This window comes from Salmo salar, chromosome 13 (genome assembly GCF_965601325.2).
Source record: "Salmo salar chromosome 13, fSalSal1, whole genome shotgun sequence".
In the NCBI taxonomy this organism is placed as follows: domain Eukaryota; kingdom Metazoa; phylum Chordata; class Actinopteri; order Salmoniformes; family Salmonidae; genus Salmo; species Salmo salar.
In genome coordinates, this window is record NC_138303.1 from 34,030,203 (window position 1) to 34,157,500 (window position 127,298).

The 127,298-nt window shown below is 43.5% G+C and overlaps 3 protein-coding genes across 8 annotated transcripts; 1 reads left to right on the forward strand and 2 right to left on the reverse strand.

Annotated features, from left to right (window-relative positions):
- Nucleotides 1–42,671: 42,671 nt before the first annotated feature.
- LOC106566893 (E3 ubiquitin/ISG15 ligase TRIM25) lies at nt 42,672–44,901 on the reverse strand. The gene has a single exon (XM_014135448.3). It carries the CDS (start codon nt 44,801–44,803, stop codon nt 43,178–43,180), a length of 1,626 nt encoding a protein of 541 aa, XP_013990923.1. The 5' UTR covers nt 44,804–44,901; the 3' UTR covers nt 42,672–43,177.
- A 5,374-nt stretch (nt 44,902–50,275) lies between these two features.
- LOC106566894 (twist-related protein 2) lies at nt 50,276–54,439 on the forward strand. The gene is made up of 2 exons (XM_014135449.3): nt 50,276–51,305; nt 53,660–54,439. Exon 1 carries the CDS (start codon nt 50,608–50,610, stop codon nt 51,187–51,189), a length of 582 nt encoding a protein of 193 aa, XP_013990924.1. The 5' UTR covers nt 50,276–50,607; the 3' UTR covers nt 51,190–51,305; nt 53,660–54,439.
- Nucleotides 54,440–54,580: 141 nt separating this feature from the next.
- Nucleotides 54,581–121,383, reverse strand: LOC106566895 (histone deacetylase 7). 6 transcript variants are annotated; one of them, XM_014135453.3, is made up of 27 exons: nt 121,276–121,383; nt 121,029–121,129; nt 107,609–107,677; nt 80,568–80,749; nt 80,199–80,286; nt 77,422–77,542; nt 76,380–76,480; nt 75,716–75,838; nt 75,442–75,551; nt 73,607–73,708; nt 73,264–73,408; nt 72,721–72,920; nt 72,313–72,513; nt 70,707–70,917; nt 70,310–70,443; nt 69,921–70,041; nt 69,277–69,326; nt 68,171–68,278; nt 67,998–68,053; nt 67,364–67,451; nt 66,928–67,047; nt 66,597–66,694; nt 65,163–65,281; nt 63,013–63,146; nt 61,533–61,614; nt 59,656–59,794; nt 54,581–59,351 (listed from the first exon to the last, which is right to left on the reverse strand). In XM_014135453.3, the coding sequence occupies exons 2-27, from the start codon at nt 121,045–121,047 to the stop codon at nt 59,309–59,311; spliced, it is 2,964 nt and encodes a 987-aa protein (XP_013990928.1). In that variant the 5' UTR covers nt 121,048–121,129; nt 121,276–121,383; the 3' UTR covers nt 54,581–59,308. The 6 variants fall into 6 exon arrangements, with proteins under 6 accessions (XP_013990928.1, XP_013990926.1, XP_013990927.1 ...); XM_014135451.3 differs by having other exon boundaries at nt 73,264–73,435; XM_014135452.3 differs by having other exon boundaries at nt 75,427–75,551.
- Nucleotides 121,384–127,298: the final 5,915 nt, after the last annotated feature.

Here is a 127,298-nt window from a genome sequence, read left to right on the forward strand (position 1 = left end):
TTGCCGAAAAGGAGATTCCCGGTCGGAATATTATCGCTTTTTTACGAGATAAATTGCATAAAAATGGATTTTAAACAGCGGTTGACATGCTTCGAAGTACGGTAATGGAATATTTAGAATTTTTTTGTCACGAATTGCGCCATGCGCACGACCCTGATTTACCATTTCGGATAGTTTCTGGAACGCACGAACAAAACGCCGCTATTCGGATATAACGATGGATTATTTGGGACCAAACCAACATTTGTTATTGAAGTAGCAGTCCTGGGAGTGCATTCTGACGAAGACAACAAAAGGTAATCAAACTTTTGTAATAGTAAATCTGATTTTGGTGAAGGCTAAACTTGCCGGGTGTCTAAATAGCTAGCCCGTGATGGCTGGGCTATGTACTTAGAATATTGCAAAATGTGCTTTCACCAAAAAGCTATTTTAAAATCGGACATATCGAGTGCATAGAGGAGTTCTGTATCTATAATTCTTAAAATAATTGTTATGCTTTTTGTGAACATTTATCGTGAGTAATTTAGTAAATTGTTAGTAAATTCCGCGGAAGTTTGCGGGGGGTATGCTAGTTCTGAACGTCACATGCTAATGTAAAAAGCTTTTTTTTTATATAAATATGAACTTGATTGAACAAAACATGCATGTATTGTATAACATAATGTCCTAGGTGTGTCATCTGATGAAGATCATCAAAGGTTAGTGCTGCATTTAGCTGTCTTCTGGGTTTTTGTGACATTATATGCTACCTTGAAAAATGGGTGTCTGATTATTTCTGGCTGGGTAGTCTGCTGACATAATCTAATGTTTTGCTTTCGCTGTAAAGCCTTTTTGAAATCGGACAGTGTGGTTAGATAAAGGAGAGTCTTGTCTTTAAAATGCTGTGAAATAGTCATATGTTTGAAAAATTGAAGTTTTTGTATTTTTGAGGAATTTGTAATTCGCGCCACGCCTATCATTGGATATTGGAGCAGGTGTTCCGCTAGCGGAACGTCTAAATGTAATTAACAGAGCAATGATTTACTTTAAAGTGCATTCACCCTATTGCTTTCACCTATCCAGTTGTTTCAGATCTAGGAGTGAGTGGTTAGGGATTTTTCTGGACAGGGTCTAACTATACTGGTCCAAGAAGCAAATGCACTAGAGATATCCCTTATTGGGTTTGAGGCCAAAAAGAAGCAGGAAGAGGCGCTGTGCGCTCTTCTCCTTCGGAGGTCCTTTAATGATGCCGGGGGGGACACCTTCCGGAAGGCCGACAGGCGGAATTCCGCCGGCTAAGTTAGCTGCCCCAGGACTGGTCCCAGCACCAGGTTGGACTGGCCTAGTTCCCAGGCACAATGCCAGTATGCCCGGCACAAGCGCTGCCAACCAGGTGCGAGATGGTCCTGCCATGGCACAGGGAAGGAGACAGCCCCTGCGTACCTAACTCGGGGATGGGGGGGTGGCATGGGATCGGGTCTTTCCTTGTCAGCCGCCCTAAACACCCGTGGTTACAACAGTACCCCCAACCCAGAGTGGACCGGGCTTCAGGCAAACGTTTGCACCAAAACACATTGTTTCAACCCCACTGTTTTTGGATTTCAAGAGTGTTGTGAATTTCACGTGAGTTCAGTAAAACATGCCCCTCCTCCTCATTTAGACACAAGGTTGCCAATAGTGGTGGAGATAAAAAAAAGTGAAAAAATAACTCCACGAGGGGTGCACATGCGCAGTGTTGATCTGGTTAATGCGAACAGTAATGTCTGGGTACAGGCTACAATTCGTTGTATACCCCACACGTTTTTGCGGCGTCATCACATCGACTGTTCCCCTGGCCTCAGCCCCAGTATTAAGGGATGAAATATCCTCCCTGCTCCAGAAACAGGCAACACGAGTGGTGCCTCTGGCTTCTATGATAGTATTCATTCCCCTGGGACTATTATTGATGCGGCCGTTCCAGCGCTGGGTGCTAGCAACGTGCCTGGATGCATCTCGCCACCTAAGCCGGTCGAATCAGGTGTCCCTGATATGCCTTCGAGCACTTCCCCAGTGGAGGGATCCCTGGCTGCTGTCACAAGGGGTTGTCATGGGCCAGGTGTTGTCCCGCAAGGTGGTAATGACAGACATGTCCCCGAATGGTGGGGTGCACTGTGCGAGGGTTACTCAATATGTGGAGTATTGAACTCCTGACGGTGTACTTAGCTCTCAGGCGCCTTCTCCCATGTTTGTCGGGCCAGCATGTGCTGTTCAGATCCGACAACATCACGAAGGTGGCATACAGACGGGGAAACTCGGCCTCTCCCCCTCGTCACCTTAGCTCGCTCCCTGTTGCTGTGAGTGAGTGCGCATTTGCTCTCACTTCGGGCAGTGCATGTTCCCAGTTGCCTCAACTCGGGTGCGGATCTGCTATCCTCTTCCTCAGAAGTGGAGATTACACCCCTGGGTGGTTGCCCAGAAATGGGAGCGGTTCGGCAGGGCCGATGTAGATCTTTTCACATTGCGAAGTGTCATCTATTTTTCTCGATTAGGGAACCCGAGTTCTCCATTGGGAACGGATGCTCTGGCGCACCAGTGGCCTCGGACCCTCCTTTACGCATTTCCGCCAGTGGTTGTGATTCAGCCCACGTTGGAGAGTGTGCGCCGGGAGGGCTTATCATTCATTCTTGTAGCTCTCCTTGGCCCATGCAGCCTCGGTTCGCAGAGATTGTTCGCTTCCTAGGCGGGAACCTGTGGCAACTCCCGTTGCGCAGGGACCTGTTGTCCCAGGCGCATGGACAGGTTTGGCATGAGGCCAGAAATTTGGTTCCTATGGGCCTGGCCCCTGAGAGGGCCAATCTGATGGCTAGGGTTTTACCTCCAAATGTTATTGCTACCATTCAGTCTGCAAGGGCGCCCTCCACGAGAGGGCTGTATGCCTATACGTGGCAAGCTTTATGAGCCAAGATAAAGGAATTGTTCCTTTTCCGTGCTCTGTGAGGGAAATCCTTATGTTCCTACCGGAGCATTTCGAGCAGGGATACGCATTCTCCACGTTAAAAGTTTACATATCTCAGCATGTCATGTGGGAATTGAAGGAGCCTCACCGGGGGCTCACCCCCTGGTGGTGCCCTAAACTATTGCGTCCACATGGAACTTGGTGCTGGTTTTGGAGGCATTGTGTGCGGGCCCGTTTGAGCCTCTGGAGTCGATCCTCACCTACAAAACCTCCCTGCTCATGGCTTTGGCCTTGGCTAAACATGTTGGGGAACTCCACGCATTATCCGTAAACCCTCCCTGTACTCAATTCGCTCTGGGCGACTTTAAGATGACCTAATGTCCAAATGCGGCCTTCGCCCCGAAAGTCAAGGCTATGTCCTACAGGTTTTTAAGCTTTTGAGCTATTTCCCTTTTCACTTCCTCCCTTTTCTTCTGAAGAGCAACAGAGGTTACATGCCCTGTGTCCAGTGTGAGATTTATGCATGTATATTGAACAGACCAGGGATATCCAGCTTTTTGACCAGCTTTTTATCTGTTTTGCTAATCCAGTTCGCTGCAGGGCGCTCTCTAAGCAGCGTTTCTCCCACTGGATAGTTGAAGCCATCTCCCTGGCATATAGCAGCAAGGGGCGAGGGTTACCTAGCGGTGTACGCGCCCACTCCACCAAGGGTGTGGCAGAATCTTAGGCGTTGTTTAAATGGTTGACTATAGGAGATATTTGTTCTGTGGCGAGTTGGGCATCACCACACATTTTGTGAGGTTATATCACTTGGATTTCACAGCTGCCAGTGTAGTCCACAGTGTGCTTACTGCTGGGACAGGGGAAAGTCACTAGGCAGCACGCCATGTCTGCAATACCCAGACTGCTGCATCAGGTGGGGTCAAGTCTGGGTGTTCTGCCATGGGCAGTTTCATTTAGTATCTGTTGGGGTTGGTTTGGCGTGTGATTATATTTCCCCATAGTATGTTGTACTGAAGTTGACTGACTGAAAGGGAACATAACGTTATGACTATTACTACTGTTCCCTGAAGGAGGGAAACGAGGTACAAAACCTGTTTGTCTCTGCCCTGCCCGTTCCTGGGCTCGGTGAAGTCCTGTATTAAATTGAAGGAATAAATCCGAGCCTCAACCACATCACCTGTGGAAGGCAAGGCTTCCAGTGAGGCTCGGATTTCATTGGCCTTGTCAGGCGTGATTGTAGATCCTTCAACCGAAATCGAGAGTGAGACTCTCCATAGTATGTTTCTTCAGTGAACAGTAGTTATAGTCATAACGTTACATTTACAGGAAGGGGCTCAGAACACACCCCTGGGGGTGCCAGTGTTGGTGATGACCAGTGGGGATGTTTTGCCTTCCAATCTGATGGCCAAGGGGTCTGTGGTTGAGGAAACGGTGGATCCATTTAATGAGACGTGAATAGCCGTGAAGGTTGGTGGGTTTTTCCACCATTCTGTGCTTTTGTATGGTGTTAAATGCTGAGCTGAAGTACACGAAAAGGATCCTGGCTTAGTTCCCTGGGGCCTCCAGATGTTCAAGGAGTATGTGCAGCAGACAGGCCAAAGCATCATATGCACCCCTTTTTGTTTAATAAGCAAATTGATGGCGACAACACAGTGCTTCCGTCAATGAAGCAATATAACAAGACGTGCAGAGAAAATTACAGAGGCGCCAGAGTTTGCATGTCTTCTAAAGGGTACATACAGGTTGGTGAGGGCCATTTGCCGCCCAATGCCAATAGATCCTTCCCTTCATTTCAAAAGGACCCTATTCCAAATCAACCAGTCCATTTGACAATGATAACAGAATGCATGAGGAAACCATTTATTTTTCCTGTGTGTGAATGATAAGGAGGGGGAGAGAGAGAGAGAGAGAGAACACACATTTTCTTCTCCCTCTCTGAAAAATGTTATCGCAAATCTTGGAGAATGGCCCTGACTCCATTAGCCAATAGCTCAAACACTGCAAGGTAAGCCCATTCCATTTAATGTCTCCCCTTCACGTGTTGGAACGCCGATGTGGTGAATCAAGGCACAGTACTGTAGGCCTGCTGAACAAAGACACGTCACTTAATGACCTCTCGTATGAAGCAGATGGACTTCCTCTCACCACCTCAGGGAGATAATATGCTTAATTAGCTTTGTCGTTCACTGCCATCTGAGCACTTCACTACCCCGTACTAGAGTTCCTCAGAGTAACTATTAAAAAGGCTATTTAATCTGGGAAAACAGTCAGGCCCGGACCAGTCAGTCTGTGGCCAAGAGTGACAAGGTATTTGTCATCATAAAGGTAGTAAGAGTGGTGTATCCTATTCAGCCAACATTGCTTCCACTTACATGAAATCCTTCCATTGTCCATTTCCCTAACTGTTGCTGTGGCCCTAAGGGAGACATGCGTTGCCCTTTCAAGTTGAATCTCTCCCTGCCAGCAGCACAAGACAAACAGCATGCTAACTCCCAAGGAGCCTTCCTACTGGCCTTACAGGACTGCCTCTGCTCTACTTTGCTTGGCCTGGGATATTAAAAATCCTCTCCATCGGCGCCTGGCACGGCCGCTGCTTAGCCCTGCGCATCACAACTTTTATGTATTGGAAATGTCAGGGACACGCAGGGAAAAGGATGGGAAATTAAAGATCTTAAAACCCAGAAAAACAGCTTTTTCCCCTCTAAGGGCAATGTGTTTCTGGTCCCTACGATAATAAAGTGAAAGTAGGGGACTACTCTACTGCATTTGTGATGCGAGAAAGCTCAACAACAGATGGGCTAAATTTCCCCCACCACATTCAGTGAAGAGACTCAAAGAGAATGTTCACGCTTTAACGCCTGGCTTCCCCATTAGTTGATAACGTTCTGTGTTTTTAAGAGCTTGGTTGTCCTATGGTTATTTTGCAGACAACCTCCCCACAACGTTCTAAGAAAGGTGCAGGATAGTTGCTTGGATTTAGAACATTCTCAGCACATTTAAGGAACTTGATAAAAAACATAATTTTCTTGGCATTTTATTACTTTAACAGACGTTTCCGAAAAGTTCAAACATGGTTAAATTTAAATAATGTTTTTTGTAATGTTCTAGGAATGTTCTTGAGCTGGTTTGACATTGGGAATGTTCTCAAATAGTTCAGAGAACATTAACCTTTTACACTTGTATCCGGGTTGTAAATGGCAGATTTGGACACTGATGAGCTATAAATTGGAACGCAGTGGCTGTACAGTAACATGCTATACATGACCTCAGGGTCTCCGCATCACAGCACTGTATTGGTTTTGACTGACAGACTTTCTGAACTTGAGCACAGCACGTAAAAATTCACAGCGGACCACACATCTGAATTCCATCCTATGCACACCAAAATTACAATCTGCTTCTCTGAATTGCCTTGTGGAGATCGTATTTATAACTTAGGTAGTCATGTTGACAGTAGAACAAGCCTTCAAATGATGCCCACCTGACCCAGATTATGGTTTATAATGGACAGTTTTTGGATTATGTGAACAATAGTAATTGTGTGAGAATGCAGGGCTGTGTTCCAAACAAAACAACCTCAAGTGTGCTTACTCTAGTTCCTCAACAGCACAGCTAGGAGAGCTCAAAAAAGGACCATATATACTAAACAAAAATATAAAAGCAACATGTAAAGTGTTGGTCCCATGTTTCATGAGCTGAAATAAAATATCCCAGAAATGTTCCATACACACAAAAAACGTTAGTGCGATTTTTCTTCTTTGTCAAGATAATCCATCCACCTGACAGGTATGGCATATCAAGGAGCTGATTAAACAGCATGATCATTACACAGGTGCACCTTGTGCTGTTGACACTCTAAAATGTGCAGTTTTGTCACAAGATGTCTGAAGTCTTGAGTGAGCGTGCATTTGGCATGCTGACGGCAGGAATGTCCACCAGAAATGTTGCCAGAGAATTGAATGTTAATTTCTCTACCATAAACCGACGTCATTTTAGAGAATTTGGCAGTATGTCTAACCGGCCTCACAACCGCAGACCACGTGTAACCACACGAGCCCATGACCTCCACATCCGGCTTCTTCACCTGCGGGATCGTTGGAGACCAGCCACCCGGACAGCTGAGGAAACTGTGGGTTTGCACAACCAATGAATATCTGCATAAACTGTCAGAAACCGTCTCAGGGAAGCTCATCTGCATGCTCATCGTTCTCGCTAGGATCTTGACCTGACTGCAGTTCGGCATCGTAACTGAATTCAGAGGGCAAATGCTCACCTTCGATGGAGAAGTGTGCTCTTCACAGATGAATCCCGGTTTCAACTGTACCGGGCAGATGGCAGACAGCGTGTATGGGGTTGTGTGGGCAAGCGCTTTGCTGATGTCAACATTGTGACCAGAGTGCCCCATGGTGACGGTGGGGTTATGGTATGTGCAGGCATAAGCTACAGACAATGAATACAATTGCTTTTTATCGATGGCAATTTCAATGCACAGAGACACCATAATGAGATCTTGAGGCTCATTGTCATGCCATTCATCTGCCGCCATCACCTCATGTGGGCTCTCGAGTAGCACAGCGGTCTAAGGCACTGCTTCTCAGTGCTAGAGGCGTCACTACAGACCCTGGTTCAATTCCTGGCTGTAGCAGAACCGGCTGTGATTGGGAGTCCCATAGTGTGGCGCACAATTTACAGCGTAGTGTTGGTATAGGGTTTGGCTTGTGTAGGCTGTCATTGTAAATAAGAATTTGTTCTTAACTGATTTGCATTAAATTAAGGTTAAATTTAAAAAAATGGTTCAGCATGATAATGCACAGCCACATGTTGCAAGGATCTGTACACAATTCCTGGAAGCTGAAAATGTCCTAGTTCTTCCATGGCCTGCATACTCAACAGACATGACACCCATTGAGCATGTTTGGGATGCTCTTGATCAACGTGTACGACAGCATGTTCCAGCTCCCGCCAATATCCAGGAACTTCGTACAGCCATTGAAAAGGAGTGGGACAACATTCCACAGGCCACAATCAACAGCCTGATTAACTCTAAGTGAAGGAGATGTTTTGTGCTGCATGAGACAAATGGTGGTCACACCAGATACTGACTGGTTTTCTGATCCATGCCCCTACCTTTTATTTAAGGTATCTGTGACCAAAAGATGCATATCTGTATTCCCATTCATGTGAAATCCATAGATTAGGGCCTAATGAATTTAATTAGCTGATTTCCTTATATGAACTGTAACTAAGTAAAATGTTTGAAATTGTTGCATGTTGCATTTATATTTATGTTCAATGTAATTATAGACTTCTTTGAGTCATAAATGTGCATTAAAATTACTTAGGAACTGTGCATACTTTGGAGTGTGGAAAATATCCTTTTTCGTCTTACAGGAATGACATACATATGAGAAAGCTGAAGTGTCTACTTATCTATTGATATAAATATATCCCCTGTCTGATTCGCAATGTGTCCACTAGATAGCAGTAGGAGATCACATGATGTCTCTTGGCCACTTGAAACCAGTTGGGTCTGGTTTGGGTAGTGAGTCACTGTGCCAAAATGGCAGAATGTTTTTTCCAAGTCTGACATCTTAAAATGACCCTAGCATTCAGGACCTAGTTTCCCAGAGCCTTCGTCGTGTTAACTTGTTATGGATAGGGGGCAGTATTTTCACTGCCGGATAAAAAACGTACCCGATTTAATCTGATTATTACTCCTGCCCAGAAACTAGAATATGCATATAATTATTAGCTTTGGAGAGAAAACACTCCAAAGTTTCTAAAACTGTTTGAATGGTGTCTGTGAGTATAACAGAACTCATTTGGCAGGCCAAAACCTGAGAAGATTCCTTACAGGAAGTGCCCTCTCTGACCATTTCTTGGCCTTCTACACTCTCTTTATTGAAAACTGAGGATCTCTGCTGTAACGTGACACTTCCTACGGCTCCCATAGGCTCTCAGAAGGCGGCAGAACGGTGAATGATGACTTTGCAGGCCATGGCTGAAAAACAGTAGCGCATTTGGATAGTGGTCGATCAGAGAACAATGAGACTGGGGGCGCGTGCACGAGAAGACTCCATGTTTTTATTTTCAGTCTTTGAACGAAAACAACGACTCCTGGTCGGAATATTATCGCTTTTTTACGAGAAAAATCTCATAAAAATTTATTTTAAACAGCGTTTGACATGCTTCGAAGTACGGTAATGGAATATTTTGAAATTGGTTTTTGATATAAATATGAACTTGATTGAACAAAACATGCATGTATTGTATAACATAATGTCCTAGGAGTGTCATCTGATGAAGATCATCAAAGGTTAGTGCTGCATTTAGCTGTGGTTTTGTTTTTTGTGACATTATATGCTAGCTTGAAAAATGGGTGTGTGATTATTTCTGGCTGGGTACTCTCCTGACATAATCTAATGTTTTGTTTCGCTGTAAAGCCTTTTTGAAATCGGACAGTGTTGTTAGATAAAGGAGAGTCTTGTCTTTAAAATGGTGTAAAAAAGTCATATGTTTGAAAAATGGAAGTTTTCTGATTTTCGAGGACTTTGTATTTCGCGCCACGCACATCATTGGATATTGGAGCAGGTGTTACGCTAACGGAACGTCTAGATGTAAGAGGTTTTAAGATCATCGTTGGTAATGTGGCTCTTAAAAACCCATCACACACCTACAATAGTTACAAATAAGTGAACGATAAAATGATGTTACTGCTGGCAACATCTTATGACATTGCCAGCAGTAAGATTTCAATTTCCCCCAAAAACATGGCTATAGCTTTCAAATGATGTCTCTTCCTATTTTCAGACAAAACAAATGTGGGAGAGTACCCCCCAAACTCACCAGAACCGGTATCGGGTCCCAAATAACCACTCAGAGTCTAACACAGGGATGGGCTATAACAAATCTGAACTCATGAGGGGCCGCAGGTGCTCGCGGGTCTGCGTACCCACATCCATACAGTGGTGGAAAAAGTACCCAATTGTCATACTTGAGTAAAAGTATAGATACATTAATAGAAAGTTACTCAAGTAAAAGTACTACTAGTTCAGTAAAATTATTTGGTTTTAAATATACTTAAGTATCAAAAGTAAATGTAATTGCTAAAATATACTTAAGTATCAAAGTACAAATCATTTAAAATTCCTTATATTAAGCAAAGCAGACGGCACCATTTTCTGGTTTCTAAAATGTATGGATAGCCAGGGTCACACTCCAACATTATTTACAAAAGATGCATTTGTGTTTAGTGAGTCTGCCAGACCAGAGGCAGTAGGGATGATCACGTGTTCTCTTGCTAAGTTTGTGAATTTGACAATCTGTCCTGCTAAGCATAAAAAATATAACTAGTACATTTGGTTGTCAGGGAAAATGTTTGGAGTAAAAAGTGCAATATTTTCTTTAGGAATGTAGTGAAGTAAATGTAGTCAAAAATATAAATAGTAAAGTACCCAAAAAATGTAGGTAGTACTTCTAAGTATTTTTACACAACTGCATCCATACCCCCCACAACCACATTGCAAGCAAAACATTTTAGTGACCCACCTCTTGACAGTGGAGATACAAAGTGTTTTTTATTTTTTCAATTCTACACGTTTTGCCATGGGGTGTAGAGAAAACATTGCTGTTACATATGGCGGAGCAGGTGAACCCAAGTGCAGACTCAGACGAGGAGTCAAGGACAAGGTAACTAAGGTATGTTTTGAAAAGCGGGGGGGAGATGGGGTGCAGGCCAGGGGAAGCTCGGGCGGGTAGCAGGGAACCAGGAACTGAGGCTGAGGCAAGGGGAGTAGGGGCAAGGTAAGCAGGTCCGGAGCGGAATCCAAGGAAGCAGTAGAGCGGGGGTCCAGGACAGAGGAGCAGGACTGACGAGATGAGGGACTGGAGACAGGAACTAGAGTCAGAGCGGACGGAACTGTAGCGGAGAGAAAAATCAGCGTCAGGCTAGGGAAAACAGAGGCTATGATCTGGCAGCGTGGATGTGGCAAACATGAGGATTTGTAGAGGTCTTGATTATGGAACAGGTTGAGGCTGGTGAACTGGCAGGAGACTACGGCAGGCTTGGTATTCCTAGAACCGGGCGATAAGTGAGTGTGAAATTGAATCTACCAAAGAACAAGGCCCACCTGGCTTGCTGGGAATTCAGACGTTTGGCGGTCTGGATGTAGGACAAGTTTTTGTGGTCCGTCCACACGATGAAGGGGAGTACAGAGCCCTCCAGCCAGTGAAGCCATTCCTCAAGAGTCAGCTTAATGCCCGGAGTTCCCGGTTACCAATGTCAACATTTTTCTCTGCAGGTGAGAGCTTACGGGAAAAGAATGCACATGGGTGGAGCTTCTGATCAGAGGGGGAACATTGAGACAGAACAGCACCTACCCCGGTGTTGGAGGCATCCACCTCCACGATGAACTGGAGTTCTAGGTCTGACTGAGTGAGGACCGGAGCGGAAGTGAAGCGGCGCTTGAGTTCTCAGAACGCTGCCTCTGCCTCAGGGGTCCAGTGGAACGGAGTGGAGGTGAGAGGTGCTGCCAGACGGCTGTAGTTACGGATGAAACGTCTGTAAAAATGTGAAAACCCCAGGAAATGCTGTAGCTGCTTCAGGTTAGAGGGTGCAGGCTACTCTGACTGCCATGACCTTGGCAGGGTCCATACGTTACTGTCCCTGTGCAATAATATAACCCAGGAAAGACAGAGGCAGCATGAAACTCACCTTTCTCAGCTTTAACAAAAAGCGTGTTCTCCCACAGCCGTTGGAGAATGTGTTGCTGGTGAGCCTCAGAGTCCTTAGAAAAAATCTGAATGTCATCCAAATAGACAAAAATGAAGCATCCAATCACATCCCTCAGCACATCATTGACTGGGTTCTGGAAATCAGCAGGGGTGTTAGTAAGACCAAAAGGCATGACAAAATACTGTGTCCAAGAGATGTGTTGAACGCCATTTTCCCCTCATCCCCCTCTGATGCGGACAAGGTGGTAGGCATTCCGTAGGTTGAGTTTGGTAAACACCGTGGCACCATGGAGGGGGCAAATGTCACACCCTGGGCATAGAGAGGGTTTTGTTCTCTATTTTGGTTAGGCCAGGGTGTGACTAGGGTGGGCATTCTATGTGCCCTTTTCTATGTTTTGTGTATTTCTTTGTTTTGGCCGGGTATGGTTCTTAGTCAAGGACAGCTGTCTATCGTTGTCTCTGATTGGGAACCATACTTAGGTAGCCTTTTCCCACAGGGTTTTTGTGGGTAGTTAATTTCTGTTTAGTGTTTTGCACCTTACGGAACTGTTTCGGTTCTTCTCTTTGTTATTTTTGTTTTAGTGTTCAGTTTATTAAATAAAGCATGAACACTTACCACGTTGCGTTTTGGTCCGATGATTCCTCCTCTTCAGACGACGAAGACTGTTACAGCAAAAGCAGAACTGATGAGTGGCAAGTGATAATTGTTCTTCACAGTAATATGATTCAGCCCACGGAAGTCTATACACGGCCTCAGTGACCCATCCTTTTATTTACAAAGAAGAAACCAGCACCTACTGGAGAGGAAGAAGGCCTGATATGTCTTGCAGCCAGGGAATCCTGGATGTACCTTTCCATAGCCTCGTGTTCAGGGCGAGAGAGGTTATGCAACTGGCTACAGGGGAGAGGAGCTCCAGGCTGGAGGTCAATGGCACTGTCATACGACCGATGAGGCGGCAGCGACAGGGTGTGGGGCTTGCTGAACACAGGAGCTAGATTGTGATACTCGGGAGGAATTGATGACAGGTCCGGAGGTTCTGGAATGGGGCACAGACAAGGCAGGGGCAAGGGCAGACTGAAGACAATTAGAGTGACAAAATGAACTCCACCTTTCCGGCGGTCCAGTTGATCTGTGGGTTGTGCAGCTTTAACCATGGATGGCCAAGAACCAGGGGAGAGTGATGGCAGTCGATTATGTGGAAACTGATCCTTTCCTGGTGGTTTCCAGAGAGACACAGGATGACAGGGACGGTTCTCTCACAGACACAGGCGAGGAGCTGTCCGTTGAGAGAGTTGGCATCGAGGGGTGAATTGAGTGGAACAGTGTCCAGGCCCAACTGGGTAACGACACCACGGTCCAGGAAACTCTCATCAGCGCCCGAGTCGATGAGGGCAGTCAGAGGAAAAGCCTGGCTCTGCCACACAAGGGTGCCATCAAGCAGGGGTCTGGGGGGAGATGGGCAGGCAATTTGGCTCAACAGTATATGCCCCACTACTGTCGAGCCACCTCTTTTGCTGGACACAGGGAACAAGTGGAGACAAGTGACCAACCTGACCACAGTATAGGCAGCTCCTAGTGCTGATTCTCTGCTGCCTCTCCTCTGGAGAGAGACGGGCCAGGCCGAGCTGCATGGGTTCAGGTTCTGGAAGAGACTTGGGAAGGAAGGCAGTCGGGGAAGGAGAACAAGGCAAGGAAGCATATGTTGTTATGGGGCATGCAACCTTTCCTACCCTCTCCCTCCGATGCTCACGAAGACGGTTGTCGATGCGGATGGGAAGAGAGATGAGCTCATCATGTCCATCAGGCTCATCCCTGGACACCAACTCATCCTTGATTGTCTCAGTGAGAGCATTCTGAATGCTCCCTGAAGGACCTCCTCATTCCAGCCTCTCTCAGTGGCGAGGGTGTGAAACTTGATCGCCATTTCAGCGACACTCCTGCCCCCCTTGACAGAGGGACAGGAGTCGTTTAGCGGCCTCCATGCTGCAGACAGGGTGGTCGAAGACTCTCTTCATCTCCTCCGTGAAGCTGGAGTAGGAAGAGAAGATGGGGGACTGTTTCTGCTCCACAGAGGCAGCCAATCAGGAAGGAAATCTTGGCCTGTTCGCTAGCATAAAAGTAGGGCTGTTGTTCGAATACTAGTGAACATGGTACCAAAAAAGCTCTGCAAGCTCCGAGGTTGCCATCGTAGCGTTCGGGAACCGGAACAAACGGCTCATGGGGCGGAGGAGAAGGACTAGGGGCTGGTTGCGAGCTCTGGGCAAAGGTTCCGCCCTGCAGTTCAGAAAGGCTCAGTGAAAACTCCTTGACGTGCTCCAGAAGGGTTTTCAGGGCTTGGTCATGTTGCTCGAGCAGGGCGCCTCGGCCGGTGAGGGTTTGGTGGAGAGGATCTAAGTCTGCTGGGGTCATATCTATGGCCAGATCGTACTGTTACGTGGGGCGGGGCAGGTGAACCCAAGTGCAGACTAAGACAAGGAGACAGGGACAAAGTAACTAAGGTATTTATTGAAAAGCAGGGGGGAGATGGGGTGCAGGCCAGGAGAACCTTGGGCGGGTAGCAAGGAACCAGGAACTGAGGCTGAGGCTGGGGCAACGGGAGTAGGGGCAGGGTAAGCAGGTCCGGAGTGGAATCCAAGGAAGCAATAAAGCGGGGGCCCAGGGCAGGGAAGCAGGACTGACGAGACGTGGGACTGGAGACAGGGACCAGAGTCAGAGCGGACAGAACTGTAGCGGAGAGAAAATCAGCATCAGGCTAGGGAAAACAGGATAACAATCTCTATGCAGGAACAAACAGATTGAAATGCAGACTGACTGAGCAGAGGCTATGATCTGGCAGCTTGGAAGTGGCAGGGCTTGCTTGATTATGGATCAAGTTGCAGCTGGTGGGGATCTGCTCTGCCTCCAGCACAACCTGTCTCCACTCACACAGTCAAATACACCCACACACAGAGAGAGAGGAAGAGAGCACTGGGGGAGTGGCGGCAGGTTAGGGAGACACAGGATGAGAAGTAGAGGGCGTGGCAGGAGCAGATGTAACAGTTTCAATGTTAAAGCAAGTTTTCTGCAATTCTACACATTTTGCCATGGGGCGGAGAGGAAAATGAGCTGTTTACAGTTAATGTCCTGCAATTCTATAGATTTTGCCACAGGGTGGATAGAAATGTTTGCAGTTTTTAATATATCTGAATGACTAACAACATTTATGGGGGCCCCCCTGGCCGGTAATTCAACCATGGTAACAAGTTTATATAGCTGGCCTAGAAAACATTAGCTGACATGGGTTAATTGACTGACATAACAAGAGAAAAACATCTGACGCACAACCAAATCGCACCTTGTGTATTCTACTATTTTAACTCGCAACAGTAAGTTGAGACCCAGACTGAATTAAGATTACATTTTTGGGGACATTAATGTGGCCCACGAGCCGCCAGCTGTTCATCCCTGGGCTAAGAGGTTAATGACCTCCCATATGAAGTACAGTGGCTTGTGAAAGTATTCACCCCCTTGGAATTTTTACTATTTTGTTGCCTTACATTAAAATAGATTTTTTGGGGGTTTGTATCATTTCATTTACACAACATGCCTACCACTTTGATGATGTAAAATATTTTTCATTGTGAAACAAACAAGCAATAACCTGTTGGGGCTCGGGGGCAGTATTGAGACATTTTGAAAAAAATATGTGCCCATTTTTAACTTTCTCCTACACCAACTCAAAAGCTAGGATATGCATATTATTAACACATTCGGATAGAAAACACTCTGAATTTTCTAAAACAGTTTGAATGGTGTCTGTAAGTATAACAAAACTCATATTGCAGGCAAAAACCTGTGAAAAATAGATCAAAAAAAATGTGAATTTTGTGACTGTACTATTTAGTGTCATTGTTTTATAGATACCATAGTGAGAAAGGATTCATTTCGCAACACCTACGGCTTCCACTAGATGTCAACGATCTTTATAAAGTTGTTTGAAGCGTCTATGATAAACAGAGAGCAAATTAGAATCCAAGGAAGTTGACATGTCATCACTTCATTTTTTTGCGCCTGCGCATAAATCTGAGAAACGTGAGTTTGTCATCATTTTTTATCTAGACATAGGATAGGTTGTGTGAAAATATTACTGATGTTTAACGTTAAAAATGGACCAAAAGATTAATGCTAAACAACATTTGACATGTTTGAACGAACATAAATAGATTATTTACTAGGTTTTTTTAGCTTTTCGGTGTGATTTTACCAGCCCCCCAACCACGTTTTGTGGGAGCATAATGAACGCTAAGTACTTGGTGTTATTTGGACATAAATCATGAACTTTGTCAAAAGAAACCACATTTGTTCCGGACCTGGAATGCCTTCCGGACCTGGGATCCTGCCTTCTGATGGAGATAATCAAAGGTAACGGGGTATTTACAATGTTATTATCGATTTTAGATGATGCTAACTGTATAGCATAGCCTGTTGTTCTTAGCATAGCACCCCGTTTATTGCAAAATGTGATTTCCCAGTAAAGTTATTTTGAGATCTGGCCATTCGGTAGCAATTACGAGATGATAATATATTATTCTTTGAATGACAATATTATAATTTACCAATGTTTTCGAATAGTAATTTTGTTATGTTCACCGGAAGCATTTCTGAGAAGAAAAAAATCTGAATTTCACGCTACTGTAAAATGCTGTTTTTGGATATAAATATGAACTTGATGGAACAAAAAATGCATGTATTGTATAACATAATGTCCTAGGAGTGTCATCTGATGGAGATTGACAAAAGTTAGTGCATAATTCAAGCTGGTTTCTGCTTTTGGTGACGCCTGACCTTGAATTGAAAATGGATGTTTGTACTTTTGTGGCTATGTACTGTCCTAACATAATCTAACTTTATGCTTTTGCCGTAAAGCCTCTTTGAAAATCGAACAATGTGGTTAGATTAAGGAGATGTTTATCATTTAAATTGTGTATAATAGTTGATTGTTTGAGAAATTGAAATTATTAGATTTTTGATGTTTTGAATTTCCAGCCTTGTTAGCAATCCCGACTCGGGTTCATTGCTAACCTGTAGCCCCAACAGGATAAGACAAAGAAACTGAAAACTTGAGCGTGCATAACTATTCACCCCTCCAAAGTCAATACTTTGTAGAGCCACCTTTTGCAGCAATTACAGCTGCAAGTCTCTTGGGGTATGTCTCTATAAACTTGGCACATCTAGCCACTGGGATTTGTGCCCATTCTTCAAGGCAAAACTGCTCTAGCTCCTTCAAGTTGGATGGGCTCCGCTTGTATACAGCAATCTTTAAGTCATACCACAGATTCTCAATTGGATTGAGGTCTGGGCTTTGACTAGGCCATTCCAAGACATTTAAATGTTTCCCCTTAAACCACTCGAGTGTTGCTTTAGCAGTATGCTTAGGGTTATTGTCCTGCTGGAAGATGAACCTCCGTCCCAGTCTCAAATCTCTGGAAGACTGAAACAGGTTTCCCTCAAGAATTTCCCTGTATTTAACGCCATCCATCATTCCTTCAATTCTGACCAGTTTCCCATTCCCTGCCGATGAAAAACATCCCCACAGCATGATGCTGCCAGCACCATGCTTCACTGTGGGGATGGTGTTCTCGGGGTGATGAGAGGTGTTGGGTTTGCGCCAGGCATTTTCCTTGATGGCCAAAAAGCAACATTTTAGTCTCATCTGACCAGAGTACCTTCTTCCATATGTTTGGAGAGTCTCCCACATGTCTTTTGGCAAACACCAAACGTGTTTGCTTATTTTTTTCACAGGCTAGGGTCTATTTTTCTCCACTTCCTGTCTGACTGACGTGCCCAAAGTAAATTGCCTGTTACTCAGGCCCAGAAGCCAGGATATGCATATAATCGGTACCATTGGATAGAAAACACGTTGAAGTTTGTAGAAATGTTAAAATAATGTATGAGACTTTAACACAATTGATATGGTAGGAGAAAATCCAAAGAAAAACCAACCAGAATTTTTTGGGGAGAGAGAGCCCATGCTCTTCCAATGGAACGTATAGGGTCATGTCCAAATCCAGCTCCCAGATTGCAATTCATATGGTTTCCACCAGATGTCAACAGTCCTTGTTCAAGGTTTCAGACTTGTTTCTTCCCAAACAAGGAATAATTTTGAGTTTTGGTACTGGGAATCAGAGTTGGAAATCAGTCTGTGCGCGCGCGACGATGAGGAGGCGCACCTGCTAATTTTGCTTTTCTATTGAACATACTTCTTTCTGTATTAAATATTAAAGTTTAATTACATTTTAAGGTACCTGAGGATTAAATAGAAATGTATTTTGACTCGTTTTAACAAAGTTTAGTGGTAGCTTTTTGGATTCTTTTGTGGATTCTGATGTTGCAGACTCTGGGGCCTTTCAGAACAGGTGTGTATATATACTGAGATCATGTGACAGATCATGTGACACTTTGTGACAGATTGCACACAGGTGGACTTTATTGAACTAATTATGTGACTTCAGAAGGTAATTGGTTGCACCAGATCTTACTTCAGGGCTTCATAGCAAAGGGGGTGAATACATATGCATGCACCACTTTTCCGTTTAAAATTTTATGTAACAAGTAATTTTTTTCATTTCAATTCACCAATTTAGACTATTTTGTGTATGTCCATTACATGAAATCCAAATAAAAATCCACTTAAATTTCAGGTTGAAATACAACAAAATAGCAAAAATGCCAAGGGGGATGAATACTTTTGCAAGGCATACACGTGTTTAGCAGATGTTATTGCGGGTGTAGCGAAATGCTTGTGTTTCTAGCTCCAGCAGTGCAGTAATATCTAACAAGTAAAATCAAAAAATGTCACAACAATGCACACAATCTTAAGTAAAGGAATGGAATTTAGAATACATAAATATTTGGATGAGCAATGTCAGAGCGGCATAGACTAAGATACAGTAGAATAGAATAAAATACAGTATATAAACTCATCAAAAAAAGAAACGTCGTCTCACTGTCAACTGCGTTTATTTTCTGCAAACTTAAGATATGGAAATATTTGTATGAACACAATACGATTCAACAACTGATATATAAACTGAACAAGTTCCACAGACATGTGACTAACAGCAATGGAATAATGTGTCCCTGAACAAAGGGGGGGTCAAAAGTAACAGATCAGCAGGGACACTGGGCATCTTTCTTTTGGTGTTTTTCAGAGTCAGTAGAATGGCCTCTTTAGTGTCCTAAGTTTTCAGAACTGTGACCTTAATTGCCTACCGTCTGTAAGCTGTTAGTGTCTTAACGACCGTTCCACAGGGGCATGTTCATTAATTGTTAATGGTTCATTGAACAAGCATGGGAAACAGTGTTTAAACCCTTTACAATGAAGATCTGTGAAGTTATTTGGAGTTTTACGAATTATCTTTGAAAGACACGGTCCTGAAAAAGGGACGTTTCGTTTTTGCTGAGTTTACATATGAGATGAGTAATGCAAAATGTGTAAACATTATTAAAGTGACTAGTGTTCCATTGTTAAAGTGGCCAGTGATTTCAAGCAGTAGCTTCTTATGTGCTAGTGATGGCTATTTAACAGTCTGATGGCCTTGAGATAGAAGCTGTTTTTCAGTCTCTCGGTCCCAGCTTGAATGCACCTGTACTAACCTCGCCTTCTGGATGATAGCGGGGTGAACAGGCAGTGGCTCGGGTGGTTCTTGTCCTTGATGAACTTTTTGGCCTTCCTGTGACATCGGGTGCTGTAGGTGTCCTGGAGGGCAGGTAGTTTGCCCCCGGTGATGCGTTGGGCAAACCGCACCACCCTCTGGAGAGCCCTGCGGTTGCAGGCGGTACAGTTGCCGTACCAGGCGGTGATACAGCCCGACAGGATGCTCTCAGAGTTTGTGAGGGTTTTAGGTGTCAAGCCAAATGTCTTCAGTCTCCTGAAGTTAAAGAGGCACTGTTACGCCGTCTTCACCACACTGTCTGTGTGGGTGGACCAAGCTTTCCACCTTCTCCACTGCGGTCCCGTCAATGTGGATATGGGGCGTGCTCCGTCTGCTGTTTCCTGAAGTCCATGATCAGCTCCTTTGTTTTGTTGACATTGGGGGAGAGGTTATTTTCCTGGCACCACACTCCCATGACCCTCAACTCCTACCTGTAGGCTGTCTCGTCATTGTTGGTAATCAGGCCTTTCTACTGTTGTGTCGTCTGCAAACTTGATGATTGAGTTGAAGGCGTGCGTGGCCATGCCGTCATGGGTGAACAGGGAGTACAGGAGGGGGCTGTGCACGCACCCTTGTGGGGGATCAGAGAAGTGGAGGTGTTGTTTCCTACTTTCACCCTCTGGGGGAGACCCGTCAGGTAGTCCAGGACCCAGTTGCAAAAGGCGGGGTTCAAATCCAGGGCTTCAAGCTTAATGATGAGCTTGGAGGGTACTATGGTGTTGAATGCTGAGCTATAGTCAATGAACAGCATTCTTACATAGGTATTCCTCTTGTCCAGATGGGATAGGGCAGTGTGCGGTGCGATAGCGATTGCATTGTCTGTGGATCTATTGGGGCAGTAAGCAAATTGAAGTGGGTCTAGGGTGTCAGGTAAGGTGGAGGTGATATAATCCTTGACTAGTCTCTCAAAGCACTTCATGATGACAGAAGTGAGTGCTATTACGGGGCGCTAGTCATTTAGTTCAGTTACCTTTGCTTTCTTGGGTACAGGAACAATGGTCGACATCTTGAAGCATGTGGGGACAGCAGACTGGGATAGGGAGAGATTGAATATGTCCGTAAACACTCCAGCCAGCTGGTCTGCACATGCTCTGAGGACGCGGCTAGGGATGCTGTCTGGGCTGTCTCGGCCGGCAGCCTTGCGAGGGTTAACACGTTTCAATGTCTTACTCACGTCGGAGGAGAGCCCACAGTCCTTGGTAGCAGGCCGCGTCGGTGTCACTGTGTTATCCTCAAAGCAGGCGAATAAGGTGTTTAGCTTGTCTGGAAGCAAGACGTCGGTTCCCTTTCGTAGTCCGTGATTGTCTGTAGACCCTGCCACATACATCTTGTGTCTGAGCCATTTAATTGTGACTCCACTTTGTCTCTATACTGACGTTTTGCCTGTTTGATTGCCTTACAGAGGGAACAACTATACTATTTGTATTCTGCCATATTCCCAGTCACCTTGCCATGGTTAAATGCGGTGGTTCACGCTTTCAGTTTTGTGCAAATGCTGCCATCTATGAAGGAGATAATATGCTTAATTAGCTTTGTCGTTCACTGCCATCTGAGCACTTCACTACCCCGTACTAGAGCTCCTCAGAGTCACTATTAAAAAGGCTATTTAATCTGGGAAAACAGTCAGGCCCGGACCAGTCAGTCTGTGGCCAAGAGTGACAAGGTATTTGTCATCATAAAGGTAGTAAGAGTGGTGTATCCTATTCAGCCAACATTGCTTCCACTTACATTAAATCCTTCCTGTGCTGTGTCTGTTTTCCTAACTTTTGCCGTGGCTCTATGGGAGGAATGTGTTGCCCTATCAAATTCCTGACACAGTTCACAAGTCGCATCTCATCCTGCCAGCAGCGCAAGACAAATAGCATGCTAACTCCCCAGGAGCTTCCCTACTGGCCCTACAGGACAGGACTGCCTCTGTTCTGCTCTTCTTTGGATATTAAAGGTCCTCTTTGCCGGCGCCTGGCCAGGCCACTACTGCTTAGCGCTGCGCACCACAAATTTTATGTCTTCGAAATGTCAGGGACACGCAGGGAAAATTATGGGAAATTAAAGGTCTTAAAAGCCAGAAAAACACATATTTTTCCCTCTCTAACAGCAAATTGTTCCTGGTCACCACCATAATAAAGTGAAAAGATGAGACTACTGGGTGCATTTGTGATTCGATGAAGGCTCATCACAACAGATGGACAAAATTACACCCAAGAGAAAATAGAAAAATATGCACATCCAACTAAGCACATTCATTGAAAAGGCTCACAGAGAATGTTCACGTTTTAACGCCTGACTTTATAATTAAGTCAAGAAACAATCCCCATTTATATATATTTTCATACTTTCATTGATTTATGTTTCGGAAGAATTGTGAGCATTAAGTCAGTGTCAGTGGTGTGTAGCATAGCATTACAGTGTGTGTGTGTGTGAAGATAATAGTCTCATACCCTCTGCTCCAGATGTATCAACTGCTCCTTGAAAAAAGTGTCCAGTGCTATCATCTCTGCCTCCTTCTTCTCCAACTGTTTAGCCTGAAAGAGAGGAAAACCAGAGATTGGAACCGGTTCAGGGAACAGAACCGAACCAAAAGCTTGAAAATAACAATATTTTTGGAGAACATAATCAGAACCCGGGAAAGAAAGTGATCTATACTGTTCTGGAACAGAACCGTAATTTGGAAAGCATGGGAACCGGTTAGTAACGTTATTTTACGTTACAGTCATATTTTCCCAGTCCCACAAAAAACACAAAGCGACTATGCAAAGCTCTCACTCTGTCACTCAGAAACGTATTCCAATGTCTGTCTGCCAGGTGAAAATCTTTGCCAGTGTGTGTCTGTGTGTGTAGACCCCTCCCCCTCCAAAACATAGTCTACTGTAGCTGACGTTACAAGCATGATTCAGAAATTAGGGAGAGATCTTTAATTAGAAAAGAATGGATATATTTTTCAATGATAGTTAAGGATACTATAGTCACATGTATCATGTTTTGCATTGGATTTATTAACTACAAAAATATTAGATGTGTTTTAATTGTAATTTTGGTGCTGCTCTGCACACAGAAGCTTGTTAGGCCAACGCTCTGAAGTTCAAAGACATTCGAAGTTCCTTTATAGAAGCTGCTTCTCTGTAGGTATAATTCTGTGGGCCTAATTAAGATAATGCTTGTCATAACAACAAGATGTCCATAGCTTCAAGCCAAGCCTCCTCCTCCACGCGCTCTCGCTCTCAATACCCACAAAATTCAGTTGCATCTCGAGCCCTACACTTGTCTGTCCAATGCATGTGAAACCTTGCTCCATAGCAAACTGCTATATCCTCGCTGGTGAAGTACTTTAATCAAACTAGATTTGATTTCAGAGGTTTCAAAAAGAACAGAAAGGAACGATATAAACCATGTCTTTTGGGGGTTATATAAACCATTACTTTTTGGGGGTTGGAACTGGTTCATAACATTATTTTGCTGGTCGGAAGAGTGGAATGAAAAAAAAAAAGAATGGTTCTGTTCAGAGCTAAAAGTTTGGAAGATGATTTAGGTTCACACACACACACACACACACACACACACACACACACACACACACACACACACACACACACATACATAGCGGTCAGCGATGGATAAGGGTAGTCAGACTACTCTGTACAAGGCTGCAGTCAGACTGCAAAAATAGGACATTAAAACAATGGTGGAGTCCCAAAACAAGTAAAGAGAGAAGGCAAAGCATTGAAAATGACAATGATTATGATGATGAGGGTATCATTCAGGAACACATCAAAACCTCCATAACAACAAACACAAACACGACAAACATACAAACTGACATGCATGCTGGAGTACTCCTCGTCCTCGTCCATGACACTGTGCCCCTGGTCCTTTCTCTCTGGCTGTGTGCTGTCGCGTGTCCACCCCTGTAGGTCTACTGTGTTGTGGCCTGTAATAACTGTAGCCTGCCATATACCATAGAGACACTAGTGTCTGTGAGAGAGGGAGAGGAGGTAGAGAGGTAGAGTAGGATGAGGAAGAAGAAGAGAGTAGTGTTCGTCATTAGGAGCGTTAGCTTACTAGTGAGTGAAGAGATTAAGAGCTGAGTTTAGAGGTGGGACAAAGAGCAACAGACGTCACTGAGGACAGCTGGTGTCCCCAAACTGTCTGGAGACAACTGAGGAGACGGCCATGGAGGATGGGCACAGGCTGCCGAGACACACAGAAAGATAACACAGCATGGATTGCACTTAAAGACACACAACAAACACACAGACACACACAAACACTCTCTCTCGAACCCCGTTGGCTGTGCTCAATGTGCATGGCGGACGCTGGCGGTAATGCGAGGGCTTCCTACAGCACTGAGCCGAGAGAGTGTCACATGTAACAGCCAGACAATAGAACGCAACAAAGCGCAACCCCAAATTACACCCAGGCGAAAATTACCCCCTTTTCCTCCAGTCTCCCGTGTCTCTCACACAGAAAATAACCTCCATCAGTACGCAGATCGTATGTAATTTTCTAGCTGGATAGCTATGTACCGCGGCGGCAGAGTGGACTGACTGCATGCACACATTCAGTCTTAATGCAGGGAAACAACAGCACTGTAGTTGGAGCAGACAGAACCGGGAGGAAAAGACAGGGATATTAACAGAACATCAAGCTGTGATTACCCAGGCATCCACATCTTCAACACGCTAGTAAGGTCAGAGATTGAGAGAGTGAGGGAAGGGAAGAGAGAGAGAGAGAGAGAGGCAGATGGAGAGACTGAGTGAGAGGATGGGGGGCGGGTGGTGAGCGAAAAAGGAAGCAAAGAAAAGGAAAAGAGAGCAGCTCTGTTGATCATTGAGAGGCAGAGCGGGTAAAGGAGGGGGTTATTGAGAGGCAGAGCCGGTAAAGGAGGGGGTTATTGAGAGGCAGAGCGGGTAAAGGAGGGGGTTATTGAGAGGCAGAGCGGGTAAAGGAGGGGGTTATTGAGAGGCAGAGCGGGTAAAGGAGGGGGTTATTGAGAGGCAGAGCCGGTAAAGGAGGGGGTTATTGAGAGGCAGAGCCGGTAAAGGAGGGGGTTATTGAGAGGCAGAGCGGGTAAAGGAGGGGGTTATTGAGAGGTAGAGCAGGTAAAGGAGGGGGTTATTGAGAGGCAGAGCCGGTAAAGGAGGGGGTTATTGAGAGGCAGAGCCGGTAAAGGAGGGGGTTATTGAGAGGCAGAGCGGGTAAAGGAGGGTGTTATTGAGAGGCAGAGCGGGTAAAGGAGGGGTTATTGAGAGGCAGAGCGGGTAAAGGAGGGGGCTATTGAGAGGCAGAGCCGATTAAGGAGATGGTTATTGAGAGGCAGAGCCGGTAAAAGAGGGGGTTATTGAGAGGCAGAGCAGGTAAAGGAGGAATTATTGAGAGGCAGAGTGGGTAAAGGAGGGGGTTATTGAGAGACAGAGCGGGCAAAGGAGGGGGTTATTGAGAGGCAGAGCGGGTAAAGGAGGGGGTTATTGAGAGGCAGAGCGGGTAAAGGAGGGGGTTATTGAGAGGCAGAGCCGGTAAATGAGGGGGTTATTGAGAGGCAGAGCCGGTAAAGGTTGGGGGTTATTGAGAGGCAGAGTGGGTAAAGGAGGGTGTTATTGAGAGGCAGAGCAGGTAAAGGAGGGGATATTGAGAGGCAGAGTGGGTAAAGGAGGGGGTCATTGAGAGGCAGAGCGCGTAAAGGAGGGGGTTATTGATAGGCAGAGTGGGTAAAGGAGGGGGATATTGAGAGGTAGAGCGGGTAAAGGAGGGGGTCATTGAGAGGCAGAGTGGGTAATGGAGGAGGCATTGAGAGGCAGAGCAGGTAATGGAGGGGGTCATTGAGAGGCAGGGCCGATAAAGGAGGGGGTCAAGCGAGAAGCAGAGAGATGATTCGTCATCATTATAAAGGTCGCTTATTGGTCAATTTAAAAAACACAGAACTGGTGTGTAAAATAGGCTGCAGGATGGGAGGGGTGGTAATTTGATTTCATAAAGAGTGCTGCTGGTGTGAAAAAGCTAAAGTTTGGCTGAGAATGCCTCAGAGCTGCATGGAAGCTAGACAGTACAGAGAGCCAAGGAGAGGATGGTTTCCACTGTCTGAGATAGAGGCTGTGGGCTAGGGTCACAGAAGTCAACCAGGGGCCAAAGTTTATAGAGCTTTCAGTGTACTGTTCTTCAAACAGGGTTCCTAATCAAGCCAGCACGTGCTTAGAAACACAATGCATTTACCTAGCTTGTGTCATTGCTAAGTGCTTAACCTGCCCTTTCCTGTGTGTGACGGTCTGTGACACGATTTAAAGACCCCTCAAGTCTCCAGTCGGCAGTAGGTGTGTCTGTTTCATTATAGCTTCTCCTCTCCCCTCCAGACTCACAGCCAATCAGCCAGCCAGCCCAGCAGTAAAGATGACCGCAGCTCCAGTCTAAATTACAGGCATTACAATCACAGTAGAATCGCCTTCAGGACTGGGCGACAGCAGAGCTGAGGAACGCACTGCTCCACCAGAGGAGAGGGGCATTAGCTCTGAAACACTGCTGCTGTGTTACACTCTTACTGTCTGCAAGTCTTATTCACGCCTTAGTCATGTTGTCGAGTAAGATCTACTCCTAGCCTACATATCTAGCCATGCACATGTCACACTATATAATATATTATACAGTAATTAGTCACAATGTGATGGGTTTTAGTGCACAATCTCAATGGGTAGTTACAGCAAGTTGCTAAGGAACAGCATCTTCTCTATAGCTTACTCACAAACATACAATCTGACAGCCTTACACCTGGACACGCAGACACACCATCACTAATATTAATGAGTGAAACCCTGAACGAGCCAATGGACCAGCAGCACTGTGGTAGTGCTATAACGCTGGACTTACAGTGGGGGAAAAAAGTATTTGATCCCCTGCTGATTTTGTACGTTTGCCCACTGACAAAGAAAGGATCAGTCTATAATTTTAATGGTAGGTTTATTTGAACAGTGAGAGACAGAATAACAACAAAAATATCCAGAAAAACGAATGTCAAAAATGTTATGAAATTATTTGCATTTTAATGAGGGAAATAAGTATTTGACCCCCTCTCAATCAGAAAGATTTCTGGCTCCCAGGTGTCTTTTATACAGGTAATGAGCTGAGATTAGGAGCACACCCTTAATAAAGGGAGTGCTCCTAACCGCAGCTTGTTACCTGTAAAAAAGACACCTGTCCACAGAAGCAATCAATCAATCAGATTCCAAACTCTCCACCATGGCCAAGACCAAAGAGCTCTCCAAGGATGTCAGGGACAAGGTTGTAGGCTACAAGACCATCGCCAAGCAGCTTGATGAGAAGGTGACAACATTTGGTGCGATTATTCGCAAATGGAAGAAACACAAAAGAACTGTCAATATCCCTCGGCCTGGGGCTCCATGCAAGATCTCACCTCGTGGAGTTGCAATGATCATGAGAATGGTGAGGAATCAGCCCAGAACTACACGGGAGGATCTTGTCAATGATCTCAAGGCAGCTGGGACCATAGTCACCAAGAAAACAATTGGTAACACACTACGCCGGGAAGGACTGAAATCCTGCAGTGCCCGCAAGGTCCCCCTGCTCAAGAATACATATACATGCCCGTCTGAAGTTTGCCAATGAACATCTGAATGACTCAGAGGACAACTGGTGAAAGTGTTGTGGTCAGATGAGACCAAAATGGAGCTCTTTGACATCAACTCAACTCGCCGTGTTTGGAGGAGGAGGAATGCTGCCTATGACACCAAGAACACCATCTCCACCGTCAAACATGGAGGTGGAAACATTATGCTTTGGGGGTGTTTTTCTGCTAAGGGGACAGGACAACTTCACCGCATCAAAGGGACGATGGACAGGGCCATGTACCGTCAAATCTTGGATGAGAACCTCCTTCCCTCAGCCAGGGCATTGAAAATGGGTCGTGGATGGGTCTTCCAGCATGACAATGACCCAAAACACACGGCCAAGGCAACAAAGGAGTGGCTCAAGAAGAAGCACATTAAGGTCCTGGAGTGGCCTAGCCAGTCTCCAGACCTTAATCCCATAGAAAATCTGTGGAGGGAGCTGAAGGTTTGAGTTGCCAAACGTCAGCCTCGAAACCTTAATGACTTGGAGAAGATCTGCAAAGAGGAGTGGGACAAAATCCCTCCTGAGATGTGTGCAAACCTGGTGGCCAACTACAAGAAACGTCTGACCTCTGTGATTGCCAACAAAGGTTTTCCCACCAAGTACTAAGTCATGCTTTGCAGAGGGGTCAAATACTTATTTCCCTCATTAAAATGCAAATCATTTTATAAGATTTTTGACATGCGTTTTTATGGATTTTGTTGTTGTTATTCTGTCTCTCACTGTTCAAATAAACCTACTATTAAAATTATAGACTGATTATTTCTTTGTCAGTGGGCAAACGTACAAAATCAGCAGGGGATCAAATACTTTTTCCTCACTGTAATCCCCTTTTCTCCCTGACCACACACAGACCTTGTCATTTTTTTTCTTCATCCTCTTTAATTCGCCGCAGAGACAAAGGCAATCTGATGGGTTCTCTCCTTCACTGCAGAGCCTCCTCTGGGGATCTGGAGCCGGCAGATAATACTCAGCCAAGCATGAATTACAGAGATAAGTCTTGAAATGAGGCTTGCTGGGCGTTGGTTTTCTCATAAATAAGGCCGTCCACGCCTCGTTATCTGTTGGGCTGCAACTCAGTAAACAGGCCGGATGGGATGGATGCAGGGAAACAGGCCGGCCCAGGCACGCTGAGAGACAGACTGATTCTAGAACCATGTGGTGGTACTGAAACTGAAGACCAGACCTAATGAATGAGAGGAAAATGATGAGGAACACAAAGCAGAACTAGGCTTACACAGAACCTAAAGAACCAGACAGACAACCTGTTATCAATGGTGAGATGAGAGATATAGGCTAGCTTTACTCAAATCAATTATGCACAATGCAAATACAATACTATGTATATGAATCATGTGGCTATTGAACACAGACCGAGCTAGAATAGAGACACTTGTTGTTGTAACAGACTACTGAATCAGAGCATTGTGACAGCTGAATTCCTCATTGCCCTCATCTAGTTTACATGCAGTATCTCAGCATCACAGTGCAGTACAGTTATTATAACACATGAAAATAGCGCCACTCACTCTAACTCATAAACACACACAACCCCCTGCGCTGTCTTCCCGTGCTGAGTTTCCATCCGATAGCAGCAGTCTCAGCCCTGCTTGGGTTCCCTCCCTCTGCTCCTCTGTTTATTTACTCTGATGTATTTATTTAATACATAGCTCCCAGCTATGCAATAAATTAGCAGTTAATAATCAAACTGATTACCCAGAGTGGGAACTGTCTGGGGAGAAGGAGAATATGGGCCACTGGCTTTCCTCTCCTCTCATCTCTTCTACCATTAATAACTCTACAGCACTGATCCTTGGTGGAAAACCCCTCCAGTTCTTCTTATTCAAGGGGAGCCCAGCTGTCCTGGCAGCAAGGATGTGAAATAACAAGGAGCAAAGGAGAGGGGCACTCATACACACATATTTCAAACTCATATTAACACGCACACATACAAAATATAGGCCTAGACTCATATACTGTATGTAAACAAATCAAAAACACCCACAAATGATTTCAAATACCTTTCACATCCTCCAATAAGATGATGTCTCATTATGCATCTTTCAGACCACGGTTATCAGTCAAATCCATTATTACTGACTGAACAAAACACAGACAGTATGGCCAATAGCGTTGGGCGGTATCCATATGTTCATACTGTCATACCGTTTCTGTACCATACCTGGGTATACGGTATTACCGGAAATACACACAAGTGGCTCTATGTAACTGTTTTTACAAAAATTGACGCACAAAACAATTTAAGCAACAGGGATCTTGATGTCTCTGCTGTAACCAAGAAGCTTGATCTTGACATTTACCCACTTAGCTAGCAAGTTAGCAAACCAAATGTATAGCTGGAGCCCAGAGCTGGATATCAGTTATTTGACACATCTTTGATGTCTTAAAGTTATACTTAACTTATAGTTAGTTATAAGCAGTGGCGTAGCACACACCCCCGGAAGGCGGGGGTGCCCCCAACCCAAAACATTTTTCTCCCGAACCACCCCAGTATACAGTATTAACTGTATATCGCCAAGGCTACTGGCCACAGTCTGGTCACATGTTAAACTAAACAGACACACAGATACATAATCACACACAGTGATCTGTCTGTACTCTTTGTTTTAGATCACCTGATGCAGCTTTATCCAACTGACTAATTCTCTTTCACTCCACGAGTTCCTCCTGCACATCTCTGAGGGGAGAGCACTGAGCAGCGGATGGGTTGCTTGCCGTGGTGCGCCTGTTCAGAGTGTGAGGGATAAAATCTCTCTCTTCCCTCCACCTGCTGTTACGTCTGCAATTACTGGCATTCTGGTCTGCTTGTGAGAGGCAGCTAGCGGAGCCTTAATAGCTTTACATGCAGAAAGATGTCAGCTCTGAGATTACAATTACCGATAGAGCTGGGTTATCTGTGCAAGCCCTGTTTACTCTACTGTTCACTCTCTCCGCACAGCCCCGATTACTGCTGCTTCTACTATCTCTCTGATAAACCAGAGAGAGAAAGAGAGAGATGGAGAGGGGGAGAGAGGGAGAGGGAGAGAGAGAGAGATGGAGAGGGGGAGAGAGAGGGAGAGAGAGCGGGAGAGAGAAAATTAGATAGAGAAAGAGTACAGTACCAGACAAGAGTGCAAAGGGTAGGTATTAATTGAATCACCCTACAACACAAAGCAAAAAAATACAAATATACTATCTAACTTTGAAGTTCTGTAGCATCCATACTGAGCAGTCCATCAGAAAGTAGTTTGTGAATGAACAGAATTGTAGTGATTGTGCTTCAGAGGGCTGCATGGGATAGCCCTCAATACAGAGCATCTGAAGACATGATAACGTGGCTCTGTCTGACATCTCAGAGAAGAACCCAGGGCTACCCAATATTTCACACGTGACTGGTCAGGACAACGAAAGGACAGCCAAAAGTGTCACCTGGGACTTTTTCCAGTGGACGTCCCCTCATTCTGGTCTGATCAATTTCATATTAACCCTCAAGCTGCACATTGTTAAACTATTGCATCACAGAAGACAGCTAACTCTTCACTGCTCTGCTCCTCTCAGCCGTTTGCTTCAATCATTAACAAGGGTTTTATATGAAAGCGAGCAAAAAAGCGTAAACACTAACAATATAGCTGGATTTGTATGCATCTGAGCCACAGTAATGAAGCATGCTGCCATATGCCTAAGTAGAGTGGATCTTTCTAGAAGGGCTGAGCACACAGCTGTTGCAATTTCGAGGAAACCCAATAAAGGGATGTAGTCTGAGTGTGTAAGACGCTAGTTTTAGAGACAATTGGCTCCACATTGAGGAAATGTGAGTAATGTAAACGGAAACGTAAGAATTTCCAATCAAACTAAACATCTGTTGGATCACACAGCAGCTTGCCACTTTAAATCCCCTATCCATCTTCACTAGAGGAGAGCTTACTATGATCACAGTAGTGCAGTGTACCACTCTACCATTCATATTCTAATGGAGGTAAATGGCTTAGGCTGCTGCGGACTGAAATCCTTATGAAAATGTGAGCGATTAGGGCCTATTAGATTATCTGGGGTGATATCATAACATTTGTCTCTAGCTTTCCTAGGAGAGGGAAATTACACACTTACAGTACAGTAGGGTAGGTAGAGGAGTAGCCTACTGTAGGTCTTCATGCAGCACAAAGATGGACCCAGAGCTGGGATACAGAAGACTTCTACTGCCATCCAGTGTTGAGATGAGGAAGTGTCTTAAGGACATCTTGGCTGGCTGGGATAAGGAGCACTGCCTGAAGTTAACCTTGTCATACATTGACAAAATCAGCAGGTTAACTAGATGCTAATGTCGTGGTAACAAAGTTCACAGCCACTAAAATGACATTAATCTGAAAACATAAAAGAAATGCATCTGATACACTGAACCTGAATCTAGCCAAAAATGATTTGCTGTAAGAGAGGGGTAAGATATAGAGCCATACAAATACAGAGTGTTTACATGTGTTTTCATGTTGTATTTACTGAGGCTTCACTGTGATTAATGGAGTGAGTCACAATGTGCAAACAGCCCTGAGAAACCATAGATGACATTTGGTGTGAAACAGTATCAGAGGTGAAGCTGGGCGGCTGCTAATGAAATGAGCTTTTTAATTGTACAGAGCAGGGAGGGGGTATGCTAATGTGACTTATCACCTATTTCTGCCGACATACTGCAAAAGGGCATTAATACATTTTAAAATACAAAATCCCTTCAGCCCTTTTTCTTCCCTCTTTCTCTCTGAAATTAATCTTCTGAAGAATTAACAAGGACTATTCATAGGGCACAGAGCAGCAAGGGCCTTGGCAGGAGGAGAGAGGGATGAGGAGATGAAGAGGAGGAGGAGGTGGCGTCCAGCGGTTTAGTTGGATGAAGACAAAAGGCTGGAGCAAGGGGATGAAATAAAAGGAGGGACCTGACGCGCCGCTTCACATCCTCTAGTGATTTGGCTTTAAGTGACCCCGGCTGTCGCACGGCGCCAACCCCGAGAAAGACAAGAGAAACGCTTTTATCACCTTCCCTCTGCTAATAACATTGCTATTCTCTTACCCCGTTTGACAAAGGTCACAGGAGGGGCTGGACAATGAGCGTAATAGTGCGCTAATGAATTGACTTGATGCAGAGAGAGACCTTTGGAGAAATACCAGGGTTTGTCAGAGATAGTGAATCACTGAGACACAGGAGGGAAGGTATTGGTTAGACCAGCTGGTCCATGGTCAAATACTGAATCATCACTAACACCAACAATAGTCAACCCAGGAAATTAGCCTAGTAGTCAAATGATGCTTCATTACTTCCTTATCCTAATCATTGATTTTATGTGTACAGGCCCTTTAATCAGTAGCAGTTAGGGATGCAGAGTGGTGTGGTTATGGGTTGCCAGAACTCCAGTTTATGCTGCTCACTGACTGGATCTCTATGGAGCTGAGGCCATTCACAGTGACACTCAAGCCCATGCAGGGCCTAGGAAAGCAGGGCAGGGCTCCAGTTAATCCTGGATGAATACCCAACCACAGCATAGTGTCAAACCATAAAACCGGAATCTGAAGCTTAGCTTCCATCCCCTCAGTGACGTCTAGGGCGAGCCTACATCAACATCTCTACGGTAAAGCAAACTAAAAAGACCATTGGTACCGTATTCAATTAGGACACTCCATGCAAATAATGGCCCCTTTCACATTTGAGAAGGGTGATGGAGGATGGTCTACTAATACAGCTGCAGATCAACCAAGGTTAAGGGTCGACATGGTTACAATCACTGACATTAGTGTCCTGACTAATCAGGAGGCAGGGAGGGGAAGGCCTTGAGGGAGATGGGGGGGGGACTGCAATTACCAGTTACCCCTCCTCTCACATCAGAGGCCCGGGCTCCGGCGGCTCATTGAGCATTCCCCACACGCTTCCTCTCCACAGAATTTCTATTAGTGTCCGGCGTGTGTCTGAGCGAAGATAAGAGCCTCCACAACACGTCTCTTTGCAGGCTTACTGAAAGGGGCTACGTGTAAAACACACGCTCCCCTCCTATCTAAAGCCCCAAGAAACTCTCTGGGTTCAATTTACCGCTCACACACAAGATAACGCAGCCCTGTGGGTGATGAGTGAGGGAGGGGAGGGGTTAGGGGAGAAATACAATCCATCAAGAATTGGTAGAGAGGTGTGTGTGTGGGGGGGGGGGGGGGGTTATTATTATGATGAAAATTATTAGTCCAATCAAAAACTAGCAATTTGAGCTCTGGGTCGTTCCACGAAAAGAGTGCCTCTTACATCCTTTTGATATTTTAAGTAGAAATTGTGCACCAATATTGCATTTTAAAAGCCAGTTATATTAAATGAAGTGCCCTTAAGAGAGAATTCAATAAATCTGGCTTGCTAAAGTGCCAAAATGCACTCTGTGACATCAAGGAAGATCTAAAGCCACTTTATTATTTATGTGATTTGTGAATCAATAACGCCTGTCCCTCATTTTAAGGACAACCCTGCAGTGTTGAGGAAGCTACTCTGAAAATATAGTTTACCAAGCTAACAATTACTTCACACTGGAAAAAGTTAAGCTGCAAGATTCATAAAGGATAGTGCTTGTGTCACTGCTAAAATGATAACGCATATTGTAAACTTTTCTATTAGTAGTATTTCCCAAGGATCTCAAAAAAGCCCGGGTGGTTCCACTCCACAAGAAGAGCAGTAAAACAAATGTAGGAAACTACAGGCCTGTGTCAATCCTAAGCACCTTATCCAAAGTTGTTGAGATATTGGTTTTTAATCAACTTGAGGGATGCCTTCTTGAGCACAAACTTCTTTATGAACTACAATCTGGCTTTAGAGCAGCTCATTCCACTGATACTTGCCTTATCCACATTTTTGACCACAGTAAGCAGGGAAGTGAGAAGGGGAACTATACAGGTATGGTCATGTTAGACTTGCAGAACGCTTTTGACACTGTGGACCATGATATTCTCCTGATGAAACTGAAATGCACGGGTCTAAATGATGTAGCAGGGAATTGGTTTAGGTCTTATCTGACCAACAGAACACAAGTATGTAATGTTGGTGATGTTCTGTCAGAGGCAAAATAAATATCCCGTGGAGTACCGCAGGGATCCATTTTAGGGCCTCTCTTATTTCTTATATATGTTAATGATATGCCAGATACAGTAAAGTGCTAACTCTTGCTTTATGCTGAGGATTCAGCCATACTGGTATCAGGGAAGGATAAAGTTTACATAGAGGAGACCCTGAGTAAAGAATTGAATTTTGTTGGAGATTGGTTGTCTGACAACAAATTGTCACTACATTTGGGAAAAACGTAATTGATTTTGTTTGGAACAAAATGTAGATTGCTTAGTGCTGTCAAGATAACGGTAAACTGTGCAGGCAAGGAGATTGAATCTAAAATAAGTCTATCTTATCTTGGTGTGTCCCTAGATCAATCCGTTTCTGGAGACCTGATTGCTGCTAAAATTCTTTCTAAAATGGCAAACAAATAGAATTTTTGTAACACTAGATATTTTAACATTAAAGTTAAGAAACTGCTTGTCTCAACATTTATTCAGTGTCATTTTGATTATGCCTGCTCTGCTTAGTATAGTGGGCTATCAAAAAAGCTGAAAAAGAGAATGCAGGTCATGCAAAATAATGTTATCAGGTATGTACTGAATGTCCCCCCTAGGACCCACATAGGGGTACAGGAGTTCTGGGAGGTGGGCTTGTTGCCTTTGGAGTCCAGAGTGGACCAACTTAAACAATCATATGTTTCACATCTTAAATGATTCTGTCCCAGGTTACATGAAAAACCACATTGATATGGTCTATAACCAACACAGTCACAATACCAGAGCTAGTGCTGTCTTGTAAAATCCCAAGTAGGTAACAGTACTGCGAGGAGTACGTTTTTCCATATAGGCATTTGCCTATGGAATAGCCTTCCATTGGAGATCAAGCAAATAAAAATGTAAAATAGCTTTAAAAAGCAGGCAAAGTTTTTCATTTGGACAAGGTTGTCTAAGTAAGAGAAACCACTCCACTGCCCCTTGTGCCCCCTACTGCTGGTCAGGTGTATTTATTTGAAGGATCAGTATGATGTGCAATTACTAGGTTGTTTTAATGTGAAATGAATATGGTTGATATTTAAGGTTAGGGCAAAGTGCAGTGAATAGTGCCACTTTTTAGGATGTCAATAAAAATGAATGTATTTATGGTTGTTTGTAATTTTGTCTTGTCTTTTAATCATTATGTGTTATTGTTTTTACCATCGAGGACCACTTTGGAAATAAGAGTTTTAATTAATACTTTCAAGTGATATCCTCTGGGTCCACATTGTGCATTTTGTTGTATATGTCTGTTGCCCAAAATAAATTCAATAAAAAAAGCTATACAAATATAGTTTATTTAGCTAAAGTTACTTTGAAAAAGTAGTTCACTACATCCAAACTACTTTGTGAAAAATGTGCAGTAGTGGAAAAAGTACCCAATTGTCATACTTGAGTAAAAGTAAAGATCCCTTCATAGAAAATGAATCAAGTAAAAGTGAAAGTCACCCAGTAAAATACTACTTGAGTAAAAGTCAAAGTTTTTGGTTTAAAATATACTTTAGTATCAAAAGTAAATGTAATTGCTCAAATATACTTAAGTACAAAAGTAAAAATAAAAGTATAAATTAAAATTCTTAATATTAAGCAAACCAGACCGCACCATTTTCTTGTTTTTTTTATTTACTGTACGTATAACCAGGGGCACACTCCAACACTCAGACGTCATTTACAAATAAAGCATGTTTGTTTTGTGAGTCTGCCAGATCATAGGCAGTAGGGATGACCAGGGAAGTTCTCTTGATAAGTGCGTGAATTTGACAATTGTCCTGCTCAGTATTCAAAATGTAACGACTAATTTTGGGTGTCAGGGAAAATGAATGGAGTAAAAAGTACATAATTTTCTTTAGGAATGTAGTGAAGTAAAAGTTGTCAAAAATATAAATAGTAAAGTAAAACTACATAAGTAGAACTTTAAAGTATTTTTACCTAAGTACTTTACACCACTGAAAATGTGCATACGTAAATCTGAAATGTCATAGACCACAAATTGCTAGACAGATCACTTTATGGGTCAAATGGTAACAGCAGTGCTTGACTTGGGCAGGAGCTCACCAGAGCTGAGTACCGGCACCTCAAATGTTCTACTGCTTGAGCTCCTGTTCCTCTTTTAGAATACTATCTAAAAAATATTGTGGAGCTCCTACCCCTAAATACTGTATAAACAGTACTGGCACCCAAAAAGAGTACCGGCAACTATTTTAGTCCAAGTCAAACACTGGTTAACCGAATGTGTAATTTAGCCTATTAAACACAAAAAATATGTTTAAAGTGAAAATTAAGCGGGTCTGATGCTGAAAAATAACGAACATGATTGCCTACTTCAATTATATTTTATATTTTATAAAAAGTAGTGTGTAGTTCCAGTAGTTAGCTAGACCACTACATGGCAAGAAAGTAATTAACTACTGAAAACTCTACCTAGATTTGACTTTTGTTCAACTGCCATCATGGGGTGGATATCATCCTGATAACATGGTCTTTAACCCATTAGATATTAATAAAGCAAACTATAAATATAACGATTGTGTTGATCCAGATATACATTTCCTGAAATTTACCAGCAATAAGTATATTACTTGTGATGACTATAATGTTAAGCAATTTAACAACCTGTATAGTAGTTTAACTCATTTCAAGACAAGCTTATTTTCTACCTTCCACTTAAACGGTCGCAGTCTTCCTAAAAATCATGACCAACTTGTTCATTATCTGTCTTCTCTCAGTCATGAATTTTCCATTGTTGCCCTTTCAGAAACATGGTTGACTGAAGAGACAACCATGCTTTATGACATGTCTCCTTACAATACTGTTCACCACTGTAGAACATCCAGAGTGGGAGGAGGAGTATCCATTTTTGTTCATAAACATTTTTGATTATTTGTAATAGAGGACCTCACAGTTACACCTGATAACATTGATGTTGAATCTCTTTTCATAGAAATTCCATCCTGTAAATTTTTGGGTGGTAAAAAAAGGGGTAATTGTATGCATCTATCGGCCACCCAATTCTGACATTGGTAGTTTCATTGATATCCTTGCATCAACCTTGGATTTAATGAATAATGAAGATAAAATGAGTTTTCTATTGTGTGATTACAACATCAATTTATTTAAAAGTGAGAACCACTCAATGACATCTGACTTTTTGAATACTTTATCCTCCAGCTATCTGTATCCCCTCATCTATAAGTAGACAAGAGTGACCAGTTCATCTGACACCCTTATTGATCATATTTCTACCAATTCTTTGAATAATGTGGCTAACACAGGTTTGCGTTATATTGACATTTCTGATCACTTTCCAATTTTCCAGTTCTCTTTGGCAGCTGGAAATGAACAGATGGGAATGATTAGTAGCATTAAACATAGAATATTTAACAAAAGTAATTGTGAGAGCTTGTTTATAATCAGGCCGATGCGGATTCTGCTTACCAGACTTTTCTCACATCTTTCAACTGTGTATTTCACCACTGCTTTCCCTTAGTTAAACCACAGCAGAAGGGTTCTGGAAATCTTGGTTTACAACCGGACTCAAAAAATCCTCAGTTTTAAAAAAAAGTTGTATAAAAAGTGTATCACAAATCCCTTTCCCTTGATTTCTGCAAAATACAAATTGTATAACAAGACATTTACTCACCTACTTTGGATATCTAAAAATGTATATTTTAACAACAAATTCCAAGGATCCTTAAATAATATAAAGTCAACTTGGAAAATCATCAATCAACTGTTGAATAAGAAAAAGGCATCTACAGCTATTCCATCTCAATATATTGTTGGAAATAAGACCTACTGTAAAGTGATCCTGATGTTATTTCATGTGAATTTAATAACTTTTTTGTGAGTGTGGGTTCCACTTTGTCAAAGAAAACTTAGAACACTGATGGAAATCCCTTTGATTACATTAAGGGACATTTCCCTTCTCTGCTTCAGTTTGATCCTCCTGATGTAATGGATGTGATGGAGGTAATCGGTAATTTAAAGATATCAGCAGCAGGTCATGATGAGAAAGGTGCCTCTTTGGTGAAATCAGTGTCTTCCTCGATTACTGAGCCTCTAACGTATATATATCTTCACCAAATCTATGCAAACTAGTATTGTTCCTAAAGATTAGAACATTTCCAAAGTTATCCCCCTCTATAAATCTGGGAATCCAAGATCTTTTACAAATTATTGCCCAATATCTGTACCATGTTTTTCTAAAATCCTAGAAAAGTTAGTGTATAAGAGAATGTTGAAACATTTAAATCAACACTGTATTCTTTATGAGCACCAATATGGTTTTCGTAAAAACTACTCCATAGATATGTCTCTTTTGGAACTTGTGGATAAAATCCTTAAAGCCCTTAACAACAATGAATACGCTCTTGGCATCTTTTTAGATTTATCCAAAGCTTTTGACACGGTTGATCATGGAATAGTACTTTCTAAATTGCATTATTACGGTTTTCATGATTATACATATAATTGGTTATTTAGTTATGTTTATGATAGAGAACAATGTGTTTATGCAAATGGCTATGCATCTACCAGGACGAAGATATCCTGTGGTGTGTCAGGGTTGTATGATTGGACCTGTGTTATTCCAAATCTATATCAATGACCTTGCTGCTGTGTCTCCTACCGTACTTCCCATTCTCTTTACTGATGATACCAATTAGATTTTATCACACAAGAATTTTGATTCACTAATTAATGAAGCCAACTCAGTTATGGCTAAATTCTCTGAATGGTTCCAGATAAACAAATTATCTTAAAATGTTAAAAAAATCTAACTTTATTGTATTCATTCATCCCACTAAGATCATATTCATTTTGTCTGCAGCAAAGTTATGAAATCTGTTGGTATCATCAGAAAGATTAGTGGTTTGGTTCATCAGGCTTGAGTCCTAACTCTATACTATAGCATAATTTACCCAAATCTCATTTACTGAAATATTCTCTGGGCCAGTACATAGGCCTCCTACCTACATAAATTACTCATCATACAAAATACATTTGAAAGGCTAGCCACCTCCTCTAATTACCTGGCTCCATCTGCACCTTTGTTTTTATAAACTCAATATCTTGTCTATTCACTACATTAATGTACGCCAATTATGCACTGTCATCTACAAATACTCATACCTCCCAGACAGTTTACCTAAACCCTTCAATGGATTGTTCATTCTGAACTCCATCTATATAACACAAGACTGCAATAACCTTCACCCTCCCCACTGCCGCACCTCACATAGTCAATTCTCAGATACAGAGGTACCATGCTCTGGAATTCTTATCTTCGCCTCATCATCCTTCAATAACTTCAAGCGAAGACTGGGGTTCAAATTGATGAACCAAACTACCCAATAATCTCCTCCATAATCAAACATGTTTTTTCTTGTTTACTGAGTATATATTATGTACAATTAATAAATTATAATTAATGTGCTTTTTTAAAATTGATTGAACAACCTTTTTTTTGTACTTATATTTGTGGTGTGGTTTTCATAAGCCCTTATGGGCTTCTAACCTCACCTGCACACTGTTTTTACCAGGTTTTTTAGCTGTACTGTTTTGTCTTTCACTTATATTCTTTGGCGCGAATAAATAAAAAATATAACCAATAAAACCAATCTACTGCAAAATGTAGTTAAATGACTTGTTGAAATACATGTAGTTCACTACTCCCCAACACCGCAACCCTGTTACATGAACTGAACTCTTGTTTAATATGGTGAAACTATTCCTTTTTATTTATTTATTTTTATTATTTTTTTACATTGAACATCTAATAGTCAAATCACAGTGCAAAAGCAGGTGAGCTGGTTCTAGTCTTTCTAGTATTTTAGTCAAAAGAATGCATTCCAGCCACAATCTAGTATTTCAAGATTGGAATATGGATCAACCTATAGTATGTACTGGAACAATATCCACTGTCACACCCCACAGCAATGCATTTGGGTGTAAACTGTGCTAGTCCAAACATTCCTCAAGGGGGCAGCAAATACAAATTTTTGTCACTAGAGGGTACTGTGTACAACGTTTTGGCCATGAGGTTGATCAGTAGGAAAGAAAGTCAAAGAAATGAAAGCTTATCAGCGATGCTGAGGTTTGATAAAGTTTTCCCTGGAAAAATACAGATAAGGATTCCTTAGTTTCAATGTTAGAGAATTTGTCCCATATGCATTACAGTGTTTTAAATGCCAAAGAATGGGACAGGTAGCTGCTCAGTGTAAAGGAAAGAAAATATGTGTCAAATGTGGAGGGGAACATGATTATTGTGAATGTGTAAGCAATGTGAAGGTTAAGTGCTGTAATTGTGGGGGAAAGCACAGTACCGCATTTGGTGGATGCCAGGTGCAGACAGAGGTTCAGAGAGAGAAGAGAAAGACAGAAAAATAAGTAGAGAGGTGGAGAGACAGAGAGATAGAGAAAGACGTAGAGAGAAAAAGGATCAGTCATGATGTATCATATGCAGAGACTGTAAAACAGATTGGTAGAACTACAGTGTGGACTGATGGAGCCTACATGGATGTTACTGTAGTAAGTGGATCTACTGTACTTTTGGGGGTCATACATGTGGGCTGTCAAAGGACACTTTGATCATGAATAAAGTTGACTTCATAGCTTTTATTGGTAAGGTTATCAATCCGATTGGAGTTGTGGAAAGCAGAAATGCCAGTTTGAAGTTTATTGTGGAGACGGCAAAATAGACATTGGAGGTAACAGATGTTACTGTTGAAATGGTTGTTGACATGGGGTGGCGTGTTTCAGCATGGTATAAACAAAGTTGAATGGTTTATGGGTGGTTGGGGAGTATTTTTAGGGGAGGGTGAGGTATAAGTTAATAGGGATTTATTTGTTTATTTTAATTTTTAATGGTAGTACAGAATTGGACAGATCATAATTGATTGTACATGCCAGCACAGTAGGTGCGGCGTGCACCTGAAACTTTTGTGTGCAGAACGCCATGATATCAAAGAAGAAGAAGAAGAACGGCTGGAAAAGCAGGTTGGTCGGGAAGAGAGAAGCAATGTCATAATCGCGTGTCATCAACTGCTCCATCATAAGGAAAAATGTCTGCTTTGCTTTTCGGGAAATCATTAGTGAGGATGTGGAAATTTAGTCAACCATAGAATAAAAACAATCATATTTTATTGTGGTAGGTTCTCTACATTGTAGCCGCATTAGCACAATCAATCAACTGTCCCTTTACTAAGAGATTATTTTTTGCTTGCATTAAGTCATGTATTAAAGTTAGTGTGAGAAATGTTTTTTAAAACCAGTTTGTCAAGGTCCATCTATTGTTCTTGAAGAGGCACCAGTCTGCTTAGCTATCTTTCCCCTCCTTGCCACTCCTTGTCATGTTAAAGAACCTTCCCATATGACACAGAGTACAAGGACTGGAATGTTATCTAAATAGACAGTAGCTAGGCGGCAGGTAGCCTAGTGGTTAGAGCGTTGGGCCAGTAGATCGAATCCCCGAGTAAAAATCTGTCATTCTGCCCCTGAACAAGGCAGTTAACCCACTGTTATAGGCCGTCATTGTAAATAAGAATTTGTTCTTAACTGACTTGCCTTGTTAAATGAAAAAAAATAGGCTACTATGGGAGCACAGCTTTTGAAACAACTGTCAAACTATTTAGACAATCCTATCAGCCAATCAGGGCTGTGTATGTAAATATCTTCAAATGTGTTTCCTAACACCCACATGATGAGACTGACCATTTCAAAAGCCAAAGGAGGCTCAGAGACACACATTATTTTCATTAAATAAGCACACACTGGGATTTATTTGACATACAGTGATGATTTGAAAAAATAATGGGGGCTTTAAAAAACAGGTACACAAATATAATCTGCTTAAATAGAAAGTGCATCAACAATAATTCAAACACAATACCACTACATCAATAAACATGTATTTAGTGATGGAGAATACCATTTGCATAGTTTTAGAGCTTTTGCCAAAAATGATCTTTGGTGTCTGGTTACAACAGAACATTGCCTTAAACTAAAATGAACTGTGGACCTGTCACGACTTCCGCCGAGGTCGGTTCCTCTCCTTGTTCGGGCGGCGTTCGGCGGTCGACGTCACCGGTCTTCTAGCCATCGCCGATCCACCTTTCATTTTCCATTGGTTTTGTCTTTATTTTCTACACACCTGGTTTTCATTCTCCAATTCCATGTTCATGTATTTAACCCTCTGTTTCCCCCATGTTTGTTGTGTGTGATTATTTCTATGTTCAGTTCGGTTCATGATGGCTGGTTTTTCCACGGGTGCTGTGTTCACTCGTGCGTTATGTTTACCGTTTATTGTTGGTCAAGTGTATTGTTACCTTGTGCCTTTATTTTGAGTAAAGTATGTTGCTCACTCATTCTGCTCTCCTGCGCCTGACTTCCTGCACCAGCTACACCCACCTTCTGACAGAACCTACATCCTGTTGCTCATTTTTATTTATACAGGTTAAATCTTTCATAGCATTAGCTCCTGATAGTAGGTTGTTGGACCAATGCACAAGTTTGTGTGCATGTAGGATGCAAAGACATGGAATTTTGACAACAGACAAATGACTGCATATCAGATTTAGCAATACAAGCCTTGAATCAAAGACAAAAATTCAGCAAAGCACAATAGCAGTATAACTGTTTATTCTGTACATTATGATTCCAAAGTGGACTGATTTTCTAATAAAATTACAACGCACACATTTCTTGTCATGTTGTCAACAACTGTCAAATTTGAAAATAAAGTAGCTGATATTCACATGTACTATGGCACATTATTTTTGCACTATATCAGCTCTAAAAAAACTCAATAACATAACACCACATAGATCTGGCTATTTACTAAATTTACCCATGCAACAAATTCAATCAGAACATTCCTTTCATTGTGAATAACAAGATACATCTATACTGACGATGTCTAATGATGTACTGTGGAGCAACTAAAGGACTAGCATGGACAACATTTTTGAATATTCATAGATATATTCAAACAGAGATTTAGATTGACCTATTTTACCCATATATTTATCCGTAATAATCATAATAACAAATAAGGTATTTCTTTGGTTAGTCAGTAGCAAAGGCATTTCAAGCCCAGGTGGACATACTAAGGGGGAGGCTGAGGGAGGGTTACACTCCACTCTGTAGCGTGATCCAGGACTGTGCTCTGGTGGAGTGGATGCTGAACGCAGGGTACACAGGCTCTCTGAACACAGCTCTGAACGTGTGCAGATGTTCCCGACAGTCCTTGGTGCTGTGGAAGATCAGTGTTCCCCCCTCATAGTCCAGAGCCACCTCCACCCTCAGCGGCTGATTGGCCATCTCCGCCAGCGCCACGTTTGAGGAGGCATGGCATGCCGTCAGCTTCTTGTTCTTCCACTGCAAACGCCAGGAGACCTGGTTATGCCCCAGCCGGCTGTGGTCACCCCTCCTGGGCATGCTCTTGTAGCACAAGCCCACTGACCACATGCTCTGGTCGCCCATCTCCACCACCCAGATGTGCTCCCCGCTGGTGATGCTCTGGGAGCACAGGACCTGGGGCGCAGTACTGAACCTCTCTGGGTTATCAGCGTAGGCCTGCTTGGTACCGCTGTACTTGACTGTCCGCAGGTCGTTGGAGAGCAGCAGGCTGGTGTGGGCCGTGCTGAGGTTAAAGGTCAGCTCCAGAGGGTTTAACAGGACGTGGAGAGACTGGAGGAGCCGAGCCATCTCTGCCCTGAAGTCCTCCATCCTCAGGCTGGCCTGGAGCCGCTTGGGGTTCAGAGGGACCTTGCTGGGCACTCTGGCCACGGTGCCCGTCACGACCTCCCTGAGCTGGGGCTCAATTAGCAGGAACCTGTTGATGAACAGACACTTCTCTGTCTCTGTGAGGACCTCAGTGGTGCGCTGGTGGGCCTCCATCAGCTGCTGCTGCTGTTCTTCTAGAAGCCCGAGGCCATTCTGCCAGCTCTCCCTACGATGGCTTCTCTCCTTTTCCAGCAGCAGGCTCATCCTGTCCTTGTACCTGCTCACCAGGCCGGCCATGCTGTCCATCAAAGCCACAGACTTGGACAGCAGCTTGTCTCCCACAGCCTCAGAGGTGCTCTGGTCCTCAGCAGCCCTCTGTAGCAGGGTCTCGGTCAGCTGCAGCCTGGTGGCCACCGCCTTGCTCTGAATCTCCAGGACCCGCCTCATTTCCTCCTCGGCTGCCTCGAACGCCAGGACATCATGATTCTGGTGGGTGCCCTCAATGAAGCAGTTGGCGCAGAGAGAGGTCATGTCGCTGGCGCAGTAGTACTCCAGCAGGCGTCCGTGGATGGCACAACCTCTCTGGCCCAGCTGAGTCTGGGGCTCTACCAAGTCATGGCTCCTGAAGGACTCCCTCTCAGAGTGGTGCTGCAGGTGCCTGGCACACAGGGACGCCTCACACTTTAGGCAGGTCTTAATGGCCAGTGTCTCTATGTCCAGGCAGTGGTCACAGCGCACCTTCAGCGGCTCTCTCTTCAGGTGGTCCGCTGGCGCAACGGCCCTGTAGCCTTCTATGATGCCGCAGAGCTTGAAGTTCCTTTGCAGGGTCTCTGTACCGCCGTACTCTTCTCTGCACTCAGGGCATTGAGGCGAGCTCTTCTCTCCACCGCTGACATCTGTAGCCTTCTGAATGCAGGCCAAGCAGTAGTTATGGCCACAGGGCAGATACACGGGATCCGTGTAGAGCTGCAGGCAGATAGGGCAGCTGAGCTCATGTTCTAACAGCTCCTTTGGTTTAGACAGAGACATGGTCCTTCCTTATTCAGTTTAATTCTCCACACTGGACTCACAACACACTGAAGAGACAGAGGGAATGAGAGCAAGTCAAGGAAGTAACATTTGACATTTGCTGGCAAAGCAAAGTTGAAATGTGTGCTGAGCAACATTCCGAGAGGTGATTGTCCCCAAGATTTCTGCCATAGGGGCAGTCCTTGACAGTAAGCTGCCTGTACACATCGTTATTAAAATATGTTAACCAAAAGTCTTAAAAAAAATATAACTCAGTCACAATGATTGAAACCGCTCTGTCACATTGAGGAAACTGCAAGGTGAGATGGGGCAAGTCAGTATTGTACATACTGTGTAAACACGTGTCCCATCATACTGTGTTTACTGTAAACACCTCACTCTAAATGTCTCCCAGCTCTTGGAAAAATGGGTGTTTTGTTTTATGTTTGTACAGAAGTTACAAGGTTTAATTGAGGTCGATAAGAAGAGGTCTCTATTTTTTGTTTATTTATTTAGCACGCTAAAAATAAGCTAACAGAAAATTCAGTGCAGGGTTTAAGACTAAACAGGGGAAGGAAAAAAAGGTCAAAAAGCCCAGCAAGTTCAAGTTTGTTTATTTGTCATATACACATGACATACAGGGGCTTGTCAGTTGGCCCTCCTGGTGGCCCTCCTGGTGGTCATGAAAAATGACATACATCATTACAAAAAACATATGGCCTAGATAACAAACAACAAACAGACTGATGAAACAAATTAAACATTAGGCCTATCTTTTTTAGTATATTCATATCATGGAATTGTGCATGTTTCTGCACAAAATAACAAAAGTAAACAATAAACAGACTAGTTTTCATGCATTGAATCTTGAATGTTGACAGTATGTCAGGGAGAGAATAAAAAATACATTCCAGGCCACTATCCATCCACCCATCCACTACTTATCCACTGTTAGAGGGACTTTGGCGTCCTCTGCTGGATGTCTGGACCAAACTCCTGGTAATAAGCTGGGCTTTGAAGTGGCACCACAGGTACCAAACTCCTGGTAATAAGCCAGGCTTTGAAGTGGCACCACAGGTACCAAACTCCTGGTAATAAGCTGGGCTTTGAAGTGGCACCACAGGTACCAAACTCCTGGTAATAAGCCGGGCTTTGAAGTGGCACCACAGGTACCAAACTCCTGGTAATAACCTGGGATTTGAAGTGGCACCACAGGTACCAAACTCCTGGTAATAAGCCGGGCTTTGAAGTGGCACCACAGGTACCAAACTCCTGGTAATAAGCCGGGCTTTGAAGTGGCACCACAGGTACCAAACTCCTGGTAATAAGCCGGGCTTTGAAGTGGCACCACAGGTACCAAACTCCTGGTAATAAGCCGGGCTTTGAAGTGGCACCACAGGTACCAAACTCCTGGTAATAAGCCGGGCTTTGAAGTGGCACCACAGGTACCAAACTCCTGGTAATAAGCCGGGCTTTGAAGTGGCACCACAGGTACCAAACTCCTGGTAATAAGCCGGGCTTTGAAGTGGCACCACAGGTACCAAACTCCTGGTAATAAGCCGGGCTTTGAAGTGGCACCACAGGTACCAAACTCCTGGTAATAAGCTGGGCTTTGAAGTGGCACCACTTTCTTTATTCATTTCATTGCACCCTTTTCTCCAAAATGAGAGAAAGAGAGAGAGAGAGAGAGAGAGAGAGAGAGAGAGAGAGAGAGAGAGAGAAATTTGTCGGAAATCCTTGGAAAGAATCAGTAATGCCTGCATATTTTTTGGGTTTATAAACTTTATCCCTAAAAGTGGATTCTAAAGCCCCCATCTTGGAACAGTAAAGTAACAGATGTTATTTCTGACATTAAAAGGGATTTTACAAAAGCCAACTTCAAGTTCCTCAAATGTGGAACATATCCCACAGCTATTCAAGCAACGTCAATTATAAAGAACACACCACTTTTATTCCTACTACCTGTACATACTGATACTGTACATACTGTTTTCTATACAGTAGTTTACTTAACACAGTACTACCTTTTAGGCCTATTTCTATCAAACATCTATCTACATTTCCTAAGGTATCACGAGAAAGCAGCCAAACTTTTAGATATGTTAAGGAGACAATGAGATTTCAGTAGTTCAGAAACACAGACAATATAGCTTATTTACTGCAACTGTCTGTTATCCAAGCCATGCCCATTCCTGCTCTAACCATAACATTAGTGGATACCCCTCTGACCCTGACCTGTGTCCAAATCTATATCACCTCTACCCCTGCTGCACCCGCTCAGCATACCCAAACTTTAGACGTGCAGCCCCCTTCCCCCTCAAAGCCTGCCCACAGGAAGTGTCTCTTTACTGGAGGAAATGGAGGCCAGATGTGGGGGTGTCCCACAGCTTTGGGCAGTGGGGTGAACAGTGCCTGTGTGACAGGAGGGAGGGCATAGTGTCCCTGTTGGAATTTGTGCAATTCATCACTTTGTTAGCTTCTATTGTTTGGGATTGGTTCGAGTGTTATTTAAAAGTATCTGGCATGTGGAAAACAAACAATAATTGAACGTGCAATAGAGTTTTGCTTCAAGGCTGCCAACGTTTCACACGCAAAATATTGCAAGAATAATTGAAATCTCCCTATGTTGAGTCATATCTTACTCACCACCTTCCACAATATATATTAAATAGGGAATCTGACTGCAAAATGAGTTCTCAGGAATTGAGATATCAAAGCAGTGTGTTTGCAGTCATCATTACATCTTAGTGGGTTACACTTTGGAGATCTCTGCTTTATGACAGCTCATTTCTTTTGTTGAATTAGATGTAGACTGAGGTCACAGCTAAAGTATTAGACATTCCTGTGGATGTCAGCCATGCTATGATATAGACATGTTCCCTCACACACAACAGTTTCACGGTGTCCTACTCTGATACGCTAGCTGTGAGCCGCTTCAGTCCATTTCTAAGTAGATTTAGCACAACTGGTGGGTTCAGAACTATTTCCAGTCAAGTTGTCTTTTCCAGCATTTTTGGTTTTGATGGTCACAGTTTTGATGTCTTTTCATTGTTTGGTGTGTTGACCACTGCAAAGAAAAGAGAGAGAGAGAGTAAAAAAGAGAAAATAGTGGCCGAAACATTATGTCACATCCCTGACGAGGAAATGAAATGTGCAACATCAATCAGGCAGAGTAGAGATCAAAGAGCGCCCCACACTCCATCTGGTTCTGTTTGGAGAGACTTTTCTCTCCCTGCCTCTCTCCTTCATTCGTTCCCTTTTTCCTTCTCTGAGCGTGGGTCCTTCTTGTTTTTCCTGTCAGGCATTCCTCCATGTTACAGAGACAATGACATAGTGACACGCGAGAGGACGATATCTGCCTGTTCTTAAACACCTCTCCTTTTATATCTGAACTGAAGATGATTCACTGTTGCTCTGATTGAATAAAGGTATCAGGTATAGTCATGCCCTGTCATCACATCTATATATCAAATGATGAAGTAATGTTTGTGTTACTGGGATGTTGGTGTATATATGCATGTCTGTCTATGCATGTGGTGCATGTGTGTGTGTGTGTGTGCGTGTGTGCGTGTGTGTGTGTAAGGGCATATATGTGTGCGTGTGCATATGTGCGAGGGTGTGTATATAACCTCATCATGGGATAATATATTTTGCCGTCTCTCTCAGTGGAAATATTTAGGCTAAGTCCTCGTTTGAGCGTGCAGTTCAAACAGAAGAAGGCAGAGATTTCTTCCCTTTTCCAGACGTCGGCTATCTCCGGGGGGAGGGGGGGGGGGGGGGGGGCTTCCATACAACACAGGCCATTGTGAGCATGCTTGGCCCCTCTCTAGAAATGTGCTGTGTATATGTGTGTTTATATCAACCCTGATATCAATTTTCCATTATTCCATTAGCTCTGAGATATTTATTTTTACGGTGAGGGTGTTCAATGGGATTGTAATTTATAAATAGTTTGATCATTCACAGGCGTCGTGATGACTCCGGAAAGGACACACAAGCTGATTTGTTTAAAGAGCTATATTTAAAATTGACCTTTACATTCCTGAATGTTATACACAACATAATGAATGCATTCTGCCTCCTAACAACGCACCCAATTGTCCAGATGCTGTGCATCTACACCCTTTGAAGGTAATGTTGTTTGTTATACTAGGCTTATACATTGACCAGTGTTGGGTATACATTCAGGAGGTCAATTTCCTGACGACACCAATGGAATTATTTAAAATCCACAGCCTTTACCGCCCATCTGGGCTGGACAGTGGAAGTCTGACATGTTAATGATATATTTATAGGTAAGACAGTAGTAAGTGACTTTTGTTTGTTTATTGTAAGTACCTTGACAAGAAGTCTCTTTCTGCAGAATTCCACATTTCTTCAGAGAACAACCCAAACCTCATACTAAATGCATTCAATTGATTTAATGTCCAAACATTGCATCTGTAGTGCGACACAATTCAATATTCCTGATGTATATTAAGTGCACTTTTAAGTTGGAGGGCGTTCATTGAACTGTTTTGGACTGATGCATGTTCGAATCTAATCTCTGAAAGTCAAACAATAGATTTTGTTCTTTGTTGTGGATGTCTGCCATATTTGAGAACCTACTGATGGTGGTAGAACTGAAGGCTGTGTTCTTGTTCTGGCACAGTGGATGAAACAAAGGTTCCCAGAGGCACGCCTTGGATTCAGAACCTCTCATTCTATCCTTTGCTTGAGCTAATTTTGCTATTAGACTTCACTGCTACTCTGGTATGCCAGTTTCCCCTTTAGCCTACTGCTCAGAACACTGCGCCAAGACTCCAGTAAAATAAAACCAATCTGAAAACACTGTCTCTGATGCTTGTTCTGATTTACGAAACGAATGAAACTGTGGAACTGAATCCAGTGAAACTGTGCATTTGTTGTATATTTCATCCAGGGTATGGGCAGATGATTCGGTTATGTAGGCTACAGATGAAAGATAACAATAACCTAGTACCATAGTATCTATCCACCTAAAACTACTGAAACTGCAGAGTCTTTAATTATTCGAAGAAAACTGGGCACACTGATGAGGAGTTATAGTATATCATGTAAGCAGAATATTGTCTTGATTTCAAACGGTAAAGGGAAGCACTTTTGAAGCCTCTCTCTTTTGACTTTCAAGTATTTCCTACGTTCCAAAATCCAAAAGAATTGATGATGGTGTTGAGTTGTGGAGACTTTAGAAGGGAAAACGGTGTGGGGGAGGGGAACGACTTGTTTTGAAAGAAATCTGGAACCTATAAACTTGGACAACTTCTACGAGGAAAAAAAACGCCAGAATATCCCCATCTGATTGGTCAACCCACGTGCCTTTGTCTCCGCCTCATCCCTTTACCCTTACCAATCACCAAACGCATTCTCTTCCTGTTATGCTTGGCCTGGCTGTGCCTTAGAACCCAGCTGAGCCAATCTGTGGAACAGATGGGTGGGAACTTACAAGTTCCATCCTCTTTCTTCTTTAAAAAGCCAGATGCAGGTTGGCTGCTGTCTTACATTGATCTAGGATACTAGATGCAACTGCTGTTCTGAATGTAGCGAGCAGATTGTAGTGTTAGATTGTTGTAATGTCTAGGTGTAGGCAACATATGGATTTCCAATACTGAGAATTTATTAATTTTCCATTCGCTTTCTCTACCTAGCAGCCCTGCAAGATCACTTCGGGTATTTCTATATACAGGCTTGCCAGAAAAGAAAGAAACTAAAGGGGGCATAGCACATTAGAGGGCCTTAAGGAGAGAACAGAGGAGTGGGATAGAAACAGTGTAGCTGTAGAAACAGGGTTAGGTAGATAGACTGCCATGAGAGAGGATCCGTCAAGCTGTGGTGAATACCCTGAGGGAGGGGTGGTGTCCAGTGAGGAGGAGCCAGACTGTGCTCCAATCAAATACCCTGTGGTGGTGGTAACACCAGGGGCCGGCGGGCGCAAGAGTGTCACCAGGAAAGACAACATTTTATCGCCAACAGAGGACAACAAGTCAACAACAGGAGGGCCTCCCAGTTTGATCCCATCAGGACCCAAGAGGCCTAAGAAGAGTCCCCAGCCCTCCCTGTCTCCTCTCCCCATCCCAGGCCAGCCCCTGGAGGACCCTCAGCACCAACGGGTGATCGCCAATGTACGGGAGCGCCAACGGACGCAGTCCCTGAACGACGCTTTTGCCTCGCTGCGTAAGATCATCCCCACGCTCCCCTCGGACAAGCTGAGCAAGATCCAGATCCTAAAGCTGGCCTCGCGTTACATTGACTTCCTCTACCAGGTCCTGCAGAGCGACGAGATGGATGCCAAGCTGGCCAGCTGTAACTACCTAGCCCACGAGAGACTCAGCTATGCATTCTCAGTGTGGAGGATGGAGGGGGCCTGGTCCATGTCTGCTACCCACTAGCCCTGTCACCTACCTCTCTAACATCCCCTCCCCCAGCCAATCTCCCATGACCTCTGACCCCTGCTCTCTGACCCTCATCCTCACATCATCTAACTCCTCTTATCATTCTACACCAGGTATGCACTCCGACTGCCGAGATACAAACCATACAGTACATACTCAATATTATCTTTCCAAAGCAAAATCTCACTGTTTTATACTGCATGCAAGGAAGTAATAATTGAACAGATCTGCTGAAGGTGATTCAGATATAAACATAGGGCAACACCTGGTGTTTTATTAGAGTATTGAATGCCATGCTGGACATTTGTCAGAATGAAACCCAGTAACTATTACCAAGTAAGTGAATCACAAGGGAGGATCATAGGACAGCGCATCTTAGGTTACCACAATTCTCTTTTTACATTCAAGGTATACAGTAACTATTCTACAAGATCAGTTTATATTGAACATGTATATAAAATAGTAGCTTGTTGTATCCCATGATTATCAGCTGGACTATGGACCTAATAGGAGGAAGTAGAGCTGTTATTTCATACATTTTGTAACAAATAACGTTGAACTCTGACAAATCGCTCCATACAGTAGGTATCTTCTTTTTATTATCTATACACATACAAATTGAATTTAGATCAGAAATCATGAACATAATCATATGCAACTTCTTCATAGACTTGATGTTGTTATTATCCCATAGTCTCATACATAACTCATTGTGTCCCATAGTCTCATACATAACTCATTGTGTCCCATAGTCTCATACATAACTCATTGTGTACCATAGTCTCATACATAACTCATTGTATCCCATAGTCTCATACATAACACATTGTATCCCATAGTCTCATACATAACTCATTGTATCCCATAGTCTCATACATAACTCATTGTATCCCATTGTCTCATACATAACTCATTGTATCCCATAGTCTCATACATTTCTTAGACACTGACCTATTCATAATAATCAACCTTAGAAGCCAAATGATTGTGGAAAAAGTAACACAAGTTTCACTTTCCAATAAAAGAACAATTCCATTTATTTATTTAGGTGCAAAAACTTTCCTTTGAAATACTTTCCTTTCATTTTGGCTTAAACTTGCTACGTTGCACAAAAATGAGATAGTTCTTGACAAGGCTGAACAAAAACAAACTGGTTGAGAGAAACCATGCAGCAGTTAGCTTTCAAAGGAGAAGTGATGGCTGCCTACTGCACTCCCACAAACCACGGAGTTTGATGAAAGTGGTGTCATTGATTGGTTCAGTTCCAGCGATCCATGTTAAAGACGGCTGTCAGACGCCTCATCAGTGGCTGTGCCTCCCTCCACCAGTAGCCACACATTTGGCCTTTGCCATGTGAAACCACTGCTTTACCCACTTCATTCCCAATGCAGGAAAACCCTCAGAACGTATCATTAAACTGTCCACAAGATGTACCACTACCATGCTTCTGAGGGAAGTATTTTTCATAGTACATTCAGCACAGTGTGTTCATACAACCTAGTCCACGTTGACAAGTTATTTTCTGTGACATTCACAAATAATACTGTCCTCTAGAAATTGTGTTTGAGGTGAATGAAAGCTACATACCCTTTAATCTCTTACTTAATACCATGTGAAATGAAAGTGGCCTGTATAGGCAGCTAGATGTGAGAAATGCATTCTCAGACAGTGTTTGTTGGGATGGCCTTTGTTATGGTTCAGTCTTCAAGCGGACTCTGAAGACATTCTTTGCTCCTTTCTCGTTAGGGTCCTGTAGTATTCTCCAGTTCGTCTGCTTAGCCTTTTCTGTTCATTTTTGTATTCATATACATGTGAATACAGTATGCACATGTTCTCCCTGCTATTCCGTATGGTTGCCTTGGTATGTGTGTGTGTATATGCCACATAAATACAATTTTTTTTAGGCATCGATGTTTATCCGTGTCTTTCAAGATGGCCGCTACAGCTCACCAGTTGTTGCACCGCTGTCAGATTGCTTCCTTATTAATTAAGGAGATCAAATACACATTGGTGTTTTAGCCTGCGTTGGTCTCATCGCTAAACTTATTGCCACACACTTTGGCTTTAGATTGACCAACTGTTCTAAGTTTATACTTATATTTGAGGTTACTTTTGTCTTTTATGTGCATGTTTATTGATATTATCCAGTTACATTTAATAGAAATACCACATTTTACTAGGACATGGTCAACAAAACACCCAGCCCTAACCTCCAAACAAAACAGGGGCAGGGAAAATGGACATAAACAGCTCAATACTAAAGGGAGTTTTTATTCCCATTACTTTTTCCCCTGGGAGTTGAACCAGTTTAACTGTTAGAGAGTGCAGAGGGATTTTGTTAGGCGTCATGGACTAATCATTTGTGCTTTCTTCAACACAAAAGGAAATGGCATATTTTTCATTACGTAACACTTACAGAATGTTTGAAGCACGTAGCACTTACAGAATCTTGTGTCTGTCTCCCCAGCACCGTACCAAGGCGTCTGAGAAGCCTCCACCTGTTGGTCTGCAATCCCTTTGTTTACTGATTTGGACCTACATCTCTGGACCAACTAAATCAAAGATATGAGCCTGCCCTCACTCTGGAGAGGTACTGTAGAGAGACTCAGCTTCCTCGAGCCCACACAGAATCTATGGGACAATGATTCAGAGCTACTAGCAGGTCTAGAAGAGGGACAACTATAGCTTTTTAGGACCTGGAAATTGCAACTTGTGACTTGGAAACAATTTGGTAAACAAATGTAAGTTGCAGATATTAATGGGAATATTCCTATTGTAGTGTAACTACATGTAGTACAGAACTGTTTGTAAACCAAAACACAATTCCTCATTAAAAGGGAATCAGTTGGTGTAAGATAATAGAATGAGTACTTGAGCATCTTTGAAGCACCTTTCTCAGCCCCATCTTATTGCCAATCTCACCTTAAAGCATACACCCTGTACTGCGACTACACCAAAATGGACAAGTCCACCATCAGCATCCAAAATGTATGACCAAACATTTGGAGATGGATGATGACACAATAACATTTCTAAACGCCAAATACATAGGAAATACAGCGATTATCCTTCTTTGAGTTTGTGTGTGAAAGAACCTGGGTTACCAGGTTATCTACGTGTTACCCTGTCAGCATAAATTAGTATAGCACAGACTTCCTTAATGAGGCCCAAGTGTCTGCTCAGGCAGACCAGGGTATAATTGCCCATAAAGCTGTTGTTCTTTTGGGGAAAATAAGGCCTCTAAAATATTTATTGGTTGTCTGGTTGGAAAGAAATCCTATGATATGCCCAACCACAGAAGCACATGTGGATACATGTATTAGTGGACCAGGAAAGTACACCGTATATCCAACATGTTGTCACACCTACAATTCTGTACACACAAAAATGACAATAAAAAAAATTTAATGAAGAGAAAAACAGTACAAAATAGACATTCTTTCTATACATACATAGGAAATATGTAGGAAAAAAATTAACACAAGGTAAATAAAAAGTATGAAAAAAAGACTCTGTTATTCTTAACTCCAGTTAGTGAAGGCTACCAATACTTGACTCAAGGCACATGCGTGATGTATTTTGGTATTGAGTATCTATTTACAGTGACTTTAAGAAATAGAGCATAAAAAGGACAATTTTAAAGGAAATCAAGAGGAGCGGCCCACTTGTCACTAAGACAATAAGAGTGTTGCCCATAGGCCCCTGGAAGTCTTTACAGGAAAGGTAATGTACAGTATTCAACACACTTTCTCTAACATTACTTCATAGACAACAGATACCCACCGGTGTACTACGAGACAAAGAACACAGGCACTGTTCTACGAGAATATGAATAATGGTGGTTACTTATATTTCGTTTTATACAAGTCTTTGAGGGGATCTTATGGGCAAACATTGCCCAGAGTCTTGAAAACAACCACCCCAAAACAAATAGTTAGTACAAACAATAATGAATATTGAAAACTGCCAATGGCCTCCTACACACATATACAGATTTTTATTTTTATTTGAACCAGTTTGCTACAGCACAAAAGTAGTCCTGCAGCAACAGGAAATGTGAATTATGTGAATTATAATTAATGGACAGTATTGTAGAGATTGATACATTTTTTTAAAGTGGACTTTTTATTTTATTTTACCCCAAATACACTACAAGGTTTACATTTCCTGCATTTCAGGAAAGTTCTCCGGCAACAGGGTGATCAAATTTCAATCCTACATCTGTAGCCATCCACAGTGGTTGGTAGAGTATAGTAAGAAAAGACTATAAGACTTGTTAGCATGGTTATCGTTATCTCTCTCTCTCAACGACAACTAGGGGAGAGGATGAAGCTAAGGTTAGAGAAGAATGTTTAGTTAAGACAAGATTGACGTGTATCACCAGCGTACATGCCACTGTATTGGCGCACCAGCAGAGAGAATGTTCCTGAAAAAATATGCCTTGTAAATGCTTTCTTTCTGCAGTGGTTAGTCAGAATTGGATGCTCTCTCTCACTCTCCTCTTCGATTTCCAACAGAGAAAACACAGTAATACACATTACTAGAGAGCTTATGATACATTTAGACATTTAGCCACATTCCATAGAAGTATGGGGTCATATACAAAATAATATTGTGAATCTGAAAACAAATGTCAATTTCTCAATTTGATGGTGGGCAGTTTTTTTTTCATCCACTGAAGAACCTCTAAAAATGAGTGCAATCTAGATGAAATGTTCATTAAGACAAACTACATAAGCCCAGAATGAATATAGAAAACGAACCATGGAATGTGCTACACATTTCAATTCACAACAAAAACGATCTACACTGGACGTCATGAACACACAAAAAAGGCCTCAGGACATGTTAACAAACTAGTTTCAGTTTGGATGTGTGCAGATACAGTATATCTGAAAATCTATAATCAGCATGATGTCAAGTACTGTATCATACATACAACTGGAGTACAAGAGACACTTCCTACACAAGGCCTAAGGGAGAAGTATGCACCATCATAGTAAAGCCACATCTCCATCAGTGGAGGCTCCTCAGAGGAGGAAGGGGAGGACCATCCTCAGTGAATTTCATAAAATTGAATGAATTAGATAAAACTATACTATTCACGTCACCAAATAATGAATTAAAACACAGTTTTGCAATGAAAGTCTACAGTAGCCTCAACAGCACTCTGTAGGGTAGCACCATGGTGTAGCACCATGGTCCATCCTCCTCTGGGTACATTGACTTGTCCTCCAACCTATCTGAGCTCTTGCAGCATGAATGACATGTTGTCCACCCAGTCAAAGGATCAGAGACAGAGAATGAATTTAGTACTGAACGCATAAGCTAGAGCTAGCTAGCACTGCAGTGCATAACATGTGGTGAGTAGTTGACTCAAAGAGAGAAAGACAATAGTTGAACAATTTTGAACAAAGTAATTTCTTCCAAAATATAGAAGCAAGAAAGAGTCATTTTCACTTTCACTTACTTAGATAGCCTATGCAGCTAGCTAGTTTAGCCTGCTTAAATACTCTTCTCGAACAGAGGGATGCTATGTTAGCTAGCTGGCTATGACTATCCAACAAAACACTGGAACTCTTCCAAGTCAAGGTAAGATTTTGGTTTTACAAATGTATTGCCTCCGGGGCCCGCTGGTGCAGGTGCTAAACTGCTTACTGGCTGTACACTGTAACGTTACTGCATGATCATAGCGGGTTTACTAACGCATTAGTTATATTAGCTATGTTGACTATGACGTTACTTTAGCTAATATGGTGACAACGATGTAGACTGTGTGTAGCGGTTATGATATGGTTTGGCATGGAAAGTTTATTTTTGCCTGGTCACATTCAGCTGATGTGTTGTGCATTGAAGTCCACAAGCGAAAGGTGAGAGGAGGAGAAAAAAAACATGTAAAAATGAGAGCGCATAGATGCGAGAAGGAATACAACGTGGCTGCTATGAAAGTGAACTGTATTTACGCGTGATTAGGGGTGTATTCATTCTGCCGATTCTGTTGTAAAACATTTCTTAAATGGAAGCAAACAGAACGAAATGGAGATAAACATACCTGAATTTGTCCAATAGAAACTTGTTTGCAACTGTTGGACTAATGATTACACCCTAGATCAGCGAGATGCAGACAAGAGTGTACAAGGTGATATTGAATGTGTCACGGTCTGTCACCTCAAATGTTTCTCTTGACCTGTGTGCATCTACGTTGTAAACTTTCATTCATAGGCTAGGTTGTAGCAACATGATGGGTTTAGGTAATATTTGAGTATCATGAAGTAGCCTAAACCTATCACTGTTACAGTGAACTGGGTGAATGGAATATGAATGACAGCCATCTAATATGCTGTAATAGAATAAGGCCAAGCTCATAAAAAAAAGAAATCGTCCTCCCTCATCTTAAATGGCACCGACCACCACTGACCTCCATAGTGCTAACAGTAATAGTATTTTGGTTGGTCCACGAAACAAACAGAGCAACACTATAAAGAAGGTTTTCACATAAAATAATACACTCAGTTTAACTGTATTCAACTCCGCTTGATATTACTGTCCTTGGATAATATCAAGGGAACTGAACTGTCAAATGAATGTACACAATAAATGTCTATCCACAGGTCAAAATTCTGGTCCTGCAAAAACAAACATTAACGTACAGTAACACCGTAACCACACTGGTCCATCTGCAGTAATACAGTCCCACTGCAGCCATATTGAAGACCGGTTTCTTTGGGAGATCTCCATGAAGTGCATTAGAGCCTTTGACTAGCATCATAAACAATACAATGGCATAGGAATGAACATAGAACTAGTATTTCCTTCCAAACAGTGGTAGGTCTTCAGCTCTTCGTAAGATTCATTGGTTTAATTGTTTCAGTTCATCCAGTTTGTATACTATATATCCTCGAGACAGGAGGTATAATTTTGGTCCTCATCATGTCAGTGGTGAGACATAAAGGGAAATAGCGTGCATGTCTACAATGCCTTTCTGAGTGTGTGTGTTTGTGTGTGTCCCTGCCAACAATATATAAAGACACTTGTCTATGAACAGCAGTGGAAAGTATTTGTAATACAATCTGGCCAAACAGGATTTTTTCGTAAATGCACTTTCTATAAATACTCATTGTGTATACATGCCGGTAGAAATGTAGAATGCATAAGTCTTCTTTTTAGAATGTGAGTGGATTTTAGAGGACAACAATATCTTCCAATCTTCAAAGTTGAACAGATCATTAAATAATCTCGAACTTTAGTTTCCCCGAGGTTTGGAATTTTCAACGGTTCACATTACGGAATGCACAGTGCAAAAACAAAAACAACAGATAAGACCACAGTCATCCAAATCTTCATTTTCTTCTTATTTTTTTGTATTTTTTTAGTGGTTAAACTATTAATGACATCATCGAGGACCGACTGAGCCATTCAACAGTTGCCAGGTGCTGGCCGGTCCCCTCCAGGCTCTCTCTCTCTCTCTCCCTCTGTCTGTCCAGGGCCTTCCTCAGACAGACTGGGGTCTGCTCTGCTCACTGACACAACAACAGACACCCACAGACCTGGTGCTAAGTAATCCCTCCTTCAAGGGCACATCTTCTTTTAGTCTCTATGGCCTGTATTATTCACAGACACTGGGGAAACAAGACAATGGCTGGGAAGTATTTCCTTACTGTAAGTGCCTCCACAAGTCCTTTATGTCTGTACTTGTTTTAAAGGCCAAAGAGTGGTCAATATGACGGCACAGGGCTGGTATGGACGTATCCTTCTGGATACACACAATATAAATGACTCTGTCTTGCTAGGGCTAGACCACGGACAGAGTAAAATAATCAGTTGTTTGAGAGAACATCTTTTATCTCACATATACACTGACAGGGCTTTGGTGTGGCTTAGCAGGCTACATTAGTTCCCCTGTGTTGAGTTCACTCTTCGCTGTGTTAAGTTGCGCTGCATACAGTCTGAGGAGAATGGACAGTGGTCTTTGAGGCACTGTGTGGCTTTAAGGTCTCATTGGTTAAGGCAGAGTTCCATAATCTACACTCCTCCCCTTCGTCGTGTGACAGCGCAGGATCTCCAAGGCTATTGGGACGTCCTGGAGGAGGTCTCTGAGGTCAAAAGTCAGCATCTTTTACATGGAATCGTCGTCGTGCTCCATAGGCTCGTCGGGGAGGCTGGGGGGCAAACACATAGAGAAGATGGTTAGGAAAAGCATCATGCATCATATTTGTACAGTACTGTACAGGGGAGCCTGCCCTTTACTGTGAGAGTGTTTAGAAGTGTTTGAGAGTGTTTAGGAGTGTTTGAGAGTGTTTGAGAGTGTTTGAGAGTGTTTAGGAGTGTTTAGGAGTGTTTAGGAGTGTTTAGGAGTGTTTGAGAGTGTTTGAGAGTGTTTGAGAGTGTTTGAGAGTGTTTAGGAGTGTTTAGGAGTGTTTGAGAGTGTTTAGGAGTGTTTGTGTACATGTGCCCCTGTCGTACCTCTTGCTGGTCAGGACCCCCACAGAGAGAGAGGCCAGAGCATTGACAGCATCAGTCTCCTCACAGTCTCTTCTCTGAGCACCCACGAAGGACAGGCCCACGGAGCTACTGAACGTCTTTAGGGACTGCCAATACTGACCTGAAAAACAGACAGAGAATCTTTTGGGCTATACAGTAGGAGAGAGTGGGGTAATTGAGCCAATTGCCATTGGAGTAAGTTGAGCAAATTACAGTGGGGTTTTTTTATTTCTTTTTTTACATATATTCCGATTATTTCCGTGTACAGTGCCTTGCAAAAGTATTCATCCCCCTTGGCGTTTCTCCTATTTTGTTGCATTACAACATGACATTTAAATGGATTTTTACTTGGATTTCATGTAATGGACATACACAAAATAGTCCAAATTGGTGAAGAGAAACGAAAAAAAATTACTTGTTTAAAAAAAAGTTAAATAAAAGAAAACAGGAAAAGTGGTGCGTGCATATGTATTCACCCCCTATGAAGCCCCTAAATAAGATATGGTGCAACCAATTACCTTCAGAAGTCACATAATTAGTTAAATAAAGTCAACCTGTGTGCAATCTAAGTGTCACATGATCTGTCACATGATCTCAGTATATATAGACCTGGTCTGAAAGGCCCCAGAGTCTGCAACACCACTAAGCAAGGGGCACCACCAAGGAAGCAGCACCATGAAGACCAAGGAGCTCTCCAAACAGGTCAGGAACAAAGTTGTGGAGAAGTACAGATCAGGGTTGGGTTATAAAAAAATATCCGAACTTTGAACATCCAACGGAGCACCATTAAATCCATTATTAAAAAATGGAAAGAATATGGCACCACAACAAACCTGCCAAGAGAGGGCTGCCCACCAAAACCCACGGACCAGGCAAGGAGGGCATTAATCAGAGAGGCAACAAAGAGACAAAAGATAACCCTGAAGGAGCTGCAAAGCTCCACAGCGGAGATTGGAGTATCTGTCCATAGGACCACTTTAAGCAGTACACTCCACAGAGCTGGACTTTACGGAAGCGTGGCCAGAAAAAATCCATTGCTTAAAGAAAAGAATAAGCAAACATATTTGGTGTTCGCCAAAAGGCATGTGGGAGACTCCCCAAACATATGGAAGAAGGTACTCTGGTCAGATGAGACTAAAATTGAGCTTTTTGGCCATCAAGGAAAACGCTATGTCTGGCGCAAACCCAAGATTTCGCATCACCCCGAGAACACCATCCCCACAGTGAAGCATGGTGGTTTTGCATTTTGCATTTTCTAAGTGGTATGCATGTTGTGTAAATCAAATGATTCAACCCCCCCAAAATCTATTTTAATTCCAGGTTAAAAGGCAACACAAAATAGGAAAAATGCCAAGGGGGGCGAATATTTTCGCAAGCAACTGTATACACAACATCCTGAAATATATGTAGATATCTTTGTTAAAAGAATACTATATTTCCCTTGACGGAGTGAAGCTGAATGTAAAACATGAATGTAAAACAAACACCCCACTCTGCCCTACATTATGTGTGTTTATTCTGTGTGTTTTTTTGCCTAAACCAGAGCCAGTAAGCACACACACTTGAATGAGCAGTGAGCACTTTGGCTGCAGTCAGAAGGTCTAATCGTCCAAATGGTATAAAAGCTAGTCCCTCATACTGTATGGGCCCATATGGTGAAAGATGAATATTATTAATAGCCTTGTAGCCTAATGTATTAAATCATTGTGTGTACTCAGGAAGTCTGCATTTCACAATAATTAGGATCAGACCAGAATAAAGGGATAGACAAAAATAGAATAGAGAGACAGAGGGAAAAGAGGGACAGTGCTGTACTGTATGAAAAAGAGACATAAGGAGTAGAATGACTGTTTACCCACCATGTATCTGTATGACTCTCTGTAGCGAGCAAACACTGTTAGCATTGGGCTTCTGCAGCAGCACCTCCTCTGACAAAGGCTCCTGTATGGACAACACAGTGGGAGAGGAAACCATCAGGCCACTAATCAACATCATCCTCCTTTCCAGCCCTCAACATCTTTCCTCTTATTTACAGTGCATTTGGAAAGTATTCAGACCCCTTGACTTTTTCCACATTATGTTATGTTACAGCCTAATTCGAAAATGTACTAAAGTGTTTTTCGTCCTCATAAATCTACACACAATACCCCATAATGACAAAGCAAAAAAATATAATTTTTTTTGCACAAAAATAAATAATGGAAACGTATATATTTACATAAGTATTCAGACTCTTTACTCAGTACTTTGTTGAAGCACCCTTGGCAGCGATTACAGCCTCAAGTCTTCTTGGGTATGACGCTACAAGCTTGGCACACCTGTATTTGGGGAGATTCTCCCATTCTTCTCTGCAGATCCTTTCAAGCTCTGTCAGGTTGGATGGGGAGCGTCGCTGCACAGCTATTTTCAGGTCTCTCCAGAGATATTTGATCGGGTTCACGTCTGGGCTCTGGCTGGCCCAGTCAAGGACATTCACAGACTTTGCCCGTCTGAGGTCCTGAGCGCTCTGGAGCAGGTTTTCATTAAGGATCTCTCTATGCTTTGCTCTGTTCATCTTTCCCTCGATCCTGACTAGTCTCCCAGTCCCTGCGCTGAAAAACATCACCACAGCATGATGCTGAAACCACCATGCTTCACCATAGGGATGGTGCCAGGTTTCCTCCAGACGTGACGCTTGGCATTCAGGCCAAAGAGTTCAATCTAGGTATCATCAGACCAGAAAATCTTGTTTCTCATGGTCAGAGTCCTTTAGGTGCCTTTTGGCAAACTTCAAGCGGGCTGTCATGTGCCAATTAATTGATTTTACCACAGGTGGACTCCAATCAAGTTGTAGAAACATCTCAAGGATGATCAATGGAAACAGGATGCACCTGAGCTCATTTTTGAGTCTCATTTTTACATTTGAATATTTTTTACATTTTAGTCATTTAGCAGACGCTCTTATCCAGAGCGACTTACAGTAGTGAATGCATACATTTCATAAAAAAAAAATTTTGTACTGGCCCCCCGTGGGAATCGAACCCACAACCCTGGCGTTGCAAACACCGTGCTCTACCAAAGGGTCTGAATACTTATTTAAATAAGGTGTTTCTAATAATCTGTTTTCGCTTTGTCATTATGGGGTATTGTGTGTAGATAGATAAGGAAAAAGGCTGTAATGTAACAAAATGTGGGAAAAGTCAAGGGGTCTGATTACTTTCCGAATGCACTATATATGATTGAATATTCCTTATGAGGCTATAGACTTCACATTCCTTTGTGGTATACTTAACATGATTTATGAAGGGGTTTAAAAGTAGTTCATAAACTGCTTTAATGCACCTTAAACCAGTCTCTCACCTCAATGCCCAGGAGAGCGCTGACGCAGGCCTCGGAGGCGTCGCAGATGGCCGTGAGGTCGTGACCTCCCTCCAGGGCCATGATCACCCGGCCTCCAGCCAGACCCATCAGCTGCCGGGTCAGGAACCCAAAACCTGATGGACACATCAAAAACAACACAGTCGATATGGGATGTTGTGGACAATTAAGCACATAAACTTTGCATGTTAAACTAGCCTAAATCATGTTCAATGAGGCATGTGTGCCAACTCCTTTTCTAGACTGACAACATGGCCATATACAGTGCCTTCAGAATGTATTCACACCCCTTGACTTTTTTCACATTTTGTTGTGTTACAGCCTGAATTTAAAATTGATTAATTTGAGATTTTGTGTCACTGGCCTACACACAATACCCAATAATGTCAAAGTGGAATTTTTTACAAATTAATTTAAAATGAAAACCTGAAATGTCTTGAGTCAATAAGTATTCAACCCCTTTGTTATGGCAAGCCTAAATAAGTTCAGGGGTAGATATTTGCTTAACAAGCCACATAATAAATTGAATGGACTCACTGTGTGCAATAATAGTGTTTAACATGATTTTTGAATGACTGCCTCATCTCTGTACCCCACACATACAATTATCTGTAAGGTCCCTCAGAAGAGCGGTGAATTTCAAACACAGATTCAACCACAAATACCAGGGAGGTTTTCCAATGCCTCGCAAAGATGGGTAGATGGGTAAAAATACAATAAGCAGACATTGAATATCTCTTTGAGCATGGTGAAGTTATTAATTACACGTTGGATGGTGTATCAATACACCCATTTACAACAAAGATACAAATAAAAAAATAGAATCAAATCAAATGTATTTGCCTCATGCGCCAAAAACAACAGAAAATATTTACTAAATAAACTAAAGTAAAACATTTAAAAAGTAACACAATAAAATAACAATAACGAGGCATCCTTCCTAACTCAATTTCAAGAGGGGAAGGAAACCGCTCAGGGATTTCACCATGATGTCAATGGTGACTTTAAAACAATTACAGAGTTTAATGGCTGTGATAGAAGAAAACTGATGATCAACAACATTTCAGTTACTCTACAATACTAACCTAAATGACAGAGTGAAAATAAGGAAGCCTGTACAGAATACAAATATTCCAAAACATGCATCCTGTTTGCAATAAGGCACTAAAGTAAAACTGCACAAATTGTGGCAAAGAAATTAACATTATATCCTGAATACAAAGCGTTATGTTTGGGGAAAATACAACACAACACATCACTGAGTACCACTCTTCATATTTTCAAGAATGGTGGTGGCTGCATCATGTTATAGGTATGTTTGTCATCGGCAAGGTCTAGGGAGTTTTTCAGGATAAAAAGAAACGAAATAGAGCTAAGCACAGGCACAATCCTAAAGGAAAACCTGGTTCAATCTGTTTCCAACAGACACCGGGAGACAAATTCACCTTTCAGCAGGACAATAACCTAAAACACAAGGAGTTGCTTACCAAGAGGATATGTTATGTTCCTGAGTGGCCTAGTTAAATTTTAGACTAAAATCGCCTTGAAAATCTATGGCAAGACATGAAAAAACAACCAACTTGACAGAGCTTGAAGATAAAAACATTTTACTGTACAATCCAGGTGTACAAAGCTCTTAGAAACTTAACCAGAAAGACTCACAGCTGTAATCGCTGCCAAAGGTGATTCTAACATTGTATTGACTCAGGGGTGTGAATACTTATGCAAATTAGATATTTCTGTATTTCATTTTGAATTCATTTGCAAAAATGTCTAAAAACATGTTTTCACTTTGTCATTATGGGGTATGCTGTGTAGATAGGTGAGATAAAAAATCTATGTAATCCATTTTGAATTCAGGCTGTAACACAACTAAATGTGGAATAAGCCAAGGAGTATTAATACTTTCTGAAGGCACTGTACCAATCTTAATGACATTTACAGCACAGATTCATATAAATCAATAAAGACACACATTTACAACAGTGATGCAACCAGGTCAGCGTGTACCAGGTCAAGGCTTATAAATGTCTTACCTTCTATTTATCAAGAACTAACTAGCAAAGCTCTGAAACCACTGTACAAGCTAGCTCATGGTCTAACGTGTACTGTTTGAGGAAAGCCTTGCTTACATTTGGCGGTGACCTTGTACCCCCCTAGAGGTGCAGGGTGTCCCTCTGCTGCATCGAACCCTGAGGAGACCAGGACCACATCAGGGGAGAACTCCTGAGCTATGGGCATCACCACCGTCCTGCAGGGAGAAACAACAGCATTTCAACAACACCTCGACAATATTTACTCCACAAACAGCCCTGTCTGGCTGTTAATGACAGTGAAGAGAGCAGGGTTGAGGTCGAGCTGCAGGGGCCTCCTGTTGTTTTCTGGACTGGCGTCAGCCACTTCTCTCTGTTAGAGAGTCAACCAGCACAGCACAGAACAGAGCAGGACCACTAGCTAGCGAGGGAGCTAACGCAGGCATCTCTGCTGCCGCCCGAGTTCAAAGCCTCCATAAGCACGTCTGGTTCCCATTTGGAGCTTGTCACTCTCCTCACGTCACTGACAGCCTGCCATCTGGGATCCATTTGGGTTCATTATCCTGCGTTTGGATTCCTCCAGCCCAGACCCCCCCCACTCCCCACCACACTAACCAACCCTGCCTCCCCTGCAGACCAATAAAACCTCCCCTACTCCCCTGTGAGCCCAGCTATAGGCAGACTACAGGGAGAACAAGAGAAAGAGGGAGAGGGCTCATTAAAGATCAATCAAAGCAAGGGAAGGAGAGAGGTAGGGAGAAGAGGAGAAGAGGAATGAGACAGAGGAGACAAGGAGGTGGTGGGGGTGCATTCCTTACCCCTGGAGTTTAGAGAAACTGACTGAGAACGTTTCACCAACAAACTTGTTAGACATTTTAAATCTGTGTGGGACAGACATGTGTGGCAACAAAATGGTGGTGTCTTTTCAGATTCAAAAACAGAGGTTTTATTATTATTTCCAAGGGTGGTGTACTACTGTGTGGAAAAGAGAGGTGTAATAGGAATATTAAACCCTGGTTTCTTATTACGTTGAAGTTAAAAACGTATGTTGAAACTTTTCCAGGACTATGTTGTCATTCTCATTTTGTTACACTGGCTTAGAGGTGGGGCCCACCCACCACTGTCTGTGGTCGCCACAGTTTCCTACGGTTGCCACCAGACAGACGACCTAACCAAAATACAGAAACTTCATTAGAACCTGAACCACCCACCGGTGGCAATTAAGTGCTATGGAGGAAGTGGCAGTGAAATGTCTGTTTAATACAACAACCACCAAACCTGGAGACAATTTAATCTCACACATAAAACATAGAACATTGGGACCGTACACATGCACTTCAAATGACTCCGATTCAGAAATGCGTCAAGAGGTTTTGCACTTCAATCAAATTACAGTCAATACCGTATGAGGGGAGAAGGGGGTCTTTCTAGAAAGTGACAAGGTAAGACCTTTGTTTTTTCATAGTTACAGAAATGGGGACGGGTGGACATTGATGTTTAAACCAGAAAGGATCATGGTCAGAGCTGTCGTACCTAAAAGCAGCGATGTACTCAGCATCACTCATAGGGGGGTCCAGACCTCCAGTCCAGGCCACGTTGACGTTGAAGCCTTCTCCAGCACCAGATCCCACCTACAACACAGGCACACAGAGAGACCTACTGAGACGATGCATTCTCCATGGAGATGTGGTCAATAACATAGAGGTGCTAGAGGAACAACACGTGTAATAGAACGTCTCCTAAACACACTAAGACCCTTGAGCAGACATCTGTCCGCTGTTACTTTGGAACCTAGCTAGATGTCATGCCCATTGTCCTACTGGCAGAATGCCCGGTGTAGAGCTGACCCAACGATGTCACTTACCTCAGCTGGCCCCCCGCTGCCAGGGAAGAAGTTGCCGTCATCATAGCGATGCAGTGAGATATACAGCACACTGGGATCATTGTAAAACACTTCCTGGGTCCCATTACCATGGTGAACATCCTAGCAACAGGACAGAGATGGAAGAGAAGATTTGGTTACATTAAATCACATAACTGCTAGCTTATTTTATGTCATATCCTAGACCTGGCCAATAGTAACAAATAAAGCAATGTGAGACAGAACTCACATGTGTATACATACATGTTTACTTGTGTATACATACATGTTTTCATGTGTATACAGTATAGCATAAGGGTCATACTAAATACTGTAGTTATTGTCAAAACAGTAGTAGGTCAACTGAGACGAGGATACGACCAAGAAAAATAGTGTCGCTACTGTTATTGCTACAATCACTGCAACTGTAGTCCCTTACCCAGTCAACGATGAGGATCTTGTTGGCACTCAGTTTCTGTTGGAGCTGCTTGGCTGCGATGGCCACCGAGTTGAAATAGCAGAAACCCCTGGAGGGAGGGAGGGAGGGAGGGAGGGAGGGGGGGGGGAGGGAGGTTAGGGAGGGAGGGAGGGAGGGGAGGGAGGGGGGGGGGGGGGAGGGAGGGAGGAGGGAGGGAGGGGGGGGAGGGAGGGTTGGAGGGAGGGGAGGGAGGGAGGGGGGAGGGAGGGGGGGGGAGGGAGGGGGGAGGGAGGGGGAGGGAGGGAGGGAGGGAGGGAGGGAGGGAGGGAAAGAAAGGTAGAGAAACAGACATTAGCAATACAAGATGATAGTGGTTAGGATACGAAGAAAAATTGTGGAATTCCTAAAAGCCGACTCAGCACACCAATAGGAGATGCATAAATCTTCTCTCTGTTCTTTTCCTTCCCAGCTTCACTATCAGCCCATAAATATCTTTCATCAGACAGCGTGCTGACACTGCAACGCTCAGCAGAGGCCGCTGTGGTTAGCCTGGGCACGCACTACCACAAGGAGTATAGTACACATGAAAAACTACACACAAACAAAAACACACACACACACACACATTCGATGTGAGAATATGAGACAGACTTACATTGGGTTGGATGGGTCAGCATGGTGGCCTGGGGGCCTCACCACTGCAAAGCCATTCTGGAGAGAAACAAAACAAAACATGATCATTCACTATTCTTTGTCAAGTTGCCTGAGGCAGTTGTAGAGATAGTCTGGAGTGTGATTTGATGGGGATTACAGATCTCTGTGTCTTACCTTGAGCTCTCCCTTGGCCACTCTGAAGGCCAGCTCTGTGACACTGCCTGCAGCCATGCGCGATGCCGTGGACGTATGAGACTCGTTCCAGATTGTGTCATTGTCCACCTGCCAATCAAAAACAACACAAGTGTGAGTGACAGGACAGCACGACGGCCAAGCGTGAAGGAACCAGTCATTAGTATGTGTTTAGAATCCGCTAACATGCTGTATGGATCAGGTGTAGTGTTTTTCTTCCATGGTTTCAATGGCACTAAGTATTAGTACAGGTACACCAGTTTGGAGGCACACAGACCTCACCTCAATCATTTATGGGACTAGAAAACAGCTGTCTGATATATTACCATACTTACAGTACACAGACACACCCGGTGCCATAGAGATTTGCTACTCAAGCAACAGAGAAATACAAGAGGGAAAACAGGACTTGTTTCCAGGGAGAGGAAAATGCATAAATGTTGAAAATGCATACGTGGTGAAAATGCATACATGGTGCATACATGGTGCATACATGGAAGAGGAAAAAGCAGACATTTCCAGGGAGAGGAAAACGCATGCATGCACACGAGGGAATTCCCTCAGGGACTTAAACATGCTGCTGTCCACTCCATTCTACATATCCTTTCTTCCTTTCAGAATTTTTTCCCGTTTGTTCACAAACTTGTATTTCTAGCCGTCTGGCTCAGACAATGAAATTGGAGGCATTTCTTTTCCCCCGTCATGAGCATCATGTTTTTATTAGATTGAAATCTCATGGTCCGACAGAGATCGTCAGGCAATTTATTGTCTCAACCCACTCATATGCTTTCTTTTTTCATATCCCCTCCTCATCTTCTCATGGCTCTCTCTGTGAAACAACAACTCATCGCTAATCACTCTGAATGGACCATATCATATACGTGTTGTTAAGGACTTGGAGGGAAGAATTTCCAACTGAAATCAAGAGATGTGTGTGTTGTGAGCAAGAGAGAGAGCTGGGGGAAAATGTGTGTATGTGGATGTGTGCGTGTATGTGGATGTGTGCGTGCATGCATATGTGTGTGTGTGTGTGTGTGTGTGTGTGTGTGTGTGTGTGTGTGTGTGTGTGCGTTGGGTCTCTCACTTACCCCCACTCCTCCACATGGGAGCATCACAAACATCCTTTGAGAGAGAATGCCTGTGGGAGAACAATGAGTGGTATTATTCATCACAAATAATCAGTGGTAACAGCTTATTTTCAGATCATTTTATTAGCATATGACATTACTGTTTGTCTGTGTACCATCAGTGAAATTACATCTTACACTTTTTCTCAATCGCATAGAAGCAATTTTTGGATCTATATTGAAATGTATCTATAGCAGAGTAGCAATGATCACATTCTGAAATACAGAACTTCTGATCGTTTTATTGCCGTCGTACCTGCCTTGCATATCTTAGAACCGCTTTCGCAAAACTTTAAATACAAATGTCATCAGTGAATACAACATTTGTATTCACAGAATATTAACACATTATTTTCATCAGAAGAGAAATGTGTGAAACTGTGTTCATTGTAATGAGTTAACTGCTAAACGTAAGGGATTCCAAAGTGCTATCAATACCGTACCGTTCGAATCATTAACCAGGCAAATCTCTATTCAGTAGAGACACCAGAGAGTAGCTTTACTTTACTATTGCCAAACTGTTGCCAGTTATGCAAGGGGTCCTGGCATAAGATTGGCATGACAGATTATATGAAAACATCATCAAATCGTTAATGAGGACGTACCAGCCAGCTTGCGGTTGTCCAGTTTGAGGCGGTTGAGTGGGTTGGTGCCGTACAGCAGGACATGACGCTCTGAATGGACCGACTGCAGCTCCTCCAGAGTGGCCTTTCGACCCCGGATAGTCTGTATGGGGGAACATGGACCAAACTTAGAGCAGACACTGGACCATTTAGTAAGATACAACTACCCCTAGCAATATTGAATATGGCTACGAATGAAAAGGTCATGTTTGTCCCTTGAGTCTACCCACAGGGCACAGACGTCAATTAAACGTCTATTCCACGTTGGTCCAACGTGATTTCATTGAAATGACGTGGAAATAACGTTGATTCAACCAGTGTGCCGAGTGGGTAGGTAAAGAAAAAGGAGGTAAAAACGGTGGTCTATGTACCTCACACTGGCCCCTGAGACCTCTCTCCTGGAGACGTGACCAGATACTCTGGATCCTCCCAGCATGCTCTGGGTGGCTGCTGTTGTCACCACATGTGCACTGGTGCTTCAGCATCTGAGAGTCATAAACCAGGCCTGCAACCAAACAGAGACACACATTAACGTTAGTATTTCCGGTGAATCAACAGCTGTAAGACAGATCTACCCACAACAAGAGAGATATGGAAACAAATGCAATATAAGCATATAAACTGCTTAATACCCATATCTTATCAGAGATTCCTTGACCAGGCCTCAGATTGGAGCAATTGAATTACAGCCACAGTAGGGATAATAACCTATACCTAAACAGGTTCCCTTGTGGCAGTGTGCCTGGGTGTGTGTGGTTCATTTCTTACCGGTGGTGAAGCGTGGTTTGCTATGTGGTTCTGGGGCGGGTACTGGCAGGGGCTTGTCTGGCAGCGTGAGGGAGGTGGAGGCTGGTGAGGACTGGGTACGGAAGAGGGGCCGGTGGGCACTGCCAAGCATCATGGGTACCGCCAGCGTCTCCATGTGGGCTGTCTGCCGACGCAACTGCTGCAGCTGTTTCTGTTTCTCCCATAACAACGACTAGAGAGAGAGAGAGGGAGAGAGAGAGAGAGAGAGAGAGAGACAGAGATAGAGAGCCAGAGAGAGAGAGAGAGAGAGAGAGAGAGAGACAGAGATAGAGAGCCAGAGAGAGAGAGAGAGAGCCAGAGAGAGAGAGCCAGAGAGAGAGAGAGAGAGCCAGAGAGAGAGAGAGAGAGAGAGAGCCAGAGAGAGAGAGAGAGCCAGAGAGAGAGAGAGAGAGAGAGAGAGAGAGAGAGAGAGAGAGAGAGAGAGAGAGAGAGAGCCAGAGAGAGAGAGAGAGCCAGAGAGAGAGAGCCAGAGCCCAGAGAGAGAGAGCCAGAGAGAGAGAGAGAGCCAGAGAGAGAGAGAGAGCCCAGAGAGAGAGAGCCAGAGCCAGAGAGAGAGGAGCCAGAGCCAGAGAGAGAGAGCCAGAGAGAGAGAGAGAGCCAGAGAGAGAGAGAGAGAGAGAGAGAGAGCCAGAGAGAGAGAGAGAGAGAGCCAGAGAGAGAGAGCCAGAGCCAGAGAGAGAGAGAGAGAGAGAGAGCCGAGAGAGAGAGAGCCAGAGAGAGAGAGAGAGCCAGAGAGAGAGAGAGAGCCAGAGAGAGAGAGCCAGAGAGAGAGAGAGAGCCAGAGAGAGAGAGCCAGAGCCAGAGAGAGAGAGAGAGAGAGAGAGAGAGAGCCAGAGAGAGAGAGCCAGAGAGAGAGAGAGAGCCAGAGAGAGAGAGCCAGAGCCAGAGAGAGAGAGCCAGAGCCAGAGAGAGAGAGAGAGAGCCAGAGAGAGAGAGCCAGAGAGAGAGAGAGAGCCAGAGAGAGAGAGCCAGAGCCAGAGAGAGAGAGCAGAGCCAGAGAGAGAGAGAGAGCCAGAGAGAGAGAGAGAGCCAGAGAGAGAGAGAGAGCCAGAGAGAGAGAGAGAGCCAGAGAGAGAGAGAGAGCCAGAGAGAGAGAGAGAGCCAGAGAGAGAGAGCCAGAGCCAGAGAGAGAGAGAGAGAGAGAGAGAGCCAGAGAGAGAGAGCGAGAGAAAGAGCGATAGAGAGCCAGAGAGAGAGAGAGCCAGAGAGAGAGAGCCAGAGAGAGAGATAGAGAGAGCCAGAGAGAGAGAGAAAGAGACAGAGAGAGCACCAGAGAGAGAGAGCCAGAGAGAGACAGAGAGAGCCAGAGAGAGAGAGAGAGAGACAGAGAGAGCACCAGAGAGAGAGAGCCAGAGAGAGACAGAGAGAGCCAGAGAGAGAGAGAGAGAGATATGTTTAGAGCTGCTGTGATTTTCAACCCACAGGAATCTATACACGCAGAAAGTAAAGTAAAGTCAATCCTGCATGAAGCACGAACAAAAAAACTAAAACGTTGCTGCCCTCTGCTGGAAGTTGAAGGAAGGCATATTCTATTAGTGGTCCTCTATCATCTGTGTCTTTATCTTACCTGGTTGAGTATGAGTGTGTGTTGCAGATTGATCTGTTCTCCCTGGCTGTCCAAATCAGACACAGGCTCCGCTTCCCTCAGTGACTCCACCCGTACTCGGCCGTGATAGGTGTCGCTGGGCGTTGGCCCCACCTCCTCAGAGTCCATGTCTTCTGAGGGGATCTGCCTGAGCCGAGGCTTCTCACTGGATTTAGACATCAGCTGGAACACACACACAAAATTACTGATCAATTTAGATTCATCCACCTCCATTCAAATCAATTAATTATTTTCGAAAAAGACAGCTGCTGCCGGGGAAACCATTCTTGGATTGTACAAAAATCAATAATCCATTACAACAGAATATGAGTGAGTATGAGAGTATGTGTGAGAAAATGTGTGATTTGTGAAGGTGTCTAAGTCACTCACCTTGCCCAGGTGTGTCTGCTGTTTAAGTCTCTCCAGTAGTTGGCTGTTGTGGTGCTGTTGCAGCAGGGGGTGTAGGGATCTGAGGCTTTGGGGCAGCGGCTCTGAGCGGGTTCGGCTCAGGGGCTTGTGAGGGCCCCCACCCGGGGCCAGACGATCCATCTGGGGGGCAAACTGTAGTGGCAAGGTGCCCAGGCCTGGAACTGAAACAGGAGGAGACAGGGAGAGTACGGCTGTAAATCTGACTATTTGTCAAGGCCACTAGGTGGCGGTACCACATTTCCTCTGGTGTCAGAATAAACCTTTTCTTAGCTCTTTCACAGGAGGCAAGAGAAAAGCGATAATGCCTACAGAATCTAGCTTAGCAATTGTGTATTGTGTAATACTTTTATAAGGAACACATTCCTGGCAAGAACTTCTCCTGTTCTATGTCAAATTACATGCAAAATGAATTTTAACTGTTGTATACAAAGGCAAATGTTTATTGGAAGTCAAACGTATTGCAAGCCAGCCAGCATTGTATGTGAATGCGATTGTGTGTCTCACCAGCGAGCATGGGGGTATGGACCAGTCTGGAGGGCTCCAGGATGAGGACAGGCTGGAGGTGGGGTGACAGCGACCCACTCTGCTCCTCCATCCCCAGGGGAAGGTAGACAGACTGCCCTCCCGCCACCATAGGCGCCCGGCCCACCTTCAGAGGGGACAAGTCTCCATCACTCTGCACACATACACACATATAAAGTGGCGATAAATGATCTTGTTGCTATCAAAGACGAGTCTTAGTGTTGTTGTTTTTTACCATGTCTCTGTCGCAATATAATAATAATAACAATACCTTGAATTCATAACATCTAACAGTCATTTTCATAAAGTTGTGTGATATGCTTACCCTGGCGTTGGCTGGCAGGCCCAGGGTGATGGTGGGTAGGGCAGAGGAACTCTGGACGGTGAAGTGGGCTAGAGACCCATCCTGGAGCAGTAGTCTCTGGGCCTGAGGACACACACAACATGAATTCAACTACATTGACTAGACTGTTTACTCTCAAAGCTGATAGGTACCTCAGCAGGCACAGGCCTTGTGTGGATTGTATATATATGTACACTATATATACTAAAGTATGTGGACAATCCTTTACATTTGGGGATTCGGCTATTTCAGCCACACCCGTTGCTGACAGGTGTATAAAATCGAGCACACCGCCATGCAATCTCCATAAACAAACATTGGCAATAGAATGGCCTTACTGAAGCAAGAGCTCAGTGACTTTCAATGTAGCACCGTCATGTGAACCTTTCCAACAAGTCAGGTTGTCACTGTAAGTGCCATTATTGTAAAGTGGAAATGTCTAAGAGGCACAACGGCTCAGCTAGGAAGTGATAGGCCACACAAGCTCACAGAACGGGATCGCTGAGTGCTGAAGCACGTAGCGCGTAAAAATCATCTGTCCTCGGTTGCAACACTCACTACCGAGTTCCAAACTGCCTCTGGAAGTAACGTCAACACAATAACTGTTCATCAGGAGCTTCATGAACTGGGTTTCCATGGCCGAGCAGTCACACACAAGCCTAAGATCACCATGTGCAATGCCAAGCGTCGGCTGGAGTGGTGTAAAGCTCACCCCCATTGGACTCTGGAGCAGTGGAAATTAGTTCTCTGGGGTGATGAATCATGCTTCACCATCTGGCAGTCCGACGGATGAATCTGGGATTGGCGGATGCCAGGAGAACGCTACCTGCCCGAATGCATATTGCCAACTGTAAAGTTTGGTGGAGGAGAAATAATGGTGTGGGGCTGTTTTTCATGGTTCAGGCTAGGCCCCTTAGTTCTAGTGAAGGGAAATCTTTACTCTACAGCATACAATGACATTCTAGACGATTCTGTGCTTCCAAATTTGTGGCAAGAGTTTGGAGAAGGCGCTTTCCTGTTTCAGCATGTTAATGCCCCCGTGCACAAAGTGAGGTCCATACAGAAATGGTTCGTGTGGAAGAACTTGACTGGCCTGCACAGAGCCCCTTACCTTAACCCCATTGAACACCTTTGGGATGAACTGAAACGCTGACATCGAGCCAGGCCTAACCGCCCAACATCAGTGACCAACCTCACTATGCTCTTGTGGCTGAATGGAAGTATGTCCCCACAGCAATGTTCCAACATCTAGTGGAAAGCCTTATCAGAAGAGTAGAGGCTGTTATAGCAGCAACGTGGGGACCAACTCCATATTAATGCCCATGATTTTGGAATGAGATGTTCGACAAGCAGGTGTCCACATACTTTTGGTCATGTAGTGTATGTGTTTAAGTGATTTTTTGTAAGTACATAAATAAATAGTGAGTGTGCGTGTCTGCATGTTTGTGTAGTGTTTGAGTCTTTCAAAATGCATGTGGGACAGCCTTTTTATTCTGCTGATTAGCCAAGACAAGACGACGAGGTGGAGAGAGTTTAATTTGATGATCAGATCTGGTGCTGCGCTCGGCTACAGGGCTATAGCCAGATGTCCTTCTCCAATATCACTGCTTTAAACATTTCATTACCCAGACAGGAACAACTGAGAGAAACACACCAAATGAACTGTCTAGAAACTAGGGCTTTACGGCTCCCATTTCCACACAAACCCACCAGAGAGGACAAAGAAACCTCTGTCTTTATCTCATGCATTTGTAATGTATAAGTGTATGCGTGTGGAGGGGTAAGGGAGGGTGGGTAAATACCAATCGGATAATAACCTCATGGGACAGCCCGTCAACAGAGGGCAGGACTCCATTCTCATTGGGTAGACTGTCATTGGGGGAGCTGCAGCCAGACACTGGGGTGCTACTGCTGCTGGGAGATGAGTCTGCAGAGAGAGAGAGGATGGGGGGAGAGAGAGAGAGAGAGAGAGAGAGAGAGAGAGAGAGAGAGAGAGAGAGAGACCATAACAACATTTGTATTTTCTATTAGCCCTGGCACCACAGAGCCTAGTGGGCAGCAGTGTTCTGTTCAGGGAAGTGAGGGACTTACCCAGAGTGTCGGGCACCCGGTGTTTGATGGGGGACGGGGCACTCTCCTTGCGGGTCAGAGGACTCTTGCGAGTGTTCAGGTGTTTCTTCAACTTGTGTTTCACCTTCAGGTTGGGCTCTGAGGCTGATCAGCGACAGAGATAGTATCATCAGTATAAATTCACAGTCTAAGAAAACTATCCAAACCAAAATAAAGTTTGTAGCCGAGTACAATGTTGAATCCAGGCAAGTGAAATCAGGATCAGCACCTTGATAAGAAACAACTTCCTCTCCAGTCATACATTTCCAGCAGGTGTATATTCTGCTGAAGTACATAATGTACTAGGACACGTTTGGATTTACTGTTCGCCTCTTTAAAACAGATTCTACAGGCACTGTGAAGCCAAGATCCGATTTTAAACAGGTATAATGGAGAAGATGACAGGGATGAAGTAGTGTGCTGCCACATGGCTAATTACAGTAACAGTTTGTCAAAACGGTGTTATAAGCAGTACTCTGTCAGTCACCTCTCTTTGCTGGGAACCGCGCCACAGCTGACAGCTCTACCCCTCTGAAACAAGGATCTTATGTAATGGGCTAATTGTAGAGGGTATCCTCATAGCTTCAGGCACAGAGGCACAAGGTCTGTCTGTCTATCTGTGTCTTTGTGCGTTTGTGTGTCTCACCTGCCCTGCGTAGAGGGGTGTCATCTGAGCCCTCTCTGGAACCCTGTGGGGGGGGGGACACCAAAGGCTGGGGCGTCCCACTTGGGTCTGGAGCCAGCTCCCTACAGAAACCAAACACACAGACACACAACACAGTCAGAGTTGGAAAATGAAATCTATACAGATATGAAGGTGAAATGACTGAGCACAGCACACATACTGAAACCTGATGTAATGCAACAAAAGGTGTAAAGAGTTCTCACCTGCAGCCCACATGCTACTGAAGGTGTAAAGAGTTCTCACCTGCAGCCCACATGCTACTGAAGGTTTAAAGAGTTCTCACCTGTAGCCCACATGCTACTGAAGGTTTAAAGAGTTCTCACCTGTAGCCCACATGCTACTGAAGGTGTAAATAGTTCTCACTTGCAGCCCACATGCTACTGAAGGTGTAAAGAGTTCTCACCTGTAGCCCACATGCTACTGAAGGTGTAAAGAGTTCTCACCTGTAGCCCACATGCTACTGAAGGTGTAAAGAGTTCTCACCTGCAGCCCACATCCTACTGAAGGTGTAAAGAGTTCTCACCTGTAGCCCACATGCTACTGAAGGTGTAAATAGTTCTCACCTGTAGCCCACATGCTACTGAAGGTGTAAAGAGTTCTCACCTGTAGCCCACATCCTACTGAAGGTGTAAAGAGTTCTCACCTGTAGCCCACATCCTACTGAAGGTGTAAAGAGTTCTCACCTGTAGCCCACATGCTACTGAAGGTGTAAAGAGTTCTCACCTGTAGCCCACATGCTACTGAAGGTGTAAAGAGTTCTCACCTGTAGCCCACATGCTACTGAAGTTGTAAAGAGTTCTCACCTGTAGCCCACATGCTACTGAAGGTGTAAAGAGTTCTCACCTGTAGCCCACATGCTACTGAAGGTGTAAAGAGCTCTCACCTGTAGCCCACATGCTACTGAAGGTGTAAAGAGTTCTCACCTGTAGCCCACATCCTACTGAAGGTGTAAAGAGTTCTCACCTGTAGCCCACATCCTACTGAAGGTGTAAAGAGTTCTCACCTGTAGCCCACAGGTGGACCACTGAGAGGGTTGGAGCTGGTTCTTCCCAGGGCTTGTTGTTTCTGTTTCTTCAGAATCACCTCCTGGAGCTTCTGCTTCACCAGGGAACTGGCCACAGCACCTGTCAATCAACATAGATATAGAGACCATCAGACCAATCCCTACAACTACTCAGTAGTGTTCCTCCTATCAACTGTATCATTGTAACTGAAGTGAAAGAAAGACTCCTTATATGCCCAGATCATGACATTGCAGCCAGATCATCAAGATGAGATGGCAACATTTGGGAAAATCCCTTTCTATTTCAGTCTCCCTCTGTGCTCCCATGCTAGGAAGCTGTGACCATGCCGTCCCAGTGTGTGTGTGTGTGTGTGTGTGTGTGTGTGTGTGTGTGTGTGTGTGTGTGGTGTGTGTGTGTGTGTGTGGAGGGGACTAGGGAGGGCGTGGGGGACAGGGGGAGGTGACAGGAGGTGTCACTATTGATACGGTCAATATTGACACCTGTGCTGTTTGCACAGCTCGGCTATTTTCTAACCACTGTTTTAGAGGAACTTCTTTCTCTCTCTCCAAAATGAGCGGCTCAGCTCTGTCTGTTCTGCTCTAAAAGTCCATACCGGCCCAGAAACTCCCTCCTACAGTAGCATGATAGTATTCAGTAGTTTCCAGTGTTCATGACTGACAGTGAAACCCCATATTGTCTTGAATGGTAGTAGGGTGAGGATCTATATATAATCTGGTGGTGTGTGTGTGTGTGTGTGTGTGTGTGTGTGTGTGTGTGTGTGTGTGTGTGTGTGTGTGTGTGTGTGTGGTGTGTGTGTGTGTGTGAAAGGCAACAGGAACAGTGGGCTCTGTGTGAGGAGGAAGCAACACGGGATGTCTACTACCACGGCCCTCCCAGCATGCCTCAGCCCACAACACATGAGCTGCTCTGAGCCACAATGGTCCATTGACAGCCACTCACAGAGAACCGGGTTTGGGACCCACAGGGCAGGGGTCAAAACAACAGCACTCTACAGCTCATCCTTCCTCTCTTCTCTTCTCCTCTCTTCTCTTGTCCTCTCCCCTTCTCTCCAGGGCCCTACCAGATACTGTCTGACTGGAGGAATGCTCAGAGACCTCACAGATGTATTTGTGGACATGCAAAGACAGAGCACTAAATTACTGTTTTCCTCTGCTTGTTGTAAGAGACAAGATATTTGGTGTTATTTGTGTCTAGGTGCTATTTATGATGACTCAGTCTGTTGGGAACAGACAAAAAGAAATGCCTCTCAAATCGGTGTCCATGTCGGTTTTTGCCCAAGGCATTCTTTGGCGAGAATATTTACATTTGTATGTGCATTTATCTGTGTGTGTGTGTGTGTGTGTGTGTGTGTGTGTGTGTGTGTGTGTGTGTGTGTGTGTGTGTGTGTGTGTGTGTAGGATGTTTGTCTTGCGAAAGTGACATTGATGGACCTGTTTCACTTTACACAACATTGTGCAGAACACCAACCAATGAGGATAACGAGAGGGGAGAGTGGGGTATGTTGAGCAATTTTTGGAAAATCATCAGCACTACATCAAAGGGAAATATAGTATTCATTACAACAAAGAACATCCCATCATGCTTAGGGTCATGTATGAAAACGCTGGGCAGGCCATTATTTTGGCTACCATGTCTATGTCCCCAGAGGATGACATCCACAGGGCACGAGTGGTAACTGAATGATTTGATGAGCATGAAAATGATGTAAACCATATGCTATGGCCGTCTCAGTCACCAGATCTCAACCCAATTGAAGTGTGGCATTCCTCCAATAGAGTTCCAGACACTTGTAGAAGTTATGTCAAGGTGCATTGAAGCTGTTCTGGCTCGTGGTGCCCAACATCCCATTAAGACACTATGTTGGTGTTCCCTTTATTTTGGCAGTTACCTGTATGTCACAGTTTAATTCATGGAATGGGAGTGGTATATTGCATATCTTAAATGTACATTCAGATATAGATCTCTCTGCTCAATATTACCCTTCCATTTCTTGACCAGTTGTCTGGGACAGAGATGTTTCGATGTGCCAATTCGTAGGCAAGTTCTCTACACTTGAGGCTACTAAAGCTTATGAAACTGGTCTACAATATTCTTGATATGTTTAGCAAGCTCAGACTCCAAGTCATCAGATAAGAGCTTGTGTGCCTCTGCTACTCTATCCTAGCCTCTCTCCTGCAAAGGTACATGTTCGTTTTGTTGTTGTAAACGTACCTCTTCAGTCATTCAGTCTATTTCTTCATCCCAAATGGACTTCTTCACCTCTTTCACTAACTTGCCTGCTCTCTCAAGAACTTCAAGGGGGGCTAGCCCTCTGTTTGTTTCACGTTGATCTTGAGTTCAAATGCAAAAATACTATGCATATTATGAATAAAACTGAGAAAATGTCATCATCATTTGTATGGGGTACGCTGGCCATTGGCTCAACTTACCCAGAGGCAAACAGTTTTAGATACAAGCATCATGAAACCTTTGACACAATACATTTATTTGACTTGGTAAAAATATAAATAAATGTACCTAACTTGCTTACCACTTTTTCCATGCTTCACAGACTCCATGAAACCATGACCTATTCCAAACTATTTGGTCACATGATTCATTGTGTGTATGGTTTCCTAGAAACAAGGGGTGGCTCAACTAACCATTGGCTCAACTTGACCCACTGGCTCAACTTAACCCACTCTCTCCTACTACAGTGTACAAGCATACAGGCATACCTACGCACGCATGCACGCACAAACACAGTAAAACTCACTCTGTTGGCTCTTGTCCTTGTGCCACAGCTGCTGCAGCTCTTGTTGTTTCTCCTGCTCCTGCTCACGTCTCCGTTGTTCCATGTTGAACTGAAACCCGACGAGACACTCAGTAAAGTATGTGTGGAAACAGGAAAAAGTGCCCCTCTGATCTGGGAATGTGTGACATATGGGTGACGGAAAGACTTGGGCTAATGAGTGTAAATGGGGCATGAAAGTCATTATTAATACGAGCTAAAATGTATAAGAAAAACATTACACATTAAACATTACAGACATGTAATGCAATTTATGGGTTCCTTTCACATCAGTGTGTGTCGGTGTTTGGCAACAATGTGTGCTGAGAGCAGGCCTAACGATGCAGTACGTACCCGTATGTGCTGGTGCAGCTGGTGCTGTGAGAAAGCAGTGCAGGGCTGGTGGGAGAAGGGGCTGTGGAGCAGAGGAGGGTGCAGGGGAGTCAGCAGGGCCGTGTCCGAGCCCGGCCGCATCACACGCTCCGTCACACGCAGGTCCATTGGGACTGACCCCAGGGGCGCCGACACTGAGGGCTCTAGGGGAGGGAGGGGAGAGAGTTGAGTTTCTCAGAAAGTCAATTTCTTACTTCCAACCTCTTGACTTCAGTGTTTAATTACTGTACGGCAGTAACACTTGACTCCCAGAAACTAACCGTATAGGAGAGAGAGGTACTGTTACAGTGAGGCGAAAAAGTATTTGATCCCCTGCTGATTTTGTACGTTTGCCCACTGACAAAGAAATGATCAGTCTATAATTTTAATGGTAAGTTTATTTGAACAGTGAGAGACAGAATAGCAACAAAAAGATCCAGAAAAACGCATGTCAAAAATGTTATAAAATGATTTGCATTTTAATGAGGGAAATAAGTATTTGACCCCTCTGCAAAACATGACTTAGTACTTGGTGGCAAAACCCTTGTTGGCAATCACAGAGGTCAGACGTTTCTTGTAGTTGGCCACCAGGTTTGCACACATCTCAGGAGGGATTTTGTCCCACTCCTCTTTGCAGATCTTCTCCAAGTCATTAAGGTTTCAAGGCTGACGTTTCGCAACTCGAACCTTCAGTTCCCTTCACAGATTTTCTATGGGATTAAGGTCTGGAGACTGGCCAGGCCACTCCAGGACCTTAATGTGCTTCTTCTTGAGCCACTCCTTTGTTGCCTTGGCCATGTGTTTTCGGTCATTGTCATGCTGGAATACCCATCCACGACCCATTTTCAATGCCCTGGCTGAGGGAAGGAGGTTCTCAACCAAGATTTGACGGCACATGGCCCCTCCATCGTCCCTTTGATGCGGTGAAGTTGACCTGTCCCTTAGCAGAGAAACACCCCCAAAGCATAATGTTTCCACCTCCATGTTTGACGGTGGAGATGGTGTTCTTGGGGTCATAGGCAGCATTCCTCCTCCTCCAAACACGGCTAGTTGAGTTGATGCCAAAGAGCTCCATTTTGGTCTCATCTGACCACAACACTTTCACCCAGTTGTCCTCTGAATAATTCAGATGTTTATTGGCAAACTTCAGACGGGCATGTATATGTGCTTTCTTGAGCAGGGGGACCTTGCGGGCGCTGCAGGATTTCAGTCCTTCACGGCGTAGTGTGTTACCAATTGTTTTCTTGGTGACTATGGTCCCAGCTGCCTTGAGATCATTGACAAGATCCTCCCGTGTAGTTCTGGGCTGATTCCTCACCATTCTCATGATCATTGCAACTCCACAAGGTGAGATCTTGCATGGAGCCCCAGGCCGCAGGGAGATTGACAATTCTTTTGTGTTTCTTCCATTTGCGAATAATCGCACCAACTGTTGTCACCTTCTCACCAAGCTGCTTGGCAATGGTCTTGTAGCCCATTCCAGCCTTGTGTAGGTCTACAATCTTGTCCCTGACATCCTTGGAGAGGTCTTTGGTCTTGGCCATGGTGGAGAGTTTAGAATCTGATTGATTGATTGCTTCTGTGGACAGGTGTCTTTTATACAGGTAACAAACTGAGATTAGGAGCACTCCCTTTAAGAGTGCGCTTCTAATCTCAGCTCGTTACCTGTATAAAAGACACCTGGGAGCCAGAAATCTTTCTGATTGAGAGGGGGTCAAATACTTATTTCCCTCATTAAAATGCAAATCAATTTATAACATTTTTGACATGCGTTTTTCTGGATTCATTTGTTGTTATTCTGTCTCTCATTGTTCAAATAAACCTACCATTAAAATGACAGACTGATCATTTCTTTGCAAACGTACACAATCAGCAGGGGATCAAATACTTTTTTCCCCTCACTGTAAGTAAAGAGAAGAAAGAGAGATGTGACAGAGAGGGAGATAAATAGACCAAAGGCACAGCCCACTCAGTGTATAGATGTGGGCTAGATGAACGTGAGCAGCCATCCCACGCTGGACACGACACATACAATAGGAATGTCTGCCGTACATATACAACACTATCTCACAGCCTTTCCCCCTCCCCTCCACTGGCTCTCCTCACTCTAGATTCTTCACTGACATAAATGTCTGATTTGCATGATAATCCAGGACATTTGCATTGCATGGGTGAGTCAGGGGGAAAGATTGCCTTGCCGCGCTCGACAACAGGATCCAGGACGGGGTTGGGAAAGAGCTGCGGGTTTTACTGCACAGTACTGACACACACGCATTCACACTCTCACACACGGATACGGACACAGAGACTCAAAACAATTATTGACATAATTGCCAAGTCTTTGGTTGAGTTTATAACTACACACACAAAGTCTCAGTTGTCTGAGGCTTCGTAAAGTGAAATGATGTACTGCACATTTCATGAAGTTTGACTTGGCCTGCTTTCAAATCCCAAGCAGCACCAGTGAGAATGTTTTTGTCTTGTGTCAGGACCTGCAGGCAGTAGAAGTGTATCTCACAGCTGGGTTGAGGAGGGTGTGGAGTGACTGAGGGTGAGATAGATCTATTCTACAGCCTACAACACTGCTGTGGTGTGTAGTGTGCAGTGCCTGTGCATGTGTGTGAGGAGAAAAGCCTCCTTCACACACACTGATATAGCCAGCTGTGTACTCTCACATCCTGAATGGGAACAACAGACGATGTGATTCATGCTTTAGTTTGGACGCCCATGGAAATCCAAGGGCTGTTTGCAGGCCTTCACAGTGCACAGCCAGCTGGGGACAGCGTCAACATATACTGTATCATTACACAAACACTTCATTGTTCACCCGACCAGCATTATTACTGTTTAACTAAATCAATCACTCCCTACTGCTAATGAGAGAGAACCAACAAAAGTGTGTTTATCTAGGAATGAAAGATGAGCTTTTCACAATCATATTGTAGGAATGAAAACGGGCTGATGAGGCCGGTGTGTGTGTGTGTGTGTGTGTGCATGCAGCAGTGTGTTTTTCTGTGTAAAAATGAATGAAGGCATTGCAAACGCGGTGGGGGGAAGCCTTCTGGTGGACATTTTTGTCTTTTAAAGTCCAGTTGGTGTTTGTGTATAAATGCAGCCGTAACAACCGGGTCATAACATGTACTGACACAGCCCTCTGCTTAAGGCCTCCATATTAGGAGGCTGGAGAGGAGGAAGGCGAAAAGCTTGACAGAGGCTGCATGAATGCCATCAATGTTTGGAATTATTAAAATCCTTCTTGACGAGGAGTCAACAGGCTCTCCGAGTGCATCCCAAATGTCACCCTACTCCCTATATAGTGCACTACTTTTGTGCATAACATAGGGACTAGTGTTCTATTTAGGAGACGCAGACCAGAGTCTGACAAATAAGGAGGAACAAGTGGATTATTCCAGGAACGTAACATCAGCGACTCATAAAAGGAAACAAAGGGGACCACTCATCAGCAGAAAACACAAGCGCCTTTTCTGTTTGCATCTCTCTCCCCCCGCCAGCTATATTTAGAGACAACATTTACCTATACAAGCCTTTTGTTTTTCACCAGACTCTCCCTCACCTTTAGTTTCCACATTAATGGAACCCACTGGGAAAGGGGATGCGTATGTGAAAAAGAGTGTTTGCCTGTGTGTGTGTGTGTGTGTGTGTGTGTGTGTGTGTGTGTGTGTGTGTGTGTGTGTGTGTGTGTGTGTGTTTGCCTGTCTGTGCTGTGAGAAAGATACCCTGTTTGTCTGACCCTCTCACAGGTAAACTATGCATCTGAGAATGTCTGAAATATGAAACTGGCTGATGGACAAACTCATAAAAATGTCAAGCATATGTGAGCAGGACTGCACATAGAAATGCACTGTCTGCCTAACGGTCTGTTTTTTTGTCTGTCTGAGGAAGACTCAGTGGAAGAACAATATGAGTGTAGCATCTTAACCATTACAGTACAACAGACAGAGGCAGTGTCCTGAATGGCACCCTAATCCCACTTTTGACTAGAGCCCTAAGGGCCTGGCTCAAAAGTAGTGCACTATATCATCACATTACAGCCTAAGTCATGGTCTCTGTGATCTGATAGGCTGTGATGTGATGATGAAGTCATGGTCTCTGTGCTCTGATAGGCTGTGATGTGATGATGAAGTCATGGTCTCTGTGCTCTGATAGGCTGTGATGTGATGATGAAGTCATGGTCTCTGTGCTGTGATTGGCTGTGATGTGATGATGAAGTCATGGTCTCTGTGCTCTGATGTGCTGTGATGTGATGATGAAGTCATGGTCTCTGTGCTGTGATTGGCTGTGATGTGATGATGAAGTCATGGTCTCTGTGCTCTGATGTGCTGTGATGTGATGATGAAGTCATGGTCTCTGTGCTGTGATTGGCTGTGATGTGATGATGAAGTCATGGTCTCTGTGCTCTGATGTGCTGTGATGTGATGATGAAGTCATGGTCTCTGTGCTGTGATTGGCTGTGATGTGATGATGAAGTCATGGTCTCTGTGCTCTGATGTGCTGTGATGTGATGATGAAGTCATGGTCTCTGTGCTGTGATTGGCTGTGATGTGATGATGAAGTCATGGTCTCTGTGCTCTGATGTGCTGTGATGTGATGATGAAGTCATGGTCTCTGTGCTGTGATTGGCTGTGATGTGATGATGAAGTCATGGTCTCTGTGCTCTGATGTGCTGTGATGTGATGATGATGATGAGATGTGGTAATTGAAGCCTGGTTCCATGCTGGCCTGAGGGATAATGAGTCCAACTGAACAATGAACAGACAGAAGACAATGAGTCTCTCCTCCTCCTCCTCTCGCCTTCCCCAGAATATTGTTCTCCGCTCTGGACCGGTTATACCAGTATGGCCAGTGTGTACGGGAACCTCTCTCCCTCTGGTCCCTCCTCCAGATTAGGCAGAACACAGAATGACTGATTGAGTAAGTATGAAACCAAGCCTTTCTGTAACTAGACACACTTTACCTCTTATAACCTCTACCACTCCACTCATCAGTTGACATGATCATTCTGCATGGATACGGTATGTACCATAACTGTAGTATGAAGTAGGAGTAAGTACACACATCCCCCCCAAAAAAAACATGTCAACTGCTGACATTTGTATCCTCTGAATAGGGTCAGAAAAAGGGGAAAAAAGCGTGGGGAACAGACAGTGGTGACACTATCAACACTATAGTCTGTGTTGATGGAGGCTGAGCTGGAGCTGAGTGACGTCCTCTGTGGTCAGGTCTGCTAGGAGAGAAAGGAAACTGGAACAATGGGAGCCAAAATGTCAGAGTAAATCTCAGGCCCAGCTCCACAGAGAGAGAGGGGCAGACCGGCTGGGCCTCTAAATTAGGCGTCTCAAAATAAAAAGGCCAACAAAACAGGAAGTATTGACCAAGTGACATCTGCTCCAATTGGGTCAGACGCCTCCCCCTCCCTCCCTGCCTCCCTCCCTCCCCTACCTCCTTTTGTTTATGCTGACTGGACTGGAGGCTCTAATTGGCATGTCCACATCTATTTTGGGGTGGGAGGAATGGGTTTTTTTCAGGCTCTGCTGCTAATTTCTATGGTGACTTTTATTTGTCCTCCTCATCAGAGGTCCTGTCCATCGGCCCAGAGGATATGTAGCACAAACCACATCCTCCAGGGAAAATGTATTGAATATGTATGCGCATAATGTGTATAAAGTTTTTAAAAAAGGAACCTTTCTGAAAATATAAATGTATTTGTTAATGCAAAGGTGTGTGTGTGTGTGTGTGTCTGAGTGTACAAACAGTCCTTTAGGGCCTGTAGATAAGCCTTGTCACTCTGCATACACTAAAAGATTGATGACAGTCCACAGAATGGTGCCAGTGGTGACACCCAGGAATACAACAATTGTATGCAACTAGGGTTGCAAAGGGTCGGAAAGTTTCCGGTAAATGTCCCAGGAATTTGGGGAATTTTGCTTAAATTCATAAAAAAAGTTAGCTGAACCAATTAACCTTTTTTGTGGGATACACATATGGCAATTCTAGGTCTTGTGGCATATTTTGGTTAAACTATCCCCAATTCAATGGAATTGCAACCCTTTGCATGCACAGTGCATTCTTCCATCATATGTACAGCTGATTCTCAAGATCTTGCATACTATTGAGCCCACACCACTACACTGTCTGAGCCAAGGACTACATGCTTTCTGATTAGTTTTGATTACAATACTGGGTGGGGTGAATATATTTTATATGACATGCATGATTTTTTGTTAACTAGTAAAAAGTAGCCAACAGCAAAGTGTGTTTAAATAATTTCTAACTTGTTAACAATTTCTGCTAGTTAGTTTTTGCTACCATGTGGGTTTCAGCTTGCATCACATGCTAACTGAGGAGTGTTAATTCACCTGCTTCCATACATGTTTCATTTTAAAACATTTGTCTTACAAAGGAGTTGTTTAATCTAACTGCTTAACTATTTATCTGTATTTATTTATTTAAATACTGTGCCAAATCATATGTGAAGAATGCAACAAAGATGCAGAATCATCAGGCCAAGTGCATAAAGTTCCCTCAGCGCTCACAACAAGCAACCTCTGACAAAAGTCCCTCTACTTCTATTTGAGGTGAAAATGAGGAATCAGACACCTTATAGATAGCAACAGCTCATGGAATCAGATGTTTTTTTGACTCAATGGAGGAACGTAGTCAGAGAAATGCTGATGAATGTCTTGCTCGAGCTGTGTATGCAACTGGTTCACCTCTGATGCTCACATGCAATGTGTATTGGAAGAGATTTCTGAATGTTCTTCACCCAGCATACACCCCTCCAACCAGACATGCTTTATCTACTCATTTGCTGGATGCAGAGTTCAACAGAGTTCAAGTGAAGGTCAAGCAAATCATAGAGAAAGCAGACTGTATTGTTATCATCTCTGATGGGTGGTCAAATGTTTGTGGGCAAGGAATAATTAACTACATCATATCCACCCCTCAACGACTATTCTACAAGAGCACAGACACAAGGGACAACAGACACACCAGCTCTACATTGCAGATGAGCTGAAGGCAGTCATCAATGACCTTGGACCACAGAAGGTATTTGCACTGGTGACAGACAATGCTGCGAACATGAAGGCTGCTTGGTCTAAAGTGGAGGGGTCCTACCCTCACATCACACCCATTGGCTGTGCTGCTCATGCATTGAATCTGCTCCTCAAGGACATCATGGCACTGAAAACAATGGATACACTCTACAAGAGAGCCAAGGGAATGGTTAGGTATGTGAAGGGTCATCAAGTTACAGTAGCAATCTACCTCACCAAGCAAAGTGAGAAGAATAAGAGCACCACATTGAAGCTGCCCAGCAACACCCGTTGGGGTGGTGTTGTCATCATGTTTGACAGCCTCCTGGAGGGGAAGGAGTCTCTCCAAGAAATGGCCATATCACAGTCTGCCGATATGGACAGCCCCATCAAGAGGATCCTCCTGGATGATGTATTTTGGGAGAGAGTGGTAAGCAGCCTGAAACTCCTGAAACCTATAGCAGTAGCCATTGCATGGATTGAGGGAGACAATGTCATCCTGTCTGATATTCAGGCTCTGCTTGCAGATGTAAGAGAAGAAATCCATACTGCCCTGCCCACTTCACTGTTGCTCCAAGCAGAGAAAAAGTTCTGAAATACATCAAAAAGCGTGAAGACTTCTGCCTGAAGCCCATACACACCGCAGCATACATGTTGGACCACAGGGTATGCTGGCAAGAGCATCGTGTCTGGTGCAGAGATCAACAAGGCCTATGGTGTCATCACTACCGTGTCTCGCCACCTTGGCCTGGATGAGGGCAAGGTTCTTGGCAGTCTGGGGCAGTACACTTCTAAGCAAGGGCTTTGGGATGGAGATGCAATATGGGAGTTGTGCCAACATATCTCATCAGCCACCTGGTGGAAGGGACTTGATGGATCTGAGGCTCTTTCCCCTGTTGCCTCCATCATCCTCCAAATCCCACCAACATCAGCTGCCTCAGAGCGCGACTGGTCCTTGTTTGGGAACACAGACACCTAAGCACGCAACAGGCTGACCAATACAAGGGTTGAAAAATTGGTGGCCATCTGGGCAAATGTTAGGCTTTTTGAGCCTGACAACGAGCCATCCTCAACAAGGTTGGAAAGTGACAGTGAAGATGAGGCCTCAGAGTCTGATGTTCAAAAGGTGGACATTGAGGAGGTCCAGGGAGAAGACATGGAAGCCTGAGAGGAAGACAACCAAAGCTTTAGTTTCTAGACTATCATTTTACAGATGTATGTTGAAAATGTTTTTGGGAGATGCGATGGATCATTGGGGATCATTCTATTCAATTTCTTTTCTTTTGTTGTTCAGTGAAATCATCCCATGTGAAGAGTCAACTCATTTAATTAAAGTTACATTTGTAACTAAATCGTTTTTTTTATTTCCATTGGAAGGATTTAATCATTTGCAATTATGTCTACTTATAATCAGGTAAAATGTGTATGTTTCTGTCTCCATATGATATGGTAAATATATCCAATGCAGAAAACATCTACATTTAAATGGTATTAATATTAATTTGCATATATTTCTGTTAATTCCCATATATTCCTTTAATTCCCACGGAAAGTTTCCACCTCTGAATATTCTCCAAAATGTGCAACCCTATCTACAACACACTATCACCACTGTATCCTCTGGTCTACATTCAGTCTGCATCAATTCTCCAACCGTCTCTTTTTCCAAAATATATCTTTTTTTTTAATAAAGAATTTATTCCATGAAGGCACTACGCAGCACTACAAAAGCACTACACTTGGTCAAGCTTAAAACACAAGTCAAGTTACTGAGTGGAAAGGTTCACCTACATTATGAGCAATTTGCTAGTCATGCAGGTTCAGTTCCTTTACACTCCGTGACCGTGTCTGAATACTTGCATTATAAATAGAAGGCATTTTGAATATGCGAAAAGAAAGTTTTATAGTACATGAAAATGTCAAAACTTGAGTATGCTTTAAATGCCTACTCATTTTGGCTTTTCATCTAGTAGAATTCCCTTCACACTACTGAGGAAGATAATTGTTTTTCAGACTCACGTGTTTGACAACAGCTGATAATCAGATATGGTGACGGGCTGTAGAAAAATTAACCAATGGCGGGAATAAACGCAATTACGCATTTGATGATGCATTCTCAGTAGCCTAGTATGTTGATATTTGGTGCTTACTGCATTCGGTTTTACTAAACACTCTGTTTTAAATAGTATGTAGTACGATTAGTACAAAGTATGTATGCAGTTTCAGTAAGTAGTAGACAAGACAGATTTCAGACACAACCACAGTCTCTGCAAGACTGCCAGGAGCTTAAAGTATTCCCTTTGAACTTCCTGAGACATAATTAAACAGAGAAGAAATGAGAGGAGAGGAAAGGGGAAAGAGGTCAGAGCAGGGGGATTGTTATGACAACCTGACACCCCTGAGAAAGTCACCGGGGAGCCCACCCCTGAGAAAGTCACCGGGGAGCCCCCCCTCTGAGCCTCCACTGAGGCATCTCAAACCCTCCCTCCTAAAAGGCGACATGCCACAGTGTTATTATGATCCCACCCTCTATATGTGTGTGTGTTCCACTCCTGAGGAGGAGTCTTTCACCATCTCTCAATACAAGTGCAACTCAACACCTCCTTCCCTCTTCCCTGTTCCTGCAGGCCCTCCTGTCGCTGTGTGAGTGTGTGTGTGTGTGTTTAGTGCACGAGGTCAATCCTGCTGCGCAGCATGGCTTGCCATTCCTGTCTGCAGTATAGGATTGCCTGCAGTTAGCTGTGCTCTATGTACTTCTAGGCGCTGCCCGTTTCCAACACGTGGATATATAACGGAGTTGTTCCTGCCATATACAAAGGTCACCTCTATTCTACCTCTATTCTATGAAATGCAGTTGTTGATAACATAAGACTGTCTACCAGGCCTCATTAGTCAGGCCTATCCACCTCATTTTCGAACGCTTTTAAAACACGGAAGCCAAACGTGGAAACTATGGATACAACTTCCTCCATGCTGGCGCATTATCATAAGTCCTATGCGCGCCACCGAACATCCCTGTATTAGCATATTTCTGTTAACTGATACATCATCACAAAATACACCATCTTACTGTCCTGCTAATGTGTCTGGACCTTGTAGGCTAAACATCCGAGAAAAAACCCAGAACTGATTCAAATGGTAGCCCAATCAGGAAGGCTAGATGCAGTTATTTAGAAATGAATATGCATTCAAAATGCAAGGCTTTTGAACGGTTATTCAAATGTCATAGGCTATTCACCGCAGTTTACAGTCTAGACTAGTGTTTTGTACACACTTGAAAACAATAATAACATTCTTCATTACATTGTGTTGTTATTGTAGTCTAGGTAAGATACATTCTTGTCCCTAAAAAACTGAAACAATAGGGTAGCTTTTGGAGCTGCGTACCCGCGGGGACTGGGACTAGGAGGGAGCACAGCCTCAGGACCGCACATAGTGTAGGCTAACTATGATCTGACAGCCTAAACTTTTTTTTCTTTCACGGTGTAAATTGACTGGATATTTTCACTGCAATATTAAGCCTAACATTGAGCTTATGGATTATGGGCTAACATGCATACGCTTCTAACTTAGGCTATAGGCTACATCTCGAGCCTGTGTGTCTTAATTGTTCTTTTGTGCATTTACGCACCTGGCCTCTCCGCTGCCACAGCTATTCCTTTTAAATCTTGTCGAGTGGCATGAAAAGCCAGACTACAAAAGCTTGTTTAACACTTATTTTGACGTATTTGATTTAGCCTACTAATAGCCTATTGGACGAGAGATGAATGCTTGCTTGCTGAATGTAAAATAGGCTACAGCATTAACAGGCAGGGGGAGTTGCAAAGGAGAAGCCCATATGTTCCTATATTAGGCCTATCTTAACACGGGGCTACATCCTGACAAAACAGACATACACCATATGAGTGGCCTGATAATGCACCTTTCTGGACCCTCTGAACTGTCCAGAATAGACCCAAACTGATCCAAATGGGTGCATGATCAGGTCAAGTCTATTGGCCTATGTAGTTATTACGGCATGAAACAAAACAGGACTTATGAGCAGTTATTCCAATTAGCCTACATCACTGAAGTTTACAGTCTGTGGAGAATAATTGTGTATTCACTTGAAAACAGTAATACATTCCTCATTGTGTTGTTGTAGCACATGAATAATAATTTTGTCAACAAACCTTGGCCTAGGCCTATCCTGTTGCCTAGTCACTTTACCCCTACCTAATACCTATATGTACTGTACATATCTACCTCAATTTCCTCATACCCCTGCACATCGACTCAGTACTAGTACCCAATGTATATAGCCAAGCGATCACTGCTTGTGTTCCTCTTTTTTAAATATGATAATTTGTTTATTGTATTCTTCCTTGTTGAGAGTGGCTCGTAAGAAAGCATTTCACGGTTAGTCTACACCTGTTTTACGAAACATGTGACAATTAAAATTAGATTTGAGATCTGCCATTTCATAATCTGGTTACTTATTTTTCTTGCATTTTGACAGGCAAATATATTGCCTATAGCCCAAATATTTAGCTACTGAATGGACTAATATCTAGCTAATATTTAGCTTCTTACTTCAGCTACACATCACAAGTGTTGCCAACTAATTTCCAGGGGAAGTTGCTCGAGGCAGGTAGATTTGTTGCTAAAAGCTTCTAAATGACGTTGTGATGTTATTGCGTGATGACATCATTACATAATAACGTAAACCTGCGTCATTACGTAGAATACGCATTTGTTAGTTTAGATTTCTTTCTATATTATCATTTATTTTTATTTGTAAAAGTAATATAAACACAACACATTTTATATGATCACATTTTTATTTTTAAACACAACACATTACATTATTGAACAATTACACATTATTGAACAATTACATTTGATTTATTTTCTTTTTAACTAGGAAACCTACACATTCTGAACAATTATAGTTTTAAGCAGTGTTTTGGTAGTTAACATGCTACCTAACTGATCAACAATTACAGGTACTGGCTAATAACAAGGTATATATGCTATCTTATTGAACAAGCAACTTAACCCAAATAATGATATATGCGCTAGGCATCTCTCTCCAGGTTGTTGTGCTGCTTGGCTGGCTAGCTGCTCAATGGTTTCCTTCAGATGTTGCCACTGTTCTCGCACACACTGCAGTACACACTGCCACCATCAGCTGTGTGTCTCCGCCAGTCCCAGAAAGTCCACTCCTTGCATACCTACTGTAAATATGATGAATCATAGATTGACAAGGAAATCCTCTTCATATTCACTGTCCAACTGCATTGTCACGGAGCTGGAACCAAGAGGATGGAGTGGCCTTGAAGCTGTATGCTGCTGTGGTGCCAAACTGCTGCACAACTTCACTTGGTAGTTTATGCTGGTAACAGGTATCACCAGCCAGCTTCAGTCCGTACCACACCAGGAGTATGGAGTTGAGAGTGTGCAGTGACATTCTATTTCTTAACTTTGACTTGACCACACTCATTTGACTGAACAGCCGTTCAACCTCCGCATTTGAGTGTGGCAAGGAGAGGGCAGCGAGTGCAGCTTTGCACAGTTCTTCAAATGGATTTGACCCGGACGAGTCCGTGTAGTTATTGACTTCACTCCAAAACTCGACTGTATTTTCAGAGTCCCACCTAAACAGATGGAAGACGTCACTCACAATGCATTTTTGCAGCCAGGCCCGTGTGTTGTGACTGAGTGTGTGACAGAGAAATCGTTTTTGTGTCATTTAGAGGGAAAATGCATTTTAGCGTTTGAGTCACTTCAAAAGTTGCTAAAAGTTCCAAATACATTTTTAAAAGTAGCTAAATTTGTTGCTAGGTGTTGTTTGAAAAAAAAGTTGCCAGGGTACTCTGAAAAGTTGCTGAAAAGTTGCTAAATCTAGCAACAAAATTGCTAAGTTGGCATCACTGCACATCACTTTCCCCTCTCTTCCAGCTGTTCCCGTGCGCAACAGGCTATAGGCTACGCAAGCCACTCCGCAATAGGTCATTCCTCTTCTCAATAAAATCCCAGGAAAAGATATAGACTACAAAAGCTATAGGACATTTATTTTGATCATGTTTTATTCTAGGCCTAATAACCTATTCGGGGAAATAAGCAGGCTTGCTCTTGCTAATTGCTGAATGTAAAACAGGCCTACAGCATAGGAAATGCATGTCGGGGAAAGTTAAGGAGAGAAAGTGCATTGGTGTGATCACTTTTGGCCCGTTATGATAACATTGTTGCACTGATGCATTGCAAATAGTTGCACAGGACAGACAGAAGTGACCACTGTAAAAAAGAAGACCCAAAGAAATTGACAACCATTAGAAAAATGGAAATCACTTGCAAACCACTTGAGCAATGAGGCAATGGCATTCTGTAGGCCTAAAAGATGGGCAGAGTAAACAGTGTTTGTTGTCGAATTGCTACATTTAAAAACGAGTTCCTATATTCTTTTTCATTATGCCTACATGCACATTGAAGTATTATTTGCAGTTGTCACTATGACAATGAACACACCTTGAAAGCACTGAACGGTCTGAACCACTATCTGTGCGTTAGAGACCTCATGAATGGTCTTGTGTTACCTAATAGCAGCATGTCCGATGCGTTGATCAGTTGATTAACAGGTGTAGGACTGTAGAACGATAAACTACTACCTTTCCTCCAGTGTGGATGCTCACCAACGTTTTATAGTTATGTAGCCTATTGTTTATCATCATCGTTATAGTTATAAGACCTGGGCCTTAACACTGACACAACCCAACTAACTTCAATTAAATAAATAGAAAATTAGACTTATACACTTACAGTATACATGTTTACTTGACTTTTATACTCTATAAATGTACTCTTTCAAATACTTTACACTGGCAAGTTTGCCACCAGCGTGCTGTAGTAGGAAAGTAAAGCGGAAGTCAAATCCATCACTTCCGTTGTTTGGCTGTGCCCATAGCAACGTTCGACAATGAGGTGGATAGGTCAGTCAGGGTAGTCAAATAAAGTCAAATAAAATAATATTTGTCACATGCTTCGTAAACAACAGGTTTAGACTAATAGTGAAATGCTTTCTTATGGGCCTTTCCCAACATTGCAGAGAGAAAGAAAATAGAGAAATAATCAAAAAAGTTAAAAGTTCTAATAAATACACAATGAGTAAAGATGAACTTGGCTATATACACAGGGTACAAGGTAATGGAGGTAGATATGTACATATAACTAGGATTAAAGTGACAGATAGTAAACAGTAGCAGCAGCGTATGTGATGAGTCAAAAAATAAGTGCAAAAAGGGTCAATGCAGATCATTAAATAGTTAACCAATAGCTACACGGACTAACTATTTAACAGTCTTATGGCTTGGAGGTAGAAGCTGTTCAGGGTCCTGTTGGTTCCAGACTAGTCACTAGTCTCCTCCATTTCCTGTCAGTCCTCTCCTCCATTCTCTTCCCCTCTCCTCCATGTCCTGTCAGTCCTCTCCTCCATTCTCTTCCCCTCTCCTCCATTCTCTTCCCCTCTCCTCCATTCTCTTCCCCTCTCCTCCATTCTCTTCCCCTCTCCTCCATGTCCTGTCAGTCCTCTCCTCCATTCTCTTCCCCTCTCCTCCATTCTCTTCCCCTCTCCTCCATTCTCTTCCCCTCTCCTCCATTCTCTTCCCCTCTCCTCCATTCTCTTCCCCTCTCCTCCATTCTCTTCCCCTCTCCTCCATGTCCTGTCAGTCCTCTCCTCCATTCTCTTCCCCTCTCCTCCATTCTCTTCCCCTCTCCTCCATTCTCTTCCCCTCTCCTCCATTCTCTTCCCCTCTCCTCCATTCTCTTCCCCTCTCCTCCATTCTCTTCCCCTCTCCTCCATTCTCTTCCCCTCTCCTCCATTCTCTTCCCCTCTCCTCCATGTCCTGTCAGTCCTCTCCTCCATTCTCTTCCCCTCTCCTCCATTCTCTTCCCCTCTCCTCCATTCTCTTCCCCTCTCCTCCATTCTCTTCCCCTCTCTCTCTCTTCGCCTCTCCTCCCCTCCCATCTCTATGAGCTGTAGCAGCAGTAGGACAGACAGACAGAGACAGACAAACAGGTAAGATAAGACAACGGTTGACAGAGAGCAGAACAGCAGAGCAGAGTAGCAGTATGTAGACTTCCTCTGCATGAATGTTAATCATGGCCCAGCGTATCTATCAACCTCTCACTAATACAAGCTTGTAGAACATACCTCCAAAACAATGTGAGCACATAGGGAGCTTGGAAAATCATTTTTGAGTAGAATGTTGCTAATATAAAGATAGGAGTTGTGTTTTCATGGAATTCGAATCCAACAAACACTGGGGTCAAAATGAAAAGTTGACTTTTGTGATATGGTTTGAGCCAGAATCAAGAGAAACAACTCCAGATTGATAAAGCACCAGAGATAAGTACTGTATGTACTGTGAAATAAAATGTTCCCATAGAAAAACAATATAAACAAGCCCAAAATAACCAGCTGTGGAATAACAGCGACATTGTATGTGGCCCTTTCTGTGAACGGTTTATCTCAGGCTGGCATGTGTGCGCACATGTTTGTGTGTGTGTGTGGCGTGTGACTGGTATAGTGTGATGTGATCCTATCCGGCCAGCTCATTTGTTTGTGTGGGAGGACAGATGTGCCAGAGAGCTATCTATGGACTACCAATGGAAGGTGTGCTTCCAGCCCTCATCGTTATGGAAATGACCTAAAACCTACCTCTCTGTGTGTGTGTGTGTGTGTGTGTGTGTGCCTGCATGTGTGTGCCTCAGTGTGTATGCGCGTGTGTTGCCTAATTGAAGCCGACCATAATGACGTGCCAGAGGACTTGATGAGATCTTCCTCCTTCCATGGTGCTGGTTCAATATCATGTGCTTCCTTATCTCCTTCACTAGTCTTCAATTCCTCAGTCAGTCAGACCTGCTTTCCCAGGGCCTAGTCCTCTCAAGTGGAAGTAACTACTTATAGCACTCCAAATACAGCGTCACATCATCAAGCCTAGACTTACTGAAAAAGGTCCAAGGTTCATGTATAATAACTTATACAGTTGATGAATTAGTATAGGAGAGTAGATAGACTGCTCTCTCTGTCTGAGTGGAATCTGATTGAAGCAGCTCAGAGAGAGAGAGAGAGAGAGAGAGAGAGAGAGAGAGAGAGAGAGAGAGAGAGAGAGAGAGAGAGAGATCAGCATGGAAAAGTTGTGCCCACAGGGCAGCTTGTATAACATGCTCACAGTGAAGTGAAGTGGACCTGTCCACAGTGGCTGACTGCTCCAAGGAAATACAGGGACCCGTTTAAATACTGAATAAAAACAGAGACTATCTCTGTAACTCCTCAGCTAAGCCAAGTACATCTTGTTATTTGTAGACGGTGTATTCAAATCAAATGTTATTTGTCATGTTTCATAAACAGGTGTAGACTATCAGTGAAATGCTTTCTCACGGCCCAACAATGCAGAGAATTTTGAATGAAATTCTTTTGAAATAATATACAAATATTAACAAGGAATAGATACACAATGAGTAAAGATAACTTGGCATTTGTGTGTGTGACTACCTCTTTCTTTGTGGGCCAGTGGATTGACAGTGGAGCAGAGGTTTATGTATTATGCATTCTGTCCAGGCTAAAGTTTCCACTGTCCTTACCTGAGTTTCCAAAACACCTCAGGTTTCCTTTTGTGGGGTCAGGGGGTGCTGAGATAAAACAACACAATGTGAGATTTATTACCAAGGCCTCACTGTGACGTCTCTCCATATGGTATATGTTACTACGGAGCATAAGAAAGATTCCATTACCGTAACATGGGTGATTGGAATACTACTGGAATGAATTGGGTCAGATTGGTTAGCATAAAAAAAAGTGAGCAAAAGCTCTAAGAACAGGGTCCTTCTCAAATCTCCTTCTACGATCTTAAAGTGGCCCAACTAAGTGTCTGAGTCCCTTTGCAGTTCTCCAGTTCCTCTGTTCACTCAATTTCTCTCTCTCTCTCTCTCTGTCTGTCTGTCTGTCTCTCTGTTTTGTGGAAGGAGCAGCGCAAATACGAGCCCCAGAGAGCAGGGAGAATGCAGAGAGCTTTAATCAACACCAGGAGAGCTCTCAGACATTTTAATTAGTCACACACACACACACACACACACACACACACACACACACACACACACACACACACACACACACACACACACACACACACACACACACACACACACACACACACACACACACACACACAACACACACACACACACACACACACACACACACACACACACACACACACACACACAGCTCTCCCCACCAGCTGGCCTCCTGAGATCATTTTTTAAAGTAGTCTATTGTTTGGTTTCCTGCTCAGGCAAGGAAGCCCTAGTGATTAGAACTCAGGTTCCAGCCACGGACAGGGAGACAGGGACAGAGAGACAGGGACAGAGACATGGTTAGGGACAGAGACATGGGCAGAGACAGGGACAGAGACATGGTTAGGGACAGAGACATGGGCAGAGACAGGGACAGAGACATGGGCAGGGACAGGGACAGAGAGACAGGAACAGAGAGACAGAGACATGGGCAGAGACAGGGACAGAGAGACAGGAACAGAGAGACAGAGACATGGGCAGAGACATGGACAGGGACAGAGAGACAGGGACATGGGCAGGGACAGAAAGATGGACAGAGACACGGACAGAGACAGGCCCAAAACAACAAGCCAACCACGCTTCAAAAACTATCTGAAAGATATGAAAACACACAGCAGTGCTTCTTCTGTATGTGAGCTATAATTAGTCAGAAGTGCTACCCCCCTCTTTACTCATCTTTGAACAGACCACATCCTCTTTTAACTCCTTCTTCTCTCGCTCTTACTGGCCGTATTCAGTCTCAGCTCTCACAGACAGACATAGCCTAGCTCTGCTTTGCCCTGGGCCATCCCATAACACCACTAGAGATCAGGGGGCTGGTGTAACCATAGTAACCACGGCAGGCAAAAGGAAGCACAGTTTATAAAAACACAACAATGAGAGAGAAAGAGACACTTCCTGTTTGCAGAGTTTAGCTTCTTCCGTGCCAGTCACTTCTGATGAGATGGTATTTATGAACCGTAAAGCTATAACCAAAGCCAAGCTCACAGTGGCCAAATTAACACAAATACACACGCCAGATCAAATATAGAACATATGCTAAATATACACTTTACTACTGTTCTGAGATGAACAGTAGTAAACAGAATGTACACCAGATGTCTCTACTAATAAACCATGAGTGCAGAGCTATAGCTCTACAACTATTCAGACAGGCTCAGTCAAATTCATGTGCTGCTAGCTCAGTAATGTCAAGACCAAGCTATTCAAGACCAAGTTATATTTTCATCCTCATATTCAATTTGAGCTGAAAGACTAGGACCCAGCAGGAGTCTCCTCTCCCCTCTCCTCTCTCTCCTCTGCTCTCTCTCCTCCCCCCTCTCCCCTCTCTCCCCCTCCCCTCTCTCTCCTCCCCCCCTCCCCTCTCCCCTCTCTCTCCTCCCCCCTCCCCCCCTCTCCAGCCCATAGCCCAAGCCAGTAAATGGCTGCAGGGGAGCTGCTAGCCATTCAACTGAGTTGATTAATGTCTAACTCTCACTCCATAGGCCCTGAGGACATCAAACTAACCAACAGCAACAGAGAGAGGAGAGATGGAAAGATTAGTAAGGGATTGATAGTAATAACCAGGTCATTGACACCTAGAAAACTGAATGGGGCAAGTATTTTGTTGTTACCAATGCAGTCATTTTGATCTCAATATCAAATAATATCTGGGTAAGAATTACGTTTTTAACTAACATGGTCAAAAATAAACAAAAATAGCTTCTTAGCAAAGAGACATTTCTCAAGCAAGAATTTTGCTCAGACTGTCTGGGAGTGGCCTGAGTTGGAAGGGGAAAACAGAAAACTAGCTGTTATTGGCAGAGAGGTTTGGAACTCCTTCTTATTGGTCTATTAACTAATTGACCACCTGGTGATGTCATCAGGCAGGCCAAAACTCCATCCCACCAAAGCAGGCTGACATTTCAGGCTGTCTTTTCAATAGTGCTGAGCGATTAACCAAAATGTCTGTTATTTTTCAGTTTTTAAACAACTAACTGACTGACGTTGGTTCAATTATTTGAATTAAATGTTTTTGGTGTGCTAAATGCACAGCTTCTTCGGAGATAAATCAGATCCAGCCTGAAGTGTGCAATGTAGTAAGGAGTTGTAGTTTCCAACAGACCGATATTATAAATAGTTTATAGCGCATAAAAAGTGGTAATTAACTACAATGACCATAATCCATTGCGCATCTACTTGTAAGGTCTGTGTTTCTTTTACACCTGCTACGGAAGAGACAAAGAATGAGCGATCGGGCTCGTGTGGTGGAGGAGATCTTCGTGGGCTATACTCAGCCTTGTCTCAGGGTAGTAAATTGGGGGTCTGTTGATATCGTTCGAGTGGTGTGGGGGCTGTGCTTTGGCAAAGTGGGTGGGGTTATAACCTATCTGGTTGGCCCTGTCCGGGGGTATCATCGGACGGGGCCACAGTGTCCCTCGACCCACCCCTGTCTCAGTCTCCAGTATCTATACTGTAATAGTCTATGTGCCGGGGGGCTAGGTCAGTCTGTTATATCTGGTGTAATTCTCCTGTCTTATCTGGTGTCCTGTGTGAATTTAAGTATGCTCTCTCTAATTCTGTCTCTCTCCCCCCTCCCGGAGGACCTGAGCCCTAGGATCATGCCTCAGGACTACCTAGCCTGATGACTCCTGGCTGTCCCCAGTCCACCTGGTCATGCTGCTGCTCCAGTTTCAACTGTTCTGTCTGCGGCTAGGGAACCCTAACCTGTTCACCAGACATGCTACCTTGTACCGGACCTGCTGTTTTCGACCTTCTCTCTCTACCGCACCTGCTGTCTCGACCTCTGAATGCTCGGCTATGAAAAGCCAACTGACATTTACTCCTGAGGTACTGACCTGTTGCACCCTCTACAACCACTGATTATAATTTGACCCTGCTGGTCATCTATGAACGTTTGAACATCTTGAAGAACAATCTGGCCTCAAATGGCCATGTACTCTTATAATCTCCACCCGGTACAGAAAGAAGAGGATTGGCCACCCCTCAGAGCCTGGTTCCTCTCTAAGTTTCTTCCTAAGTTCCTGTCTTTCTTGGGAGTTTTTCCTAGCCAACGTGCTTCTACATCTGCATTGCTTGCTGTTTGGGGGTTTTAGGCCGGGTTTCTGTAAAGCACTTTGTGACATCTGCTGATGTAAAAAGGGCTTTATAAATACAGTTGATTGATTGATATACAGTGCATTCGGAAAGTATTCAGACCCCTTCCCTTTTTTCACATTATATTACGTTACAGCCTTATTCTAAAATAGATTTTTTTTTTAAGTACTTAATGTACACACACTACCCCATAATGACAAAGCGAAAACAGGTTTTTACAAATTTTTGCAAATGTTTTTAAGAAAATACCTTATTTACATATGTATTCAGAGCCTTTGCTATGAGACTATAAATTGAGCTCAGGTGCATCCTGTTTACATTGATCATCTTTGAGATGTTTCTACAACTTGATTGGAGTCTACCTGTAGTAAATTCAATTGATTGGACATGATTTGGAAAGACACACACCTGTCTATATAAGGTCCCACAGTTGACAGTGAACGTCAGAGCAAAAACCAAGCCATGAGGTCGAAGGAATTGCCCGTAGAGCTCCGAGACAGGATTGTGTCTCTCCGATCTAGGGAAGGGTACCAACAAATGTCTGCAGCATTGAAGGTCCAAGAACACAGTGGCCTCCATCATTCTTAAATGGAAGAAGTTTGGAACCACCAAGACTCTTCAGAGCTGGTCGCCCAGCCAAACTGAGCAATTGGGGGAGAAGGGCTTTGGTCGGGGAGGTGACCAAGAACCCGATGGTCACTCTGACAGAGCTCCAGAGTTCCGCTGTGGAGATGGGAGAACCTTCCAGAAGCACAACAATCTGCAGAACTCCACCAATCAGGCCTTTATGGTAGAGTGGCCACACAGAAGCCACTCCTCAGTAAAAGGCACCTAAAGGACTCTGACCATGAAAAAACAAGATTCTCTGGTCTGATGAAACCAAGATATAACTATTTTGCCTGAATGCAAAGCGTCACGACTGGAGGAATCCTGGCACCATCACTACAGTGAAGTTGGGTGGTGGCAGCATCATGCTGTGGGGTTGTTTTTCAGCGGCAGGGACTGGGAGACTAGTCAGGATCGAGGGAGAGATGAACGGAGCAAAGTTCAGAGAGATCCTTGATGAAAATGTCCTTGAGTGGGCCAGTCAGAGCCCGGACTTGAACCCGATCGAACATCTCTGGAGAGACCTGAAAATAGCTGTGCAGCGACGCTCCCCATCCAACCTGACAGAGCTTGAGAGGATCTGCAGAGAAGAATGGGAGAAGCTCCCCAAATACAGTTGTGCCAAGCTTGTAGCGTCATACCCAAGAAGACTTGAGGCTGTAATCACTGCCAAAGGGGCTTCAACAAAGTACTGAGTAGAGGGTTTGAATAATTATTTAAATGCAATATTTCCATTTTTATTTTTTATAAATGTGCAAAAATGTCTAAAAAACTGTTTTTGCTTTGTCATTATGTGCTATTGTGTGTGGATTGGGAAGGGGTCTGAATATGGGAAAAGGGAAGGGGTCTGAATAATTTCCGAATGCACTGTAGAGAGCAGCTGTTGTATCGCGAGGTATCTCTACCTGAAAATACAGGATGTAAGTAATTGATAGTTAGTATTCAGCAGTCATAAAAGTATGCCTTACTTACTTTGAAGAACTACAAAATAGTGATTTTGTCAGACAGCATAGGCAGCAGGTCTATAGTGATGAGATGACTTGAAATTAAATAATACATTCATCAAATAAAAGAAATGTAATATATACAACAACTTAAATATTTTATTAAAGTAAAGTAATGTGAATAAATGACAGTTAATAAGTGATAATCATTAATGGACAGTCACTACCATCACAGGACTTTTATTCATTGTTTTATTCTGTTGTTACAGCATTCAAACCAAATAATCAAAACCAAAATCGAAAAACCGTGATTCTTTTTTAGTAATTGAACCTGAAACTGAACCGACATCAAAACGCACTAATCTCTCAGCACTACTTTTCAAACAGCTCTTACACTAAAAAGGCATTGTCATAATGTTCACATTACAGTAATATTCCAACCTCAGTGTTGAAAACATAGGCAAATCATGTTTTTGCCTGCACTGGGCCTTTAAACAATGATAGTGTTTTTCTCTTAACCGTTGCTAAATCAACCTTGTGCAACCCAGGATCTCCAATTATAGTGCCTGTCGACCGCAATCCCATATACCCTGATCTGTCAGTACTTCTACATCCCCTTCTCTCTCTGTCTTTCTCTCAGTTAGATCTCTCTCGCTCTCTCTTCTTCTCTCTCTCCCTCTGTTTTACTCAACCCCTCTTTTTCCCCTTCTTTTTGAGGGTCTGAAGGAATCCACAGCTGTCAGCGCCTTTCAGACCCTCTGCTTCAGAAGCAGCTGCCCTGCAAACAGTAATGAGTCATTAGGACGCCAAGAAATGGTCGCCTAAAGTCGTCAGGACATTGTGTCATGGTCCACTGGAGGTTTTTTCTAGTTCCCGGTTGGTCCCGAGGACATTTTTAGGACTTTCTTGGGATGTTGTGCCTTGGTCCCCCTGGAGGTTTTGTCTAGTTCCCCATTTGTCCCAGGCACATCCCCAAGGACATTTTTAGGATGTTGTGCCATGGTCCTCTGGAGATTTTGTCTAGTTCCCGGTTTGTCCCAAGGACATTTTTAGGACATTCTTGGGATGTTGTGTCATGGTCCTCTGTTGGTTTTTGTCTAGTTCCCTGTTTGTCCCGGGGACGTCACCTGATGAGCTGAAATAAACAGTTCCCCCCTCTACCTAGGGCATGAGGTCCACAAGGCCCTGATTGGTGAACCACCGGTATACTGACAGCACTTTGTCTTTTGGCAATGCTAGGGACATCCACACACAGACAGTGCTAGGGACATCCACACACAGACATGCCTGGAGCACACGTTCTGGTAATCCGTCTGGCCCCGCAGCCTTGTGAATGTTGACCTGTTTAAAGATCTTACTCACGTCGGCTACGGAGAGCGTGATCACACAGTCGTCCGGAACAGCTGATGCTCTCATGCATGCCTCCATGTTGCTTGCCTCGAAGCGAGCATAGAAGTGATTTAGCTCGTCTGGTAGGCTCGTGTCACTGGGCAACTCGCAGCTGTGCTTCCCTTTGTAGTCTGTAATAGTTTGCAAGCCCTGACACATAAGACGAGCGTCAGAGCCGGTGTAGTACGATTCAGTCTTAGCCCTGTATTGATGCTTGGCCTGTTTGATGGTTCGTCGGAGGGCATAGCAGGATTTCTTATAAGCTTCCGGGTTAGAGTCCCGCACTTTGAAAGCGGCAGCTCTACCCTTTAGCTCAGTGCGAATGTTACCTGTAATCCAAGGCTTCTGGTTGGGGTATGTACGTACAGTCACTGTGGGGACGACGTCCTCAATGCACTTATTGATAAAGCCAGTGACTGATGTTGTGTACTCCTCAATGCCATCGGAAGAATCCCGGAACATGTTCCAGTCTGTGATAGCAAAACAGTCCTGTAGTTTAGCATCTGCTTCACCTGACCACTTTTTTATAGACTGAGTCACTGGTGCTTCATGCTTTAATTTTTGCTTGTAAGCAGGAATCAGGAGGATAGAATTGTGGGACCTAAAGGGAACGTCGCTGAATGTCCTCAGGACGTCCCCTGTTTGCTGGGTGGTGAGGCTATTCGGTTAGTCACTCCCTTAAAGCCAGTGTGTGTGTGTGTGTGTGTGTGTGTGTGTGTGTGTGTGTGTGTGTGTGTGTGTGTGTGTGTGTGTGTGTGTGTTTCCACCCCTCCATCCACCTCCAACACCAAACACATTCCCCACAGCCCCAGTGAGATAAGACACTCAACACAGCAACTCTCTCAAAGAGACTCTTCATGGCCCCCTCATCACCCAGGCCCAACATACGTCAACACACCCACATCAACAACCCTCACAACAACACACACCTGTCTCAGCCATGCCACCACCGTATCACCACACCATCTCTTAGCAAGAAACTAAAACAAACATTGTTACGGACAGCCAGTCGAGTCGCGTCAAGTGTTGCTGTGCTTTAGGCTACATGGTGTGAGATGAAAGGTTGCACTTGTCTTGCACGCATCAATTACTGCGGTTTCATTCTATGTCATGTTATTTAAGAAGAGGATGCACCCAGTAAAGGACTACATAGCGCTCTCTCAACAAGCCTGTTGCACTGAACCATGGAGGAGCAACCTGTACTATATAACCATGACTACAAAGTTAAACACAATTTCCTGTATTACCCTGAGAGCAGAACAGACAGGTAAACGAAAGTTCCGCCTTTTGACCCAGAGGTCAGCAGTATGGGGACGTTGTGTAGTGAACCCTGGTCTGGCTCCTGGGTGGGGAGAGAGGGACGAGAGGAGAGAAGAAAGGCCCCTGGATTGCTAACCCTAAGGTACTATGAAAACAGAACATTCATGGCCAGGCCAGCTTGGCAGAGACAGAAAGGAAAGAGGAGAGTTGCTGCTACATTTACTGCTCTCTGAGAGAAGAGGAGAGGCTACAGTATAATTCAGTGGTTAAGGTAAACGGCATATGAGTGCACACAAAAATGCAGATAATGACATCTTTCTGACATCCGTACATCTCTCTTGTCGCTCGCCAAGTTTAAGTCCCTTTGTCCCTCTGCAGTTATCATGTTTTCTTTCTATCCCTCTCCCTATCGCAAACTCTCTGAGACTTTTAAACTTTAACAACTGTTCTGGGAAAACCATGAATATGCAGAGTCACACTTTTCTGACTGAATGAACAACAACAGAAGAGGACATTAAAATTCTTGGTAACACACACACGCATGTACACACACACACACACGCACGCACACACACTGAATACATAACTGCAAAACCCACAGTCGTTATCGGAGACCAGAAACGTGTCCATCTCCAAATCCAGTAAGCAAACCTCAGAGCTATAAGTAGATTTATTTTCTTGGTTCCTGGCATTTAGAGTTAACACAGGTAGACCATGAGACCATTAGTAGAGCATCAGGCCATTAACACACTAGATCTGGGAGTTTGCTTAAGGTGACTTGGTAACTTTTTAACATGTCCAACTGGCCTGAGAGGTAAATGCTATATGTATATGCTGCCGTTACTAAACCAATTCCTGGACAGCATGACTAGGGACATCATTTACAGGCCCGCCTCAGGGATCCAGACTCACATTTCACATTCAACAATGTTTGGTTCCACAGATAACAAGGTCTGTCACCACAAGGAATATGAAACTCTACCTGTATCAAATGATTTCATGGATCTAAAGGACAGTAAACAATCAATCTATCCAACTTCAGTCGAGTTGTATATAGGACTAATACAGGACTAAAAGTCTCTGCCTCCCTGACTAAAAGTTAAATTGAACCCTCTGCTTTTTCTCTCAAGACAGCAACAGGAGGGAAGGAGGGAGTCAGCTGACCTGGGTTTCAGCCAGAAACAGGAAACGTGATCTTTACTGCAGCTCCTTGCAAAACAATCTTGCTATTGTTATCTCTGTTTTCCTCCTTCCTTGGTATGTTAAGGGAAATGGAAGACTAGATTTTTTGAGGGTTTGTGAGTTCTCATCCTCTTCACTCTCCGTATCACAACCCTTCACTATGTGGTTTCACAAGTAACAAATACCTCGTCCAGACAAACACCAACCCACAGACACATACTCGGTTCCAGACTCTGAATAGGCTGGCATGATCCAAATGGCTAGAAAATATCTTCAACTGATATTGAGCTTCTCGCCATGGAATGATACACTACCGTCTGGGCACATAACACATCACAAACACAGTATCTTTCCTCTGGCATGTGGCAGCAGAATCACAACAGGAGGATCTGAGGAACAAACACAGCTCAGCGCTGTGACGGACCACAGCCTAGTTTTAATTACCTCATTGGTTTATCTTCAATTAAGGGGGCTTGTTGTGTGTCTCATCAGAGCAACAGCAGCAGCTAGCGGAGAATGAGACGCACAGCCCTCTGATAAATAGCGACAGATTAGAGGGACACAGAAGAGAAGGGTCGTGTCAGTTGGCCTGGACGGACACACATGAAACTGGACACTGCAGCCTCGGCCATGACCTCACTCTGTTTTTCTAAGGAAATCGGACTCGTTTGGAAGGATGGAACATAAGCCTGGCACAGCAAGAGCTAGCAGTCAGAGCTAATACATACACTCAGACTGTAGCCGCCAGCGCAAACTATTCCACACGCGTAATAAGCATGTCAGCCTTTACAATGAACACTGATTGATAGTTCAAACAGGATTCATCCCCATCCGATTCAAAACAACAACAAACACAGTACATGTTTTACTTATTCATATGTACTGTGTTTGTCATTCTGGGAGTACTTTGTAGTGTGAGAACATAAGAACATAGGATCCCCTACCCTACTGTAGTGTTGTGGTGTGATGCTCTGAAAGTTAATATATCTAGAGAATCACGTGTTTAAAGTGAAAAGACTTTACTTCCTCTGGCAAATCATGAAATATGACATGCTCGTCATCATTAGCAGCGCTCAACCCAGAACGATGTTTTCTCCAAGATATTTCCATATTTGTCAGTGCATAGATTGTTACAGACATACAGAATAGGCTAGATCTGAACGTTTCAACTACATAACTGTTCTGACCTGTTCAAAGAACCTTGAATAGTGGGTGGGTTGGTGATATGCAAACAGATGTAGCCCATCTAAAATTGTCTCATTCTATATATATATATATGTGTATGCCAGGCCTATTCTGAAGACCGTGAGGTGATATGCAGCAATGAGTTGTTACATTGTTATTTCACGGCTCAAGTGACACATTTAGGGGGGCCTACCTGCCACTGTTGAAAAAACGCTGTCCCGTTGGTCTTTGTCTAGGGTAGGTCCCGACGCCGTGATTGCATCTGCAGACCGGGAGAGAAAGTTTATTATTCACAATCATCAGAGCAATGAATTATCAATGTTATCTTCGTGATAGATAACTTCAAACACATGTATGAAGAGTGTAGGCAGTCTAAAACAAAAGGACCTTACACAGCTTTCAGAAAAAGTGAGAACACACTTTGTTTCCGACAAAAGTATCGCTTCACGATCACGAACTTTATTGTAACAATTCAACAACGGAATTCATTTTGTCACTCGGAGAAACCCTGTTGCCCTGGCCTGAACGTCTGCTCGGAGGGGATGCCATGGGAACGAGAAGGGAGACAAATAATACGCCTACATTTACAAGACGGCCCCGTGAGGAGAGGTTGATTGTAGCCCCAATTAAATTGACTCGTTTCAAAACGTTGCCAACCTATTTTTAGAATAACAGACCTGACTGCTGTGCACAGAAACATAACCAATATGATACATTCCCAGGTATATAGGCTACTCTACTGCTGCAATATAACACCCAACAATTATCTGACATCTCGCAAAGTTATGGACATGAAAGAAAAGGTGTTACCTTGTAAGAATAAGTCACAAAATAACTCCACATTCTAAACAGGCTACTCCTCCAACAACAACAAAAAAGCCAATGATATGATTCGTCCTGTGAAGCCTAGGCTGTTTGTGAAAGGACTTACAGGGAACGGGACCAGGGTCAAAGGATGAGAATCGTCAGTAGTACAAGAGAGTGAGAAAGAAAGAGTTTGTCGCAAGCAACTTCGTAAGTCCAGCCCCTGAAGAAGACGAAAATAGAAATCTAGGCGGGTAGCACCAAAAATAGCGTTGACATCACACTACTTCTCTCTGCCATTGTTTCAGCATAGGAGCTTCCTATTGGTACACTCTGTAGCCAATCCGAACACTAGACTTTTTACCGTCTGAAACTTTGTTCACAGTTTTTGTCAGATGGCTTCTACAGCTCCACCTGCTGACATGGCAACCACTGTTTACTGCAAGAGAATAACTATGTTACAAGAGTCCTCTACTCGTACTTTTTGGACAAGGCTATTATAAACATGTAATAACTTGTGTAATAATAAATATTCTCTGTTCCAATATGTTTCTCGATGTAGTATTTTCATGTAAACATCAATCAAGTAAACCTACCAGTATGATATAGAGTTTACAAGTGCTCTAGTAGTTATTGTCTCAAAATGTTAAACAAATGTATGGTTAGAGCAGAGAAATATGGAACTCTGAGGAAAGATGAAAGTTCAAATGTAATTTCTCAGCTTTATCTGGGCATCTTCAATTTCACAGACAAATTCTATGAAATGTCTTTATGAATGCGTACAGTAGCTCCTAGGAAATGGTGTGATCTAAATAGGGCTTCCTGTCTGTCTGTTGGACAAGGTAACCCATGCACATAACTTTATCTGTCACTTCCCACTAACTCTTCCTGTGACCCTGATGCTTTGTTTAACAGTAACAATATAAATAGTGATGTTTGGATTAAAACATCCGAATGACACAGTTGTCTACAGATGTAGGAATTCGATCACCCTGTTGCAGGAGAACTTTCTTGCAATGCAGGACATTTTTTACTTGTAGTGTATTTGAGGTTTAAAAAGGCTTCTGAAGTTTGTCATTTCCACGTTGAAATTTCAGACTTGATTTTCCCTTACGAAAACTGTATTGAACCCCTACAAAAATGTCTATTAATTATAATCCACATAATAATGCACATTTCCTGCTGTAGCAAACTAACTCAAAAACCGATCCTACATGTGTACATCTTTTGCAGAAAAGCAAATAACACAATATGAGGGTTTGAGGTGGGAGTCGAGCATCACCTGCGTGTGCTGTGTGTGTTTTGAGGACAGGAAATGACAGAAAGTGATCTATGATAAAGACTTTAGTACATCGTTCAAAGGCTGTTTTCCCCAGCTTGAGCACTGCTTTTATTTCCACTCAACCTCTGTGATGCAGTTTTCAAGCTCAACAGTAAAACAAACTGTTCATGCACACCAAGAACGAAACCTAATGCAGGCTGTGCTGTGGGTTATACTCGCCTTCACATGCGTATGCACAGGGGGAGCCCAGCACCCTTACCAGAAATCCTCCCAAAGTGTGGGTGTTTATGAGTGTGTGCATGTGTGTGTGGTTTGTCTTGTCAATTACACAATCCCCCAGTCTGAATCATGTCCGGTATGAGCTGAAAATAACAAGACCACAGTGTGTGTGACAGTGAAACGGCACAGCAGGCTAGCAGCCCACAGGGAGGCACACACACATGATCACAAACACAGGCAGAAGTTTAGGCGCACTGGCAAGGCGCTGGCCTATGTGAGCCACACTGCACTGTAACACCCAAATGGAAAAGACAGGCAGCAGTGACCAATCTGTTGCTCTGGTTTAGACTGATGTTGAACTGTTTTATTTTACCCATATTATGCTGTGTCAGAGGCTTGATGCATACAAACACTCTTTTAGAGTGACTGTAAGACACTAAGAATTTCTAAGAATATAATTCAATCAAATGTATCCAAAATGTTTAAACAGAGGCTGGACATACAGAGGGGCCAGTTAAAACATGCTGCAATGTATTTTTAAAGAATATTTACTGCGTTCAGATGTCAGTTAATGTGAGGGGAAGAGACCTCTATGTTCGTTCTATATGTACAGGATGTGGTCAGCTGTGTACTACATGTATGTACAGTTGAAGTCAGAAGTTTACATACACTTACGTTAGAGTCATTAAAACTTGTTTTTCAACCACATTTCAACCACATTTCTTGTTAACAAACTATATTTTGGCAAGTCGGTTCGGACATCTACTTTGTGCATGACACAAGTAATTTTTCCAACAATTGTTAACAGACAGATTATTTAACTTATAATTTACTGTATCACAATTCCAGTGGGTCAGAAGTTTACTCTGAACAGGCAGTCAGACGAGCACGCTTGCATGCACACACACACACACGTAAACATACGCGCAAACACACACACACACACACACGCGTGCGCGAAAACACACAGTAAATAGTGTCCCTCAATGAAATAAGCTGTAGAAGGTCAAATGTAGATTCAACTAGCTAACTTTATGAGCTCGATTAGATTTTCTTTGTTAGTCCTACTTCTCAGAATGGTAGCAACAGAGCAGTCAACTGTCTTTTTGCTGAAATGCACTTTCTGATAATTACATGCCTGATGTGTTAATTAAAGTCAGTCAATCGTGTGGGTCGAAAGAGCTTTGGAATAAAAACCATGCAATAACTGAACAAAAGCAACTGAAAAGAACACAATGGCACTGGAATCTGACATACAGTACAGAGAGCATGTTCTAAAGTCAGAGAGAACAGTACAGTACAGAGAACATGTCTAAAGTCAAAGAAGGAACAGTACAGAGAACATGTTCTAAAGTCAGAGAGAACAGTACAGTACAGAGAGCATGTCTAAAGTCAAAGAGAGAACAGTACAGAGAACATGTTCTAAAGTCAGAGAGAACAGTACAGTACAGAGAGCATGTCTAAAGTCAAAGAGAGAACAGTACAGTACAGAGCAGAGGACAGATGGCCATGTCAAGTTTAATAACCAAAATCCCCTCCATCTACAAGTGTACGTAGTACACAGTATTGGGGAGTAATGAACTACATGTAGTTCAACTGGTCATTTATGTCACGTCCTGACCAGTATAAGGGTTATTTGTTATTGTAGTTTGGTCAGGACGTGGCAGAGGGTATTTTGTTTATGTGGTTCGGGGTGGTGTTTTATGTAGTAGGGTGTTTGATTTATTATTTCCGGGTTTATGTTCTAGGTTTGTATTTCTATGTGGTCTCTAGTCTTTTGTATTTCTTTGTCTAGTTTATTGGGGTTGGACTCTCAATTGGAGGCAGGTGTTTTCTAGTTGCCTCTGATTGAGAGTCCTATATATGGGTATGTGTTTGGTTAAGTGTTTGTGGGAGATTGTTTCTTGTTTTGCCTGTGTGAGCCTGACAAGACTGTTTTGTTGGTTGTGCATTCTTCGTTTTGGTGTTCTCTTGATTTAAAATAAATAACAAGATGAGCATCCACATACCTGCTGCGTTTTGGTCCTCTATTCCCGACGACAGCCGTTACAATTTAACTACATTTTGCAGTAGCTTGGTGGTAGTTGAACTAAAATCAAATCTAGGTAGAGTTTTCAGTAGTTAATTACTTTCTTGCCATGTAGTGGTGTAGCTAACTACTGGAACTACACACTACTTTTTTGGCAAAAACTAAATAAAATATGGGTGAAGTAGGCAAGAATGTTCTTTATTTTTTGGCATCAGACCTGCCTAATTCTCACTTGAAACATTGTTTTTGTGTTTATTAGGATAAATTACACATTTTGTTAACATATGACCAGAAAGTGATCTGTCTGGCAATTTGTAATCTATGACATTTCAAATGTACATACGATCATTGGATGGAGTGAACTACTTTTTCAAAGTAACTTTATTTTAGTAAACTATATTTTTGGGTAGCTTTAGTATAGCTTTACTTCTTCCAGTGTGAAGGATTTGATAGCTTGGTAAACTAGATTTTCAGTGTAGCTTCCCCAGCACTGGTCATACAGCTTCTAAGCACATAGACTGTAGTATACCGTCATACACTAGTGTTCCATCAGGCACACACAACACAAACAAAGTGTGTCTTTGTCATTGTCCCTGTTATTGAAACCCCTTGGCCCCAGAATGCCAGCCAGCCAGCCAATCCAGTCATATGAAACAACTGTCTCTCTCTGCCTGCCCTGACCTCAATGCATCTACTCTACGCACTTGTCTACAACACACACTCACACACACACACACTCACAAATAGGGACTTTTTATTTTTCCCAATGTCTAGTATAATGTCTGATCAAGATGACAAGAGGAAGGGCTAACCAGGAGACCAGAAGTTGCCTACAGCGGTGGTGGTTGTTGAGTATAAAATATCAGGCAGACCACAGCGCATGTACCACCCTGCCAGCCTACTCCATCACCACCCAACAAATTATCAAGATACAATTTCTGAAATATCCACACTAATTCAGCATCTATGGTTTAAGAAATAGTACACATTTTATATTCTTGCTGTATCAAAATATAGACATGGTTGCCAATAGGTTTCTTACTGAATAAAGCTTTTTAGAAATTCAATTTGCGCATTTTAATCTATATTTATAAACCGCATATTTGTGTGAAATATGTTTTCCTGCCATGAATCACTTCCATTTTGTGATTAAAAGAGAACCAGAGAATAAGTCATCCTAAAACAGAAAGTTGGTAATTACGAGCGTTTCAATTCAATATAGATATAACTAGATTACAGTTATAGGGCCAGCTGTTGAAAACCTTTCCACTGAATCAAACCTCATGAGGCTGTTTAGATCAAGGCGCTCTTGGGCTTTATGTTAGCTACATGTGTGGACAGTATGCAGTTGTAAAAATCCAGTACTGTGCATTTACTTGTGTGTATATAAATGAGATAATTTTAAATCTGTGGAGACTCATATTTCAATTATGAAACACAATATACAACGGTCTAACTGACCAGTACCAGCAGTGTAGTGAATATAAGTAGAATGCCTCCTGGTAAATATCCTGACACTGAAACACCAGGCTGTGGGAGAGTGAACCAGTTACATATATGTGAACTGATAGGCTTATACTTTATTACTGCAGTGTGAGAGCAGAAAGAAGAAGGAGTGAAGGAGGGAGAATGGAGGAGTGAGCAATGTGTCTGATGTGAGGATGTCTGGTCGCAGCTTGCCAACAGGGTCCTTCCCTTTAAGAAGCCAAAAGGAATGTGAAAAATGCTGGATAAGGAGGTATGGAAGCAGCAGTCATAGTTATAACACTCACAGTATGGCGAAGAGAGAGAGAGAGCTGCAGTCATGTAGATATAACACTCACAGTAAGGCAGAGAGAGAGCAGCAGTCATACAGATATAACACTCACAGTATGGTAGAGAGAGAGCAGCAGTCATATAGTTACAGTATAACACTCACAGTATGGCAGAGAGAGAGAGAGAGAGCGCAGTCATATAGATATAACACTCAAAGTATGGCAGAGAGAGAGCTGCAGTCATATAGTTATAACACTCACAGTATGGCAGAGAGAGAGAGCAGCAGTCATATAGTTATAACACTCACAGTATGGCAGCGAGAGAGCAGCAGTCATACAGTTACAACACTCACAATATGGCAGAGAGAGAGAGAGAGAGAGAGAGAGCTGCAGTCATATAGTTACAGTATAACACTAACATTATGGCAGAGAGAGAGAGAGCTGCAGTCATATAGATATAACACTCACAGTATGGCAGAGAGAGAGAGCAGCAGTCATATAGTTATAACACTCACAGTATGGCAGAGAGAGAGCAGCAGTCATACAGTTACAACACTCACAATATGGCAGAGAGAGAGAGAGAGAGAGAGAGAGAGAGAGAGAGAGAGAGAGAGAGAGAGCTGCATTCATATAGTTATAACACTCACCTTATTGCAGAGAGAGAGCAGCAGTCATATAGTTACAGTATAACACTCACAGTATGGCAGAGAGAGAGAGAGCAGTCATATAGTTATAACACTCACAGTATGGCAGAGAGAGCAGCAGTTATATAGTTATAACACTCCCAGTATGGCAGAGAGAGAGAGAGAGCTGAAGTCATATAGTTACAGTATAACACTCACAGTATGGCAGAGAGAGAGAGAGCTACAGTCATAGTTATAACACTCACAGTATGGCAGAGAGAGAGCAGCAGTCATATAGATATAACACTCACAGTATGGTAGAGAGAGAGAGCTGCATTCATGTAGTTACAGTATAACACTCACAGTATGGCAGAGAGAGAGAGAGCAGTCATATAGTTATAACACTCACAGTATGGCAGAGAGAGCAGCAGTCATATAGTTATAACACTCCCAGTATGGCAGAGAGAGAGAGAGAGAGAGAGAGAGAGAGAGAGAGAGAGGGAGCAGCAGTCATATAGATATAACACTCACAGTATGGCAGAGAGAGAGAGCAGCAGTCATATAGTTACAGTATAACACCCACAGTATGGCAGAGAGAGAGAGAGCTACAGTCATAGTTATAACACTCACAGTATGGTACAGAGAGAGCAGCAGTCATACAGTTACAGTATAATACTCACAGTATGGCAGAGAGAGAGAGAGAGAGCAGCAGTCATATAGTTATAACACTCACAGTATGGCAGAGAGAGAGAGCATAAAGAAAGACATATGGAGTATCGACTTGAGTACAGGACAGTTTGTTGGAGAGTGAATACTACAATGGGATCAGTGGATGTTTAGACGTTTAATAGTGGAGGCGTGTGTGTATTTGTACACACATGCAAGTGTGTGTGTGTGTGTGTGTGTGTGTGTGTGTGTGTGTGTGTGTGTGTGTGTGTGTGTGTGTGTGTGTGTTTGAAAGAGGTTGACAGAAATGGGATTACAGTATGCAGTGCTGTATATAAGCAAGGAGCAGCAGTAAAGGATGGCATGGACAGGGTTTACAGTACAGGAGCATTTTGGTCATTTAGCAGACGCTCTTATCCAGAGCGATTAGGGTTGAGTGCCTTGCTCAAGGGCACACTGACAGATTCTTCACCCAGTCGGCACAGGGATTCGAACCAACAACATTTACTGGCCCAATGCTCTTAACCACTAGGCTACCTGCGACCCAGCATAATGTCTGTTGGCCCTCGCTTATCAGTCGTACACCCCCTGAACTGCACGTACAGAATCCAATTCACACACAGTCATACTAAAAAATACGCACATATACACAGGGACACGCATAGCACATTTTCCATGGGTTTTTAGTGTCCTTTCGTTCACTAACGTGGTGGGTGGTTGTGTGAGCGAGCGTCTGAAACATACAGCTGGCTGTGTCAGAGGCCTAACTGGAAAGTGTTGGTTAGAGCTCTCTATCCTGTACATCATCAGTGTCTCTGTTCAGTACACCGCCAGGTTCAAACAGTCACTTTCCAAAACAAAGGAAAACAGCTCACACTAGGTTCTCTCTAGAACAGTCATCAACCTCTACTGTGTTCATATATATATATATATATATATATATATATATATATATATATATATATATATATATATATATATATATATATATATATATTCCACTATTAAACACACACGCCTCCACTATATATATATATATACATTTATTTATGTTTTATTTTTATGGAGATTGATAATCTATTCAATCCAACATTAGGTGGTAGGTAGGTGGTATGTCTGATGAGTTTCACATGAGCACATACCTCATATAAAGTAATACTACAGGAAAGAACTATGGTATACCTTTTGTTTGCTATTTTTAATATTGATTAATACAGATACCAAATGTGGCAATTTTCAGTCATAGCTCAATGGAAACTAAATCTCCTTCTCAAATGAAACTTGAAACTGATTTCATGCATTTTTTGTAGATGGTGCAAGAGAGCAAGACAGCCCAGGGGGAATCCCAGAGGGCACCTCAATATCGGTATCGGCGATCAGAATGAGATCTCACATCTCAACTCCCACTATTCTCACTAACAACAAGACAAACGAGGTGGGCGTAGGACATGGAGAGAAGCCCAAAATAGCCTGTCACATTCTCTATATCTCTTTCTGTCTTTCCATCTCTATCTTACGCACACACTGTATCAGTTACTTATCTGCCTATCTGGTCCTTGAATGTGAGAAATTCTATGTTCCAAGATGTATATAAAATGTTACACAAGTACTAAGTTAAGGCCTGGGCATAGTACTATTACAGAAACCACTGTAGTTGTTGATGATCTTGTCAATGCTTTAGACACTAAAATGAAATGTGCTGCTAGGTTTGTGGACCTGTCAAAAGCTTTTGATACTGTTGATCATGCTATTTTATGAAATAAGTTGTCCTTGATAGGTCTGAGCTCGGACATGTCACGACTTCCGCCGAAGTCGGTCCCTCTCCTTGTTCGGGCGGCGTTCGGCGGTCGACGTCACCGGCTTTCTAGCCACCGCCGATCCACTTTTCATTTTCCATTTGTTCTGTCTTTGTCTTATCACACCTGGCTTCACTCACCAATCACTTGTTTATTATTTAACCCTCTGTTCCCCGTGTTGTATTTGTGAGTGATTGCTATTTTGTTACGTGGATCATTGTCAGGCGTTGCAGACCGTGTTTTGGCACTTGTATGTGTTATGTGCTATCGTTTGGTAACCGGTATTAAAGTGCGCCTGTTTATATTACTCCGCTCTCCTGGACTTGACTTCGCCTCCCATATACACGCATTACAGGACGCCTGTTCATGGTTTCATGATTATCTTAGTGACAGAACTCAGGCCATCATGATCGATGATCATGATCCTAGTAAGTGTGAATTTCTTGAGGTACATAAAGGTGTACCACAGGGGTCGATTTTGAGACCTATTCTCTTCACTACTTATATAAACACCATTGGTCAATCCTATTTATTTATTTATTTATTTATTTTACTTAATCTATATACAGATGATACTATTATGTATGCTATTGCCCTGACTGTTGATCTGGATGTGTCAAAACCAGTCAGATTATATAGCTATTTTAGAATCCCTTGCTGATTTAAAACAATTACATGTTGTTTTCAAACTCTCGTAAGAATGTTTCAGATGAACTACAAGTTCACTCATTAGGTGGTTCTCCAATCGAACGTGTTCCCGCATATTAATGCTTAGGAATTTGGATTGATAAGGATTTGATGTTTAAACAACATATAGAGGAGCTGGTTAAGAAGCTAAGACTTAAAGTTGTCTTTTTCTACAGAAACAGATTGTGCCTTTCTCTAAGCAGTAGGATGCAGATTTGGATGCCACCAACCATAGTGCCCTTCGTTTTGTTACAGGTGACAGTTTTGATCCTCATCACTGCATCAAAAGGTTGGCTGGACTTTGCTAAAGACCCATATATCTCTACATTACTCCCTTTTTGTTTACTAGGCCCTCCCTACTTCATAAACTTCAGTCTTATCTAACTTTGCTGTTGAAGTATAGACTCCTGAGTTGCGTAACCCGTTCACGGGATTGGATAACTCGAGGTTCCTTGGGTCTCCACCAAGCTAGGTAGATCTGCTTTTAGTTTTAATGCACCGTATTCCTGGAACAAAATTCTAAATACATTTCATCTTGATGTTCTGGTGCCGTTTGTGCAATTTAGAGTATTGATTGGGGACTTATTTGTGGAGGAATGTAACTGTTTTTCTGGGGGATTTGTGATGCTTTCAATGACTGTGTTTTTGTATTTTAATGTGTATATGTTTGACTATAACGTGTATATTTATGTTGTATATACAGCGCACATTTGTAAAAGAAACCTAGGTCTCCATATGTTTTCCCTGTTAAAATAAAGGTTGACTAAAACATTTTCTGGTTGTAACAATCAACATTGTTTAAATCATTTTATGACATGTAATCAGGCCTGAAGTTTGAAAGCAAAGCGGCAGCATCTGTAGTTACATTGTATCACCAGAGGAGGGCGGTCAGTAAGGTAGTAAACCACTTGTGCATTTCTCTGCATCTCTCCTCTGAACAGTTGGTGGCAACTTAATTGGGGAGGACGTGCTCGTGGTAATGGCTGGAGCGGAATGGTATCATATATATCAAACACATGGTTTCCATGTGTTCCATGGCATTCTATTCGCTCCTTTCCAGCCATTATTATGAGACGTCCTCCCCTCAGCAGCCTCCACTGCCTCTGAACCATCTGTTGCCCCTTAGCATCATCTTCTCCACGACCCCTCTAACTCCGCCTCATTAATCTCAACCCTGGTCTCTCAGCCACTTCATCTGGAGCACCTCTTCACTTAAAGACTTCATCTGGACTCAACAGGGGTAAGAACATCTCTGAATACCAAACACAACAAAATAATGACTTGGCTATGATTTCCATATTGATTCAATAGACACAGTCAGGCCTACCGTTGTCTATTGTCCAACATTAGATACACCAAACAAGTTTTCCATAGATACACAACCCTTGGAGGGCAACATGTGGAAGATCTGTCACTCCGTTTGTTTTGAGATGCGAGTGAAATGTTACACCAGACCAGTACCCACCCTGTCCCTGTCCCTGTCCCCGCCCCTGCCCCCACCTTCACTGTGGGCTCTGACTCCACTAGCCCTCCATGCCTGGGAATAAAGGGGAGAGAACCATGGCTCTTCCTGACAGGATATCCTGCCCTGAAGTCCTGCTCCTAGGCTCCTTGTGACCTCTTAACCCTTCCTGACCTCCAGCCACAGCCACAGCATAACAGCCACTGTGCACCCTCCAACACCTCCCTCCCCACCGCCCCGGGCCACTCACAGTAAATGGAAGCCATTAGGTGATGAATGAGCGTCGTTGGTGTTGATTTAAGCTCAACGGCGCCCCTGGTGTCCCATATGGACGGAGTGGGTATACCACAACACTGGAGGTAATTAGCCAATCATCCCGTGGCCTCTCCCACACCCAAGGTCAGTAACTGAGTCCTTTCTCACCCATCTGTTCAGTCAGGCTCAATGGGCTAGGAAAAATACTGCTCTGCCTCCAGTCTGAATGTGGTGATACTCAGTGAGGCTTCAAATCACACAGCCACTCTGATCGAAATTATTTTGTGTGTACGCGGTGCTGTTTGGCGTGTGTGTGGCAGTTTTTTCGTGTGTATGTGTGTGTGTAGAGAGAGAGAGCTGTTCACACACTGAGAGTGGAAGGAGGTTCCCAGTGGACTCAGGACAGGGGCAGGGTTGTCCAGAGACTGGAGTGGAAATCAACACTTCCAGTCAGGACAGGAAGGGCTACTGCTGCTGCCCCTTATCACTGACTACACAGGCTGCCCTGCCAGCAGTGAGGAAGAGGGCTGGGGAGAGAGAACTGTATGGAGTGACAGACAGTGACAGTCAGATAGAAAAAGAGGGAGGGATACATTGACAGAAAGTGAGAGGGTCTTTGATAAAGAGGCAAATGAAAGAGTGGAATGTAAAGGGTGTAGCGAGATAGAAGATAGGCTACTGTAGATGAGGACTGAGGCAAGTGGAATGCATTATAGTATCTGCTATCTGTCTGTGACAAACAGCGAAGATTAGATTGAGAGCATCCTTGTAGTTGTAAGTTTGCCCTGTAAAGTGGACATTTCTGAAGTATATAAAAGTAAGGAAAGCATCAGTATGTTGTTATAACAGGCTAAATGATTGATGGAGTCTGCATGCATAACAATCACACGGTGGTTAAATATGGCAGACCAATTCTGATCTTTTTTTCACTAATTGGAATTTTGTCCGAAAAGATCTGATGTGGAAAGATCTGATGTAATTGGTAAAACTATTAATTATTGGAAAAAATGTCAGAATTGGGCTGCCTGTGTAAACACAAATCTCTGGTGACCTAGCTACGATGATAACATGCACGACACTGTCAGAGACTATGCACAGACTCCCCCAGCCTACACTCAGAGTCAAGTTAACATTGCTACAACCCTACCAGTTGTGTATGCAGAGGGAAACAGGGTTTGGGAGCAGGGTGGGGAAGCTTTCAGCACTCAGCACTTGGGATTGTCCCAGATGGACACAAGCCGCTCCCTCCCTTTCAAAACAGCCCATGACAGAGGCCAGACCTCTCCTCTCCTGTCCTCTCCGGTTCCTAAGCACATGTAAACTATGGGGATTTAGTGACAACAACAGAATTAGCCAAACATATTCCCTCTGCCTTTAGCAAAGTCCTCTCTGACAATTGTTCTGTCCTCTGGAGGTCAACACATCACAAATGCGGGCTAACTCACTTCCAGTGTGGGTGGGTCTGTTTCCAATTTTCTCACCCCTCCGCCCAAAAAGTAAAACTTTGTTCCAAAAACAACAAAACAAGCAAGAAAAAAAGCCACACTTAAATGTTCCACACTATAAAAGACACAGGGCAAACTAAAGCAGCTCCATCTTGCTGCTCCGCAAATGGTTATCACTGTTTTCGTTCCTTCATTTGAGAGAGCGTGGGAGCACGCTCGGAGAGGAGGAGAAAACCTGTGCAGAAAACAACAGGAGGAAGCTGGAAACATGAGCAGGGGGCTGCAGAATGAGCCGGGGGAGAAGAGAAAAGAGGGAGAGGAACCGGGGAAAGGGCGAGAAAAAGAGTGAGAGAGCACTTTTACTGGGTACGATGTTACTCTCTGAAGCACTGACTTTGAAACAAAACTTACATTGAACATAAACTTAATCCACCAGTGATTTTTAAGCCAGCTCACACACAAAAGAGGATTGAGACATGGTTGCAGTTCCACATAGACACATTCTCCTTCCATACTATAACAAACATAAAAACACACTTAATGAAAGCGTAACTGCTGTGAAGTTAGAGTAGCGCTGAAGCTGGGTCTTACCAGCTCGTAGGGTGAACATCCAGTCAGGGTAGCGTCAGGGTGTCTCTACGCCATATCCAGTCCAGAGCAGGCAGGCACAGTGTCAGCTCCCTCTATCCAGGCTAGCAGGGAAAAAGTGAGGGGCCGCAACAAAAGGCATAGAGGGAGGGAGAAACAGATTAACCACTCTGAGCTGACTGGTGGACTCTAACACACACAGTCACATGTACGCATAACCTGTTCACAGTTGGTCCCCCCTATCACTGACCTTTGGGTAACTTATGTCAGAGTTGCCGCAGAAGCTGAAGCGGCGAGTGGAGGAAAAGAAAGAGAGGATTAGAATGTGTGTGCAGTGGTGTGTGTGTGTGTGTGTGAGAGAGTGAGAGTGTGAGAGAGAGAGGAGCTGGGGAGAGGGGGGTTAAGGTAGGAGGGACAGGCACAGCTTGGAGGCCGGAGGAAGACTACTAAAGACAATGGCAGGAAACACTATCAGGAGGGGAAAAAAACATTGCAAAAATAATTTTAAAGAGCAAAAACAATGACATCCACATGGAAAACAAATGATGCACTGTGCCTCGATTGCAAACAATGATATACAAAACAACAATGATAAAGATAAGAGATTTTTAGCCCTGCTGTTTGAGTCCTACTGTAGGCCAATATCAAAGTCCTAGTTTCACTGCAAGCTTTCCTCAGGGCCGGTCCTTGCTGTTCTGCCGCCATAGACAAACCAAAAACTGCCACCCCCAGCAAAAACTAGAATAGTTCCAGTCAGTAAAATGACGTTGAAAATATATCTAAAATACATATTTTTCAGACATTGCATTTAGGTTCTGAATGAGAGGTGAAAAGGTATTTTCCGTATGTTTAAAATACGTTGAAAAGGCATATTTACAGACATTGCATGTATTTTTCGGCTGTTGAGATCAGGCTCATTTTTGGTTCTGAATGAAAGTTGAAATAAGCCATTTATAGACGTCGATGTTTGTGCCATATCAAGGCTGGTCCAGACCGAACAAAATCTGAACCAAACATAGACATCTATGATTGGTTCATATTTGGTCCAGACAGGACCAAAAATCTATGTTCATGGAAGTTGAAATCAATGCCGGGCTGGACCGCACCAAATTTTAACCAAACATAGACGTCTATAATCGGTTCATATTTGGAACTGCACCAAAAAAAGACGTCCAAAAGGCATCGGTGTCGGTCCGTGCTTACTGAGGTGTAGCCTACAGTGTTTCCTGAAATACAATTTTATGAATGCCCATCTATGTGGTAAGCCTACCGTTTGTAAAACACCAAAAAACTAAGTCCAGACAGGACCAAAAAAAGATGTCCAAAAGACTTTGGTTCGTGCTTACTGGGGTGTAGCCTACAATGTCTGCAATGGAATGTTATGAATGCCCACCCATATGGTAGGCCCACCGTTTGTAAAACAGGCCGTTGCATTGTCTTTATATGTCCTGATACCTGTGACTAGTCAATTTAGCTATTTATGCTCTGAATATCAGCTACCCAACTTTATCAGGAGTTATCGTGAGCCTATTTGCAATTTGTTTACACAGCGGGAAATATATAATGTTTTTGCTATGATCAGCTTGTCAAAAATGTACGGATACAAACTTGAAACCACTGATCATGACAATGGGGTGAAACTCCTGGACAACAGTTGTGATTGTCCATTCCATATTGTCCAACAATATCTCTCCAACAGCAGCCTGAAGAGGCAAAGTGGTCACGGCTTATCACATGGCAGCATCAACACTTACCTAAAAAGCCAATATGCCACTGGTTGAGAGAAAATGTAATTGTTTTTGGGCAGAATTAAGTGAAGTTTTATGTGTTGTTGTTGGAGGTTCTTGGACAGTTTATCTCAGAAAATGCTGCCCTTGTCAATCTGCCGCCATAGGCAGCCGCCTAATCCTGCCTAATGAGCGGGCCGGCCGTGACTTTCCCACACACACACACACACACACACACACACACACACACACACACACACACACACACACACACACACACACACACACACACACACACACACACACACACACACCCTGTAATCATACCTTGTGATAAGAAAAGCGTCCCCAGTACTCCCTGTTTAGCCTCAGCTGCTGGGCCACAACAGACAGTATTCTGTCCCCAGTCTGATTGCACACACAAGGGGATGGATTTCACCATGCTAATTCAATTTCCTCTCTAGGGGAAAAGGTGAACCAGGAGGACATGGATGAACCGGCCCCTTGTGAAGCTGCCTGCCTCACACTGTGGAGAGCTGATAGTAGATGGATGATTGGCTAATTGTTTGTAAACTGATGACTTGGTCAGATTGACTAATTTGCCTGCGGTCTTGTGGGTCAAACTAGAGAGTAGTTACATCAATAACAATAGTCTGAGCCCTTCACATTCATAACAGGAATATGAGTTGAGAAATTGGCTGCAGGTTAATTCTGAAGGCTTTTCATTATGTATGAATAAATAATAAAACAATGCTGTGTGTCACTGTTGGCAGAGCAGCGTGGCATGCATACACAGTGAATGTTTTGTCATTAAATGACTAAACATATGGGCGAGGTCCCACCAGAAGGGTGAGTATGTAACACACACACACACACCTCCAGATGTGGGTGTGTGATGTATGCAGTGATTGTTCTGTGTCCTCTCCCCTCCTCTGTTTTGGTTACCAAGCCCTCTGCTAAGCCTAAAATCCAACGCTGCTATCCAACTGTCAGGAGAGGAGGCGCTAAGTGCCTATAACTAGCCTCCCTGTAGCCCTGCTAACAATGTACAGAGCTTTGAAAGAGATGTGGAATGAATGTACATTTCATGCATGTTCTTCTTACACAGTGAGTATCTCTGTTTTTGTGACATGTTTACTACCATAAAATGAAACCATGCAGCCGTGTGGTGGATGGAGTTATGTACAGTATTTGCAAAATTCCTAAATCCATCTCTGAATCTGAGTGTTGGGATGTAATTAGAAAATAGAATTTTCTGAATCCAGATTTTATGACACATCTATCTGTTCTTGCCGTTAGAGTACATGGTGTGGAATGTACAGTACATTCAGAAAGTAGTCATACCCTTTGACTTAATCCACATTTAGTTGTGTTACAGCCTGAATTTAAAATAGATTAAATATTGTTTTTTTCTCATCCATCTACACTCAATACCCCATAATGAGTGTAGCCCAATTTTTTTTTAGCAAATTGATTGAAAATGAAATACAGCAATATCTAATTTACATAAGTATTCACATCCCTGAGTCAATACTTTGTAGAAGCACCTTTGGCGGCGATTACAGCTTTGAGTCATCTTAGGTATATCTGTATCAGTTTTGCACATCTTGATTTGGGGATTTTCTCAAGCTCTTTTAAGTTAGATGGGGAGCAGAGATGAACAGCAATCTTCAAGTCTTTCCACAGATTATTAATGCGATTTGGCTGGGCCACTCAAGGACCTTCACATTCTTGTTTAGAAGCCATTCCAGCGTTGCTTTGGCTGTATGCTTGGGGTTATTATCCTGTTGGAACGTAAATCTTCACCCCAGTCTGAGGTTATTTGTACTCTGAAGTAGGTTCTCATCAAGGATTCGCCTGCATTTGGCTCCATTCATTGTTCCCTCTATTCTTACCAGTCTCTCAGTCCCTGCTGCTGAAAACCATCCCCATAGCGTGATGCTGCAACCACCACGCTCCACGGTAAGGATGGTGTTAGATGGGTGATGGGCTGTGCCTGGTTTTCTCCAGGCATAGCGCTTTGCATTCAGGCCAAAGAGTAAAATCTTTGTCTCCTCAAACCACAGAATCTTTTGCCTTATGCTTCCAAGTGGCACAGCGGTCTAAGGCACTGCATCTCAGTGCTAGAGGCTTCACTACAGACCCTGGTTTGATTCCAGGCTGTATCACAACCGGCTGTGATTGGGAGTCCCATAAGGCGTTGCACAATTGGCCCAGCGTCATCCGGGTTAGAGTTTGGCCGGGGTAGGCCGTCATTGTAAATAACAATTTGTTTTTAACTGACTTTCCTAGTTAAAAAAAGGTTAAATAAAAATAAATAAAATGAAAATGCTTTCAGAGTCTTTCACATGGCTTTTTACAAACTCCAGGTGTGCTGTCGTGTGTCTTTTTCTCAGGAGTGTCTTCCATCTGGCCACTCTCCCATAAAGCCTAGATTGGTAAAGTGTAGTACAGGTTATTGTCCTTCTGGCAGATTCTCCCATCTCAGCCAAAGAACTCTGTAGTCCCTAACCAAGGTCTTTCATGCCCAGTTTCTCAGTTTGATTGGACGGCCAGCAATATGCAGAGTCTGGGTAGTTCCATATTTTTTTCAATTTCCCAATGATGGAGACCACTGTGCTCTTGGAAACTTTCAACACTCTAAAAAATGTTTTATACTCTTACCCAGATATATGCCTCATCACAATTGTATCTCAGAGATCTACAGACAGTTCCATGGACTTATAGTTTCTGCTCTGACGTGCACTATTGACTGTGGGACCTGTTACAGGACCTTATATAGACAGGTGTTCAAACAATTTAATTGGCCACAGGTGGACTCCAATCAAGTTGTACTGACATATGAAGGATGATCAAAGGAAATTGGGTGTGAATAGTTGTGTAAATGAGATATTTTCAAAAACAAAAAAATCGAAAAACTTTTTCACTTTGTCATTATAGAGTATTGTATGTAGATGGGTGATATCAACTGAATCCATTTTGAATTCAGGCTGTAACACAACTAAATGTGGAATAAACCAAGGAGTAGTAATACTTTCTAGCTGGATGCTGAGCATGCCACAGGTCATAGTTATATAAGTGTAGTAGGGAAAGCCACTAGAGGATCAGGGCCGGACGCATTTCGGGTGCTGGAGCACCTACCTCCGTCTTCCTTTATTTAGCAAGACAGATTTTTTTCAAGGGAAAAACTATGTCCGATTTCATGACTTAGTGGCCGTGCCAGCTCGTGACTAGTCTGCAGAGCTACCTCCAGGGTAACATTCATGACAATAAATGCCAACCTGATGTTTGCTAGCTCATCTCATGCTATTCTTCACATTTTGCCATGAGGATGAGAGAAAATGTAGTCGTTATAAAGCTGTTCATATGCTGTTTGGTGTGCCCCCGACCCCCGGGGCACGTGCCCGTTTGGTGTGCCCCCGACCCCCGGGGCACGTGCCCGTTTGGTAATGCGGCCCTGACAGGATGGATACAGATCAGTCAGACTGGGAAGTCTGTGCAGTGGAACCCATGGGAATGGAATGATGCTTAACTGGAACTACTGTTGGATTGTTGCTGCATATGTTATTGTCTATTAAAACTCCATCTGTGTGACAGTGGCTAGTGGGGAAGAAGCACACTGATGTCTTATTTTGCATTCCCTTCGCTGTATCCTGCATTGAGCTCTGTTGTGATCTGCTCGTAAAATGCATAATTAAAAAAATTCAACATGCGATGATTCCCCTTTGGGAAGGAGGAATTCATTCTCTGGGCTGGAACCAACTCAACCGCCCTTTCTCCTGCTTCAATAAGGCTTCCATCATGTTTAATATTGGCCTGTACACAACCCTAACAACCAGTCAAATAAATCTACCCCATTGTTAACAATACTTAATTGTTTTTGGATCGCTCTGCATTCAGCCTCAGACTCCTATTTAGTTTTAGTATAATATTTTGCTTCCTCTTCCACATACTGACAAAGAATCCTTAACATTTAGATAAAAAGACTGGGTAAAGAAAAACATTGAAAGCGGTTTATAGTAATACTGTATAGAGTAGGGAAGGAGGACACAGAATGACAGAAGTAACAGTCCGGTGGGAGTAATAAACAGAGAGAGAGACAGGAGAGAGAGAGAGAGAGAGGAGGCAGAGAAGTACACGGAGACAGGAGAGAGAGAGAGAGAGAGAGAGAGAGAGAGAGGAGGCAGAGAAGTACACGGAGACAGAGAGGAGGCAGAGAAGTACACGGAGACAGGAGAGAGAGAAGAGGCAGAGAAGTACACGGAGACAGGAGAGAGAGAGGAGACAGAGAAGTACCCGGAGACAGGAGAGAGAGAGAGAGGAGGCAGAGAAGTACCCGGAGACAGGAGAGAGAGAGAGAGGAGGCAGAGAAGTACCCGGAGACAGGAGAGGAGGCAGAGAAGTACACGGAGACAAGAGAGAGAGAGAGAGGAGGCAGAGAAGTACACGGAGACAGGAGAGAGAGAGAGAGAGAGAGAGAGAGAGAGAGAGAAGGCAGAGAAGTACACGGAGACAGGAGAGAGAGAGGAGGCAGAGAAGTACACGG

Coding starts and splice junctions, on each gene's coding strand:
- LOC106566893 (XM_014135448.3), bottom strand. CDS start 44,803: ATGTCTCTGTCTAAACCAAAGGAGCTGTTAGAACATGAGCTCAGCTGC.
- LOC106566894 (XM_014135449.3), top strand. CDS start 50,608: ATGAGAGAGGATCCGTCAAGCTGTGGTGAATACCCTGAGGGAGGGGTG.
- LOC106566895 (XM_014135450.3), bottom strand. Junction 77,543..80,198: donor CAAGGACAAGAGCCAACAGA/GTGAGTTTTACT, acceptor GTTGATTGACAG/GTGCTGTGGCCAGTTCCCTG. Junction 63,147..65,162: donor GTACAAGGTCACCGCCAAAT/GTAAGCAAGGCT, acceptor TGTGTCCATCAG/GTTTTGGGTTCCTGACCCGG.